The sequence below is a fragment of the Heteronotia binoei genome, chromosome 4 (assembly GCF_032191835.1).
Source record: "Heteronotia binoei isolate CCM8104 ecotype False Entrance Well chromosome 4, APGP_CSIRO_Hbin_v1, whole genome shotgun sequence".
Classification (NCBI taxonomy): Eukaryota; Metazoa; Chordata; class Lepidosauria; order Squamata; family Gekkonidae; genus Heteronotia; species Heteronotia binoei.
The window spans coordinates 73605521-73749699 of record NC_083226.1 but is presented as its reverse complement, the minus strand read 5'-3'; positions in this window follow the sequence as shown (position 1 = coordinate 73749699).

The following is a 144179-nucleotide window of genomic DNA, read 5'->3' as shown; positions in this document are numbered from 1 at the left end:
AATTAACTATTATTAAAATTATTATTATTTAATTGGCAGAGATGACTAGTAGTGGTTAGAAATTTTGAGGTAGAGTGGGCAAGTGAACAGAACACGTTGTGTGGTTGCTGACTTAAGACAGAGACCCAGCTTTCGGAAAATCGTGATAAGTGATGTCAGGCCAGGGGATTCCAGTGCTCCTGGGGAGGGGAAAGTACAGCGGTGGGAACAGGCAGAATGTGAACGGAAGGAGTACGAGACACAAGAGGGCTCGCCCCCCTTCCAGCCTGTATCCCATCCCAAGGATGGCAAGTGGGACGGCCAAGTGGAGACACTCGCCTCCGTCCCTGGTGATGTGCAACGCCAGGTCCATAAATAATAAAACCTCAGTCCTGCAAGAATTTTTCATCAGGCAGGACATGGACCTGGCTTGCGTGACGGAGACCTGGGTACGGGAGGGGGAGACAGTTGCTCTCTCCCAAGTAGCCCCGCCTGGGTTCTCCGTCCTTCACCAGGCCCGGACTAGCGGGCGGGGGGGAGGGGTGGCCTTTTTCATGCGGGAGGATTGCTCCTTCAGGACGCTTCCGCCGCCGGAGATCAAGGGCGTGGAGTGTGTAGGCCTGGAGTGGGATGTTGGGGAGAGTTTGGCAATCTGGCTGGTGTACCGTCCGCCTAACGCACCGGCCAGTGCCCTGCCGTCCTTGATGGAGGCTGTAACAGGCTGGGCATTGGAGCACCCTCGACTTATAGTCCTGGGTGACTTCAATGTCCATGCCGAGGACGCAGCTTCCACTCGTGCGACGGACCTAGTGCTTTCCATGGCAGCACTGGGACTTTCCCAATATGTAACAGCGCCCACACACCAGGCTGGGCACACACTAGACCTGATCTTCGCGGCGGGAGTAACAATGGGTCAGATATCTGCTGAGGCAGTGCCATGGTCTGACCACCAGGTCCTGAAGGCCCGTGTGGACATACCACCTCTGTCCCGTTTAGGCGGTGAGCAGATTTTGGCTCGCCCGCGTAGTCAGATGGACCCATTGCGGCTTCAGATGGCTATGCGGGACCCTTGGCCTACCGGCGACTTGTTGGATGGACTGGTGGAGACCTGGAACAACCGGTTCTCCGAGGCCATCGACGAAATCGCCCCCAGACGTCCTCTTCATCCTCGATCACGATCCGCCCCGTGGTATACCCCGGAGATGCGATCGATGAAACGACGATTAAGACGGCTAGAGAGACAATGGCGCCGCGCTCGTGACGAAGCTACGAGAACATCATATAGGTCATTTATGAGGGCCTATGAGATGGCTATTCGGACTGCAAAGAAGGAACACTTTGCATCCAGAATCGCATCTGCGACCTCGCGCCCAGCACAATTGTTTAGTATAATTCGGTCATTAACAGAACTGCCGCAGGGCAAACAAAATAGTAGAGAATTGGAAATAGGCTGTGAGGCTTTTGCGAGCTATTTCGCAGATAAGGTCTCGTCACTCCGACACGACCTACCCGCCATAATTAATACAGTAGATGAACTTGGGGCACCGAGCACGTCTTCTAGTTCAATTCTGGATTCTTTCAGTCCACTCAGTCTGGAGGAAGTCGACAGGACCCTTGCAGCTGTACGCCCTACGACCTGTAGGTTAGATCCGTGCCCGTCTTGGCTTATAAAGGCTAGCCAAACGTGGCTACGTGAACCACTACAGGACATCATCAATAGGTCCCTGATTGAAGGGATCTTTCCCACACCTCTTAAAGAGGCAGTGGTCCGTCCCCTCTTAAAAAAACCATCAGCAGACCCGGCCACATTGGCGAACTATCGGCCGGTGTCAAACCTTCCCTTCCTGGGTAAGGTCATAGAGCGGGCGGTGGCGACTCAGCTGCAGGGATTCCTGGAGGACACTTCCGCACTGGATCCATTCCAGTCCGGCTTTCGGCCAGGTCACGGGACGGAGACAGTTCTGGTCGCCCTCATGGATGATCTTATGCGACATCTGGATCAGGGCGGTTCTGCAGTGCTGCTGTTACTAGATCTGTCAGCCGCTTTTGACACGGTTGACCACCAGCTACTGACTGACCGCCTCACCGATGTGGGGATACAGGGATCTGCCTTGCAGTGGCTGACTTCCTTTCTCCAAGATCGGGGACAAAGGGTGGTGATAGGGGAGGAAGCATCCCAGAGGCACCCCCTTAGTTGCGGAGTGCCGCAGGGAGCGGTCCTATCCCCGATGTTATTTAATATCTATATGCGCCGCCTTGCCCAGATAGTCAGGAGGTATGGACTGGGTTGCCATCAATATGTGGATGACACCCAGCTCTACCTAATGATGGGTGGCCAGTCTGACTGTACCCCGGAAAATCTAGACCTGGCATTACAAGCCGTGGCCTCCTGGCTCAGACTGAGTCGGCTGAAATTGAATCCGACGAAGACGGAGGTTCTCTACCTAGGTCGGGGCGGTCCGGGGAGAGAGATCCAGCTGCCGGCCCTTGACGGGGTGCCACTAATACCGGTCCCCAAGGTCAAGAGCTTAGGCGTGCTCCTCGAGTCCTCCCTTACAATGGAGACTCAGGTGGCAGCCACTGTTAGATCTGCCTTTTTCCATCTTCGGCAAGCACGGCAGCTGGCCCCTTACCTGGACCGCGGCGACCTAGCGACAGTAATCCATGCTACGGTCACCTCAAGAATAGATCACTGTAATGCTCTCTACATGGGGCTACCCCTGACGCTAACCCGGAGACTACAACTAGTGCAGAACGCTGCGGCACGGCTGTTAATGGGGCTACCACGACGGGAGCACATTCGGCCAGTGCTGAGAGAGCTACACTGGTTGCCTGTTGTGTTCCGAGTTCGCTTCAAGGTGTTGGTATTAACCTTTAAAGCCCTTTATGGTCAGGGACCTGCCTATCTACGGGACCGCCTTTCCCCATATATCCCCCAGAGAGCACTGCGATCAGGGACAAAAAATCTGCTGTCTGCCCCTGGCCCAAAAGAAGCCAGGCTATCCGCAACAAGATCTAGGGCCTTCTCGGTGGCAGCACCAGAACTCTGGAACACCCTCCCAGAAGCTATAAGGGCCCTGCGGGATTTGTCGGCGTTCCGCAGGGCCTGTAAGACCGAACTGTTTAGGCAGGCTTTTCTGGTTGACTGAAAATGGGCTGCCACCGGACATCCTACAGAAGCTGGCGGTCATAGTCAGACCCCAATACCGCCAGACTAGACTGAGATAGCGTACTAGTTTTTAACTTGATAAATGTTTTATGGTTTTATATGTTTTATTGAATTGACTGTTTTTATGATACTGTAAGCCGCCCTGAGTCCGCTTGCGGAGAGGGCGGGATATAAATGTAAAGTAATAAATAAATAAATAAATAATAAATCTCCCAGATCCTATTCCAAAGCTCTAACTGCTACACCACACTGGCTTTCATAAGGTGGCTGCTGTTGAACATTAGCAATCAGTCAAGCCTCATTGAGTGATTGAAGTCGGGTGGTATCAAGTCACCCAGAGCTTGCTTCCAAGTCTAGGTTGCCATCCTCCAGGTGAGAACTGGAGGTATTCCAGATGTACAACTGAACTCCAGATGACAGAAATCTTTCCCCCTGGAGAAAATGCCTATTTGGAGAATGGTCTCTATGGCATTATATTTGGCTGAGGCCTCTGACTTTCATAAACCCTGCCCTCTTCAAACTCCACCATGCAATCTTTAGGAATTTCCCAGCCTGGGGCTGGCAATCCTAGTCAGGCCTGGCTCCACGAAATCCTCCTTCAAAGGCCAAAATAGGCCTGTAAAAGGCTCGTTCCCCTCCCCCTGACAGAAGGCAGACTGGAATGTTCTGGTTGTCTAGCAAGAACCATTGAGGGAATCCACTGCTTAAAGCCACAGGAGCTCCTTTAATCATTTTTAGGCTTTTCAGACTTCTTAGTGTATTTTTTTTAAAACATTTCACATTTTTCTAGAAGCCTATGGCCCTTTTCAAGTTTGTAGAAAGATCTGTTTTGCTTTTTCACTGCTCCAGTCACAGGATTTAAGTATCCAAAGATTTGGCTGACTTGGCTATTAGTATATAGATGAGTGGGAACTCACCAGGACTTGTGGGAGGCATATCACTTCCTCTCCCCCACTATCTCCTCTTCCCCTTCCCTGAAAGCCCCTATAGTCTCTTTCCTTTACCTGTTCCCTCCTCTCCTTCTAGAGTTGTCAGCCTACAGATGGGGAATGGAGATCTACTGGAATCACAACAGATATATCTCTATCACAACTATAGAGAGCAGTTTCCCTTAGGGTTACCAGATCCAGGTGGGAAATCCTTTGAGATTTGGGGTTGGAGCCTGGGGAGGGCAAGTTTGGGAAAGGAAGCAACCTCTGAAGGGTATAATGGCAAATGATTCACTCTCCAAAGCAGCCATTTACTCCAGAGGAACTGATCTCTGTCTTCAAGAGAGCAGTTGCAATTACCAGCATCCACCTGGAGATAACTAGTTCCTCTGGAGGAAATGGCTGCTTTGGAGTCTATGGCCTATACCTCTCTGAGGTCTCTCTCCTCCTCAAATCCCACCCTCCCCCAAATACCTAGGAATTGCCTTCCCACTCAGCAGCCAACCTACCTTTATGTTCCTCTGTCTTCAGCTTTCTCTCTCCTGCCCTTGCAGCCTCTACCTAAGAAAAGACTGTTCCTTCCCCTTGTCTTTTACTAACACAACCAAGGTTTGAATATTGTGGATGCCTAGCAACAGCCACTGAAGGAATCCATTGCTTAAAACTAAAGGTGCTTTTTTTATCCTGTTCAGATTTTTTAAGCTGCCCAGTATATTTTAAGATTTCATATTTTTTTGCAAACCTAGGACCCTTTTCAGGTTTGTAGAAAGATCTGTCTTGCCTGTTCACAGCTCCAGCCATGGATTTAGGTATCCAAAGATTAGCTGACTTCGCTATTATAAGATTTAGTGACAACTAGAGACTTAGAAGATGCCTGGATCAGATCTTTCCAGTATTTAAAAATGGGAATAGTATCTGTAGTCTGGATATGAACTGTAATTCCAGGGGATTCCCAGTTAATCTGGAGGCCAGCATTCCTAGTGATTCTGCAGGAAGGTTGCCAGGCTTTGACCTGCATGTTGAAATTTTGCCATGAAGCACAATAAGAACTGTATTCTAGTGCAGGGGTGGCCAACGGTAGCTCTCCAGATGTTTTTTGCCTACAACTCCCATCAGCCCCAACCAGCATGGCCAATGGCTGGGGCTGATTGTCAAGCATGCGGGTTCAATGACAATTCGAAGTTGATACAAAGACTACGTTTATTGATAGACTGATACTTTAGCCAAAGCCATTTCTTGAGAGTAATGAAACTGATACATTGATACAAAACTTTTAAAGCATACTTCAAAGGGATTCCAAAGAAGGGAGCTGCGGGGAAGTGTTTTCGCCTAAACTATCAAACTGTCTACTTTCCCTGGATGGTTATCAGAAATTCGTCCTTGCTTTCGCCAGATGTCTCATCCTCCCTCCGGAGGATATATGGGAAGGTGCTGATTACTTTGTTCCCTTCACACTACTCTAAATTAACAGCCATAAAGTGAGAAGAGGAAAAGGAAAGAATAACAAAAAAATAAACTTGGATCCTCCATGACAATTCACAGACCAGTTCTAAGCAGGACCCTAAAATAATCAATTACCAATATATTCAACCATGCTTGACACTGATGGGAGTTGTAGGTAAAAAACATTTGGAGAGCTACCATTGGTCACCCCTGTTCTAGTGTACAGTTTCTTCTTTTCCTGACCTGATGCATGGATTCTGGATCCCTGCTTTGGTTTCCAAGAATGTAAAACATTCAGAAATTGTTAAAGCATCCTGACATTTTTGTGATGGCCTGAAATAATGCACATTCTATAGTTATATGGTGAAGAATTCCTAATGACTGTACTGTTTAAAATGGGACTTGTTTCAGAAACTTGTATCTATGGCATATGTTTTCCCCCACTCCAATTTAGTAGGATCCTTAGAATTTAACTCCCTTGTCCCCTGCCCAAGCAACCAGGTTTCTTGAACTACTTTGTTAAAAACAGTGTTAGTTGTGTTTTGTACGTTCTTCTAATTCTGAATCTAAAAAAAAATTGGCCCAAAATGGGGGTTACAACATGCTTGCTGTCTTTATGCCTTCTAAGTATCCTGAATCTTGTGTAGATAGATTATTAGATAGATGTATTATTATCCTATCCCCACAATATGTTTAGAAAGAGCAAGACAAGACTTCACAACTGGATATAGCTGTGCAATGTGTCTTCATTATAGAATTAATATGAATAAGAGCAGACTGCTTTCCTATTACCTATCCTATGCAGACACCAATAAAATATTGTAAAAACAAGTTTCTGATATAACAATCCTTTTCCAAACCCTATTTCAGCAAGAGAGGGATTAGATCTGACTAGCACAGTTTGGTAATATTCTTTAGCAGTCTGTGTCTTGCTCCACAGCAGGAGAATAATAGAATAGTAGTATTGAGCTTTCAGGCTGTTTAGAAAGGACTTTCCATAGAGATCTTCATCGTCAACTGAACAGAATATTGTGGCTATGTACTGGGAAAAAATGTGTTTGACTTTATAAATTTTTGACTACAGATTAAACTAACACTATAATAATAAGGTAACATATCATGATAAATGTCAAATCTAGAGTGATACTACTGAAAAAAAAAAAAAAAACAGACCACAGGCTACAAAACTCTGCCAATTCCTTTTGACCAGAGCAGGTGACACAAAAATGCACCATGTTGATATGTGGAAAGTGATGGCTCTATTACCCTACATCATCTACAAGCTGCAAAATAAATAAATAAATAAATCTATTGTCTATATGCAGTTTGAGAAACATAAAATACCACATTCTTTTACTTGATTTTGCTGTGTCTATTGTAACTATTCTAGCCCTAAATAGTCTCACATCTGATTGCTTTCTAGGCCCACTCATTGGATTTAGGAAAAAAACAACACCCTTATAGGCAGTTCCATTATGTCATAACTTGATTATTGGGAATCATGTGTTGGTCAAATAATAATAATAATAATAATAATAATAATAATAATAATAATAATAATAATAATAATAATAATAATAATAAAGTTTTTATTTATACCCCGCCCTCCCCGCTGAGGCAGGCTCAGGGCGGCTTACAAGGCATGATATAGAATATCATGGTATAACAATAAAACAAAATAATGCAATCAATAAACAGGGTAATTAAATACAATATATAAGTTAACATTAAAATTATTAATCTAAAAAACTACAATGGTGCAACAATCGCAGTTTATACAAAATGGCTGATGTTAATTTCTTATGTTCTGTTTCATCTTAAAAGGCTAGTTGGAAGAGGGCAAAAAGACCAGAACTGCAAGCATTCTTAGTACTTCTGGCTCTACCTACTGAGCAAATTCATTCACTGGCAACACTATCCCTTCTTTCTATAGACTATTTTCATCTTGAATGAAGAAAAATGACTAAAATGTACAAGCATAACAAAGACAACATGATTCAACCTTTTCCATTTTGGTTTAGGGAAGTATGGTCAATTCTGATTTTTAGGGACAAGAACAAACGATAGTTTGGCTGACTATTGTTGCTATGAAATGGAAACTATTTTTGAGCTATGCAGGAGAGGAAAAACAGGGGCCACACAAGGCTGAGAACTTTTCTCTCTTGTTCCCATGATGGCAAACCAGAGTTTCTTATTGTAGATGCATAGACTCAATGACATTGCTATTATTGATGGCCTTCTTCTGATAGGTCTGAAAAATCTGGAATGAATATTGTAAGTATTAATTTTTGTGAGCACTGAGTAATGTGTACATGTTAAATGATTAGAAATTGTGTATTTAACAAGTAGGGTGAGTATTGATTGTGACAATTAAGAAGATGGAGAGTTACGGATAAGTAAACATTTAGATACATATTGTGCATTTATTGCCATGCTGCTCATCCACGCAACTTTCCACTGCAATGACATCGTTATGGTGCAATAAATGTGGGGAATAGCTTAATAGCAGATGTTAAATGACATAGTTTATTCAGACACCTCAATAATTACTGCAGCAGTTGCATCCTAAGCATTACATTATATATTCTAAATGACTCATGCAATAGTAATCAACTAGAAGTTGTAGGTCAGCTACACAAATTTATGCCAACTATGTATTTTAAAGGGGAAAATGTACTATAGGAGAGTTCAGCCCCATTTCTATGCATGTTTATTTAAATCCCACTGGAAGTACACAGTAGGACTTTTTCCCAACTGAGAGCGCAAAAGACTGAGCTTTAGACTGTGATGCAGCTGCATTAGAGTGCATGCCAAGCTTAACAATTATTGGAGCTTTCCAATTCTGTTTTATGAGCAAGTTGTTACACATTGTAGCATATTTTGTCTTCACTTCAAATTCCAGTGTAACTCAAGCCCCTAAAATGTGGTTTCACAACAGTTCCAAAAGATATTTGATAAATCTCCTAGTAGAGGGAATTTTACAGCAGCCACTAACAACCCCTTTCTGTATTGTCACATCATGGATGTAGGGTGTTATCCAAAGGTGTAAATGTTCTGGCATTTCCCAAACTGTTTTAAATATATAGAGAAATGCTTCACATGACCATTGATGGGGTGTGAACTGGCAGAGACTGACCAAGAGAAAGATCTTGGGGTCGTGGTAGATAACTCACTGAAAATGTCAAGACAGTGTGCGTTTGCAATAAAAAAGGCCAACGCCATGCTGGGAATTATTAGGAAGGGAGTTGAAAACAAATCAGCCAGTATCATAATGCCCCTGTATAAATCGATGGTGTGGTTTCATTTGGAGTACTGTGTGCAGTTCTGGTCGCCGCACCTCAAAAAGGATATTATAGCATTGGAGAAAGTCCAGAAAAGGGCAACTAAAATGATTAAAGGGCTGGAACACTTTCCCTATGAAGAAAGGTTGAAACGCTTGGGACTCTTTAGCTTGCAGAAACGTCGACTGCGGGATGACATGATAGAGGTTTACAAGATAATGCATGGGATGGAGAAAGTAGAGAAAGAGGTACTTTTCTCCCTTTCTCACAATACAAGAACTCGTGGGCATTCGATGAAATTGCTGAGCAGACAGGTTAAAACAGATAAAAGGAAGTACTTCTTCACCCAAAGGGTGATTAACATGTGGAATTCACTGCCACAGGAGGTGGCGGCGGCCACAAGCATGGCCACCTTCAAGAGGGGTTTAGATAAAAATATGGAGCAGAGGTCCATCAGTGGCTATTAGCCACAGTGTGTGTGTATATATATAATTTTTTTTGGCCACTGTGTGACACAGAGTGTTGGACTGGATGGGCCATTGGCCTGATCCACCATGGCTTCTCTTATGTTCTTATGATGTGTTCCATTGCAAGCACTAAATTAGTAATCCTGATCACAGTTTACAGCAATTTCATGTACATCTTGCTTGCTTGTGTTTAAGGAAATGCCAATATATGGTCACTTTAAAAATAAAACCAGATACCAGTAACTGGATGAATATGGGGTTTAAAATATGCATTGAGGTGAGCATAAACATAGATGGGCACAAAACAGAACCACAATGCAAAATTCATCATAAATTGTGCCCTGTTCATTGTTCGTGAACTGAAATTCATGACTGGTCTACTGTTATGAACTTCCACAAACTTTAAAGCAGTTTGTGGTAGTCCATGGAGGGTTGTGGTTAGAGCAGAAAGTAGGGGCTTAAAGATCCTCTGAATCCCTTTAAATCCCTGCTTTCTGTTACCTGTGAAAGCCACAAAAACAGCTGAACAGCAGGAAGCAGGCTGCTCCCAACCTCTCAGCTGTTTTTTGGGATTTCTGCAAACCCCATTTAAAGGGAATGTGGTCTATTTCAAAAGGGTTGCCAGGTCTGTGAATAAACCTCGCAGTTTGGTTCAACCACAACCCCCAAAGAGGGCCAGCCCAAAAGTGTGCAGCGCCCCAGGCAGACTTACTGCCCATGCGCCTCCAGGCCGACCCCCTCCCATTTTTTCTGTGGTGCCTCACTCCACTCCACACACACACATACCCGGCATACTCAGATGCCAGTCTCCTACTTACGCCAAAGCAGCCTGTCACTAATAACACAGGTCGAGATGCAGGACAAGAACCCGGAAGTGACCGACAGGCTGCTTCAGTGTGCCGCTGCGCTGGCCCCCTGGGCCCCACAATGATGGGACCAATGCCACAGGGACGGGCTCGAAACACTCTATAACCCCTCAAAAGAACAGCAGTCTAGCTCGCTTCCCCCGAGCCCTGCCGCCATAAGCCTCAAGGGGGCTCATTTTGCGGCATCTCCCGGCAGGAGGGTGGCACCCGCACGGGACACATATCAAATGAAAGAGGGGGTGCAGGGCTATCAGAAACAGCCGGCGGAGGGAGTCGGGAGACCACCCCACTGGGGGATCCACACCCCGAAAGTGATGAAGGTGGCGCAGATAGAGCCAACAGAGCAAACAGGACAAAATAAATAGGCTGCATTATGCAGCACAGTTGAGGAAGTGCCTTATCCCATATACTAATGAAGTAAATACAGGATCTGAGAACAAAATTGCACCAGAAGACACAAACACAAAGCTCCCTTACACTGAATCAGTGCTTGGGTCCACCAAAGTCAGTATTGTCTAGTCCAGTCACAAACACAAAGCTCCCTTACACTGAATCAGTGCTTGGGTCCACCAAAGTCAGTATTGTCTAGTCCAGTCACAAACACAAAGCTCCCTTACACTGAATCAGTGCTTGGGTCCACCAAAGTCAGTATTGTCTACTCCAGGGGTGGCCAGAGGGAGGGAGGGAAGGAAGGAAGGAAGGAGGGAGGGAGGGAGGAAGGAGGGAGGGAAGGAAGGGAGGAGGGAGGGAGGGAGGGAGGGAGGGAGGGAAGGAGGGAAGGAAGGAAGGAAGGAAGGAAGAAAGGAAGGAAGGAGGGAGGGAGGAAGGAGGGAGGGAAGGAAGGGAGGAGGGAGGGAGTGAAGAAGGGAAGGAAGAAAGGAAGGAAGGAAGGAAGGAAGGAAGGAAGGAAGGAAGGAAGGAAGGAAGAAAGGGAGGAGGGAGGGAGGGAAGGAGGGAAGGAAGAAAGGAAGGAAGGGAGGAGGGAGGGAGGGAAGGAGGGAAGGAGGGAAGGAGGGAAGGAAGGAAGGAAGGAGGGAGGGAGGAAGGAGGGAGGGAAGGAAGGGAGGGAAGGAAGAAAGAAAAAGAAAGAAAGGAAGGAAGGAAGGAAGGAAGGAAGGAAGGAAGGAGGGAGGGAGGAAGGAAGGAGGGAGGGAAGGAAGGGAGGAGGGAGGGAGGGAAGGAGGGAAGGAAGAAAGGAAGGAAGGAGGGAGGGAAGGAAGGGAGGGAAGGAGGGAAGGAAGAAAGGAAGGAAGGAAGGAAGGAAGGAAGGAAGGAAGGAAGGAAGGAAGGAAGGAAGGAGGGAGGGAGGAAGGAGGGAGGGAAGGAAGGGAGGGAGGAGGGAGGGAGGGAAGGAGGGAGGGAAGGAGGGAAGGAAGAAAGGAAGGGAGGGAGGAGGGAGGGAGGGAAGGAGGGAAGGAAGGAAGAAAGGAAGGAGGGAGGGAGGGAAGGAAGGGAGGAGGGAGGGAGGGAAGGAGGGAAGGAAGGAAGGAAGGAGGGAGGGAAGGAAGGGAGGGAGGGAAGGAGGGAAGGAAGGAAGAAAGGAAGGAGGGAGGGAGGGAGGGAAGGAAGGGAGGAGGGAGGGAGGGAAGTAGGGAAGGAAGGAAGAAAGGAAGGAGGGAGGGAGGGAGGAAGGAGGGAAGGAAGAAAGGAAGGAAGGAGGGAGGGAAGGAAGGAAGGAAGGAAAGAAGGAAGGAAGGCCGCTCCCTCCCGCCAGCGGCCCCCCCGCTTTCGGCCCCCTTCCTCCCTGCCTGCCCTGCTTACCTGCTTCCAGGGGGCAGAGAGGCCGGCGGCGGTGACGAAGAGGCTGGTGGCGGCGTCGGAGAGGCCGGGGAGGCGTCGGAGAGGCCGGGGAGGCGTCGGAGAGGCCGGGGAGGCGTCGGAGAGGCCGGGGAGGCGTCGGAGAGGCCGGGGAGGCGTCGGAGAGGCCGGGGAGGCGTCGGAGAGGCCGGGGAGGCGTCGGAGAGGCCGGCGCTGGTCGCTGGAGGGCCTCCAGCGACCAGCGCCGGCCTCTCCGACGCCCTTCCCGGCCTCCGCCTGCACTGGAGGTCCGCGCGCGGGGCCCTGCGGCGGTCGCGGAGGCCGGGGAAGCATCGGAGAGGCCAGCGCTGGTCACTGGAGGCCCTCCAGCGACCAGCTCCAGCCTCTCCGACGCCCTTCCCGGCCTCCGCCTGCACTGGAGGCCTGCGCGCGGGGCCCTGCGGCGGTCGTGGAGGCCGGGGAAGCGTCGGAGAGGCCGGCTCTGGTCGCTGGAGGCCCTCCAGCGACCAGCGCCGGCCTCTCCGACGTCCTTCCCGGCCTCCGCTTGCACTGGAGACCCGCGCGCGGGGCCCTGCGGCGGTCACGGAGGCCAGGGAAGCGGCGGAGAGGCCGGCGCTGGTCGCTGGAGGCCCTCCAGCGACCAGCGCCGGCCTCTCCGACGCCCTTCCCGGCCTCCGCCTGCACTGGAGGCCCGCGCGCGGGGCCCTGCGGCGGTCGCGGAGGCCAGGGAAGTGGCGGAGAGGCCGGCGCTGGTCGCTGGAGGCCCTCCAGCGACCAGCGACGGCCTCTCCGCCGCTTCCCCGGCCTCCGCCACTGCCGCCGGGCCCCGCGCGCAGGCCGGGAAGGCGGCGAGTGAGGGAGGGAGCGTCCCCACGCATGCGCAGAGCCCGCCATGATCACCCTGCGCACGCGCAGGGACGCTCCCTCACTCGCTGCCTTCCCCACCCGCACGCGTGGCCCCCGGCTCTCTGGCTGGCTAAACCGGGACCTCTAATGGTCCCAGTATAGCCAGCCCGGCAGCCGGGAATTGGGGGCCAGAACCGGAACTTTCCCGGGAGACCGGGACGGTCTGGCCACCCTAACTGGAAGTTAAAATAAATGACCAACTTCTGCAACCATAGATGCAGATTATGATTATTTTTAGTCCCTCTGCATAAAAGGGGGAGGGGTGTGAATGCATTTCACAGTGTGGTTCAGAATGTGCTAGGAAGTTATATGCTATTTTTGTTTACCCATTGGGACACATAATATAACTGAGCTTACCATTGGAAGCTGTTGACTGCCACTATTCCTCAGTTCCTTAAAATGTGCTTTATTAATTTATTATCAGAGACAATAACTTTATTTTGTTTCAGTGCAGTCCATGGGCTTAGATAGGTGTGCCTGTATTTAGGATCACATTGCTGATTTCTGAATTGGTGGCAAATTTTAATTGATGAGAGTATAAATTAACAGATTAGTTTGTAATTTGGAGATGAGTTTAGTATCTCAGAAATCTTTTTGTAGAAAAAGCCCAGCAGTAACTCATTTGCATATTAGGCCACACTCCTGCAATCCTGTGCATTCCAGCTTAAACCCCTCCCCTGTATCTATATATACTTTCAGTTGATGATGGCATTGTTGGCATTGTTCAGTAGCATTCAATTAACTAGTCCAAAGGCAAATGATTACTCAACTAAACTTATTTAATTGGTTGACAGCCAAGGCCATCAACTCACATAGCCTCATTATTTATCACACAGTGGTATTGATCATACCATTTCAGAATATAGCCTTAAATATTCATTAGTGGGTTTTAGCATAATCTCAGGAGCAGTTTGAGAGCTACCTAGAATTGTGCTATTATTAATGGGGTGCCATTTCCAAGTAACTTTGCATTACTCATGGCACAGTGGTGACCACAGCTGTCCCTTGGCCCTGTGGAAGCATCTGAGGTTTACCTTTTCAAAAACCGTCAACATCTGAGTGAAAGAGAGGCAGCTGTGCCTGTGTGAGTGATGTATGAATCAAGGCAAAGGAAATTAACTAGCAAGCTAGTTTTGTATTCTGAAGTCTTTCTCTCCTGGTACTAATCCATCATTCTCCTTTGCATAGTTGTTTTTACATCAAAGGTTATTTTTTTCTCTAACCACAGTAAAATATATCCTTATACTATCAGGCCTGTGCAATAGTTCTACAATTGGAATAGACCTAAGGCATTTTGTTTAATAGGGACAGCAGCTTGAAATTCAGCAGCTGTTTTAGCGATTTAATTGTCCAGTTCCTTTTATTCTTAATAGCTGCCTTGTGTGGCAGATGGAGAAGGTGTGGGAGCAAAGATTTTCTGCTTGTGTATGGGCAGAATAGAATTACAATCCCTTCTCAGGAAACTCCCAAATTTCTCTTGGAGGTGGAGAAGAGGAGAGCAGTGATACTTAGTGCTACCTTTTAAAGACAGACGTATCCAGAGCTATTCAAGATATGGGAAATATCTTGGGAGACTGATCATTTTCAGTGGTGAATCTGAACTGTTAGTGCTTCTCATCTGCCCTCCTCTTTGAGTACTCTCAATCCATCTTTATGAATGTCAATTAAGACTCTAGATGGGGGTGAAGAAGTTCTACATTTTCCCTTGATAATGCATTTTATTTTACTCTAAGTCACTAGCAATTTCTTAAGAAGTGACATTGACTGTAACTGCAAATTAACATGTAAATAAAGGAGAGCAGCAACCTCTGGAGAATAGAGGCTGGTTTTCCTGCTTCATTTGGGTGACTTGAAAGTTTAAGATGGCTGTCAAAATCACAGATCAAGAAGCAATTTTAGTGGTCTTTCCTTCAAGTAAATAGTAGATGTGAGGTAGGCCACATAGGCAAAATATTGGTTGATATAGTGTGTATTTCTCCTTTGTAACTGTCCCTGAAGGTGACTGTGTTTTGCGTAAATTCATGAAACCAATTCAGGAAGTAATTTTCAATGTAGAAGTTTACAGCTTCCACTTAATTTTTTTTGTTCTATACAATGTTCTTATATTCAAGGCATTAATATCATCTTCTTATCAATATATAAAATGATACTCTGTTGGTATTGTGAAAAATCCATTCTGCATTACTTTTAGGGAGGTATACAAACTTAAAAGCTAAAAAGAAGACAGAGAAATTGACCAATGATAACAGGAAGAAATAAGATACAGTAGATTTTTATTTATTTATTTAGGTAAATTTATATTCCATCCTTTCCCAAACGGGCTCAGGGCAGATTACATCCAAGTAAAACCAGTCAAATACAATAAAACCAATAAAACAACACAACACAGTACTATATAACAAAGGTGGGTGGGCTCATAGTGCAGGTTGGAATATAATCAATGGCTCAGATATAAGAACATAAGAGAAGCCATGTTGGATCAGGCCAATGGCCTATCCAGTCGAACACTCTGTGTCACACAGTGGCCAACACCCCCCCAGTGCCATCAGGAAGTTCACAAGTGAGGCTAGAAGCCCTTACACTTTGCCCCCCCCACCTAAGCACCAAGATTCCACATGTTAATCACCCTTTGGGTGAAGAAGTACTTCCTTTTATCCATTCTAACCCAACTGCTCAGCAATTTCATTGAATGCTCATGAGTTCTTGTATTGTGAGAAAGGAAGAAAAGTACTTCTTATTCTACTTTCTCCATCCCATGCATAAACTTGTAAACCTCTATCATGTCACCCCGCAGTCGACGTTTCTCCAAGCTAAAGAGCCCCAAGCGTTTTAATCTTTCTTCATAGGAAAAGTGTTCCAAACCTAGTTGCCCTTTTCTGGACTTTTTACAATGCTATTATTTCCAATAATATCCTTTTTGAGGTGCGGTGACTAGAATTGTACACAGTATTCCAAATTGAGACCGCACCATCGATTTATACAGGGGCATTATGATATTGGCTGATTTGTTTTCAATTCCCTTCCTAATAATTCCCAGCATGGCGTTGGCCTTTTTATTGCAATCACACACTGTCTTGATGTTTTCAGTGAGTTATCTACCATGACCCCAAGATCTCTCTCTTGGTCAGTCTCTGCCAGTTCACACCCCATCAACTTGTATTTGTAGCTGGGATTTTTGGCCCCAATGTGTATTACTTTGCACTTGGCCACACTGAACCTCATATGCCATGTTGACACCCACTCACCCAGCCTCAACAGATCCCTTTGGAGTGCCTCACAATCCTCTCTGGTTCTCACCACCCTGAACAATTTAGTGTCATCTGCAAACTCAGCCACTTCACTGCTTACTCTCAACTCCAGATAATTAATGAACAAGTTAAAGAGCATGGGACCCAGTACTGAGCCCCGTGGCACCCCACTGCTTACCGTCTTCCACGGTGAAGATTGCCCATTTATACTCACTTTCTGTTTCCTATTAATTAGCCAGTTTTTGATCCACGAGGACCTGTCCTTTTACTCCCTGACTCTCGAGCTTACTAAGGAGCCTTTGATGAGGAACTTTATCAAAAACTTTCTGGAAGTCAAGGTAAACAATATTTATTGGGTCCCCTTTGTCCACATGTTAGTTCAAAGAACTGTAATAGGTTAGTGAAGCAAGATGTTTCCTTACAGAACCCATGCTGAGTCTTCCTCAATAACTCGTGTTCATCAATGTGCCTACTCATTCTCGATAATGGTTTCTATCAACTTTCCCGGTATTGAAGACAGACTAACTGGCCTGTAATTTCCCAGATCTCCTCTGGAACCCTTTTTAAAGATGGGGGTGACATTTGCTACTTTCCAGTCCTCAGGGACAGAGGCAGATTTCAATGAAAGATTACATATTTTTGTCAGGAGATCCACAAATTCACCTTTGAGTTCCTTCAGAACTCTTGGATGTATGCCATCCGGACCTGGTAACTTATTAGTTTTTAATTCATCTATCAGTTGTAGGACCTCCTCTCTTGTCACCTCAATCTGACTCAGGTCTTTCAACACCCCTTCCAAAATTAGCGGTTTTGGAGTGGGCATACACTTCTCATCTTCCACAGTGAAGATGGAGTCAAAAACTTCATTCAGCTTCTCAGCCATTTTTCTATCGTGTTTCAGTAATCCTTTTACCCCTTGGTCATTCAAGGGCCCCACTGCCTCCCTAGCTGGTTTCCTTCTTCTAATATATTTGAAGAAATTTTTATTGTTGGTCTTTATGTTTTTTGCAATATGCTCCTCATAGTGCCTTTTTGCCTGCCTGATCTCAGTCTTACATTTGATTTGCCACAGCCTGTGTTCCCTTTTATTAATCTCACTTGGACCAGCTTTTCACCACTTAAAGGAATCCTTCTTACTTTTTTGCCTTATATACCTTCTTACCTTATATAATATTTCAGATGATGGATCAGTGTGGGGGAGGATAGCAGATGGTACATGCAATGAAGAGAAAGATAAAACATTTAGGCCAGCCAGTTAATTCCAAATAAGTTTTAAAGAACAAAACAACAACAATAACAATAACATTACCAAGATAAGTTGAGACCAAACAAATACATCAAGATGGGTCTGGATTAAAAAACTCTCAGCCACCAGAAGAACCAAACAACGGGATAAACTGAGCCTTCTTGAGGGGAGAAAATCAAAATCTTGGCTGTATTTTCTTGCTTTACTAAATGTATTTGGAAAGCAACAATTGAATTTACTTTTAAATTGCAAACAGGCACATACATATGTGGGTGAAAGTGGTCCCTCTTAAGTGGTGCAAAGCTATTTAGGGCTTTAAAGGTCAATACTAACATATGAATGGACCACTGGTACTCATTCTCCTCAGAGTACAGGAGGACATCTTAATGGGTTATTTCCATGTTTCTCTTGGGAGGCAGGAGATACTTTTTTCTTCTTCCCTTTGACGCCTTCGGAAAAACCCTGTACTTTCAGTTTTGGGACTCCGAAGAGTATCTAACTTAAAAACTACTTCTCTCTAAAATAGAACTTGTTAACAGAACATAAGTAGAACTGTAACAGTAAGAACAGACTATGAAATGTTAAAGTATACATAAGCTCAAACAGAGCAGCAAGCAAAGGAGAGTGATGAAGAAGGGTGTGGCGAGATGTCCTCCTGTACTCTGAGGAAAAGGACCCCTCACTGTAAGTACCAATGGTCCATTCTCCCTTAGAGTCCGAGGACATCTTAATAGAATGCTCAAGAGCAGTGTCCCTCAGCTGGGTGGGTCTTCTTCATCATCTCTGAAGGTAAGGACATGCTGCGACACCTTTCTTCCCAAAGCTGCTTTGGCTGAGGCTATAGTGTGAATTTTATAATAGCGAACAAGAGTGGAGATGGAAGACTAGGTTGCCGCTCAACATACTTCTTCAGCTGATGCCTGATTGAGGAATGCTACATTTGTGGCTTCAGATCATAGAGAATGAGCTGTGATACCACTGGGCACTGGGAGACCTGATGCTTTGTAAGCTTCCATGATGCAGGATTTTAGGGCTGAACTGATGGTGCTTTTGGACATCTTGTCCCTGATCCTAGAAGGAGCTATATTTTTGAACAGGCTATCTGATTTATGAATGTCCTGACCCTAGTGATGTAAGCCTTTAAGGCTCTCCTAACATCCAAGGTATACCACACAATCTCCTTGGGGTATTTTGGCTGAGGGCAGAATGTTTGTAAACATACCTCTTGAGATTGGTGGAAGCTGGAGGCAGCCTTGGGTAGACAGGATGGATCCATTCTGAGAATCACCTTGTTTCTGTGAAAGATGCAGATCCCAGACTTGATGGATAAGGCACTTAGTTTGCACTTAGTTCGGAAACTCTTTGTGCAGAAGTGATTGCTACGAGAAACAAGGTCTTCATACGAAGCCATTTCAGCCCCACATCTCTGAGTGGTTCGAAGGGTGGCTTGGTAAGAGCTATAAGCACAGTATTGAGCCTCCAGGTTGGAAAATGATGAACCTGAGGTGGGCACTTGGTTGCTGCACCCTACAGGAACAGCTTTACATGCAGATGTTGGGATAATCTATATCCTTCAATTGAAGGTAAATTGGTAGACAAGGCTGTGACCTGTCTCGCAGTGTGGAAGATTTGAGGCCAGACTGGAGACTGTCTTGGAGAAAGGAAAGAACCGAGGAGACTGTTGGTGATAGGGCATCAACATTTTTGCATCTGCACCATCTGACAAAAACCTTCCAGGTTGTGTTGTAGGTGTGAACCATGGATTGGTGGCGTGGTGAAGGATAATGTCTGTGACCTCCAACGAGTATCCTAGTCATTGGAAGTTGCCCCACTCAACCTCCAAGCAGTCAAATGTAGCCACTCCAGGTTGGGATGCCAGTCTGGACCTTGGTGTAGCATGTCTGGTGTCACTGGAAGGATCAGGGGCTGCTTTACTGACATTTCTTGGAGCATGGAAAACCAAGGGCAGTGTGGCCACCAAGGTGCCACTAGGATGATTTTTGCTTTCTGTTCCCTGATTTTCCTGATTGTTTTGGGCAGGAGCGACAGAGGGAGAAATGCATAAAGAAGTTCCCGAGGCCAGGTAGACATTAGAGTGATCCGTTCCACTTCCTGATGTTGGTACCTGGAGAAGAAGTGAGGAAGTTGTCAGTTCAATGGTGAAGCGAAGAGGTCTACCTGAGAATGACTGACCCAGTGTTTGCTGAATGAGAAGGAAAAGTCTCCGATGAAGAGCCCACTTCGCTTTGCAAATGGTCTGTCTGCTTAGCCAGTTGGCCTGGGTGTTGTCTTGTCCCCTGATGTGTTCCACTCTGATGGAAGCCAGGTTCTTCTCTGACGCATGCAGGATTTGTAGAACTTCCTGGTGTGGTTGAGATGATCGGGACCCTCCCTGTTTGTTTATGTATGCTTTGGCGGACATGTTGTTCATCCATATCAAGATGTGGTGATTGGTAATATGAAATTTGAAGTGGTGGAAGGCCAGCCAGATCGCCCAAAGTTCCAGAGCATTGATTGGTAGTTTGGATTTGGAAGGAGTCTAAGAGGTCTTGAGCTGGCATCTCCCTTAGGAAAGCTCCCCATCCTTGCAGGCTGGCATCTGTAATGATTTCCTTGAACATGAAGCAGTTTGTCCAACTGGATCCCCCAGGAGAGGATGGCCTTGACCTTCAATGGAACCCTCAGGAACATCTCCAGTCGCTCCATGATCGCCCACTTCTAGGGTCTCAGGAAACTCTGAAGAATCCTGGAGTATAGATGAGCCCACTGGATCATATTGATGGTCGAAATAAGGAGACCCATGAGCTTTGCCAGGTGGGTAAGGGAGGAGATGGTATTCCATAAGACCTGGGAGGTAGCCTCTCTTATTTTGTGGGCCTTGGTCACTGGAAGGAACAATTTGTTGTTATGGGTGTCTAAGATGGCTCCCAGATGTTCCAGGCACTGAGTGGGTTGGAGAATACTCTTGGAAAGATTCATGAGGAACCCTTGAGATTGTAGTCACCTGATGGTGACTTTGGTATCCTCCAAGAACTTGTCCTTGGTGCTCAATTGGATCAGCAGATTGTCCAAGTATGGGTGAACATGGACACACTGTTGTCTGAGGTAGACTACTGGATTGATGAGGAGCTTGGAGCTGTGGATGGTAATGGTTTGTATTGAAAATGCTGAGCTTCTATGTAGAAGCAAAGAAACCATCGATGGGATGGGTGAATCAGTACGTAGAGGTAAGCTTCTGTCAGGTCCATTGACAATAGGAATTCCCCGGGCTGAAGAGCCTCCACTATGGATCTCAAGGTTTCCATCTGAAAGTGTTATAGCTTGACATGGCGGTTTAAGAACCTGAGGTCCAGGATGGCCCTCCAATTGCCATTTTTCTTGGGCACTGTAAATAGGATAGAGTAGAACCCCCTAGCCCTGCTCCCAGAGGGGAACAAGTTTGATAGCTTGAATGTCCAATAATGTTGCAGTGCCTTGGAAATGACTAGACATTTGTCGAGATTCTTGGCAGGGGGGATCTGAGAAAACTGTCTGATGGGAAGGAGGAAAACTTGATTGAGTAACCCTGAGAGACAACCTCTAGTGCCCAAGAGTCCGAATAAGAGGCCTGCCAGGCTGGAAGGAAGTGGAGCAGGTGAGCTCCTGCTAGAGGATCGGGGTAGTCATGCCTTCTTTGGCTTGGCGTCCTGGTCAGCACGGTCGGGCTTATTGGAGGCAGATTTGCCAAATCTGCTCCATAGGAACTATGTTTGAAGGACAGCTTGGAGGGTTTCCATGATGGCTTCTTAGTCTCTGGCTGAAATCTGGACAAGGAGTCATGGGAACAAAAAGTCAGAGCACCCCGTTTGTCAGAATGATGGATTGATCTGGGCATAGCCTTTTTCTTATTGCATGTTTCCACTAAGATGTTCTCCAAGGATTCCTCAAATAGTTTCTGTTCATAAAAAGGAAAGGCTGCTGCAATGGACTTGGAGTATAAGTCAGCCGACCAGGCTCTCAGCCACAGTTGTCTTCTGGCCACTGTGTTGGCCACAATGGCTCTGGTGGCACCTGAAATGACGTCTAAAGTAGCATCAGCTATGAAGGATGCTGCCTTGAGGAAGCAGTTAACCCCCTCCAAGTCTGTTATCCTCAGGAAATATGTCCAAGAGTTTACACAGCCAGATGATGGATGCTCTAGAGACTAAAGAGGCCATGGAGGATGTGCGCACCATAATGGCCACCGACTCATGCACTCTTTTGAAGGCAACCTCCACCTTCTTAACTAAGGCATCTTTGATGTTGCCAAGCCCATCTTCTGAAGATTGCAAGCCTGCCACAGGAACATCCACACCTCGGACCTGTACATAATGGTAAAGCATACAACTTTTTCATTAAATTAGGGAATTGCCTGGTGGAGGCAGGTTTCTCCCACACAGACCTAAGTGCTTTTCAAAATATTGAGGAAAGGGGAAGACCTTTTCAGAAGTCTCCTCCTTGGGTAAAAATTTGGTACTACCACTGGTTCTGGATCTAAACCTCTTAGCCTGTGAGGGCTTAGGTTCTTCTTCAGCAGGGAAAACATATATTTCAAGGGCTGTGTGTGTCTTAGTCACCAGATATTGGTAATCCTCTGATTTAAAAAAGTGATTGGGAAGCTCAGATACCATGGGCTGGTCTTCCTCTTCCTCATCTGTGAGGAATTCCCCCTCCTCCCTCTCCTCTCCCTCAGACTCCAAGGGGTCTAATTCAGCTTCTACATTAACCCTGTGTTTAGGTAGGGGGGAAGCCTTTCAAGCTGCTTTGGTTGGCCAGGAAGGAGGCTGCAGATTGGGAAGGTGGTGGTGGTGGTGGTGGTGGGGGTTGGTGGCATAAGAGCCCCTGCTACACTCAGCCCAAAGCCAGGGTAAAATCTGGTCATTTCCTCCTGCATAAGCTGTCAAAGGGCCAGGAGGGAGTCTTGGCTGTCCAAGTCTGGGTGTGAAAAAGTTACCTGGTCCAGCTAAGGTGGAGGCAGACACCCTGAAGATGAGGTCCCTCCTTGTGCCCTCATCAGCAGCATTATGAGCTGCAAGGGGGCCAGCCTGAAATGGCCTTCCCAGATGGCTGCTGCTGCTTTTTGTCGTGTGCCTGGATGATCCTGCGTCTTCCTCGGCCCTGTGTTGTTTCTTCTTGCACTTTTTGGCGGCGTCTCTCTCTGAGGTGGCATAATCATGCCCCAAAGACATGTTGGCAATAGTTAAGTCCTGCATAGCTGCAGCAGTGGCAAAGCGGCTTCCTTCCTCTCCCTCCGAGAAAAATCCGTCAGAGTGCCTGTCGGTTGTCATAGAGGCAACTGCACTCGATTCTTCGTCCCTGTGGGCATTGAGATGCAAGCGGGGGGAAAGGGGGGAGGGAGAGAAAAGGAAGGCAGGGAAGGTAAGGAAGCAAGGAGGAATTAAGGAGTGGAAAGGGTTAGATGGAAGAAGAACTTGGAAAGGTAGAGGAGAGGCAGAACCTATTCCTATGTGCTGCTACTCCCAGAGAGGCAGGAACGAAACTGAAAGTACAGGGTTATTCCAAAGGTGCCAAAGGGAAGAAGAAAAAAGTATTTCCTGCCTCTCAGGAGAACCATGAGAATAACCCATTAAGATGTCCTCTGACTCTGAGAGAGAACAAATCAGTAGCCTATGCTATTGGTATACAAACATTCTTATGCAGTTAATTCTCTAGTCTTCATATTATTGGATGCTGGTGACAAACGTGGAGGAAGACTTTGAGCAATTTGATGTGTGGATGAACAGGGGTATCCTACCTCACAATATGAATTTGGCATTAAAGTACCTTTCCTCATAGATATGATCTGACACTGAATAGTGAATGAAGAGCAGCCAGCACATTTCCCCATCTCTTAAAAGTGATAAAATACCTAGGAAGTGTTTGAATAAATGTAATCATGGGGAGAGGTATTTGCAGAATTTTTCCTGGTTGTTCTTCTCCCTTTTTTATCTCAAAAGAAACTGCCATTCTAGGTACATGGTGTCCTCTTAACCTTTTCACCATGAACTTGGCCTCTAGCTTAAAATCATGATTCAGAGTGAGTGAGTGATGAAAGAGTATCATGCTGAACACTGGGGGATTTTAGATTTACTAACAGTTCCTTTTAAGGTCCAGCATTTATGCAGCTTTGTCTATCTTTTGATGAAAAGCCTGGGAATAATTCTACCCTCTGGATTTATAGAATTAATGTTGTTATACTATTACAGGCCTTGGCTTACAGTAGCTTTAGAGTAGGAGTGGCCAAATGGTAGCTTTGGAGCCATATGTGGCTTTTTCACACATACTGTGTGGCTCTCAAAGCTTCCACTGCCCTGTTGGGAGGCTTGGAGAAGACATTTGTCTCATTAAATTACTTATCCAAGCCAAGCCAGCTGGTGGCTTGAAGAATGCATTTAAAGTTAAAGTTGCTTTCTTTCTTCCTCCTCCTTCCATTTTTCTCCCTCCCTTCCTTGCAGCTCTCAAACATCTGACATATATTCTATTTGGCTCTTACATTAAGCAAGTTTGGCCTTCCCTGCTTTAGAGTTTGTATGAAACAGCTTGATTGCAACTGAAATACTATCTCTTCTGCAAGTTCCAAATGATCAGGTCCATCTCATCAGTCTTATTTGTCAATCCCTCATTATTCTTAACTTATTATTAGCGCAGCTCTCTGTGGCTCTTCATTTCATGATGTCTTCATTTGGCTTCTTCACTTGTGCCATTCATGTTTCCCAAACAGGGGAACTTTATGCCATTTGAGAGTACTTGTGGGATGTCAGAAACTTAATCCCATTAAAGAGCTACTTGTGGGATGTCAGAAATTTGAATCAAATGGAAATGTAATTTACTTAAAATCCACTACAGGACTACAATGTTCTTTGTTATTCCTATTTTTTAAAATGTTACTGAAAATAATGGATTGGATCCCACAGATCTTTTCTGCTAATACAAGACACTGGAGGAAGCCACAACCATTAATGAAACAGATCTGTGAGATTAAACCACTGGCTGAGCATCAGATTGTTCAATAGAAGAAATGTCAGAGATAGGACAGCAGAAACCTTGCCAGCATCATACAATCTCTTGCAAGATGTTGTTTCCCAGTCCTGAAGAACTGTTGTTCCACTACATGATAATGCTGTCACATACCCAGTCTAGACTTGCCAATCCCCAGGTCCCAGCGGGGATTCTCCCACTTTCCCAGGCTCCTTCTCAGTCAGCTGGCCGGCTGGGGGAAGCCGCGCCCCCAAAGCCACCATGTGCCTCTCCACCTCCAGAGGCGTCATACTCCGCTTGGAAAGGTGGTGTGTCTGTGTCTTTAAGGCTGAATGGGGGCGAGAGGAGTAGGCAGAAGAACATGGCTGCTCCCAGACCCTCAGTTGGTTGCACAATTTTTGCAGAGGTCGTTTGCATAGGAAAGTTAAACTTGAACCTTTGGTTGCTCTGTGTTACATTGAAGAAGTTGGAAGTTTAGCAACAATGAGTAGAGATGCCAATCCCCCACTTCAGAGTTGTCAGAAATGGCGGGCGGAGGGAAATGTCTGCTGGGCGCTTCATTATTCCCTATGGAGATCAATTCAGCGAATGTTGGCAATTTGATCTCTAGTTTCTCTACCTCTCCAAAACCCAGCTTGAACTTCTGGTAGTTCTACATACTGCTGAAGCCTAGCTTGTAGGATCTTTAACATGACCTTGCTAGCATGTGAAATGAGTTCAATGGTGCGATAGTTTGAACTTTCCTTGGCATTACCCTTCTTTGGGATTGTAATATAAACTGACCTTTTCCAATCCTGTGGCCACTGTTGCATTTTCCAAATTTGTTGATATAATGTGTGCTTTACTTTAACAGCAACATCTTTTAGGACTTTGAATAGCTCAACTGGGATACTGTCATCTCCGCTCACTTTGTTGTTAGTAATGCTTTCTAAGGCCCATTTGACTTCAGAATGTCTGGCTCGAGGTCAGCGATTTCACTGCCATGGTTATCAAGGACATTGAGCTCTTCTGTGTATTCTTGCCACCTTTTCCTAATCTCTTCTGCTTCTGTTAGATCCCTACAGTTTTTATCCTTTATCATGGCCATCTTTGCACAAAACGTTCCCTTGATTTCTCCAATTTTCTCGAAGAGATCTCTTGTCCTTCCCATTCTATTATTTTCCTCTATTGCTTTGCATTGTTCCTTCAGGAAGGCCTCCTTATCTCTCCTTGGTGTTCTCTGGAAAATCTGCATTCAGTTGGGTGAATCTTTCCTTTTCACCTTTGCCTTTCGCTTTCCTTCTTTCCTCAGCTATTTGTAAAGCCTCATTAGACAGTCACTTTGCTTTCTTGCATTTCTTTTTCTTTGGGATGGTGCTGATTGCTGCCTTCTGTACAATGTCACAGACCTCCATCCATAGTTCTTCAGGCACTCTAACAACTCTAGTTCCTTAAACCTATTCTTCACCTCCATTGTATATTCATAAGGAATGTGATCAAAATCAAACTTGAATGGCCTGATGGCTTCCCCAGTTTTCTTCAGTTTAAGCCTAAATTTTGCAATGAGTAGCTCATGATCTGAGCCGCAGTCAGCTCCAGGTCTTGTTTTTGCTGACCATAAGGAGCTTCTCCATTTTTGACTGCAGACTATATAATCAATTTGAATTCTGTGTTGCCCATCAGGTAATGTCCATGTGTAGAGTTGCCTTTTAGGTTGTTGGAAGAGGGTGTTTGCTATGACCAGCTTGTTCTCTTGACAAAACTCTATTAGCCTTTGTCCAGCTTCATTTTGTTCTCCAAGGCCAAACTTGTCATTCTGGTTACCTTTTGACTTCCTACTTTGGCATTCCAGTCCCCTATAATGAGGAGGAGATCTTTTTTGGGTGTTAATTTTAGAAGGTGTTGTAGATCTTCATAGAAGTGGTCCACTTCAGCCTCTTCTGTGTCAGTAGTTGGGGCATAGACTCGGATTACTGTGATATTGAATGGTTTGTCTTAGATATGGATCAAAATCATTCTGTCATTTTTGAGATTGTATCCCATTATTGCCTTCCTCACTCTCTTGTTAATTCTAAAGGCCACACCATTTCTTCTACAGGACTCTTGCCCACAGTAATAGATGTAGTGAACTTCTGAGTTAAATCCATCCATTCCTGTCCATTTTAGTTCACTGATTCCCAAGATGTTGATGTTTAGTCTTGCCATCTCTTGTTTGACCACATTCAGCTTAGCTTGATTCATGGATCTTACATTCCACGTTCCAATGCAGTATTGTTCTTTTGCAGCATCGGAATGTTCTTTCACCATCAGACACATCCACAGCTGGAAAAAGGAAAAAGACACCACCAGCTAAAACAGTTAAAGTGGTGCAGTGTCAAAAGCAAGAAGTAGAAACAAACCCCTCACTTCCAGAGAACATACCACCAGAAAGACCCACTAGTGTCCTGAAAGTATGGAAGGTGCAGGAAGGCTTGAGTGAGGAGTATACTGAGACTGTAACAGTAAATGACAAGGAAGTCAAAGGCATATAGAGACACAGGGGCACAGGTTTCCCTGATACAGCCAAGCTTAGTACAAAGTCATCAGTATTTGCCTGGAAAATCCTACACCATAAAAGGCATTAGAGGACTTGCATTTGAAGTGGCCCTAGCAGAAGTTCCTATCAAGTACAGAGAGTTCCAAGGTGATTGGATTGTAGGAGTCCTAAATGACATAGGAACCTCGCTTTTAGTGGGCAATGATTTAGCTTCTGAATTAAAGAAACAGCAAGCTAATCCAGTAAACATTGTTACGAGAAGCAAGCCAGAACCAGCAGCTGATGTGTTGGTACAGCAACCAGAAGAAGAGGAAACAGTGTTGCAGACCATCCCTGCTGCAGAATTCCTCAGAGAACAACAACAGGATGACAGCCTGAAGGAACTATGGCAGAAAGCTGGGGTGAGTGATACTGAGATCACAATTGAGCACCGGTGCCAATTTAAAGTGATAGACCAAAAACTATACTGGGTAGCATCAAAAAGAAAACATAGCGTAGTATGGGAAAGAAAGAAGCAATTAGTCCTGCCAAGAAAGTAAGAACATAAGAACATAAGAGAAGCCATGTTAGATCAGGCCAATGGCCCATCCAGTCCAACATTCTGTGTCACACAGCGGCCAAATATATATATATATATATATATATATACACACACACACACACACACACACACACACACACACACACACACATACACACTGTGGCTAATAGCCACTGATGGACCTCTGCTCCATATTTTTATCTAACCCCCTCTTGAAGGTGGCCATGCTTGTGGCCGCCACCACCTCCTGTGGCAGTGAATTCCACATGTTAATCACCCTTTGGGTGAAGAAGTACTTCCTTTTATCCGTTTTAACCTGTCTGCTCAGCAATTTCATCGAATGCCCACGAGTTCTCGTATTGTGAGAAAGGGAGAAAAGTACTTCTTTCTCTACTTTCTCCATCCCATGCATTATCTTGTAAACCTCTATCATGTCACCCCTCAGTCGACGTTTCTCCAAGCTAAAGAGCCCTAAGCGTTTCAACCTTTCTTCATAGGGAAGGTGTTCCAGCCCTTTAATCATTCTAGTTGCCCTTTTCTGAACTTTCTCCAATGCTATAATATCCTTTTTGAGGTGCGGCGACCAGAACTGCACACAGTACTCCAAATGAGACCGCACCATCGATTTATACAGGGGCATTATGATACTGGCTGATTTGTTTTCAATTCCCTTCCTAATAATTCCCAGCATGGCGTTGGCCTTTTTTATTGCAAACGCACACTGCCTTGACATTTTCAGTGAATTATCTACCACGACCCCAAGATCTCTCTCTTGGTCAGTCTCTGCCAGTTCACACCCCATCAACTTGTATTTGTAGCTGGGATTCTTGGCCCCAATGTGCATTACTTTGCACTTGGCCACATTGAACCACATCTGCCACGTTGACGCCCACTCACCCAGCCTCAACAGATCCCTTTGGAGTTCCTCACAATCCTCTCTGGTTCTCACCACCCTGAACAATTTAGTGTCATCCGCAAATTTGGCCACTTCACTGCTCACTCCCAACTCTAAATCATTTATGAACAAGTTAAAGAGCATGGGACCCAGTACCGAGCCCTGCGGCACCCCACTGCTTACCGTCCTCCACTGTGAAGACTGCCCATTTATACTCACTCTCTGCTTCCTATTACTCAGCCAGTTTTTGATCCACAAGAGGACCTGTCCTTTTACTCCATGACTCTCAAGCTTTCTAAGAGCCTTTGATGAGGAACTTTATCAAAAGCTTTCTGGAAGTCAAGGTAAACAACATCTATCGGGTCTCCTTTGTCCACAAGTTTGTTTACCCCCTCAAAGAAATGTAACAGGTTAGTGAGGCAAGATCTTCCCTTACAGAACCCATGCTGAGTCTTCCTCAATAACCTGTGTTCATCAATGTGCCTACTCATTCTGTCCTTGATAATGCTTTCTACCAACTTTCCCGGTATTGAAGTCAGACTGACTGGCCTGTAATTTCCTGGATCTCCTCTGGAACCCTTTTTAAAGATGGGGGTGACATTTGCTACCTTCCAGTCCTCAGGAACAGAGGCAGATTTCAATGAAAGATTACAGATTTTTGTTAGAAGATCCACAAGTTCAACTTTGAGTTCTTTCAGAACTCTCGGATGTATGCCATCCGGACCCGGTGACTTATTAGTTCTTAATTTGTCTATCAGTTGTAGGACCTCCTCTTTTGTCACCTCAATCTGACTCAGGTCTTTCAACACCCCTTCCAAAATTAGTGGTTCTGGGGCAGGCAAACACTTCTCATCTTCCACGGTGAAGACGGAGGCAAAAAATGCATTCAGCTTCTCAGCCATTTCCCCATCCTCCTTCAGTAATCCTTTTACCCAATGGTCATCCAAGGGCCCCACTGCTTCCCTGGCTGGTTTCCTACTTCTAATATATTTGAAGAAATTTTTATTGTTGGTCTTTATATTTTTTGCAATATGCTCCTCATAGTCCCTTTTTGCCTGCCTGATCATAGTCTTGCATTTGATTTGCCACTGCCTGTGTTACCTTTTATTAATCTCACTTGGACTGGTTTTCCACCGCTAAAAGGAGTCCTTCTTACCTTTTACAGCTTCCATTACTTTGTTTGTTAACCATGCTGGCCTCTTCTTATACCTGTTTGTGCCTTTCCTAACTTGTGGTATGTATTTTATCTGAGCTTCTAGGATTATAGTTTTAAATAGTCTCCAAGCTTCCCCAAGGGTTTTGACCGTATTTATCTTTCCTTTCAGTTTCCTCCTCACATGCCTCCTCATCTCAGAGAATTTACCCCTTTTAAAGTTAAATGTGATTGTGGCGGTCTTTTTGGGCAACTCCCTATTTATACAAACGGTGAAATCAATAACATTATGGTCACTGTTCCCAAGCGGCGCAATCACTTTTACGTCTCTCACTAAGTCTTGGGCATTACTTAGGACCAGATCCAGGATCGCCCCACCTCTGGTAGGTTCTGAGACCATCTGCTCCATAGCACAGTCATTAAGAGCATCAAGAAACTCAATCTCTTTCTCTCGACCAGAACACATATTGACCCAATCAATCTGCGGGTAGTTAAAATCACCTATTACGACACAGTTTTTACGTTTAGCCGCTATCTTTAATCCTTCCATCATATTATAATCGTCCTCTCTCTTTTGATTTGGTGGGCGATAACAAACTCCCATAGTTAAATTTCCTTTTGGGCCCTCTATTTCAACCCAAAGCATTTCTAAAAGGGAATCTAATTCTCTGACCTCAGTCTTACTGGACCGTATATCCTCTCTGACATACAGAGCCACCCCACCTCCAACCCTTCCCTCCCTATCCTTCCGATATAACTTATATCCAGGAATCACCGTGTCCCACTGATTCTCCTCATTGCACCAAGTTTCTGAAATTCCCACAATGTCTATGTTTTCTCCCAACACTAAACATTCCAATTCACCAATTTTACTTCGGACACTTCTAGCATTTGCATACAAACATTTATAATTTCCCAGGCAAGCTAGGCCCGCCACCTCTGTCCTGCCGCCTCGAGACTCTGGCAGACAGTCCATACTGTTTGTCACCATCACAGTGGACAACTCTGATCCGTTACTCGGTAGAAAAATAGAAGCCAACCCTTCATCTCTTTGAGACGAGTCCTCCCGAACCAGAGACATTCCATCTCCTTTCGGCTTTCCCCCAAGATTTAGTTTAAAAACTGCTCTGCCACCTTTTTGATTTTAAGCGCCAGCAGCCTGGTTCCATCCGGAGACAAGTGGAGACCGTCTCTTTTGTACAGCTCCCGCTTGTTCCAGAAAGCATCCCAGTGCCTAACAAACTTAAACCCTTCCTCCTTACACCATCGTCTCATCCACACATTGAGACTTCTAATTTGCGCCTGTCTCTCCTGCCCTGCACGTGGAACAGGTAGCACTTCCGAGAAGGCCACCTTGGAGGTCCTGGCCTTAAGTCTCCCACCTAGCAGCCTAAATTTCTCCTCCAGGACCTCACGACTGCATTCCCCACATCATTGGTGCCAACATGCACCACGACCACAGGCTCCTCCCCAGCACTGTCTATCAGCCTATCTACTACACGTGTAATGTCCGCTACCTTCGCACCAGGCAGGCAAGTCACCATACTGTCAATACGCGGTTTTGCCACCCAGCTGTCTACTTGCCTAAGGATCGAATCACCAACTACCAAGACCCCCCTTCTCCCCCTGCCCAGGGATGGTTCCTTGGTGCGAAAGGATACCTGCTCACCAACTGAAGAAGAGGTCCCTTCTGAGGGCGCATTCCCCTTGTCCTCAGCAAGGTGCCCTGTTCCCTCTCGACCCTCACACTCTCTGGCAGCAACGGGGCTGCCACGTTCAGAGTGGGGCTCATCTAATACGCCCCCGAGAGTCTTCCCCAATTGCCTAACTGACTGTCTCTGCTTCTCCAGGGCAGTCACCTCGGCCTCAAGGGCATGAACCCGTTCCCTGAGGACCAGGAGCTCCTTGCATCGAGCACACACCCAAGACTTCTGTCCTGTGGGCAGATAGTCATACATGTGACACTCAGTGCAAAACACTGGAAAGTATAGGATGCAAGTGTTGGATTTGGCTCATGCATCACCCATGGCCTCTCACCTTGGCATCAATAAGACAAGGGACTGAGTGCAAGAACGGTTCTTTTGGCCAAATATGGGCAAGGACATAAGGGCTTTTTGTAAATCATGTCAGGCCTGCCAGTTGGTGGGGAAAGCCCTAGATAAAACCAAAGGTCTATTACAGCCAATCCCTATAGTCACAGAAGTCTTTGGGAAAATAGGAGTAGATATCATTGGTCCTATCTTCAGAGTGACCAGATGGGGAAACAAGTATATCCTTACCATCGTAGACTATGCCACCAAGTTTCCAGAAGTGGTTCCACTTAAGGACATTGAGGCTAAGACAGTGGCGGAAGCCCTGCTGAATGTGTTTGCAAGGTTGGGTTTTCCAAAAGAGATGGTGATGGATTTAGGCACCACATTTATGTCAAATGTAATGCAAGAATTGTTGAGAGCTTGTGGAATCCGGCATGTGACCACAACGGCATACCATCCACAAGCAAATGGACTAAATGAGAGGTTTAATGGCACCCTGAACCATATGCTGAAGACTTATGCATACAAGCATCCCAACGATTGGGACCAGCGGTTGCAACACCTGCTCTTCGGGTACAGGGAGGTACCCCAAGAAAGTTCCGGGTTCAGCCCATTTGAACTCTTATATGGAAGACAAGCCAGAGGACCCCTTGATGTTCTGAAAGAGGCGTGGTCCGGGAACGAGGACATCCAGGAGACAGATGTCATCTCTTACCTACATGAACTACAACAGCATCTGCAGGAGGTGAGGACGGCTGTTGCAGACAACATGAGAAGATCGCAACGATGACAGAAACAGTGGTACGACTCCAAGTCCAGAGACAGAGCGTTCAAGCCAGGAGACAGAGTACTGGTTTTGAAACTCAGGAAGAAGAACAAATTAGATGTGGCCTGGGAGGGACCTTATACCATTGCCCATAAGGTCTCCAATGTGAACTATGTAGTAAACATAAGTGAGAATGGTGAACAATGTAAAGTGTTCCATGTAAACATGTTAAAGCCTTATTTTGATAGAGGTAATTTGGTTTTAATAGCTAAGAAGGAAATGTGTGTGGGAACTGAATTGTCGGGTTGGGGGAAAATATCCCAAGAAGTTACCATTAATGAGTTACCATTTGCCCCTTCTCTTACTGGAGAACAAAGAGGCCAATTACAAGCCATATTGGGAAAGTACAAAACAATTTTTTCAGATGTACCAGGTAAAACAAACTTAGCATGTCACAAGATTGACACAGGGGATTTGAGGCCAGTGGCACTCCAACCGTATAGAGTGACCGGCCCAAATGCCAAGTATGTACAGTAGGAGGTAGAAGAAATGTTGAAATTGGGTTTCATTGTACCATCAGAAAGTCCGTGGGCCTCACCTGTAGTCCTAGTGCCCAAGCCGGACAAAACCATAAGGTTTTGTGTGGACTACAGATGGTTAAATAAGATTACAGTACTGGATGTATATCCAATGCCTTGCATAGATGAGTTGGTTGAGACAATTGGAGCTGCCAATTTTATTACCACCTTAGACTTAACAAAAGGTTATTGGCAGGTAACTGTGGATCCTAAAGATCAGCAGAAAACAGCTTTTGTAACCAAAGAGGGACTCTTTGAGTTTACAGTATTACCATTTGGGTTAAGGAACGCTCCCTCCATGTTCCAAAGATTGATTGATAAGATGTTAGTGGGACTGAAGGAATTTGCTCTTGCATATATTGACGATATTGCTGTTTACAGTGCTACATGGAAAGAACATTTGCAGCATGTGGCCATTGTGTTACAACGAGTAAAAGATGCGGGTCTCACCATCAAAGCATTTAAGTGTCAGCTAGCCATGGCCGAGGTTAAGTATTTAGGGCATGTGCTAGGAGGAGGTAAGATCAAAGCAGATTGGGGAAAGGTGCAAGCCATACACGAGTGGCCCAGGCCCCAAACAAAGAAACAAATTAGAACATTTTGGGGCATAGTAGGATACTACAGACAATTTATACCTGAGTTTAGCGTGATAGCAGCACCGCTATGTGAGTGCACAAAGAAGAAGAACCCTGATCCAGTAAACTGGAATGCAGAGTGTCAAAAAGCTTATGAACAACTGAAAGTGGTTCTGACCACTGAACCAGTGTTAAGAACTCCAGAGTTTTCCAAGGAGTTTACCCTCTTTACTGACGCATCTAATGTTGGGATAGGTGCAAAATTAAGTCAGCAGGGAGAGGAAGGACAATACCATCCAATTCTGTATTTGAGTAGAAAGTTGTTAGACCGAGAGCAGCACCTTTCAGTAATCGAAAAAGAATGTTTAGCAATTGCATGGGCAATAGGTAAATTAAAACTATATCTATGGGGAAGAAAGTTTACACTGTGTACAGATCATTCTCCCCTGAAATGGTTAAACCAGGTGAAGGATACAAACAGCAAACTAATACAGTGGAGTTTACAGCTCCAGGATTATAACTTTGACATACAGCATATCCCTGGAAAGCAGAATGTAATTGCGGATGCACTGTCAAGACGAATGTAAATTCTGCAAAGTTGGTTTGAATTGTAATGTTATTGAAGATATTAGTACATATACATGAAGAAGAATGTATATAGTTATGAATTTGATGTTATAACCTAAGGTGTGAAGTTATAACAGAGTATAACCCAATAAGTGTGCCCATGTACCCATTGCTCAGCAAAAGGCTGAGACCTTTCACCTTGCACAATGTTTCAGAAGGGAAGGGACATGTGACAGTAAGGTATGGGTTAACAGAAAACCAAAAAAACTGAAGACGCACAGAGCCTGCGTCAGGTGACCTGAGGGTGGGGGCCAGAGTGCTCAGAACTCTCAGTGAGTGGGAGATTGTCAGCTAATGGCTGAGGAGAGTCAGTTAGTTGTCTGACAGAGGCTGAGGCAGTTAGTTAGTTGCCTGACAGAGTCTGAGAGAGTTGATCTTTGAAGGAGCTGGGGCAGTAGCTAAAGAGAGTCTTCGTGAGAAGAAAAGCTGACTGCTAGCTCTATAAAAACAGCAAGGGGCTGTGTGTGACTAAAAGGAAGAGTCACTGTGAAGACCTGAACGGTCACAGACACATATATATATACGTCTCTTAAGATCTAGAGAGGTGGTTGAGGGAACAGATGTGGGTCTAAGAGTCTGAAGGACTGGGAGTACAGGCTCCAGTCGACTGGAGAGACCTGGCACATCATACCCAAGAGGCCAGCCTAAACTAGTGGTGGAGATGGTATTATATAGGAACTGTGAACCCGAGAGACCTAAGAAAAAGAAGATATTAGAAAGCCTGAAACAACTGAGCAACTTGTTAACTGTATGAGATTCTTTGTAGACCATGTATATATCGCCCATATCCCCAGTTTAAGACTTTGTGTTTAAAATGAATATCTGTGATTTATGTTAAAGTTCTCTGGAGCCTATATTTTGGGAAAACTATCCAAGCTGCTGTGGTCCCCTACGAAGTGCATTATATTTCCATCTGAAAGCAAACCCCCCGAAGAGACTTATACAGAGAAATCCAAATTTTACCCACCCCTGAGTTATATATTCCTGAGGTAAAAGTTTTAAAAGGAAAGACTGAGGTGACAGAGGGGCTGGGGTAGCCATAAACAGCACATAGAAGCGATCCTGTAAGACCGTGAGGCGGGTGCTGTCATAGTCACCATTAGTCTTTAAAATATTCTCATTTTGTTTTTTTAAAAATATTCTTCAGTGCTCAGATCCACCACACAGAATGAGGAATTCTTTAAATGGGAGGCAATCCTTTATTGATCTGAATCCTATTGGTAAAAGATAACACTGATAAAAAGTTTCTGAGCTCACTAGCTTGCTCAGAAGAACCCCAAGAAGCCAAACTCTCACAAGCCAAAGTAATCTTGAGAAAGTTCAGGAAGCTGTGTAAGACATCCATGGCTTGCCATGCTGTTTTTAAGAGTGCAGGGGCAGCAAAAAAAACTTATCTCCTCAGGGGCAGGCATGATGGAAACAGTGGCAGGGTGTGGACAGAAGAAAGAATAATGGCATTGTTCCTTTATTTATTTATTTATTTATTTATTCATTCATTCATTCATTCATTCATTCAATCATTCATTCATTCATTCATTCATTCATTCATTCATTCTTCTGTCCCACCTTTCTGCAAGCGGACTCAGGGCGGCTAACAGTCAATTCAAAATATTTATGATTAGAATTTAAAACGATAAAATTACAATTAAAATGTATTTCCTGGTGCTATTCAACTTCAGCATAGGTGAAGTTTTTCTACCAAAAAAGCCCAACAGGAACTCATTTGCATCTTAGGCCACACCCCATGATGCCACTACTGTTTCACATACGGCTTTTTTGTAGAAAAAGCCACCAGGAATTCATTTGCATATTAGGCCATACCCCCGGATGCCAAGCCAGCTGGAACTTCGTTCCTGTGCGTTCCTGCTCAAAAAAAAGCCCTGGGCAGTATCTTTCTTTCATCTGACAGTGGTCTCATAGTGATCATACTTCCTCAGCAGTGTAGGGTAGCAGTCCTCTCCTGGTTTAGGTGTTGAAGGCCTGTCGAAATAGTTCAGTTTTACAGGCCCTGTGGAATTGAGAGAGGTCCCTCAGGGCCCTTATGGCCTCCAGGAGGGCATTCCACATTTCTGGTGCTGCCACTGAGAAGGCCCTAGCCTGTGTGGAACACAGTCTGGCCTCCCTTGGTCCAGGGATAGAAAGGTTTTGTGTCCCTGAACGCAGTGCTCTCTGGGGAACATATGGAGAAAGGCAATCCCGTAGATAGGCAGGCCCTCAACCATATAGGGCTTTAAAGGTCAATACCAACACCTTGAAATGGACTCAGAACACAATAGGTAGCCAGTGATGCTCTTTAAGCACTGGTTGAATGTGCTCCCATCAAGGGAGCCCCATTAACAGCTGCGCTGCAGTGTTCTGCACTAGCTGTAGTTTTCGAGTCAGGGTCAAGGGTAGCCCCATGTAGCGAGTATTACAGTGATTTATTCTCAAGGTGACTGTAGCATGGATCACCATTGCGAAGTCATCATGCTCCAGAAAAGGGGCCAGCTTCCGTACCCACAGAAGATTAAAAAGGCGGATTTCGTAGTGGCTGCTACCTGGGCCTCCATTACAAGAGAGGACTCCAGGAGCACTCCAAAGCTCTTAAATTTTATAATTTTTATTAATTTAAACTGCAAAAGGAAAAAGCAGTACAAAGAATACATAAAATGGGGGGAAAGGGCATTAACAGAATGGGAAAAACAGAAACAGAAAAAAGTACAAATATATCAATTATAATTCTACCTCCAAATAAAATACTCAGATCATTCTACCTGCAGGTATAAAGATCTCCATATATTTTACCATCCTTTCTTTCATTACAATTTTTTTTTAATAAACTAGTACTAGCAATATGAATCTAAACAATTCTTCTTGAACACAAATAAGTATATAAAGTTAAAAAAAAATCAAAACCATCTCAACGCCAATTTTATCTGATTTAACTTAACCGTGTTATAGGCACAAATTAAATTGTTGGTTTAACAAAACCCTTATTAAAACAAGCACATAAAATCATATCTTTATCTTTAACAAATTACAAAAGATACAACTTAATAATTTGTCTATCTTGATCTAAACAGTTTCTCCAAAGGAGCATGTTAGAAACAAATCTACCAGATTACAAAACAATTGTGCTATCTGCCTATTCGACAGTGAATCCAGTTCTCACATCAGTATGAGCATTTTCACCAAATAAGCATACTATAAATAAATCTACTATATAAAGAAATATGTTATCTGCACTCTTTAGTATTAATCCAAATTGATTATATATTTAATTACACTTTTACCAACTCTCTTCCTTCTTTAGGATCTCCCTTATTTTTTAAAAAATCACATATCTATTCATTATTAATAATTGCATATTTGTTTACCCACAAAAAAAAGAAAAATCAAAATTCAGGAATTCTTCTTCCCTAAATTTAAAAGCTTTTGAGTTCCTTTAATTTCTACATCCATATCACATCAGAGACAGCCCATTTAATGTGACCCAAACATCATACTTTGCCTTTTGAAATCGCATGCCACTTCTTAATCAGGGTTCCATATCCAACCATCCACAAAAATGAAAAAAAAATCAAGATCCTTCTTCTGGAAATCTTTCCACATCTTAATTTGCTGGTCGGAGTATACCTTTTCTCTTCTCAATGTGGCCTGCCCCCTCAACAGTGGGAGGAAGAATTCAACGCCATTGTTTCCTCTCAGCATGACTTCACTGGATCTTAATTTCCAGTCTTGTTTTAATACTGTGACATAGGGGACCATTTTGGATTTTTGTTTGTTTCAGAGCATATCACTTTCCCATTCTGATTCCACAGACTTCAGCAGAATCTCTTTAGCACTCAGCTCCTGTAGGTTTGCAATTTCGCTAGCTTTCAGCATAAAACAACCCATTTGCTCTTTAATAAGCTGCATAAATGAGCCAAGATCCTGTTTCAGAGAAATGATATTTGATAAGACATTTCGCTAGGCAGTGCCATTTTTCTCTGACAGCAAACTAAGTCTCTTAATCCAAGTTGGAAAGCAGCTTCAAGATCCTGCTAAATCCACATTCCATGACAGCTCCAGCTGAGATTTCAAATGTTATCCTTTCAGATACAGTTAGGCGATAGAGACAGATCTCTCTAAAATATATCTGCTTTATGTTCAGATCATATTGCAGCCTAATAATAATCTCTTTAGTATATGTCCAATTATAATATGGGTCGATTTTAGTAGTTGTATTCAATCCAATTTAAATAGCTACCGATACTTTTCAAGGCCTCATTTCTCCTCCTTTGAGCTAGCCTCTTGTTGTTATGCAAAGCGACCCATTAGCCAGTGGAGTTGAAAAGTCACTTTCTTGTCAAGTAGAATTGTCACATTAGGAGTAGAAAGATACTACATCAAAGGCGAAAGCAATAAAGCAGTCAGGTGTTCTTCTTTTTCTGCTGGTGCACCAGCTTTTCATGGCTGCAGAGCCTCAGGACATACAGGAAGCACAGGGGCAGCCGCCGCTGTACCCCTAGCTCACTGCAAAAGTCCCATGCCAAAGAAAAAACCCCTTCAGGGCTTTCCTATGGGGGCATCACTTCTGTGACACCCCTCCAACAGTCAGACTCAGAGGTGCCACAGGAGAACGATCTGTGGACCCCTCTGAAGCCAAGATGATGGAGCCTGGAAGTCCAGCACTCTTAAGCTCTTGACCTTAGAGGCTGGTATTAGTGGCACTCCATCAAGAGCTGGCAAAGGGATCTTCCTTCCTGGGCCACCCCAGCTCAGATAGAGAACCTCTATCTTCATTGGATTCAACTTTAGCTGACTCAACCTGAGCCAAGATGCTATGGCTTGAAGAGCCAGGTCTAGATTGTCCAGGGTACAGTAGGACTGGCCACCCATCAATAGATAGAGCTGGGTGTCATCTGCATATTGGTGGCATCCCAGCCCATATCTCCTGACAATCTGGGCAAGGGGGCACATATAGATGTTAAATAACCTCGGGGACCGAACCACATCCTACGGCACACCACATATAAGTGGGTGCCTCTGGAAAGATTCTTCCATTATCACCATCCTTTGTCCCCAACCTTGGAGAAAAAAGGCCATCCATTGCAAGACAAACCCCTGAATCCCCATGTCGGCAAGGCGCCTAGACAGTAGCTGATGGTCAACCGTATCAAATGCGGCTGGCAGATCTAATAGTAACAGCACTACTGAGCTGCCCCGATCCAGATGTTGCATGAGGACATCTATGAGGGTGACCAGAACCTTGACGCACCACTGTACCAGTCTGATACTGAGGTTTAATTTTCTCTTTTGTCCAAATATAAATAAAACATGGAATCACAGAGCTGAATCACAATAAGGTCACCATATTTGATTCACAATCAACAAGAATGACTTCTGTCAAAAGCTTAGATTGATTAGCTTTGTGTGTGTGTGTGTGTACATGTGTGTGGATTCTTTTAGGGAAATAAGCACATACATGCAGTCATGAACTCATATACAATCAAATCTGATTGATCTGATGTAGCCTTGTTCAATGCACTGTTCTCTACTCCTAGAACTGAGGCTGCTAGTCTCAAATACTGGGAGTTTCTTCCAACTGAAAGCCTAGCCCATTGCTTTGTGCTTTTAGAGAACACTCAATAGTGATTGTATTGTGGGTTCAATGGATCAATGAATCAGCAGCTCTTTATTGATTTCAGCATAGTAAGGTCAAAGCACACAAGACTGAAAACTGGCCCATTTCAAACTCTCTCATTGAACTCCAGAGTTGAGGATCTGTTGGGCTTCTGTCACAGCTGGCTGTGGGTCTGGTGATGCAGGGACTTCGACCAGCAGATCCGGGACCTTGGAGGTATCAGCAACGCTTGGAGGCTCCAGTTCCCCTGCAGTTTTGGTTGCTGACGGTGTTGCGAAAACCATAGCCTCAGCCTCATGTGGTTCCTTGCTGCTCGTAGCCGGGGGGGGGGGGCTGTAGGTCGCTCCCACCCCTCGGCCCCTCCCGTGTCCACAATTGGTCTATGTGCCACCTCCATATAAACCCATAATTGGAGATAACCTCATACATGACAGCCCCAAGTACTCTGGAAACCCGGGCCAGCATCCATGCTGGCCCCCTCCCCAAAGTTCTTTGCAAACATCATATCCCCTGTGTTGAACATACTGGGAGCCCAAACTGCCTCTGGGACTTCTTGTAGATCTGGGGCATGGTCTGGGTGCATGCAGTTGTTAGCCACAAGCCCATGAGGAGCTGAGCCGGGTTGCGGTAGGTGGCTGTGCTGGGGATCGAATGTTGAACCAGTAGGCACTCTGCAAGGCGGGCTTCCCAGTCCCCATGTATGATGCAGCGGAGTGTTTCCTTAGTCCCTTGCACCATACATTCCACTTGGCTGTTTGTGGCCAGGTGGAAGCGGGCTAACCTTATATGTTTGATTAAATTGTGGCTGCAGAAATCCTGGAATTCAGCTGAGGTGAAGGCCGTCCTGTTGTCTGATACTAACGTGTCGGGCAGGCCCTTTGTGGCAAAAACCCTGCAGAGAGCCCCTAACGCTGCCCTGGTGGACATGGATGCTACCAGTATTACCTCAAGCCACTTTGAGTAGGAGTCCACAATTACGAAGAATACTTGCCTTTGGAAGGGCCCTGCAAAGTCAAGGTGCAGGCGGGACCAGGGGGCGCATGTGGCCTCCCACTGTTGGGCTGAGGCTCTAGGTGGAACTGGTTGGGTCTCCTGGCAGGGTTAGCATCGTGCAACCCAGGACTCAACAGCATCATCAATTCCTGGCCACCATACATTGTTGCGGGCCAACGCCTTCATGCACATGATTCCCGGATGTGTTTCATGCAACGCTGTGAGGACTTGTTGCCTCAGCCCTGGGGGCACCACCACTCTGTTTCCCTGCAGCAAACAACCTTTATGTACAGACAATTCATCCCAGCGGGATGCAAAAGCAGAAAATTCTGACCTCACCCAGCCCTCAGGCCATTCCCTCCACACCCAGTCCAAGACTCAGAAGAGGATTTTGTCCTTTTCAGAACCCCAAGCAATGTCCCTGGCAAGTACCAGGTGGTCAGGAAGGTCCTCCAGTGACATAATCTGGGGTGCAGGATCAGAGTCCAGATCCATCAGGGGCAGTGGCAGGTGACTCAGTGCATAGGCGTGACCCATCGCCTTTCCCAGGCGGTACTAGAGGTCATACTGGTACCCTGTGAGGAAGATGGATCACCGCAGAACTCTCAGGGAAAGCTTCTGTGGCGTCTGGCGGTCAGGGCCGAACAAGCCCAGGAGGGGCTGGCCATACAGATATTCATGAAATTTTTTTACCCCCGCTACAATAGCCAGGCCCTCCTTATCAATCTGCGCATAATTGCGCTCAGGTTTTTGCAAGGTCCGTGAATAGTAGTCTACTGGAACCTCTCAGCCATCTGGTAACACATGGGCCAAGACAGCGCCCACCCCGTATGGGGAAGTGTCACAGGCTAGAACAACGGGCAGCCACTCGTCGAAGTGAGTCAGCAAGTTATTGGAAGTCAATATGTCCTTCACTGTCTGAAAAGCAGCGGCTTGCCAGTGACCCCAAACCCACAGAGCCCGTTTGTCCAGGAGCCTCAGCAAGGGCTTCACTACCGCTGTGTTGTGGGAGAGGAAGGTGTGATAAAAATTCAGGAGGCCCAAGAATGCCTGTAGTTCCTCCTTGTTAGTAGGGTCAGGCAGCTTGCAAATGGCCCAAATTTTGTCCTTTGCTGGGTGGATTTCATCAGCATTCACCGTGTAGGCCAAGAAATTGATCGCGGAAACTCCCAACACACACTTCTCCCTTTTTACCTCCAGACCCACCTCATCAAACCGCTGAAGTACTGCCTGGAGACAGAGTGTTCCGGGAGTGGTTGAGGTGGACGGCTTCTTTATCACTGCTCAGTGAGACTGTATATTTTATCTTGTTATTTTATTCATCCTTTCATTTAACTTCATCAATTTGCTCTTAGTCTGATAAGGAAACCTCAAGGAGTTTGTGTTAGTGCCAAGTAGCTTTTTAAGCTGTTGCCTTGATGCTTTGGTGTCGATAGTTACTATCTTGTCTAAACAGCTACTATCTGTTATCCACTCCCTCAAGAGTGAAAAACTAAAGTGATTTATGGTACCAAGGACAGGAGCACTTAAAAGGAAGAAAGAAAGAGAGGATGAAAGAGAGGTGACAGAAAGAGGAGGGGATGATTTACATCTCCCTGCAAATAGACAAAAATTTGTGACTTTTTTGAAAAAGAAAGCACAGTTATTTATAATGTGCCAGTCGCAAATTATTTTGCTCCCCTGGCTGAAAGCCATGAGGATTTGGGGTCTGAGTCTGAAATACCTGATGCAGTTTGTTTTGAAACACAGTGGGAAAAACTACTGGAACCACAAATCATTAGAGAAGAAAAGGCTAGAGAGTCAGACATAACAATTAATAAGGATGCAGACCTTACAGCAAAAACAGTGACTTTGATTTTGGAAGGAGTTTCTGAAATTCAAAATAACATCAACAAACTCTCCTCAAAAATTGAAGTTAATTAAAGACAGGAATCTCCCAGCTGCTGCATATAATCATAAGAGACTGAGCTCACCTGTAAAGGGAGCTAATGAAGTTAAAGGACAAATGCAGTCTCACTGGGTCGATAGACCTATAAAACAATCCTTGGTATGTTTAACAATTTGCCCATTTGAAGGCAGGAAAATTTGGTGGAAAACAAAGGATGACGTCATCAAACATCTTGGCAACCTACTGGGGAGTAGATTAAACTATATAGACATTATCACTATTGAGGCTCTTAATAGCCCCTCCCAGATACAAAAAATGCTGCTGACATTTAAATCCTCTAGGATCCCTGCCATATTGATGAGACAAAAGAGAAGATTGAATCAATGGGGGATTTTTCTGGACAGAGTTTTTCATAATTTTAACATTGTTCCCCTATTGTGTGGATATGCCCCTGTATCAAATCAGCCTTGGCCGCAGAGTGTTGCTCATATGGAAATTCATAATGAAATCCCAAAGAATAGAAATCCATTGATAAATTCAGTGCTAATGGAAACAGAATATCTTGAAAATACAGAAGAAAAAAAGTTATTGACATCATTTAGAGTACTACCACCAAAAGAACAAATGGCTATTACTAATAGACTGGATGCCCTGAGAAAAAAACTACTGGAAGTGGAAGCATCCCCAATGAAAATAGAGGTTCCCCTGAAAAGCCCTTCAAAGGACATAAAAGACTTTAAACAAATTCCCAACCATTTACAGACAATTTCTGTTAGTGATAAAATTCTGGTACAAACTGCCCACCCAACAGTAAAGTCAACAATGGGAGAAAAGGGTTCTTCACCTGGAAACAAGTTATCCAATGCTTTGAAGAATGGCTGCATCTTTGATGATGAAGCTGGACATTTGAATCCTTTGAGTGAGTAGAAGATCGATCCTCAAGGGGGAGGGAATTGGGCAACTAGCTAAACTCCTGTGTTGGAATATAGCAGTTGGATAGCTAAAGTTTATGATAAGGGGCTTATGGATTATTTGCGACAATTTGATATTATTGGATGTTGGAAGATTTTGATATATCTGGTTATATTGCTTTCCACATCCCAGCAATGCTGAGTAATAAGGAGGGGAGACCTTCAGGTGGTCTGGCTACCTTTATTTCTACTGCATTAAATGTACAGGCTAAAAAAAATTATTTACCAAATGATGGGGCCATTGCGGTATACTTGAGTTGCCCAAAGCATTCTATGGTGTGTCTAAATTGTTATCTACTTCCACAACGGTTAAGGGGCCAAATAAGGAAAACATGGAACTTGATGCAAGCCAATATTGTTCATTGTTTACAAAAATATCCTAACGCAAAGTTAATTATGGGAGGGGATTTGAATGCAAGGTTGGGGGCAAATGATGAGATCCTATTTGACAAGTTTGGGATAGATCCAACGGGAGGGGAAGATACGAATGGGTTAAATGATCGATGTTCACTGGACTCAGTTGTGAATTATGCAGGGCTATGTTTAGTCCAGCTGATTCACAAACTGAATCTTAAGGTGCTAAATGGAGCAATTCAGGGAGATCATCCTGGGCAATACACCTTCTGGTCTGGTAGCAGACATTCTACTATTGACTACCTGATAACCACCAATGATATGCTTGCAAGGTTAAAGTGCCTTCATATTGAAGAGAGAGCTGAGAGTGACCATCTGCCTCTCAATTTAAGTTGGGATGTAGGGGCAGTCCTCCTACATAATGCCCATGGTACCTTTCTAGAAACAGAAAATATACCAGGTAGGTGGAAAATCAACTGGTGTTCCAAGCTGAATGATAAATTTCTACTATGGACAAAGTCTGATTTAGGGAACGTTATTCATAGAAATTTATCTTCACTGATGGTGAAGGAGGGCTCTAAATATGAGGACTCTATTCTTGATAACTATGCAAAACTAACGGACCATTTATCCTCATTCCTATCACAGGAGATTAGTAACTCCCAATCTGTGTGCTCCCATAATAAAAGCTGGTTTGACAAGGAGTGCATGCAAGCAAAACAGATACTTATTAGGAGCCTTAAAGAATTTCATAGAGCATCCGTGATTGGAAATAAGTTAGAAGTACAAGCTAATAAAAGGGCCTATAAAAATCTTTTGAGAAGTAAGAACACTGCCACACAGCTTAAATGGAAGATATTAATAGAGGCAGCTAAGAACAAGGATCATAGGCGATTCTGGAAAATAGTTGCAGGTGCTGAGAAAGTAGGTAATGCCAACAGGGAGTATATAATCCCCGCAAGAATATGGGAAAATCATTTTGAAGAACTATATAAAGGAGATAACTGGGAACCTTTCCTATTGAGGAATCTGAATACTACTACAACTTGGGATCCAGTTTCATCCGAGGAGGTGGAATTTTATATTAAAAATCTTAAAAGCGGAAAAGCCCCAGGTAGTGATTGTATTATAGCAGAGCTTCTAAAAGCTAATTTAGAATGGTGGACCTCGATTTTGGCTAACCTCTTTACATATATTGATCAAACAGAACAAATTCCAGAGGGATGGGGGCTGGCCATAATAATTCCGATATTTAAGAAAAATAACAAATCCGATCCCAATAATGATAGACCTATTAGCTTGATAAATATCATATGTAAACTGTACACCAAACATTTATGTATGAAATTATGTAGATGGCTAGAGCAGGAAAAGATCCTTAAACCTGAACAGGGGGGGGGGGGTTATAAAAGTCCGTTCCACCCTAGATCATTGTCTTATTCTAGATTATTTAGTTAAAAAATACACGCATAACCATAAGGGAGTTTTATATGCTGCATTTATCGATCTGAAAGCAGCCTTTGATTCGGTTGTGAGGGAAAGATTATGGGCTAAATTAAATCAGACCACCATAGACAAGAGATTACTACTGTTGATCGTTAATTTATATAAAAACACAGCTCTACAAATACGATATACTGCAGATGGTAAGCTATTGAAACACATTCAAGCACAAAAAGGTGTAAGGCAGGGTTGCCTTCTTTCTCCCTTTCTATTTAACTTATATGTCAATTGTTTGATAACCCACCTGCATGAAATTGACACCTTAGCTCCCACTTTAGGCAAAGGAAGAAAGATTCCTGTCCTAATGTACGCAGACGATGCCATGTTCCTCTCATTATCTAGAGGGGGTTTAAATAGGGCAATGGAAAAATTTAGCATGCAATGCCAAAAAGAGTCACTTGCAATAAATTACTCAAAAACAAAGATTATACGCTTCCATAAAAAATACAAATAAATAAAATGGATAATGGATGGGGTCCGGGTAGATCAGATTAAAAATTTTAAAAATCTGGGATTAACCTTTACATTTAACGGCAGGGCTTCCAGTCATATTCAATATACAGCATGTTCAGCACAAAAGTGCACAGATGCTATATTGCGCTTCTTTAAGAATGAGGAAGGCCAGTATGTGCCGGCTGCTCTTAAACTCTATTTGAGCAAAATTCTTCCTCAGATGATTTATGGAACGCAAATATTGTCTGTGAGTAAAATTAAAGAATTGGAGTTAGTGCAATCGAAATTTCTTAGAGCACTTTTTTATACCCCGAAAGGTACGCCAAGTTTGATATTGAGACAGGAAGCTGGTTTATCTACAGTCACATTGAATGTCTGGATTCAGAGGTGTAACTATTGGGTTAAGACTCATCTGAATCCGTTGGGGCTTATCCCTGATTTTCTGGCATCAACTCCTTATCCCCAATGGTCTCACAGAGTAGTTGATAAACTGAAATCAATTGGGTTAGATTCTGAAAATTTATTAGAGGGAGGGCAGAAGTATGCAAGGAGTTTGATTTCTCAAAGATTTAAGATATCAAAGCACAAAATGATTATGCAGCCCTACCTTGTTATTACAAGAAACTGAAACTGGGACCAAGCCTAAGATCCGCATCTTATTTTGGATTTATAAAAAATCCTAATTATAGATGGGCATTTACTAGAGCCTGTTTCAATGTGCTTCCATCAGCAGTCCTTTTTGGTAGATATACCCGGACTCCCATGCATCAGAGGATTTGTTTTTGTGTGTTGGAACAGGTGGAGTCAGCTGCCCATATATTTCTTCATTGTCCTATGTATGATGAAGAGAGACAGCAGCTGCTGATACCCCTTCTCTCACATTTTAAACCACTGGCAAATTATTGTAAATATGCTGAGGAACAAGTGATGAAATTTTTATTAGCTGACAATTATGAATCCATCTCACGCAACGTTGCTAGGTATTGTTATCTGGTAATTAAAAAGCGTAGATCGTACTGTAAGTTGAGTTATTAGTGAAGGATTAGTTCGGTCCGGAATTTTAGGAATTATGGCTGTAACTGTCTATTGCCATGTTCTTATACTGTATTATCTTTTATTAATTTGTATGCTGGTCTTATGACTGTTTTTAATAAACTTTGACTTTGCCTGGAGACAGAGGGCAAACTCCTCTTCAGTGGCTGCGGCAATCAGCACATTGCCAAAGAACGGCTGGACCCCAGGGATACCTTTAAGTAGAGAGTCCATTAAGTTCTGGAAGATTCCTGAGGCCACACTGACCCCAAACTGTAGCTGCTTTACCATGAAGGCACACCTGTGCGTAACTATGGTCTGGGCTTCTGCCAAGGTGGTGTCTACGGGAAGTTGCTGATAGGTCTGTGCCAGGTCCAACTTCCCCAAAATTTTTGCTCCTGCAAGGGAAGCCAGCATGTGACTGACGACTGGGACCAGATATGTGTGGTCTCGCAGCACCTTATTTATTGTGCATTTGTAGTCAGCACAAATACAGACACTCCCATTGGGTTTGACCAGGATTATGATGGGGGTCTCCCACTTAGCATTTGTGATCGGTTCTAAAACTCCTTGGGTCACTAAGTGGTCCAGTTGCTCTTCAATTTTAGGTCTCAGTGACAAGGCTACCCGCCTGGCCTTCAGCCTCACCGGCTGCACCGTGGGGTTTATGTCTAGGGTCACCGGGGACCCCCCCCCGGGGCCTAGTTGTCGGAAAGTGCAGGTGGAAATGACCATCTGGCCTGCCCCAGAATCTACCTCCATGAGGCAGGGCTTGTCTTCAATGAGCACAGTCACCTTGAATTTATCAGGAGTGTCCTGGGGCAGCTGTAGTACCTGTAGTTGACGTAGTGACGTGGTGTGGAGCTCCATCTCATGCATAGACTCTTGGTGCACAGATTGATGCCTCCGGGTCTCCTTGGAGCGGCAAACTCTGGCAATGTGACTGACCTTTCCGCAGTTTCCGGAAACTTGCAGGATCTTCATTCGTGTAGCTCTCAGCAACTGGTGCAGGACATTGAGGTGGCGGTAGCAGGGGCTGTGGTGGTAGGGCAGGTGGAACGGCGAGTCGGTCGGAGCAGCTGTAGAATGTCTTCAGCCTTATCAACTTCTTCCACGTGGTGGGTCACAGTGTCTTGCCTCCTGGAAACCGGTGGGCTAGGTGCTTGTCAGACCTCGGCAGTGAACTGGTCTGCTGCTTCTGCACTAGCCGGTCTCGGAGGGCTTCCTCCAGGTTGTGGAAATTGCAATGGCTGGCTGCCCTCTGGAGAGCTGTCATGAAGTCTGTAATTGATTCTCCAGCTGCCTGGTTTCTTCCATAAAACATGTGGCGGTGCACAATGATTGAAGGCTTGGGAGCAAAGTGCTCTTGAAGCCTGTTCATGATGTTCCAATATGGAGTGTCTTTGAGGTCCATGGGAGCCATAAAGGAATGCGTGCTCTCGAATGTCAAGCAACCACAGACCAGGAAAAGGTGGCCCGCTTCTTTGCATCCTCTGTGATGTCTGAGGATTCCAGGAAGAAGGCGAAGCGGGATGCATATGACTCCCATTCTTCGTTGGTGGTATAGAACTCATTGAAGTGTCCGGGTGCTGTAGCCATGTCTCAAACAGTGGCAGTGCGATGCACAGGCTGGAAGCAGAGTGCAGCGATGCGATGTGCAGTGTGGTGCCGGTTGCCTGTTTACCGCTTTCCAGATCCCATCTTTGTCACCACTATTGTATAGTGGGTTCAATGGATCGATGAGTCGCGGGGGAGTGAATCATCAGCTCTTTATTGATTTCAGCATAGTAAGGTCAAAGCACACTAGACTGAAAACTGGCCCAACAGGCCCAACTAAATATACAGTCAGGATTCCTGCGCAAGCACTCTATTGGCTTGTTCAAACCTGCAGGGGGCCCATGATTGGAACAGGGCAGCAGGGATTAGAATCCGGCTGCCCATTGTTCCCAAGTCCCCAAACTCAGGTTGTCTGGCTCCAATGAGTCAGGCAGGAATGCCATTGCTTAGCAGCAATTACTCACATACATAACAGATTGGTATTTCAGGAAGTTCAAAGGATCTTTACTGTTTGTAATCTAACTGGTAAAATATAACAGGAGAAACAATTGGGTTGAGATCTTGGTGTGCTGAATGCAAGGACTCTGATGGACCCAACTTTTTCTCCTAGAAGATAGTTTATATACAGTTGCCCTAGAAAAAACCTGCATGCACAATATTGAATCAGCATTTCATGAAGTAGGCATTGACCCACTTTTGCTTCTGTGCAGGGAGTGAGGGAAATACTGTTCTGGCATTATACAAAATGTAAGGCTAGTCTTAATAGATGGAAGCTATGTGAAGGAGAATTTAATATTTGTAATGTTTATATAGAGATTTATCTCAGAACCACTTCTCTCATATACATTATTTCCCAGTCTAATCTAATATTTGCTTCAAATCTTCTTTGTGTTCAATACTTTTAGAACAGTAATAAATAATCCAATTCAGTTTAGAAAATAATGTTTTCCTCTGAATTCTAATAATTCTGTGATACAATCTGTCTCAGTTATAGTAACATGCAATAATTTCCTTATCTTTTCATTTTCATTTTTAATTTCTTCTCCTCATTTTTCAATTAATTTTTTTTATGGAAAGTGCTTTTGCTCAAATGGGGTTGAATGGAATAGTAGGGGGAGGGTCTTTTAATTCATAGTTTTCATTGAGTCTTCTTCAAGTTTTTCATTTAATGTATTAGACATTGCTTTAGCAAAATTATGCATAATGACTAACGGATATTATTGCTGACCAGTTCTGAACTTGGTCAGATGTCTTAAGTTAAATGTAATGAAATAACTTTTTTTCTTCTAGGAAAAGGAATTCCTCTAGGAGTATAGCCTATACAGGCTAGTAGCCAGAAAATTTTAGGTGGGGGGGGGGGGTAGGGAATAAAATTTTAGATGGAGGGGCCCTGGGGCCCAAAATGACATCACACATTTAAAAAAATAAATTAAAAAGAAAAGTGGTAGCAGCAGCTAGGGTAGTTAGAGCAGCGGGGGAAGTGGGGGCAGTGAAAACAGAGCAGCAGGAAGAGTGGGGGAGGCAAAACAGGGCAGCGATAGTGGCGAGGAGAGTGGGGGAGGTGAAAACAGGGTGGCAAGAGCAGCAGGGAGAGTGGGGGAGGTGAAAATGAGGCAGCAAGAGCAGCAGTGAGAGTGGGGGCAGAGAGAAAGGGGGAAGCAAGAGTGCAGAGAGAGCAGTGGTGGCCATTGTGTGGCTGCGAAAGTGGCAGCGACAAGAGCAGTGGGGAAAGGAGGGGCCATACAGGTAAAAGGGGTTTTTGGGTGGAGCCACATGCCTCCCAGCCCCCCCCCCCCAACTTTAATCTTTTATGTCTATAGGCTGCGTATATTTAATATTATTTAATAATTAAGATTGATAAGACAGGGTAAAAACACCAAGTTCAGGAATTACATAGCTGTCTTGCTTACAAGGCCTGGACTTCTTGGAACTGTATCTGTAGCCTGGCTTAGGGAATGTATATTCCCTCAGAGCCTTAAAATCAGTCTTGGATAGGATGGGTATGTCTCTCTTTATAGCTGGAGACCTTCCAGCCCCACCCCATTCACTGCTGCCACTTAACAGTTCAGCAGGGGGGAGGGGTTGTGGGTTCTTTGGCATCATGCCAATGCATAAAGTCACTTTTGGTGAAAAAATGGAAGTGATGTTTTCATCCTGAGGTGATGATGTAGGAGTCACCCAAAAATCTGTTGTTTAAGGTTTAGGGAAAAACAAATGTTATCCACTGGCAGGAAATAAGGAAATTAGATTTTAAAAAGTAGTTAAAATGCTCTTAACTTTAGAGCATGACTGTTCTTCCTCATAAGGAAGCAGAAATTACTTAATTACCAACAGCAGTATATGGTCTATTATGACTACTTCTGTGAATTTCTCAAGGTAATCTTTTGACAGATGTTGCTACATTGCTCATTTCCTTGGCAAATGTCCTCCTTTTGAAATATTATTACTATCAGCATGTTTTGAGCATGGCTTTGTCAAGACTTCAACTGTTAAGGTACCATCAAATTACTGTTACATAACAATAATGAATAAAGTATATACTGCGACAATAGTTTGCAACAGACACAGTTTGCAACAGACAATGGTTGTCATCTTTACAGAACATATTGAGAGTCCGAGGAAGTTGTTTTTAAGCCCTGTGAGTCTTCATTACAAAACAAGAACAGTTGCTTACTGAGCACCCATTCCTTTATCTCTACAGGATCTGATAATGATATATTTGCTGACGGGGCTTTTTTGGGAAGCCCATTGGCTGCATTAAACACTGATTTGTTGTGTCATGCAACCTATAAAACTCATCTTCAAAAACTATAGATTATCATAAAGATAATTTGTTCTGGCCATGTACATATGGATAAATGTTTCATAATGTTACTACATTGGTGTCATGAATAGTATGTGAGCATTTCAGTGAAACAAGGAGCACTTCAATTGAGTTTACTGCCCAGCCAAAAACAAACAAACAAATAAATGGAATGTTTTGAACTTGAAATCTCTCTGCTTTGATGGTGTTAAATGATTGGGTAGAGCATCCCAGTGTAATCTGAGCATATGCTGATTCTTCCATGTACAGGTAACATATCTATGATGACTTTTTCAGCCTTCAGTTGGATTGGATGAAGATAAAGGCATGGGACAAATATTTGGTGGAGATCTTATCATACAGAAGAAGAATCTGTACTGGGAAATATTCTTTGGAGTATGTCATTGTTTGATGGCCTCCATTGTCTTTTGTGCTATACTACAAACAGAGGAAATGATAGTCCACTGGTCATATGTTTTATGAAGCTTAAAGGCAATGGCATACACTGGAAGACTGGGAATAGGTCACGTGTAAGCAGGCCTCATTTTGGGCAGGAGCTCACAGGAGTGGAACTCTGAAACCTCTAAATTTTATTGTGCTCCTTCTTTCTTATCCCCCCCCCTCAAATACTTTCTTCTGGGCTCCATTGTTTAAACCCCCTGTGAGAATTTTGCTGAACTCTAAGATTTGACAAGAGAGTCCTGTGGTGCAGAGTGGTAAAGCTGCAGTACTGCAGTCTGAACTCTGCTCACGACCCGAGTTTGATCCCGGTGGAAGCTGGTTTCAGGTAGCCGGCTCAGGTTGACTCAGCCTTCCATCCTCCCGAGGTCAGTAAAATGAGTATCCAGCTTGCTGGAGGGAAAGTATAGATGACTGGGGAAGGCAATGGCAAACCACCACATAAAAAGTCTGCCATGAAAATGTTGTGAAAGCAACGTCACCCGAGAGTTGGAAACAACTCGTGCTTGTATAGGGGACTACCTTTTAAACCTTTTTTTTTAAAGATCTGACAACCTTTCTAATATTTTCCCCCACAAAAAATGGGAAAATAACCAAAACATATAAAGCAGATGGATAGAAATCTTCATCATGCCACTGTGGCCATGTAGGAAAAAGTAATTTAAAAGTATTATGGGAGTATGACAATTATAATTCAAGAAGCATTTTAAGGTAGATGCTGAGCTGATATAATTTAGTACACCTTCTGGTGTTGTCAGGGGTGTGTGGCATATGGAAATGAGTTGTGCTAATGAGCTCTGGCACCTCTTTTTCTACAAAATGGCCCCTGCATGTAAGGCTTTCCTTCTTACAAATAGAGTCACTATGAATTTATAATTATCAGTAGTGACCTCTGGGTATACATATGAATTCATAATTATCAGTTCTTTCAACTGAATACCATGCTAATTCCTAATGATTGATGGGGTTCTTAAAATAAAGAGGTAACCTTTTCCTAAGGTGGGTAGGTGACTCGACATGCACTTTATTAGCAGTGTTCCATGTCCTATACTTAGGCAAATGAAAAAGATAGAAAAATAAGAATGCCTCTCCACACCATGCTATTATACATAAACTCTAGTCTTAATGAGGTTCTACACCATGCAAAACACTGTTCTACCATAATTCAAAGTATTTTACAACATTCTATTTCAACCTCTGAAAGACAGAGCACTCTTGAAAAAAGCCAGGCAGAAATGCAAGCCACCTGTGATTAAAAATGTGCCATAATTGAACTCAAAGTATGAGAACAAGTGCTGCTTATCTTTCCAGAAATGATTGCTTAATTCTCTTCAACACATCAGTGGTGGATCCCACTAATGTCATTCAAATAATGTCCTGGTTTTGTACTTTAGAGAAAAAATCTAAAGCCCCTGGGGCACTAAAAATGATTCTTTGCAAGAAAGATTATATGTGCTGTTCAGACTGAATTGGACAGATGAGTGCACAGAAGGACTGACTGCTTCAAACAACAAACCAGTGGTATTTTAGTAATATATTGAATTGTTGTGCCTATTGTTAGTGCTATGACAACTATATCTACTAATGGAAATGGAGATGGATGGCATGCTCTATATTATATCATGCCATGAATTCAATTTGCAAAGGGGTTGGCAACATTTTAGATAATTTAAGCTACTTGGAACAAATTCACTTTTAATTCAAGCTGAACCAACTAAAATGATCTCTACAGCTTCAATGTCAGTCATCTTAATCAGGCGCACGTGCACACACACACACACATATCCTAGCAAATAAATGTAGTTTTCTGCTGCACAGTCCTGATTTGTAACATGCCAAGAAGGATAGTAAAAACCTTCCAATAGCTTTAAAAGGTAATTTTATATTTTCATACTATGTATCATTGTCCAACACAGAGTTTTCCGCCAATTCCGCACATGATTTGCTAAAGCATTTTACTGTGATTTGAGCCTCCTGGGAAAAATTATAAGATGCTGCTACCATCCAAGACTTCACTGGTGATTAGGGAGAAGGGAGATCTCCATCCAGTACAGTTACTGAAAACATAATTTATCACTACCGTCCTTGGAAACTGTGAAGCCATTTCATGTAGGCTTCCAAATCCCCAGATCCAAGCGGGGGTCCCCTAATTTTGTAGGCTCCTTCCTGCCCCCAGTAAGCTGGCTGGTGGAGGGAAGCCCTGTCCCAACAGTCACCATGTTCCTTTCCACTTCAGAAGGCTAGAAGAAGCTTGGGAATGCTTGCTTTTTAGAAGGTGTGTGTGCCTTTAAATCTGTAAGAGTCAGGCTGAATGGGGGCGGGGTGACCTGGCAGAACAACATGATTTCTCCCAATGAACTGCTAAAAAGGAAGGGGACTAAAAATGGAGGGTTTGTTTGTTCTGAAAACTCCTTTCAAAAGTTGTTTGCACAGTAAAAGAGAGTAAAGAACAAACTAGAACCTTTTGTTTCCCTGTGTTAATCTGAAGAACTTGGTTGAATATACATACAACTCTATGAGTAAATTGCCCCAGTAAGATCACAATAGTGTGGGGTTGTAAAGTTTTATTTGACTGCTCTGTGTGTGTGTGTGTGTGTGTGTGTTTGAGTGAGTGAGTGAGTGAGTGGACATGCAGTTGCTGGGGGATGAGGGAAAGACATTTATGGGAACTGCACTGCTGTAATTTTATTTATTTATTTTAGGGAATGTGAAAGTCTCCTGGCTCCACCCCCAAAGTCCCCAGGTATTTTCTGAGTTTGACTTTGCAACCCTAATTTCATGTTATAGCCATCTATTGCATTCCAGTAGTGAGACCTGATACATGGGTCTGTCTGAAGGAGAAGGATTTGCATCTGGAGTAGCCTGCCTGTGTTAGGGAGCAATCCTAAGCATGTCTACTTGGAAGAAAGCCACATGTTATTTACTGGGATTTACTCCCAGGAGAGTGTCCTTCAGATTACATTGGAAACCGGAATAGGGTTTCAGTGACCCAACACTCCTATTGAGTAAACCAGTTCTCAGCCCCATTAACAACACAGGTTTCTTATCAACACCTAGCATTGTACCGTGGTTAATCTACTGTTGTTCTAATAATTCCAAGAAGGGCACAATATTTGGTAATAGGGGAAGAGAGCGGAATTAAATAGAATTCTTGATTACCAAATAATTGGGTTATTTTATGCATGCAAGCATATAATTTGGTTATTAAGTTTGCTTAGAGATTTCTCCTCTTCGCTCTAAAATAAATGCAATTATCCCTTATTAGATCAATGTTCATCTCTAGACAATTGTTGTTAGCCACCCTGTTTCCTGAACTTCTAGTATGTAAAGTGCAGTTTTTTTCCCCTGAATGTATGAAGATACACTACACTCTTGCATGAAAAAGTACTTTTAGACTGGTTATTTGTTGAATTTCAATCCTTCTTTGTGCAAGAATCCCAGGGCAGCATTTCTCCTTTCCTCTTTTCTTTCGTCCCAACAACCCTGTAAGGGAGGTTAAACTTTGTGAGAGATTACAAAGCATCATAACAAAAAGGAGCCTTTAATCCAGGTTTTACCATCCTCTGTGCTTCTGTATATGTCATTGACTGTGGCCTGCTTCCTGATTTTAGGGAAGTGACTCATTCAGAGATTCAACAGGCAACTTTCTGGAGGACCATTCTTCAGCACCTCACCTTGAATGTGTTTGATCTAATCACACTTCATGCAAAAAAAAAAATACTTTCATCCCATATAGATCAATAAAAAAGAAGCAGCAACAGAACAGTAGAACATGTAGTTATTCAGTAGAAAACCTCTTTCATGGTTAGGAACATTTGACTTACAAAGGTTTTAACTTAATTTAGCCCTCATGGATGTTATCAGCTCCAGAGATGGGCATGAACAGGGAAAATCCAGTTCAATTTATGATTCATGGTGCATCCATGAACTGAGCCCTGGATCATCATGGAAAAAAACCCATTCATACAAACTGAAGCAGTTTGGGAAGTTTGTGATGTGGTAGAATGCTCCCCCCCTTAAATGTACTGAATGGCCTGCCGGCATGCTAGAGCCACCAAATGTGTAGCACAACTCTGGCTGACTCCTCTACCAGCCTTCCAAGGTTGGTGAGAATTTAGTTCATGGGGTCCAAGTTATGCCCTGTGAAGAAAGTGCCTCTATATTCCACTGATTCTAGCAGAGGAGTAAAATGAGCCCCCCACCAAAGAGGGCAGAAGCCCAGAACATAAACAGACTCAATCTCTGCGAATCTCTCCATAAGAAACTGAAGGTTTTAGCCAGCCCAGCAGAACTGGGGCACTATGCCTTGAGACCCAAACCAGTGTGTAATGACAGATGTAGACTTAATCCAAAATAAAACTTTGTTGGTCTTAAAGGAGCTACTGAACTTTTACTTTATATGTAGATATGGTAGCTTCAAGTCCTGTGACATATGTAGATGTGGTGACTCCAAGCCCTGACAGGTAAGCAGATTCAGTGGTTCAAAGCTCCAAGTAGGAAGCAGACATGGTGGCTTAAAGCCCTGACAAGGAAGTAGATGTGATGGCTCAGATTCCTGAGAAGTAAGTAGACATGGTGGCTTGAAAGCCCTGAGTCCACCCCTGACACCCAAATTCTGAAACACGCAATTACATATGTAGACATGATAGCTCCAAGCTCTGAGTCCACCCTTGACACTCAAACATAAACTTGTGTGAAGAAGAAGAAGAAGATATTGGATTTCTATCCCGCCCTCCACTCCGAAGAGTCTCAGAGCGGCTCACAATCTCCGTTACCTTCCTCCCCCACAACAGACACCCTGTGAGGTGGGTGGGGCTGGAGAGGGCTCTCACAGCAGCTGCCCTTTCAAGGACAACCTCTGCCAGAGCTATGGCTGACCCAAGGCCATCTCAGCAGGTGCAAGTGGAGGAGTGGGGAATCAAACCTGGTTCTCTCAGATAAGAGTTTGCACACTTAACCACTACACCAAACTGGCTCTCCAGTGGTAGGTGGAGGATGTGGTAGGTGGCTTTAAAGTACTAACGAGGAAAGAAGATGTGGTGGCTCAGACTCCGAGTCCTGAGAAGGAAGTAGACATGGTGGTTTGAAAGCCTTGAGAAGGAAATAGACGTGGTGAGTCAAAGTCCCTAGATGGAAGTAGATGTGCTGGCTCAAAAGCCCTGAGAAGTAGGTTGACATGGTGGCTCAAAAGTACTGAGTCCATCCTTGACACCCCAAAGCATGCAATGATGTATGTAGACATAGTGGCTTCAAGCCCTGAGAAGGAAGTGGAAGTAGTAAGTGACTTGAAAGCCTTGAGAAAGGAAGTAGATGTGGTGGGTCAATGCCCTGAGACAGAAATTGACATGGTGGATCAAAGTCCTGAGAAAAAAGTAGACATGGTGAGCGAAAGTTCTGACAAGGAAGTAAATGAGGTGGGTCAAAACTCTGATAAGAAAGTAGATGTCGTGACTCAGAGCCCTGAGACAGACAAAGATGGAGATTGAAAAAGACATGGTGGATCAAAGACCCAAGATGGAAGTTGATATGGTGGCTTAAAAGCCTCGAGTCCACCCCAACACCCAAACTGCAACGCTTGCAATGATGTATATAGATGTGGTATCTGGAAGCCCTAAATCAACTCCTGATACAGGTCCATAGCTAAGGGGGCAGGCTGCTCTATTTTAAAAAAACCCTTCCCTCTGTAGGGCCACTCCATTGGCTACTGGCATGTTCCTCCCTCTCCTGTCGAGATAGAAGCCAAGGAACTTCCACCCAAAGATAGGCTCAAATTGTGTGTTTTGATACTATCCAGGCTCCGGGGGCAGCACCAACAACCTCCCCACCCCATCCCTCCCTCTTCACCACTTGAGTAGCAGCCTGACCCCCGCACTCATTGCAAGATAAGGGAGGGGGGGAGAGACAGTGCAAGTGTATGAGAAAGTGCAGGAGAGCAGCAGCAATGGAGAGAGAGCGCACATGTGGCAGTGAGAGAAAGAGAGAGCACAAGATGAGAGCACAACAGTGAGGGAGAGAACAGCAGCCCTAGAGAGAGAACAGCAGTGTGTGTGTGAGAGAGTGACAGGGAGATAGAGGGGGAGAGTGAGAACAGCAAGGAGAGAGAGAGTGACAGGGAGAGAGAGAGCAAGATGACAGCGCAACAGTGAGGGAGATAATGGCAGTGAGAGTGACAGGGAGAGAGGTGGGAGAACGAGAGAGTGGCAGTGAGAGAGAAAGTGGAAGAGTGACAGCGCCGGGGGAGAGTGGGAGAGCTACAGACAGAGAGAGAAAGAGGGAAGAAGAAGCCAAGCCAAGCCATGTGGCCCCTCCCACAACCATTTTTTTTGGCCTGGGCCCCTCCACCCAAAATTTTCTGGCTATGGGGCTGTCCTGATATCCAACCCCCGAAGTGTGACCATTCCCACTCAGGGCTGAAACATGTAGCCAGTTCCCGAAAGAGAGATGGAAAACACTTTTGATGAAGGTACTCCAAAGTACCCAATGGTGGCAGAGAGGATATAATGAATGTGGGTACTTGGCCATGGAACCCACTACCTAGGATAGAAACATACAGGTGCAGAGAACTCCAACCAACAGGGGTGTTTTATTCGACTCTGCACCTGGATCCATAGCATACCCATCCATCATGGCAAATACTTCTAGACCATGGATAAATGGAAAGACAAGTGAAGCTGCCAAGGCCATCTCTGAAGCCTAAAAAGACCAGTTATGAGGGACAGAAAGATAGATGAAGCATCCCCAGAGTTTTGAAGGGGACTCCCCACAGTGATGCCATGGCAGCTTGGTGGGCAACCAAGCCAGATACCACAAGGGGAAAAAAGCATGTCCAGAATGCCCCCAGGTCCCTTCAGGCCCAACACAAAGATTCCAAGGTCACAACCTATCCCTAGGTGAAATTTCTGGATGGCTCTTCTTTACCACTAGCAGAATGGTAATTCTTCTTTACCATGTACAGATAAGAGATCATGTGTTGTGACTGTGAATTGTACAAATTTCTTGTACAGGATATTTGCTGAGGTGGATGTTGTCCCATGAGGTAGGTGGTGTGCTATGAGGCAGGTGTTGGTTGGTTCAGGAGGAGGGTGTTGGCTCATTTGCAGGTATTTGCTTCTGAGGTAGATGTTGTTTTGATAAGCTGTTGGACGAAACTCAACTACACCCATCAGAGATGGCCATGCTCCCACTCAAGTACCAAGGGCACAATCTGTGGACTACATGCAGGATCACACAGAAAGGAAGAGGAATAGGGGGAGGGGACACATGGTGGGACAATACTAGAAAGCCTTTATCTTACTCTGGCAGGTCCAGAGTGGGGTGGTCAAACAGGGGGAGATTGACCTTGAGGCCAACTTGTCCACCCTGGCTGGGTCCAGGCAGAAGTGGTGGAGGCTCAGAAGCAGACCTGTAGCTAGGAAATTTTAAACGTAGGGGGCATTGGCAGGCCCAGTGCTGACCTTTACAGCGCCCCAGGCCAAAAGCAGGCCCCTGCCCCCCTTTTTTCTTTTTTTCACTGGAAGGGACATCATCAGGTCGCGTGCAGAGCATGCAGACCCCTCTATTCTTGGCTCTCTCCCACTTTAAAGTGGGAGAGGGCTGGAAAACTCCTCCCCCCACCTCACGAGGCTTGCAAAGCCTTGGCAAGGGCGGGGAGACAGCGGGCGAGCTCAGAGCTGCTGGCTCTGAGTGCACATGCTCCCCGCTCCCTGACCTCACCAGCTCTGAGCACGTTCACTGCCACGCTGCCTCCTGACTTTGCCGACGTGGACAGATGAAATCACCAGCAGGGCCATCATTGGTCTGTGCACGCTCCCTGCCAGTGCTCCACATGGCCATCCTGCCCCCTGCTTCAAAGGGAGCCAGCTGGCTCCCTTTGAAGCAGGGGATGGGAGGGCTGTGGAGGGCTGGCGGGGAGCGTCTTTGGCTGTGGGGAGGTGGTGGAGGTGGCGGTCTGTGCGCGCTCTGTGCCAGCAGTCCATGCAGCCCTTCCGTCCCCTGCTTCAAAGGGAGTCAGTTGGCTCTCTTTGAAGCAGGAGACAGGAGGGCCACGGAGTGCTGGCAGGGAGCATCTTTGACTCCCTTTGAAGCATTTGGCTCCCTTTGAAGCAGATGAGGGCCACAGGGAGGCAGAAGGTGGTGGTGGAGGGTGCAGGGAGGCAGCGGCAGCAGGCGGACAGTGGCGGGTGTGGGAAGAGGGGGCGCCTTATGGCGCCCCAGGCCAAGTGGTGCCAGAGGTGGCTGCCTACTTGGCCTACTCCCATGTCCTGGCCCTGGGCATTGGGGAAAATGGTGGGGGCCATGGGGCCCAACAATGGCATCACAAAAATGACTTCACCAAAATAAAAAATTAAAATGCCTAATCAGAAGTAGCCACAGCCAGTGGTGAGGGAGGAAAGTTAGCAGGTCAGCGAAACTTCAACACCATGTCAGTAAAACTTCAACAACAAGTAAATAAGCTTAAGGCAGCTGGCAGCAAACAGTGTCCCCCCCCCCCCCCCCACAACCCCCAAAGCTGGGGACTTGCAGGCCTAAACACTCAGCTTGGAAGAGCAGAAGCAGCAGCCAAGAGAAGGAGTTTCAAAGTTGTTGATCGTCGACTGGGGCTGTGGTAGGAATCCCAGAGAAAGTGAGAGAGAAACTCTGCAGCAAGATGGATGAGCCATTCCTGGAGAGCTTTTCTCTCATCTTTTGGGAGGAAGGATGTGTGCTTGCTCTGGATGGTGGTGGAAGGGCAGGAGAGAACATTCATGGCCATGCAAGTGAGGTTGGCCCAGGTGATGACTTCACATGACCAACTGTAAGCCAAAATGCCTTCAAAAGAGGTTGGGAAATTGACAGGTGGGCACCTATGGCTTAAAAAGGATCTAGAATCTATGTATTCAGGATTCCACTTCCAGAAATTATTCCTAAATTTACCAAGGACACTAATTAAGTAAAACAATTAAAAATTTATTACAGAAAAATATAGAACATACATACAAGGTAATGAAAACATACAACACACATACAGTCCTAATAAAAATAGAGAGAAATGCATAGAGGTAACATAAGGATGGACAAACAGGGTGATAATTACTGATCATAGTCTTCAAGGAAGGCTCCAATGGTGACAAACGAAGATGATGGGGAAGGGGACCCTCAACTGGCCAAGAATCGGGGATATATCTAAGCAGCAGGAATGGGGAACTGCTAGATGCACACCTGTGGGGAGCTGGGTCACAGGTTATAAGGACTACCTTGAGCCCTTAGGGAATGGGAGGTACAGGGGCGGATGACAGGTGGTCAGCTGGTACATGACCTCAGAAAAAGGGGAGGCTCCGCAGTGACCATAAGGGCTGGACTTATGCAGTAGCCAATAGCCAGTTTATTGGGGGCACCTGATTGGCTGCCCATACCTGGCCAATGAGCAGATTTGGCCTTGTTTACCTTATTGGACTTTCAGGTAACAATGGGCCAAAGGGGGAGGCTCCAGGATGACCATTAAGAGAAAGAATGGGAGAAATTATTGGGGTGGAGGTGATTAAGGCTATCAAAACTTATCTAAAAAGTGACAATAGATGGCCAAATTGCTACCTAAGATAACACCCGATCTATACAAAGAAACTTGGCTCTGGGTGAAGATGTTCTTCCTCTTCTTCATTCCTCTACTGGCACCATCCTTTGTCTTTGGTTCCGTTGGACAAAGGCTTAGGCAGTCTGACAGGATCCATGCCTAAGATAAGCTTGATTGCCTTATGCATAGGTGACATCTGTTGAGTACATGAGCCTCCCGCTTCGCTGTAATGGAGCCTGGCACTGCAGGAAGATAGCTGCTGGTGATGTTAGCCTTCCCATATGGCGTCTATGGTCAAGGCTGGAAACCGTTTGCCTGGACAGTTCCTGGCGGCGCAACGTCTTCCGCTGCAACGGCCGAGATGGCGATCTCACGGAGTGACTGGAAACCCATCTGTTCTCCTGGTTAGCACTCTTCCGGAGATATGGAGTGCTGCTGCAACGTTGTAGCTGTTAGTACTCACATAAGTCCCTTATAGTCTAGTAGACAAAACCCACATTTTTCTGGCAGATGTGTGTGAGTTGAGTCTCCAGGTACCCTGGCAACCAAACAGGTGACTACGATGTTCTTAAAATAAGGGTATTTTTAAAATAAGTGTGGGGAACCTTTCTTGGAGGGGCCTTTTGATTCCCCTCTGCTTGTCTCTGCTGAGAGGTAGTGGATCTCTTCCACCTCCCACTGTCTGCAAATCCTTCCTTCAGAGGCAACATAGTGGGCTGCATCCTTTGCAGGTACTTGTGGAGAATGGGGCAAAACAGTTGTCAGATATTTGTGTCCCTGTGTACATGGTCTGCCACACAAGGGTCATCGGGTTGGGTGGAAATTTTTCCAGAGTTTAGATTGGAAATGAAACCCCCTGTTTTGAGCAGGTGTGGCTTAGCATCAGGCTTGGAGGTCCTGGAGGGAGGTGTAGGGGCAGCAGGACCAGCAGGGAGTGGGGCAGCAGGAGGGAATTGGGACCTGAGAGGGGAAGATGTTTTCTCCACCCATCTCTGAACTACTATTGTCAGAGGATTCTTCTCCGAATAGTTCTAGCTGCTGGTGTCTGGATGTTGCTTATAACGTACTGAGACGGGAGACGTTGGTAGAGCAACATGCTTTAATGGAGACACGTTACAAGAGAGCGAGCACGCGGGCCGGGTCCCGCTTATATACATTCCCGGAACTTCTTCCCCGACAGGCCAGCCCAATCCTGGCCTGTTGAACTTCCCGCCGCTGCTGGTGATTGGCGGGCTCAGCGCTTCCCGCGGAGTTGCCTGGGTGTCCCCAGTCACCTCCGCTGTCCGGCTACGTGGACTAACGCTATTGTGACATAACGAAATGGTTGCTGTATTGCGTTAAAATGAAATGGTTGCCACATTGCGTTATAACGAAATGGTTGCCGCCTTATGCTATCGCAATACGCTACACTCCTTCCCCCATAGTTAATGTACATAGTCCTGGAGGTAGGCGGGAGGCCGACGCTCCCGTGTTGACCTCCTTGGTGCTGCTTGAGGTATGGGGCGGCTTCTGCGGTCGGGGCATCTCCGGGGGGTTATGCGTCGGCTTGCTGCTGGTCTGGCTCTGTTGATCGCCCAGCCTCCGCTGGTGTGGGCAGGTGTGGTGCTGGCTCGGCGGCCTCGGGTAGATCCCTCGCTGGCTCCCCCCCGGGCATTGCTTCTCCCGCTTCGGTGGGCCCCTCCGGTAAAGTGCGGCGGAGCATTTGGTCGATGTGCCGCCGTAGGACTTGGCTCCCCTCTGTGGACACCTCATAGTGGCGGGACCCTATTACCCGCAGCACCCGTCCTGCTAGTCACCTCGGTCCCCCGGCGTAGTTACGGGCGAACACCGGGTCCCCCGCGAAGAAACCCCTGGCTGCGTCCCTGGTTTCCAGGGACCCCCTGATGTCGGAGGCTCGGTCGGGGTGTAACCTGTCGAGCCTCGTAATGAGTTTGCGCCCATGAGGAGCTCCGCCGGGCTCACTCCCGTGACCGGGTTGGGGGTTACCCTGTTGTCAAACAAAAAGGCGGCCAGCCTGTGGTCCCAGTCGCCCTGTACTATCCGGCCCAGGGCTTCCTTGGTAAGTTCGGACCATGCGCTCTGCCTGTCCGTTGGTGGCCAGGTGAAACGGGGCTGACCTTATGTGTCTGATCAGGTACCTCTGCAGGAACGCCTGAAATTCCCCGGATGTGAAAGCCGCCCCATTGTCAGAGACAATAGTGTCTGGAATCCCGTGGGTGCTAAGTGCCCTGCACAGTGCCCGGATGGCGGCTGCTGATGAAGTGGACTGGAATGACTTCCAGCCATTTTGTGTAGGCGTCCACCATAATCAGGAAGATCTGTCCCTGGAAGGGCCCCGCGAAGTCTAGGTGGAGCCTGGACCAGGGTTTCCTAGTGGTTTCCCATCGTGTAACCGGGGCACTGGGTGGCTCTGGTCGCGACTCCTGGCACACGCTGCACCTCCGAACCCAGTTCTCGATCTCTTCATCCATCCCCGGCCACCAGACGTAGCTCCTGGCTAAAGCCTTCATTTGGACTATGCCGGGGTAGGTCTCGTGAAGCGACTCTAGAACTCGCTTCTGCAGCGTGGGGGGAACCACCACCCTGCTTCCCCACAAGATGCACCCTTTGTGAGCTGCTAGCTCCTCTCTCCTCGTTTTGTAGGGCCTAAACTCTTCCCCCATGTTCCCTTCTGGCCACCCCCTCACCACCCATTCGAGAACCCTTGCCAGTGTTTTGTTCATTCCAGTGGCCTTTGCAACCTCCGCGGCGTGGAGGGGTGGCTCCGGGAGGGACTCGACCAACATGACCAGGTGTGCTGGGGCTGGGGCAGGTTCTGTGTCGGGCAGTGGCAAACGGCTGAGCGCGTCAGCGTGGCCCATAGCCTTGCCGGCTCGGTGGACTAGTGTGTACATGTAAGAGTTGAGGAATTGATTCCACCTCAATACGCGCTGTGAAAGTATTTGGGGGGTTTGGCGGTCAGGGGCCAGCAGACCTAAGAGTGGCTTGTGGTCAGTGGCTATTGTGAGCCTCTGCCCATACAGATAATCATGAAACTTGTGGACCCCCGCCACGATTGCCAAGACCTCCTTATCTATTTGCGCGTAATTGCGCTCGGCTGGTGTGAGTGTATGGGAGTAGTATGCCACCGGTACCTCCCTCCCGTCCGGGAGTTGGTGCCCCAGGACTGCGCCCACCCCGTATGGCGATGCATCGCAAGCCAAGATGACCGGGAGGCGCTCGTCAAAATGGTGGAGCACCGCATTGGAAACCAGAATGTCTTTTACCGCCTGAAACGCGGCGGCTTGCCGTTTGCCCCATACCCAAGGGGCTTGTTTGTCCAGCAGCCGATGTAGGGGTTCTGCAAGGGCTGCCTTGTGGGGGAGGAACGAGTGGTAAAAATTGAGCACCCCAAAGAAGCTTTGTAGCTCTGCTTTGCAGGTGGGGGCTGGGGCTTGCATGATGGCTCGTGTCTTTTCCTCCGTTGGGTGGATTCCCGCTGCGTCTACGGTGAATCCTAGGAACTCCACCCTTGGTACCCCCAGCAAGCACTTCTCCCTCTTGACCTTGAGCCCCGCTGCTTGGAACCGGCAGAGCACTTCTCTTAGGCGGTTGCCGAATTCTTCGGGGTCCGGGGCGGCGATCAAAACATCTTCAAAGAACGGCTGGACTCCAGGGATCCCTTTAAGGAGAGCGTCCATTATACTCTGGAAAATCCCCGGAGCGACGCTGACCCCGAACTGTAGCCTCCGCACTTGGAAGGCCCCCCTGTGTGTCACAATGGTTTGGGCCTCCGCCGTTTTAGCATCTACCGGAAGCTGTTGGTAGGCCTGTGCCAGATCCAGCTTCCCAAAGATCTTTGACCCTGCTAGGGCTGCCAGGACGTGGCTCACCACTGGCACGGGGTAGGGGTTATCCTGCAGTGCCTTATTTATTGTGCACTTATAGTCGGCATAAATCCGCACCTCCCCGTTTGGCTTGATCGGGGTTACAATGGGGGTCTCCCACGTGGCATAGTCCACCGGCTCCAAGACCCCTTGGGCAATGAGGCAGTCCAGTTCGGCCTCGATTTTTGGCTTCAAGGCGAACGGGACCCGCCTGGCCTTGAGCTGGATCGGCCTGACCGTCGGGTCGAGCGGTAGGGAAATGGCCGGCCCCTTGTAGCTCCCCAGGGAACCGTCAAACACGTCGGGGAACTCTTGGCATACCTCCCCGAACCCCCTGGGTGTTAGGGTTTGCCCCACCCCCTCCACGCGGATCCCCAAGGGTTTGAACCACGCCAGTCCTAGCAGGGTGGTAAGCTGGTGCTTCACCACCAGGATGTCCAGCGGGCCGCTGAAGGACCCCCTCTCAACTTGCACCCGGGCCCACCCCACGATTTGAACCGGGTTCTTCTGAATGTCCCACAATATGAAGTCCGCCGACCTTAGTTGAAGCCACTGGCGGGGGCACAGTTTCCTCAGGGTCTCCTCTGCTATAATGGAAATGGAGGAGCCTGAGTCCACCTCCATTTGGCATGGGGCTCCCTCAATGAGGACCGCCATTTTGATCTTGTTGGGGGTGGTAAGGGGCAAGTTCAGTACCTGTAGTGTGGTGGAGGCCGTGGAGTGGAACGCCGCCGACTCATGGTGAGTGGTCGTCCTCCGGCGATTGGACTTGGCCCGGCAAGCCCTCGCTATGTGGCCGGTCTTTCCGCAGCTCCGGCAGTCCCAGGTCCGGTACTGGCAGTCTCTTCTGTCGTGGGGGTCGCCGCAGCTGGCGCACTTTGTGGCTGGTGCTCTCTCCGCCGCTGGGGGTTGATCGGTGGCTCGGGATCGCTGTGGTGTGCGGTTGGTGGCCCCTACTGGGCGGCGCAACTGGAACGCTTCTCCTTCGTCCTGACGGTCGGGGTCCAGCTCCTCGTGGTGGACTGCGTCAGTCTTCGCCCTGGGGAAAGTCCTCGAGGTCCTCTCAAACACCACGGCTTTGCTGAATGCGCTCTGGAGGGTGAGCTCTTCCTTCACAAAGAGCTTCTGCTGGAGCCTCTCGTCGCGAACGCCCCACGTGAACCGATCAGCCAGGGTCTCTTCCAGGTGGGGGAAGTTGCAGTTGCCTGCAATCTGGCGTAGGGCCGCCAGGTAGTCGGCGGCCGATTCCCCGAGGCCTGATCCCTCCTATGGAAGGGGAACCGGCGGGCCACTCACGACGGTTGAGGCAAGAAGTGGTCGGTGAGGAGCCTGACGACCTCCTCGTAGGACTTCTCCGTGAGTTGGGCGGGGGCCGAGATACCTTTGGCGATCTTGAATGTGGCCACCCCGCAGACGCTCAGGAGAACGTCCCTCTTCATGCTATCCTCTGTGATCCGGTTGGCCCTCAGATAGCACTCAACCCGTTCCGAGTACGACTTCCAGGCCTTGGGATTCACAGGGTTGAAGGTCTCGATGTGGCCGGTGGTGCCGCTCTGGTGAGCCATGCTGATGGCGGCGGCGATCATGGCCTGTGGGTTGCCCTGTCTCCGGTGTAGCCAATGTGGCTAGAATCCCATCATCGTCGCCACTATAACGTACTGAGACGGGAGACTTTGGTAGGGCAACATGCTTTAATGGAGACACGTTACAAGAGAGCGAGCACGCAGGCTGGGTCCCGCTTATATACATTCCCAGAACTTCTTCCCCGACAGGCCAGCCCAACCCTGGCCTGTTGAACTTCCCACCGCTGCTGGTGATTGGCGGGCTCAGCGCTTCCCGCGGAGTCGCCTGGGTGTCCCCAGTCACCTCCGCTGTCCGGCTACACGGACTAACGCTATTGCGTCATAACGAAATGGTTGCTGTATTGCGTTATAACGAAATGGTTGCCGCATTGCGTTATAACGAAATGGTTGCCGCCTTATGCTATCGCAATACGCTACATTGCTAATGCCTCTGTTTCCTCTTGTGAAGAAAGCCCCAAGGACAGAGCAGGGGAAGAAGGCTCAGAGACCCTGGTGATGCCCTGCTGGGGCAGGACTTGAAGGGGGGCTGGGTTTTGTGCTGGGGACTGTGACTGGTTCTCCATAAGAGGAAGGCTTCTTCCCCTTACCATGAGCACCCCTTCTACCCACTTTTACCCTCATGGTGTTCACTGAGCCCCTGTGCTAGTCTGATCCCTGATTCCAGAAACTAGATGCTAGTCTGATCCCTGATTCCAGAAACTAGATGCTAGTCTTATCCCTGATTCCAGAAACTTTCCAAACCTGATGGCAGACAGCAGATGAGATCATGAACAGGAGATGATGGGGTGAAGAATACATAAAGGTGCCCAATAGTTAAGCCGCTGTACTCAGTGTGAGCACAAAAACAAGATGTCAGTCCATCCTCTTAATCAAGAAAGCTCCCAAACTCTGACAGCAGATGAGATCACTAGCAGGAGGTGGTGGTGGTGGGGGGTAAGGTATAGAATGGCACCCAATAGCTATGTTCCTGTGCTTAGCATAAGTGCAGGAAGAGCAGAATCAGATCCCTAGTTCCAAAAAACTCCCGAACCCCCACAGCAGACAGCAGTGCAGATCTCTAGCAGGAGAGGTGTGGATGGGGGAGGCTACAGCTAAACTCCTGTGCTAAAAATCAGAGCCCAGAGTCCACTGCACCCTAATCCCAAACCTTAGCAACAGACTGCAGATCAAACAAACAGAAAGTAAGCAATAAATCAGCTCTGCTAGCTCTGTTCCTCTCTTTCACTTCACCAGCCAACAAAGGAGGGGGAGGGAAGAGAGCACACTCAAGATATAGCCTTCTGAGCCCATAGGCCACAATGAGAGCTCTGTTGTTGGCAGCCAGCAGTGCCTGTTAAGCTTTAGAATGCTCTTATTCGTGTTTCCAAGGCTGGAGAATTTTGCCCCCACTGTTGCCTTGGAGCTTTGTTAACAGTTTAATTGAACTCATGAACAGCCACAATCTGCACTAAAACTTTGTGAAAATTTGTGATGGTAGAGTCTCTACAGACATAACTTCACAGACCATAAACTGGCCAAAGTTCATCACAAACTTTAGTTTATGAGTCTGTTTCTGCCCATGCCTAGTCAGTTCTCTTGTAGTAAACTAGTGTTCCCTGACAACCAATTTAACTCCTACCAGTTTAGAATTAGGGTTTTAGCAACTTAGAAATAAGCATAATTATTTAATAAGTAAAACATAACACGTTCTTAGCTGTCCATACATCAGTAATCAATGGAAAATGGGTATATACTCTGTAAGGTAATAATGGCATATTGTTTACTGCTCTGTCAAGCCAAACAATCCTTTCTTACTAGTTGTCTTGCTGGCTTCCTTGAGCTAGCACTATTTGCACACCTCACTATTCATCTTTCAAAACCAAACAGGAAATCCTTCTAATTAGGAAAATTGTAAACAAATGCTTACCTAAAAAGCTGTTAACAATCAGTGTGAGATTATATTAATACACTCTGAAAACCAAATAAAAGGGAGTGGGCTGGAAATCCTTAACCATTCATGAAGTCAGTAGTAGTAAATCTCACTGACAGAAGATAAACTTCCTTGGCACTGAGGCAATGAAAGTAGTGTTGATCTATATAGCTGCAGATGTGGCTCCAGGGTGCAATCTGTCCAGCTGCTCAATATCAATTCTGCCACATGGGCACTGCATCAGGGAAGATAAATAATAAACCTCTTACTGAAGGAGATAACTACAATCAGCAGCGGCTGGTGTTTACACCATAAGCCTGCTGATTTTCATTGTTAGGGAAAGCCAAGTGCTCCTGAGGGCTGTGTGACAAACAAGAGAAGGAAGGATTTCCTTGTTCACTCGCTCATGACTGGGCCTAGCACTTTTTGAGTTGTTCATTCCCAAACTTGGGAGATGATGCCAATAGCTGATGTGCTTTGGTCTCCTTGAGGGGCAATAGGTACCAAAAATACCCCAAGGTGCAGAGCACATAGTGTTTACACCACCATCCATAACAATCCTTGCACAATCTACTAGTCACAGAGCAGCATGTCAACAATGCCCCATTCCTGCTCTGTATGGGAAAAAAGCTGAACAATACATGTCAGTGCCAGCGTACCTCCTTCATTTTAGCTGCCTGGTGCCCAAAGAACACACTGAGGGAATAAACCATCAGGAGGGCAGTTCCATGACCAGTAGGAACCCTGGAATGAATATAGTCAATGGAAATCTTAAAAGCAGGCTAATGTTTTCTCCCGCAACCATATTGCCTTTTGCCAGGGCGAAGGAAGGGACATGGGCAGCCGCTGCCCATCCAGCTCCCTCTGAAGTGCAGGAGTATCTGAAGTGGTGCGAGCAGGGATGGGGGAGGGTCAGTGCAAGTGGGGACAGGGATGGGGCACCTTCCCCCACCTCTGCAATGAGGTGGCACTCTAGGCAGCTCTACTCCCACATGCCAGCCCTGGAAACATGAGTGGAGAAGAAGGATAAGGGGTGCTGAAATCTCCCCCTACTTTGTTCTACCCCTCTTCATGGTGGAGTGAAAGGGGTGGTAGGAGCAAAATGTATGAATTGGGAATAATTTTCAAAACATTCACTTAATAATAATATAAAATACGAAAGTAAATCAAATCCCCTTGCTAGTAGGCAGAAGGACACTTACAGCACAAATGTTTTGCAGAGGTAACCAGTGAGATAATGAGACCCTGTCTCTATGGAAATTGGTTCATTAATATTACATTGAGTCAGCTTCAGTGCAACTCATGAAATACCCCAAGAAAATTTAATAAGTGATTGGGTGCATTACAGAGCTTAACCAATTTGATGTGGAAAGTAAAAATATCAGGAACTAAAACACGCAGATAAAATTGCCTATGTAGAGTCAATCTTGGCTCTAATATGTTTCCCCCCCCTCACATTAAAAACAAATAAAAAAATAATATGCCCATCAAAGTTTACTGGCATGTCTCTATTGGACGCTAGAGAAATTATACTAGACATGAAGTGGGCCTCCTTTATCTCATCCCACCCAATATGGTTTTCTCTAAAGATATAATGTTCCAATAGTCATATGATGCAAAATCTGTAAATATCTAAGTATGTGGATTGGGCCACAATGATGTAAAGGAAATTTTTCTCCAACCTTGGGAGAACCCCCCAATTTGCAAAAAAAATCTAAAAATCTGTGGGAAATAGAGAGGGGTATAAATCCCTCTGAAACAGAGGAGTATGGTCTATGCATGTGCAGATGATGCTTCTCTGTTGGAGAGGTGAAGCTGCTGTAGGTAGGTAACAGCCACACTTAAGCTGGGTGGGGGTGGAGGAGAAGCTGCAACTGCCTGGATCCCTGCCCCTTCAACTATCATCTCTCTCTCTCTCTTTCTCACACGCACACACACACAGGCCAGCATGGCTCCAAGCATTGGCATCATCACTATCCTTCTGTCCCTGCCTCTCTATAACATAACAACATAAAATTACCAGATGAGGGGAGGAGGAGCCAGGAAACTCCAGGAACAGCATGAGACACCCCCATGAATGAAATGGTGGCACTGCAGCCAGCTGCAAAGAAGCAATGAGCCAATGCCATCCCTCTTCAGCCAGTCAGGTCACTCAGGGCGTTTTCGCACTGACCTTCAAGTGGCGCGACCACCCTCTTCACACCGGAGGATCTGCCCGGATTTCGCACAAGAAGCGCCGGCGCACCCCAAAGAGCCGGCGACTTCCGTCGCGAAACCTGCTCAAACGTTTTCCTGCTTCTTGGCGGTTTCCGTTTGAGCGGGTTTCGCGACGGAAGTCGCCGGCTCTTTTGGGTGCGCCGGCGCTTCTTGTGCGAAATCCGGGCAGATCCTCCGGTGTGAAGAGGGTGGTCGCGCCACTTGAAGGTCAGTGCGAAAACGCCCTCAGTGAATGGGCAGGGGAGGGAAGCTAGCAGCTATCATGCCTTCCCCAAATGCCAAATGGTGGGGAGAAGAATGGAAGAAGAAGGATTGATAGGCAGGCAAGGGGAGGAGTGGGAGCCACCACTGCTACCACCACAGCCACTATTTAAGCTGTGGGCAGGGAGGACAGAGCTGTTAATGCCATTCCCCCATCACTGGAAACTGATCAGTGAGTAAGCAAGACTCCTTTTCACCTACCTGCCCATCTCCAGTGCTCTGACCTCAACTGTCCTCCCCAAACTTTCACCTTGGCTCATGATCGCCAAGAAGTAGGTGACAGCCCTGCAGTAGGTGAGAAGACTGCATCTTGCGTGTGCATCTGATCTTCAGTATGTGCTAGGGCTCACCATGTTCAGCTCATCAATGCACCAAAATGTTCATAAATCTTACTGGATTAGACCAAAGGAGGGCCCATATAGTCCAACCTTCTGCTCCAACAGTGGCCACCCATATGCTTTTAAGAGTCCCTGTAGTACAGACTGAAGAAAGTAGCACTCATCAGTGTGTCTCCCTTCCCAGAAAATGGTATTCAGAGACCTGAACCCAGGGATTACATTTAACTACTAAGGCCCTTGCTAGTTCTGTCTTCCCTGAAGTCTTGTTTTAAAGCTATCGCCACATCTTTTGACAGCAAATTCAATAATGCATCATAAGAAGTACATTTTTTTTTCTTTCCAGAATATTCTGCCAATCAATTTCAAGGGATGACCTGGAGTACCGGTCTTATGAAACAAGAATGAAATTCAACTCTTTCACTTTACCCATACCATTCATACTTAAATAAATCTCTGCTCTGCAATAATCCTTTTTCTTAACCAATCCCCCGTATGCATTCATTTCAATAGTCTTTCAGATTCCTACAGAGATATCTACTTGAGTTCTATGTAATGTTGTTCTGAGGTTTTTTAAAAAAGAAAATCTTACAGAGGATACAGGAATGGTTCTGATAATTTAAGAAGCACCTGCTCAATAATGCAGAGCTCGGTCACAAACGCACCTGTGAAAGTTGCTCAGTGTGTGAACAGCTTACACATCAAAAAGGACCTCATTAAGGAAAAACTGATTTGGATTATATCCTTGGCTAAGCAATTGTTCTTCAGATATCCCTTTAAAACTAAAGCCTATAAATAATGCAATTTCCATTTTGTATCCACTTCTCTTAGCCCTTGTCTGTCTACCCCATATTGATGTCTTTTTAATTAAAGCATGGTTGATACGCTTACATTGAGGCAGTGCATACTGAGGGAGCATGCTAGGAATACCAGATAAAGTAATTACGCTATTTGTCAGTGTCGTGATTAATGTGTGACAGCTGTTATGACAGCTGTGCCACTGTTTTGTCACAACACTGTGTTCATCCATAACAAAATTAGCTGTCGCACTCCAAGGTACACACTTGCTGCTGTTCTTCAGAAGTCAACAGCAAAGAAATCCAAAGAAGGAATATTGCATGAACTTCATGACAATATATTTTTAAAGACTTCATTATATATATACCCTGTGTTTTTCCCCCTCCCCCCCCTTAAATGATGATATAATTTGTCTGGTTTGGAAATAAAGGTGGCTCACATTTAGCAAACAAGCTGTCATGCAGAGCCAATCTAACACTAATCAAACTAACAAGGTCTCTGTATGAGAAGAGATCACTTCATAATGTGAACTTACCTTGTCAGGCAAGGCTTCAGATGTTACCCAAATTAGCATTGGGCTGTAAATCCCCTGTCTATATGAGTGGCAAACAGGGAATGCAATAGATAACAGGAGCACTGGAGCACAACATGGTTTCCTTTAGCTGCCCATCACACATAATCCACTAAATAACCTCCCAGCGATGTATCTACCCTTCAGATCTACTTGTCTCTACAGAGTCAACATTATTAGTGGGAATCATAACAGGAAAAAGAAATCACTAAGAAAAATGCAGCTGCTAAACTTAACTAGTATTTCTTGGTGAGGCTTCAGACTTAACAGTAAGCATTTTGAAATTCTGATTTTAAGAAGCAGATGACTACAATGTTAGTTTATATAATTAAAATAAAAATAATTCACCAAATCCATGGATCTAACAATAGCTATTAGCCATAGGGGCACCAGGCCTCTAGACTGCTTGCTGGCAGGTGTCTCAGGAACCATGAAGAGGAAATGGGGGTGGGTGGGAAAAGGAGGAATACAGCATGAGCCAGCTTCATGGCATTGTGAATGCTCTAAAGGTAGTCCACTCTGGGGTGACGTCACGTCACAACATTTTCATGGCAGACTTTTTTTTTATGGAGTGGTTTCCCATTGCCTTCCCCAGTCATCTGCACTTTACCCCCACCAAGCTGGGTACTCATTTTTCCAACCTTGGAGGGATGGAAGGCTGAGTCAATCTTGAACCAGCTACCTGAACCCAGCTTCTGCTGGGATTGAACTCAGGCTGTAAGCAGAGTTTGAACTGCAATACTACAACTTACCACTCTGCACCACAGGGCTCTAGTTTTTTACAAAGTTCAATGGTTAAACCAAAGATTGTTTTGCAAATGCTAGAGCATCTAAACATGTTTTTACTGGAAGCGAGGTTAGTGCACCAGTGCAATACCGGCATGCTGGGCCCCATCCCCAATTTGTCCCCAGGGGTTACCAGCTGCAGCCTGGCAGTCCTAGTCATATTAGGTAATGCCAGATCATCTATATTCAGATGCTTGGATGTAATGATGGTGTCAGCTGTGTCAAGGCCCTCCTATGCTGTGAAATAATTTTGTTCTTTTTTTTTCTCACACTACAAACTTCATACCACAGTAAAGTGGCAAATGGCAGCTTATTACTTTATGTTGATGGATGCTAAACTCTCGCTAAGGTGCCAAGGGACAAATTTGCTCACTCTAATGACATATATACACCTTGATATCAGCAAATCAATGAACACAACAGTATATATCAAACCAACAATTTAAGATTTGGACTGTTATATTTGCTGAAGATTAAATTAGTCATATCAAAGAAGTAACTCTTAATTTAAAAATTAAGAAATTATTTCCCCAGTATTAAAAAATAAGTTCATTTTCTTGTATTAGCTATAGGTCCTTTGATCCTTTAATCCAATGGTGCGTGACAAAATTAAATTCCCTTCTTTCTATCTGATGGTTTCAAATCAACATCTTCAGTATGTTGGGATTATTCAGTTGCTTTTGGATGGTGGTGGATGGGATGTGGATTTTGGATGATTACGAATTGGCCTCCTTGCTTTCTGTGATGAGAATGAAGAAATTTTTCCACAAACCTTGCAACCAAGGTTTCTTGACAACAGTATTTTTATTGCTTTTACACAATCGATGCCAATTTTATTGAATAGCACAGCAAATAAAATCATGAAAGACGTATTTTATTATCGCTGGGTTTATATAAAGTAAGAAAAGGAACTAAGAAAGCTCAATATAGTACAGTTTCTTTTTACCCAAGCAAGCAATTTGAAGTAGATAAGGGATTGGCTGAAAAAGCCAAATAGGAAGGGCCAAATGAAATTAGTGTTGTTAGAGGAGAAAAAGTTAGTACCAAAAGGCTGTAGTGGTTATACTCTTTTGCCCAGAGCACACACAGCCCTGATCAGATACAAAGAACCATGAATGGGAGTTTCACTAGCAAAATGGTCCTTCACACCCAGCCTTATCTTCTGACTGCAGCACTTAAGAACCTGCTCCTAAGTGTAAAGAGACCATTGTGAACCATGTGTATTGAGAGCTGCAGCTTGATTGGGAACTCAGTGGAAATTGTGGAGCCATTCCTTGTACTAACATCCAGTGGCCCAGATCAGGAGTATCATCAAAACACTATTTCTTTTAAGGCTTTGTTTGTGAATCCAGACTAATTTTTTGGATTGATCCAGCAAGACAAATCTTATTTTTGTTATATTTATAAGGTTGAACACATGAAGCTGTCTTATACTGTATCAAACCTTTGGTCTATCAAAGTCAGTACTGTCTATACAGACTGGCAGCAGTTTTCCTAGGTCTCAGATGGAGGTCTTTCACATCACCTAAATTCAGACCCTTTTAACTGGAGATGCTGGGAATTCAGCATGCAACTTTCTGCATGTCTAACCAATGTTGTCCCACTGAGCTGCAGCCTCTCACTGTTAAGAGGCTAAAACAACAATCCTAAGCAGGTCTACTCTGAATCCTGCTACTGTTTATTCAATGGGGCTTACTTGCAGGAAAGTGTCCTTAGGATTGCACCGTAAGTCAGGTTCTTAAACATCCGCACTACAGAATTTCTATGGTGTACTGATAGTATATTTAACTCATGGAATTAGTATCTTCAACATTTTGAATATTGTTTAATACAGAGTCTAGTTTTTTAAGAATCTATCCTCTGAAGATGATCTCATTAGGAAATCTTCCTATAAAAATTAGCTCTTTCTCTCTCTTTCAATACTTTTATTTCATAAAAAACATATCAGAAAAAAACAGGGAAAGGGGGGAAAAGTGATAACACTCACACAGAAAATGAAAGACAAGTACCATACTTCTGCTATTAGGGGCATTAAGCCGGTACATAACCTCTATTAAATATATATTTTATTGTTATTATTGATTGTCCATTTCTCTTACACTCTTCTTCTCATTCCATTTAACATATTTTCCCCCATCCTACCCCCCTTAGTCTATACATCGTCTTCCAGCCAGGGACAAAGGACTCGGAGCTTCCACTGAATGTCTGCCTTCTTTTCTTCTTTTGCCCACTTCAGGTAGATCAGCCACTTTTCCTTAATCCTTGTTCTTCTTTCCTCCCATGACCCTTCCTGAGTCATTATGGCGGCTGAACAAAATCAAAAAGATAATCATGCCAAATTCTTTCCTTCCATTTACTTTTATCCTTCCATCCTACCGCCATTACTGCTTTACGCGCTGATATCATTACTTTTAATAGGTCTTGATTACTCTTCCCTATTATCACATTCCCTAGTATACTCATCTTCATCAATTCAAAGTCTATTCTCAGTTCAACTTGAAAGAACTTCTTTATCAATCCCACTACCATTTCCCATAATCTATTAGCCTCGGGGCATTCCCACCACATGTGGGTGTACCATCCCTTCTCTTTTTTACAGTGCCAGCATGTAGGGCTCAACCCAGGAAACATGTTCGCTAAGGTAGCCGGAGTTCTAAACCATTTAGTAAAGAATTTCAATTCCATTTCCCTAACTTTATACATTTTAACCTTTTTTAAGCCTTCCATTAACTTTTCTACTGTTCGTTTTGTTATCTGGCCTTCTGAACTCCATATCCGTTGAAGGTAACCTATTACTCCTTCGATGTCTGAGGTCATACACCTGTATAAAATACTTACTATTCCTTTTTTTGTTTTACCCATTAATTTATAAATCTTTTCCATAGGTTCCTCTTCATTTAAATTACCTTTTTTCCACTTTCTTTTTAACTTTAGTATACAATCCTATGGCTTTAAGCCAATGTTGTACCCTTACTGCTTCTTGCAAGTCTTGTAATGGTTTTAACTTATCCATTATTAACAAATCTTCTACCCTTCTGTATCCTTTAAGATTGAGTGATTCCCTCCACCTATAGTTCCTGTCTTCCTCCATTAACGTTTCTAATGGCGTCCATCTACATACCCGATTTAACCATTTTGGCTGCCACTTCTTCCAAACCATTAACCCACTCTTCCTTGAACCCTCATTTAAATTAAAGTCCCTCTTCTCCATATTCGTAAAGATACCATATTTTCCTACTCCGTTATTAGCCCCATTCTCAAAACTTATCCATTTCTGATCATCTTCCCTCTTTATCTCTAACAATGCTTTAAGCTGGCAAGCTTCGTAGTAATTAGTTATATCCGGAACTCCCCATCCCAAATCTGATTGATGATTGTATACTAGCTTTTTCGCAATTCTAAATTTCTTATTTCCAAATATCCATTCCCTTATTTTAGTGTTCCAGTTACTTATTTTTGTTTATCAATCTCCAATGGTATCGTTTGAAATAAATATAATAACCTTGGCATCCAAAACATCGATACACTTCTTATTTTAGTAGTCAGACTCATATGTCTTGCCCCCCACTGCTGCATATCCTTCGCTATCTTCTCCCATACTTTTTTATAATTACCTTCCACTATTTTATTAATATTTTTATATATTTCTATTCCTAAGTATTTAAATTTCTTAACTCCCATCCCCATATTAGTTAACCTATTAATTCCTTTCCTTTCCTCCCAATTAACGTTGAAATACATTATTTCTGATTTTTCCATATTAATTCTTAAACCCAACGATGCTTCAAAATTATCCAATATAATTTTCGTTTCCCTAATAGCCTCTTTCGGGTTCGACATTATCATAATTATGTCATCTGCAAATAAGTTAATTTTCATTTCCTCCTTACCTATCGTACAACCTTCTATTCTACCTACATTCCTAATTCTTTCTGCCAGTTGTTCTATTGCCATTATAAATAAGGTTGGGGATAGCGGGCACCCTTGCCTTACCCCTCTCCCAATTGGGAATTGTTCCGTGTATTCATTATTTACCCTTACTACTGCTGTACCCTCCCTATAAACCTCCTGTATAGCTTTTAAAAATAATGAACCTATCCCATACTTCGTCATTGTGGACCACAGGAACACATGGGACAACGTATCAAATGCCTTATATACATCCAATTTAAGCAATCCCAATTGCCCAGAATGTCTATGATGAAGTACATTTAGTATATTCCTTATAGGATGTGCTATACTCCTATTCTTCATGAATCCATATTGATCCCCTTTTATTATACACGGTAATATATTTCGTAGTCTATTTGCTAATATTTTAGCAAATATTTTGTAATCCTGATTAAGTAAACTTATTGGTCTATATGATCCAACTTCCCGGGGGTCTTTCTGAGGTTTTAATATTATAGTTATCTCGGCCTTCCTCCAAGAGTCAGGAGCCTTCCCTCCTTTCAGTACCATATTGAACACCTGTTGTAGTTCCGGGATCAATATCTCCTTCATTTCTTTGTAAAAATTCACAGTGAATCCATCTGGCCCCGGGGATTTGCCTAATTTTAAACTGTTCACTACCTCCTCTATTTCCTGAAGTGTGATTTCCTTCTCCAAACTCTCTTTATCTAAGTCTTTCAAACATTCCCCACTTCTTGCCATAAAATCTGTTATGTCTCTTCTGGTATATAACATCTTATAAAACTCTTGAAATGCTTGCCTGATTTCTCTCAGATTCTGCGTAATATCTCCTTGCGTTCTAGTACTTTTCACCCTTTGCTTTTCTTTCCTAGTCTTAAGATAGTTAGCCAATCTCCTAACAGAATTTATTGATTCCCTTTGAAACTCATTCCTAACCATAGTTTGCTTCTTCCATAGTGTCCTAAAGTCAAGGGAGTCCAATTGCTTCCTTATCTCTTCAATCTTGTTTTTTCCTTTCAGGGCAAAATCTTATACCTTGACTACTCTGTAGTGCACCTAATTCCTGGAGTTTCTGTGTCTTGTTAGCATACCATTCTTTTTTAAATTTCTTTCTCCATCATACATTGTCCTCTTAGTACTGCCTTTGCCGCCTCCCACAGAATATCCGTGGCCACTGTTCCCCTATTTTCTCTGAAATATCGCTTCACCTGATTTTTTATATAATGTCTATCTTTTTTTTTTTGCTAACACCATACTATTAAATCTCCATATCCTTCTAATTTGCTCATCTCTTGTCTCCAATTCTATAATCAGTGGGGCATGATCCGAAATCCATATTGGATGGGTTGTTATTTTTCTCAGTTCCCAATTATTTGATTTTTAAAGAAATATATAATCAATACAAGAAGCTGTTTTATGTCTACTGGAAAAGTGTGTCGGCTTGGGGACTAAACTCAAAGCTTCGTGCGCTTCTATCAAATTCCTTTTCCACTGCCTTACCCTCTTTTTAGTCATATCTATATTGAAGTCTCCTGCTATTATGACTTCTCCCTCTGAGAATCTCTGGACTTTTTGCATTACCTTATTCAAAAATTTCCTCTGTCCTGTATTTGGGGCATATATATTTATCAAGGTTATCACCCTATTTTGAAACTTGCCTTTAATGAACAAAAATCTTCCCTCCCTATCACTAACTAAATCTAGTATCCTGATATCAATCCTTGTATGTGCTAAAATTGCTACTCCTCTCGCTTTAACCCTACTCCTTGCTTCAGCTAATACCTTCCACCCTGGGTGTTTCATCAATGGTTTAATGTCATCCTTTGCCTTATGTTTCCTGTACACATATTATATCTATATTTTGTTGTCTTGCAAATCTTGCTAATCTGTATCTTTTCAAATCTGAACCTAGCCCATTGACATTCAGTGAGAGCATTTTCAAAACTCTAACCATATTCATAACCCTTCTCTCCCTTCCCTGGCTGAATAGTTACTTCTAATATACTTCTCTCCCTTCTCTCTATCCCCCTCCTTCCCCCTTTCCCCTTGCCCCCTCCCCTCTTCAGGTATATGGCTCGCATTTGGGGTGATCTCTCTCCCCTCCCTGTACTTGGGGTGGGCACACCTTCTCCCCCTCCTATATTCTCTATCCTTTCCTTCATTTAAGACCGTAAGACGCTCTCCCTCTTATTTATGGGGTACTTCCCTTTCTTAGAAGCTTCTTCCTCCTCCCTTGAACATCTTATAATCGCGTCCTTTGTCATTTCTCCTGGTGCGTAGAAGGCTCTTCCTCTGGTTCCTCTGTGCTTGACCCTTCCATTGGTTGAGTTCCTATTTCCCCTGGGTCAAGACCCAGCTTCCCCAGGAGTTTCACTGCTTCAGCTGGATTCCTTGCTATAAGTCTTTTGCCTTTGTTATACATCACAATACTGGCTGGATAAGCCCATGTAAACAGTATCTTGTTCTGAAAAAGCTTGTCTGCAAATGGCTTCATTCGTCTTTTTTCCTCCAGCGTCTCATTACAAAAGTCTTGTCTTATAAATACTTTTTTCCCTTTAAATTCCAATCCTTTCTTTTTCTTCAAGGCCAGGAACACTTGTTGCTGAATTTTTTCTCTTGCAAATTTAATTATTACCGGTCTGGGCTCCCCACCAGTCCTCCTACTCCTTATCCTGTGAACTCTTTCTACATGGTCAGCGTTGATCATTATTCCTGTCTCTTGTTCTGAAATCCATTTTATCATAGCATCTTCCAACTGTCCAACAGTGTTTGTGAATGGGTGTATAATGAACGTGGGTGATGGGCTTTTTCACTGAGCTGTTCTTTTTATTTTATTTTGACAGCTTGATGAGAATTTTATCCAGGCTTTCAGTAATCTTCACATCTGTAACCCTGTTGATGTTAATCTATTGTGTGTGTCATGTTTCTGTACCAAAGTTAGCCAGTGCAACAAGAAAAAGAATAATAATAAAATGAATAATATACGGAAGAGGTAGTTCTGATACAATAAAGGCATTTGTTTTATAACCTTGTGTGATCATTTCTGAGTTAAGCGGGGCGATGATGGGGGCAGTTGATGAAGAGGAGGCCTTAAGACACATGTATTATACACCCGGAGAAGCAGGGAGCTTTGGTGGGGTGAGTCCTCTCTTCCAGGCAGCCAAAAAGCAGTGTAAAGTGCTCACTCAAAACCATGTTACTAACTGGCTTTGAGAACAAGATGCTTACACATTGCATAAGCAAGCCCGCGTCCCCTTTAAGAGAAACAAGATCATGGTTTCTGGTCTCGATGCCCAGTGGCAGGCAGATTTAGTTGATATGCAGAAATTTTCCAAAAATAATGATGGCTACAAGTACATTTTAACAGTTGTTGACATATTGTCTAAATATGCCTGGCCTTTGGCCTTAAAAAACAAGACAGGGGAGGGTGTCAAAAGCCCTTAAGGAAATTTTCAAACAAGGTAGAATACCTGCCAAGCTTCAGACTGATGCAGGAAAAGAGTTTCTAAACCAGTCTGTAAGCAGCATGTTAAAGCAACACGGAGTCCACCACTTTTACACCCATAATGAAGTCAAAGCAGCTATTGTGGAGTGCTTCAATCGAACATTAACAACAAAAATGTGGAGGTATTTTACTGCCAACAACACCTTCAGATATATTGATGTGCTGCCGCTGCTTATTAAAAGTTACAACCACAGCTTTCACAGGACAATCGGAGTCCATCCTGCATATGTAAACCACACCAACACTCAGACCGTGTGGAAAACACTTTACGGAGGCCGTTTTCTCACTGAGCTTACCTCGGAGCGACATCCCTCTTCACCGTGCAGCGTCTGCGCGGATTTCCCACCAACTGCTCCAAGGCTGCTCCGTGGAACCAGGAAGTTCCCGACCTTTTGCGTCGCAAATGGAAACCGCTAAAAACCAGTTTACATTAGCGACGCAAAAGCCGCAATTCTACTTGGTTACTCGGAGCAGCCTCGGAGCAGTTGGGGGGAAATCCGTGCAGATGCTGCGCGGTGAAGAGGGACGTCGCTCCGAGGTAAGCTCAGTGGGAAAACGGCCGGAGACTGTGTTGGGGCAAATGTAAAGGAGAGGCCTTTCATTAGAAAAGGAGACCATGTGCGTGTGTCTAAAAGCAAAGGAGTTTTTGTAAATGGATATGAACGGAGCTTCACAGATGAACTATTATAGTAGAACAGGTCATCTGTAGAGGCAAGAGGCCTGTGTACTTGCTCAAAGATTATGCCGGAGACCCCATCTTAGGCTCATTCTATCCTGAAGAGCTACAAAAAGTTAAGAATAAAGCAGACAGAGTGTATTGAATTGAGAAAATCAGCCTCCAAAGGCAGGGGGAAGAGAAAACAGCATCTAGTGAAGTGGCTAGGATGGCCTGATAAATTTAACAGCTAGGTTCCTGCTTCTCAACTCTGATCCTATATAGAAAGAAAAAAAATGGCTGACAGCAGCTTTTTTATTGTGCTCCCTAGCAACTCTTGAGCAAGTGTTTTTCCACAGAACACTACAGCGGCCTTTACCACACATCTAGCGCAGTCACTGGACCTTCCAGAGGCCTGGGAGGTTGCACTTGTGGAAATACAGTATCCTCACAGCTGGAAGACACTCACTGAAGATTCCACAATTGTAATCACTACCAAAGAGAAACACTCAAAATACAGATTCAGTAGCGGCTATTATAAAAGCATTCCTGACCTGGTGGTGAAACTGAACAACACCATACAGTCACATTTTTCCCTCTGAACTGCGCATGGACTATGACCTGCTGTGTAGGAAGATCGATCTAAGAGCACAGTCTACTTATATCTTTTCAGCTTCTAAAGAATTGGCTCACCTTTTAGGGGCACCCCCAGATAAGGCAATCCAAAATATAAACTTTACAGCAGACATCACAGGGGGGTTCAACACTTTGTACATTTACACAGACATTGTGGATCACCAAATTGTGGGTGATGCATATGTTCCATTACTGCGTTGTATCACTGTGCAAGGGGAGATTGGCGACTGTATCAATAATATCTATGACAAGCCACACTATATTCCTGTAAATAGGCACCACATAGACACCATCACTATTGAAATAAAGACGGACCAGAACAGGAACGTGCCATTCCAGTTTGGTAAGGTGATCGTGAAGCTTCACTTTCGTCCACAGAAAAGCCTGGTCTGTTAAGCACGCAAAGATGGTCATCTTAAAAAGCTATGGGGATCCTGACCACTATAGGAATTACTACAAGAACCAGGCTGGCTAGGCTCTTCCTGGGTACCATGGTCCCCAGTGATGTATGGGGCTGGAATAGGTGGAATTTTCCAGAGCCTTTTCAGAAAAGCTGTCCCTCTTTTGAGAAGGGGGTTTGAACTCATGAAGCCCCATGTGAGAACCGCCGCCAGAAATATAGCCAAAGATGTAGTAGGTCATGTTTCTGGCGCTGTTCTAAATAAAGTGAGTCCCCCTATGCCACAAGAGGGCTCAGGCCTCATGTACCTTAAAAGACAGCGTGGAGTTAAAAGAAAGGCATTGCGGGCACAACTAATTGCCCCCCTACACCCCTTTAAAAAAAAAGCTGTGAAGCACAAGGTCCCTCAGAAGCAGAAGGCCAAGAGAAGGGCAAGAAGATGTCTCCTGAGCCCTCGAGATATATTTTAAACAGCAATGGCTTTTATTTACAGCGGGTCGGAAGAATGTGCCAAATCTGAACTGGACCTATTCCAAATAGCCCCCACACAAACCAGCATTGAGAGATGTCTATATATTGAAGTTCCGCCCCTGGCTGCTTTGTCAGAATCAGCGCCACTTGACTTTTTCATCGCTGGAAATGGTGATGATTATATGGATTTAAATAATACCCTGCTTTACCTGTGCTGCAAAATTGTGAAAAAAGATGGGACAGACCTTGACAGAAATGCAAGGGTTAGTCTGATGAATTACCCTATCGCGTCCATCTTTAGCCAGCTGGATGTGACTCTGGGAGACAGGCTCATCTCACAGTCACATAACTCATATCCATACAGAGGGTTTATAGAAGCTGTGCTGAATTACAGCAATGATACTCTGAACACTCAGTTCTCTGCAGGCCTGTTTTACAAAGACACAGCTGCTCAACATGAATCAACTGCCCTGGATGGGGACAACAAAGGGTTTGTTAAAAGAGCAGCTCTAGCGGCTGGAAGCAGAAAAATAGATTTGCTGGGTCAGCTTCACAGTGACCTTTTATTTCCAAGAAAAACTGCTCTTAAATGGCGTGGATGTCAAAATTGAACTGACACGCAGTGAACATGATTTTTGCCTCATGGCGGATTATTTAAACGGGGGTTGCAAATTAAACATCTTGTCTGCCTCCCTTTTCATCAAGAAAGTCAGAGTAGCTCCTGGTGTCCGTTTAGGCCATGCCGAGGCGCTCTTCATAGCTAATGCCAAATATCCTGTGGACCGCGTGAGCAACAAAGTGTTTAGCATCCCTGCAGGAAGTTGTGTCAGCAACCAAGAGATTTTGTTTTGGGGGCAATTACCCAAGCTACTGGTTATTGGACTGGTGGATAACGAATCCTTCAGCAGGGCCCATAATAAAAACCCATTTAACTTTAAGCATTATGACATCAATTTCTTTGCTCTCTACTTGGATGGAGAACAGGTACCCACAAAACCACTGCAGCCGGACTTTGAAGGTGGGAACTGCATGAGGGAATACATGCAGCTGGTTCAGGCCGCTGGAAAGCATATGAAAGACAGATCTTTGTTAGTAAACCACAAGGAGTTTGCACAGGGCTACACGCTATTTGCATTTGATCTTTCCCCAGATCAAAAATGTGCAGACCACTATTCCTTGATTAAAACTGGGAACCTGCGGGCTGAAGTGCGGTTTGCTAGAGCATTGCCTCACACTGTCAACATGATAGTCTATGGTGTTTTTGACAACGTTATAGAGATAAACCACAGGCGAAATGTTTTGTTTGACTATATGTAATATGGACACCCTGCAGCTAACAACTGTGTTATGTACTAACCCTTACACCAAAAAGACTTTCTTGGGAGTGTATCCAAGCAACTGGCTCCCCAAACAGAGAGTGGATCAAAACCCAGCAGGGCTAGTTGTAAATACCCACCCACATAACCTCCCTGGAGAACATTGGCTTGCCATATACTTGATAGAGGATGGGTGTGGCGAGTTCTTTGATTCATATGGACATGTGCCTAGCAGTGTTTTATTTCCTAAATCCATAGTGAGATTTTTGAGAAAAAATGCCAATGAGACTGCATTCCAACCAAGGCAACTACAAGCATCTGACTCTGTGGTCTGTGGATATCACTGCATATTTTTTCTACAATTGCGCAGTAAAGGCCTTTCTTTTGAGCAGTTTCAAGAGCTGTACTCTGATGATTTAGCACAGAATGACTGAATGGTGGAGCAATTTGTAAAAAAGAAGGGCATGCCCAGACATGTTCTAAACTTCTTTGTGCAACCCCAGGCATGTATATCTTGCAGTGAGTTCCACAACAACAACATTAATAAAGTGTCCCCTTGTGGACTTAAAAACTGTCTGTTCATTTTTTTAAAAACTAACCAAACAAAATTTCTTTTAATTAAAAACATTTATTTACATGATTACAAGGTTATCCAGTCAGGGGGCGTGACAGCGTTGTGTTTTTTAGATGCTCTGCGAGACAGCTGTGGCATCTCTGGAATGGAGGAGGGGTTCTTTAGGTATTCCAAAGCATGGCGATTAGCCGTGTTGCCCACAACAGAAGGTGAAACGTTTAGTTTAGCCATAGCCTTCATGAAAACATCCCAACCTTTAGGTTTGCAACGGCTAAGCAGATCATGTGTTTGAGTGACGGCCTTCAACAAATCCATAAGATGAGACCCCTTTATATTTTCACCTTGATATATAAAGGTTCCATTGCCATCCCAAGAAGAAATAATTTTGTTCTGTTTCATTTTGTTTAACAGTATCTTTGCACGGTTCTTAAACCTGTCAGACATGCTGTCTATTATTTCTTGGAAGACCACATCAGAACTTGTATTGGTTTCTCCAGAGGCTGTCTCTGGCTGAGGCCTGGTTTGCGTTATGTAAAGGCTCTACTGAAGTTAGATCAATTGAAGAAAAACTCACACCCAAAAGGGCTTTTAGATGATGCTTAACCTGATGTTTAAATTTCCAAGGCGGCATATGGCCCCTAAATCTGCAGACTGTAATGCATACTTTACATGGTTGTAATTGTAGCTGATACTGTAGTGACCCATTTACTATCTGCTGCTTATTCAGCCTCTCAGTCCCACCCTTATGTAAAATCAGATTTTCTTTATGAGCAATTTGTCCAAATGAGCAGGGGAGAGAGCACGGATGATTTGACAACTGCAATAGTTGCTCAATTTTAATGTCGATGCAATTTAGTCTCTCAAAGATGAATTCCACAGTTTTAGCAGTCAGACTAGGATAATTATTTAAAATGGAATAATCACCCACCGTATCAAATGTTCTGAGATTATCTTTATTGACTTCATTATTTTTTCCTGGGCAATCAGTTAAGTCTCTCCACTCATCAGCTTGACTTTCAGGTGCATCAACTGCCAAAGGAGCAAATCGGTTTGAAGTAAAAAAAAATGTCCAATTTTGTCTGTTTACAGACCGGGGGAGGAGTTAAGTCATCAGAGTCATGGGTCCTCTTAATCTGGCCCCTTCCCATAACTGAGAGGAGCAATTCTTCTTTGGATAAAATCTAACACAGTTCCCACAAATTGCTGTAATCATTTTCAAAAATAATCCAGGCAAAAGAAGAGAATGGAAAAACCACAAGACAATGCTGCCGCTCAGAGTCTATTCCCAGTGTAAAGTATATAAAGTCACTGTTACACTAAGCAGACTTAATGCCGACAGCTGAGTACAATCATGTATATTTTCAGTATTTCAATATTTCACTCTTTCTTGCTTGCCAACGAATTCCAGTCCACCAGGACAAGGTAAAGTAAATAATTGCCGAAGAGTGAAAGTTCAGGTCAAAACACTCTTGAAGTTGTAAATTAGGCTGGTCAATAAATCTCTATAATTCTCTTCCTAGAATCCTCATGTTTCACACCAGCTGCACATTTCACATCAGCTGCACATTGTAAGATTTAGTATTCAAAATAAGATAAAATAAGAGCTAGGCGGCTAGCCAACCACCAAGCCCAAGAATGCTGAAGACGCCAGCCAATTATCCAAATGAGCCAGAGGGAGTTATATTCTTTAATTCTGCGGCCCACAAAGAAAAGGATTAAAAGAAGATAAAATCCTCAAGCCAAAACAATAGTTAAAAGAATAAAACTAAATTAAAACTAAATTAAAACCAGGTTAAAAAGACTTATCACAATGGAGCTGGAAACTACGCGTCTGCCTCCCTCCGATGCCTGACCGGAAGCCCCTCTGGCTGAGGCAGAAACAGGTTCAGTTTAGATTTTTCAGTTTCCCCCTGCTTCAGGTGAGCTAAAAAAATTTGCAGCAGAGTATCAAATAGGCTTAAAAAAAAAAAAACCCCTCTGTTAAATCTTGCCTTTGAAGAACACCCTTCATTTCAGTATCTAGGGAATGCATTGCATTAGCTCTAATGTTTTCCTCCTTAAAGGGAGGGGGGTTCCTTAATTGTTCCAGCTGATGGCTAGGAACCAAGTACATTTTTTTCTGCATATTCCATCACCTGCTTGTTAAAAGGCCAGTTAAGAGAGGAATAGCAAAGCTTAACAGAGGCCCTATAATGCCGCCAGATTGTTTCACCAGCTGTTTCTTCTTTTTCAGTGGTACTCTCTTGTTAGTTTCCTAATGAAATGTCGCCTTTTCCTCAACACGCACACCTGACATGGTAAAAGAGGAATGTTCCCTTTTAAAGTATTGAGCGCAATTTCTGATATAGCTGTGACCAGATCATCTGAAGCTGAGCATAGAATGGCTTTCTTTTGTTGTGGGGTAGTCTTGATAAGTAGTTTTAGGATGGGCAGATACCTCTTTATACGGCTGGACATGTTGACCCTTTTGGAGGATTCAGAGGTGACAGACTGTTTAGTGTGCTATCTGTTTCCTTTTGTGCCCACTGGGGGCTTGTTTTGTTTTTAAAACATACGCATCAGGCCACTGGGGCGGGAAAAGCCCCGTTCTTAACCTCAATGAATCTGGTGTGCACGCATTTAAATCCACCAGCAGATACCCGTAAGGTTTTTGTGTTGCATCCTCAAAGGCCTCCAGAAAGAATTGGGGCTTCCCCAGGTACATTTGGTGGGCCAGAGTGGCAATCTGTAATTTGTCCCTGGGGTTTTTAAACAGAACCATGTATTTTGTATTTAAACGTATGGTTCTGGTGCTTTTTCCATGAAAGAAAATATTCTGAGTAATAAATATAATGATCAAATTCCGATGATACACATATTTTGTAAAGGCTCTCTCAATTTCAGGGTTTTGACAAGCAGAGTCCATCAAATCATCCACTATAATCAGATTTAGTTTATTAGCGGGGAACAGTTGATCATCATTTAGGGTTTCAGGCAGCCCTTCAACAAACATTACATATGTGAATTTACAGAGGATTGCATCATACAGATTCTGCCAACAGCTGTAAAACCACACAACATTATCAGGTGATACAGAAAGCACACATTGAGCATTGTCCAAAATATTTTTTACAGAGACGCTCTTGCCACAATTGCTAGGCCCTGCCAGTACCGCAGAAAATGGATGTTTCCACTGTACATCCATTTTAAAAGCCATATGGCAATGTTCTGTAGTTGTCCACAAGGACCCTCTTATCATAAACTACTTTGAGGGTTTTCTTAAGTGGCCCTGTCTCAATCAGCCACTGATTCTTTTTTCTTATGATGGAGGGTTGCTGGACTCTGATCTCTTTAGATGTCTGCACGGCAGTGTGATCTAAGACCAGGTCCTTCAATGTATTAAAGTTAATTTTTTCACAGTTAGAAACATTGAGGGTGATGCCTTTGGCTTTCATGCACACCTTTCCACCCGACAATTTGTAACCATAGTTTTTAGGACCTGCTGACATGAACTCTGTGATATGTTCAGATGGTGGGAGTGCCGATGTCAGATCTCCTAAAAAATCTCCAATAGCCGGAATAAAATCCCCCTCCCTACTACAAAGATGACTGAATTGGTGTCATGGTAAATGACGCGGTCCTGCAGCCTGTCTAAAATTTCATACAATTCTAGCCTTGCATAGGATGTTGTAAAGCATGCAATCAGAACATTCATGTTGCCAGCTAAGGTAACTGTATCTTTTGCGTGTTTCCAGGACACGCTTGCTGTTTCATCATCAATTATGTCAAACCCTGACACATCATAAGCTGGGGAAAAGGCAAATTCTAGAAGCTTGGTAGCATCCCTCACTATGGTAGTGTTTAGCAAGGTTGAACACTGTCCAAACTTGCCCCACAAGGAATTTAAAAATAATTTGGCAATCTGCCTCTTTGCAGGATTGACAGCTATGTGTTCAGGGCACAGCTGATCATCCTCTTTCTCTAGGTAATCCTGTATGTATTTGGCCCCTTTCCCTTTATCTGTACACCAGCTAGGATAGCCAGAAGACTCCTGTTTGGCAGAGGTTCACTTTAATGTATTCCGAAAACAGATCTTCAGAGCTTTCCTCAAAATGCCACACCTTGCTAATAGACATGATCTGATACCCCTTCTCATGGGCCTTCATCAGTTCCACTGCGCACCACACGCCTTCTAACACTCTTTTCAGTGAAGAATGCATACAATGCTCTTGTTGCTTAGTCTCTGCACATGTGCGACAGAGGGGGAACTGAAGTTTGCCTCCCAACGTGTAGGGTAATACAGGGAAAAACAGACCTCGAGGTGGCAACACCTTCAATTTGACCAGACCAAAATATTCAGATATGAGGGCAAAGTCCTTATAAATAATTTGGGGGTGTCCAATTGGATATTTCTTTGTCTGGTGCCAGACCTTTCTCAGTTTCAAATGTTTGCTTTTCCTTTTGTGTGTGTGACGAGGCCCCCTGACCTGCCCCGTGCCTATCTGCAGGGCTCCCCCATCTGGACATGCAGTAGAACTTTGTAAAATTCTTTCAAAGTCTTTCCAGAAACCAACAAGGCTATCTTTTAAAGCAGTATTTAAGGGTTTGCAACAGCCAACTATCCCCAAAGAATGAAAGCTTGTGGCTTGGCTGTTAAGTGTTTGCGCAGCAACCGCTGTAATGCCAAGCAATTTCAACACACGCTCACATATCTCGCTAAAAGGGGCATCTGTAGTGATATTAATGCGGGGCTGACAGCCTCTAACCCTGCATGCACCCCTTTTCCTGCTTTTACACACCAAATCAGTTTGTAAAACATTTCCAGAACTTTCCCAGAAACCCATAAGGTTGCCTTTAAAAGCAGCAATTAAGCTGTCTATACCCAATGATTGCAAACTTTTTGCATGGTCAGCAATTGTTTGGATTACATCTGTTGTAGTAACCATCAGTTTTTTGCATGAGCTCACACGTGCCCCTAAAAGATGCATCCACATTAGAATTGTCAATTTTCTGTTTCTTAGAGGTTGGTTCAAAAGCACAGTCTGTTTGGGGTGTGTGTTTCCTTTTCACTTTACCACATCCTTTTGGCGGGGGCAGGGTGGATGATCCTTTCATGGAAGCGTGCAGCTTGGCTTGCTGTGATAAGGCTTTGTGGCTGCGTCCAGACCTCAATGGGGTGGAGCTCCTTGTGCTCTGAGGAATTCTCTGGTTTGTGATATCTTTAGGAGAAAAAGATTGAATGAAAATAAAATGCCAAGCCTCAGCAAAAATATTATTAACACAGCAGGCCAAAATAGTCATGCAGTTTATATATATATATATATATATATATATATATATATATATATATATATATATATATATATATATATATATATATAAATAAATAAACACACACACCTTTCAGGGTTCCTTTGTGTTTCATAGTACCCCCTAGCATTTGCTGGTCTGGTGTGTTTTGCTTAGAGACCACATGTGCTTCATCAGATTTGTGCCTTTTCTCATCTACAGTGGAGAGTTATTGCATAGGCACAACGTTAAAAATCATTTCCCAACCATATAAAAATTAAACATTAAGCTTGCTTATTAAAATGATGATCCAGAACAGTGAAGCAAAGAATTTACCAGACAGTGATTTCAGGCATCTCTTGGTTTCCAACAGGGATAAAGGAGGACAGATTTTTTTCCTTAGAAGGCCCAACATCATCTTTGTCAGGTAAAGTGGTAAGGAAACACACACCCCAAACAGACTGTGCTTTTGAACCAACCCTTTGTCAGGGGCATGTAGGCCTAATAAAAAAACAGTAGCTTTTTTAAACTGGTTTTTTTTAAGTACATGGCTTACCTGCAGACTTGAGGTAAAGATGTCTTCTGCCCTTTTCCTCCTCTAGCCAAAAAAGAAGTGACTCACCCCTAATCTAATCAAGACCACTATTGTGTGTGAAGGAGCGCTGTGATTGGTTCTCCTAGCCGTGTGACTTGCTGATCCAATAGAGATTGTCCATGACTTGTAAAGGTAACCAGATTCCATTCATGCGGCTGCAAAATTCCCCCCTTCCTTTCCCCTCCCACACAATCTCAGAGAAAAAGCAGCCATGGCTTCATGCAGCACATGGAAAAGAGGGTAAGTAGTTTTTTTCAGAATACACTGCAATATATATAGGCTCTCCCTATCCAATTTTTTTAAATACAGTGGCCAGTAAAGGGGGGATTTTAAAATACTGCCAGATTTAATGAGTGCAGCCCCCTCTCTCTCCCTTGCAAACACCCCCCCCCCAACTTTTTTTTTTTAAAAAACAGCAGCCAGTAAATAGGAAGGGAGGGGGGGCTAACTATCCTAGGAAATTTAAAATGCTGCCAGGTTTAATCAGTGTGCTTCACCCTCCCTCCCTTGCAACCCCCCATTTTTTAAAAATACAGCAGCCAGTAAAGGGGGGGGGGGATTTTAAAATGGTGCCAGATTTAATCAGAATGCAGCATCCTTTTTCTCCCTTGCAACTCCCCCAACTTTTTTTTTTAAATACAGCAACCAGTAAATAGGGGGGGCTAACCATCCTAGGAACTTTAAAATGCTGCCAGATTTAATCAGTGTGCAGCACCCTCCCTCCCACCAGGCCTTCATTTCATGGGGACATGACCTGGGCATCTGATAACAATATGGGGACATGTCTGGACATGTAATAACAGCACTGATTTCTTCAAAAAGGTTCCCTTTTATTTACAGGATTTTTCATTCACAGACAGTGACAAATGGAGTTGCAGTCTATTTATAAGGTTTATTTCAAAAACAGACATTAAAAAGCAGCTGCAATCTTTTATTTACATAACAGAAACACCATTTTTTTTCTGGCGCAGAAAAAATGTACGAAAATGCAAATCTTTGATATAACCTTCAACATATTTAACCATTGCACTGTCAAAGTTTTTGAAAATTGTTTCAAGCGTTTACGTGAATTTGGGGAGTCCCCAACTCTATTCAATAAATTAAATATTTGGTCCATATTCTCTTGCATGAAGAGCAGACATTTCAATGAATGAGGTCACAACTTGCATTATCGAATGTATTGACATTTCATCAATTACAAATTTCACTTTGCGGTCTACCATTTGTTCAGACCAAGAAAGACATGTGTGAGATTTTTGCCCAGGCGATTGAAACTGGCATCCTTCACAAAAATCATATAAAAATTCATTGATATAATGCATTGTTATTGAATAGACCGCTGTCATGCTGACATTGCTTATTTCCATTTTTGAGGTGGTATACAGTCAGAATCTTCAAAAACTTCCATGCATAAAAGCTTTCTCATGGCAATGACTCGTTCCCCGGGCATCATGCCAAATGGAATCTTTTGCTGTCCTGTTAAAAAGACAGCATTTATTTTAGTTTTACAAGCCTTGACAAGCCCCCACACCCACCACACAACACTAAACAACTGGGGCCCATACCTGCATGGAGATTTTTGCCTCTGAAGGAATATTCTCCTCTGGGGCTTCAGCCAATTTTAAATTTGGAATTTGTGGCTCAATGCAGGCAGAATACTAGAAAATTAAAAGCTGATTTTTTCAGTTAAAAGCACTATGCAAAGCCTGTTTCCAATAACCTTTTCTACTCCCCCCCACCCCCACCCTTTCCCCCCTTTCCCAAATTACCTGTGCCGTAGAGTTCTCGCTTGGAATCAGCTCTTGGGAATCAGGAATCTCTTGGAAAACCTGGGTGCTGTAGGGAATAAGTTCCTGAGTGTCTGGGAAATCTTCCAGGAAGCCTTGCAAAATTTGGGAAACACCATTTTTAGCTAACATGTCAGCTGTTGTCTCCCCGCTGTCCATACTAATGTGTGTCTCTTTGTCAAAAACAGGCCCTGGGAAATGGAGCTTTGTAGGAACAAATTCTTCATCTTCAGAACTGCTCACATATCTCCTTTTAAAATTTTGTCTCACCAATGGTGGCGGGCTGGAAAGTACCAAGGGTCTAGCTGGAGTTTCCATGTTCTCAGCAAGAGTCTGCGCACGTGTGTTCAAGCACAAATGGCTTCTTTCCTAAAATAACCTGGTGGGGGTAGGTTGGGTGGGGGTGGGCTCCAGCCCCCCAGCCCCATTTGCTATTGGCCAGGGGTGACTGGGCATGTTGTTAGAGGGGTCACGTGGACCTACTCAGGCCTTCTCAGTGGCGGCCCCCAATTTCTGGGGTGGGGTGCCACAGGTGGAAGTTCAATGATGCTGCAGTGGGTGGCGCTGGAGAAGGGAGCAAGGGAGGGGGCTACACAGGTGATTTCCGAGCTGCTCAATTAATATGCAGGGTTGCTAGGTCACAGCGGGGTGGACGTAGATGCTGATTGGCCTGGCTAGGCCACGTGATGTGAGTCAGTAAGGTCATTTCCTGGAGGAGGTGCTTAATTAATTAAATATGTGGGGTAGCTACGTCATAGCGGGGCATAGATGGTGATTGGTGGGGGCTAGGTCATGTGGGGGTGGGGTCATGACCTGGGTGATGTCATTGGGGTCATGACCCTGATGACGCAGTTTCCAGTGATGTCAGCGGAAGTGACATCACTGGCCATGCCCCCTTCATTAATTATTCAAGGGTTGACACAGTTCACAGCGGGGTGGACGTAGATGCTGATTGGCCTGGCTAGGCCACGTGATGTGAGTCAGTAAGGTCATTTCCTGGAGGAGGTGCTTAATTAATTAAATATGTGGGGTAGCTACGTCATAGCGGGGCATAGATGGTGATTGGTGGGGGCTAGGTCATGTGGGGGTGGGGTCATGACCTGGGTGATGTCATTGGGGTCATGACCCTGATGACGCAGTTTCCAGTGACATCACCAGAAGTGATGTCGCTGGCTGCGCCCCCTTCATTAAAATGCATGGGGGGCTATTTACTACTTACATGGTTTTTGATGATGTGGTTTTTAAATTATAATTTTAACTGATCACTCTTATCCATTTAATTACAAGTGATATTGTGAAGATCCAGTAACTGAATGGTTCTGCTCTAGAGCATGGAGTTACAATTTAGGAGAAACTGTGTGTGTTTGTGTGTTTGTTTTTGCTGTGAAATAGCTCTTAAAGAAAAAGGGTCATTGTTGGAAAATGATGTTTTAGTCTCATTTTGCCACTTTTAACTATAACAGTGAGCGCTAAAAGCTGAACGCTTGGCATAAGAAGTTAAGGTAAGCCAGTAGTCCGAAAGATGCTTTCCAATGCCTGGAAGATTGTGTGAATTATTTCCAGTAATCGAAAAGAATGAGTTCACCAGTGTAAGATGTGAAGCAGTTTAAGACACAGGAGGTCAGAGTTGGTTTATGAGAAAGAGTGCTAAATGCTTCTGGATTTATAATTTAATCCCAGGTTTGTTTATTTTAAACCTGGTCCAGTTTTGCACAATAATTTTCCAGTGCAGTAGAATTCCCTGGAGCATGTTTTGTTTGTGTTAGGCATTTTATCTTCCCCTTCATGTACTGTAACTTTACTCACATTTGGAAACTGCCAGTGACTTCAACTGACTCAGTTTTCCTGACAGATATTTATTTTTTGTTTAGTTTTGTCTTCATAGACACTGCAAACATGTCTAACATTTTAGGTTCTTGGATAGAAATGTGTTTGCCCCATATTTCCAAAAGATGAAAATAAAATTAAATATATGTATCTAGGACAGGGGTGGCCAACAGTAGCTCTCCAGATGTTTTTTGCCTACAACCCCCATCAGCCCCAGCCAGCATGGCCAATGGCTGGGGCTGATGGGAGTTGTATGCAAAAAACATCTGGAGAGCTACCGTTGGCCACCCCTGATCTAGGATTTCAATGTGAACGTGCTCATTTTGCTTCATCTAGGAAACTTGTATTTGTATCTCAGTTCTACCTGTGAGTTACATATAGTAGGGGTGTGTGTTTTGTACTCTTTTTGTTTTTTGAAAAAAGGATCCCACTGTCTATCACAACTGTTGCAAAGCAGTTACCATATGCTTCCTACTAAAATAGGTCTCCTCTGGTTGTCTGTCTATCTGGTATATTCAAACAGTAGATCAACACAAAAAGTGAACAGCCATGTGAACAAGTAAGTAACTTAGCTCATTTGGAGACAACAACACAGATGAGGCAGCAGAAGTCACAAAGCTTTTCACAGAAGTGTAGAAAGGTAAACTGGAAAGCACTGCAATAACTATGTATTAGGACACTCTGGATCAAGGACACAGAAGTGGCTACTTAACCTTTTTGACTGGGCACAATGCAAATAGTGATGACAGACCAAAGTAGCTGCACCACTAAAGCCACCAAAAAAGGCTGTGCCTTTGAAAAGGACATCCAGAAGCAGCCATTATAAAATGAGGAGCTAATCCCCAGGACCAGATGAAAAAATTTGCCACTCCAGGTCTTTGTACCTCCACTATATGAAAGTTATAGCAGTCACACAATGAATGCTTTTGCATCATGCACAATTCTCTCAATCAGCAATTGGGTCAGAAGATCTTACTTCATCATTTGCATCATAAAAGCTTATACTAGAATAAATTTTATCAGAATTTAAGATGTCACTGGAGTCCTCTTTTATTTATCGAGAGATAATGAATTTTCACAATAAAATTTAAAGAAAAGCTCCCTGACTGCTCAGCATAGCAGCACTGAACACTGATGATTCATAATATTGCGTTTCAAAGCTTGTGGTATATATTTCTTAAAGAGAATGAAAGTGGAGCCCCTGAAAACAATGGAAGATAAGTCCTCCAAGTTTACCAAAGGCGGGAAAACATTTCCATTAGTCTACCTATAATATAGTGGGTTCAGCACTGGGAAGAGACAAGGGAGTAGTGATCATAGCGTCTTTATTAGACACAGCATAGTATAGGGCTGTACTCCGAACTGAGTATTGGGCCAACAGGGTCAACTATATATACATATTAGGGTTGCCAAGTCCAATTCAAGAAATATCTGGGGACTTTGGGGGCGGAGCCAGGAGACTTTGGGGGTGGTGCCAGGAGACATTGGGGGTGGAGCCAAAAACAAGGGTGTGACAAGCATAATTGAACTCCAAGGGAGTTCTGGCCATCACATTTAAAGGGACAGCACACCTTTTAAAATGCCTTTCTTCCATAGGAAATAATGGAGGATAGGGGCACCATTTGGGCCTCATAGAATTGGACCCCCTGGTCCAATCATTTTGAAACTTGGTGGGTATTTTGGGGAGAGGCACTAGATGCTATACTAAAAATTTGGTGCCTCTACCTCAAAACATACCCCCCCCCCAGAGCCACCAATACCCATGGATCAATTTTCCATTATTTCCTATGGGAATCATTCTCCATAGAGAATAATAGAGTGCCCAGTAGACATTTCCCTCCCCCCCGCTTTCTAAAGCAGGAGGGAGGGCCTCCAAACCAGGGAATCCCCTGCCCCCTCCCTCTCTCTCACACACAAATACTTACTGGGTCTTCTTCCTGCAGAACTTTACTTGATCTGAAAACAAAAGCAAAACAAAAGGGAGGGGCTGTTCTCTGAAGCCCTTCCTGTTTCCTGCTTCCTGCTCAGCCTTAAAGGCACATATTTTAAAAATGGACCTGCAGGAGCTCTAAAACTACATGGTGATTGTGGGGGGGTAGGGCTTCCCCCGCCGGCCAGCTGGCTGGGGGTGGGGAGAAGCCTGTAAAAATGGGGGATCCCCCGCTGGGACCTGGGGATTGGGAAGCCTAATACATATTCAAGTCCCCGCGCAGACATGCCATTGGATCACTCAAACCAGCAGGGGGCCCATGATTGGAACAGGGCAGCGAGGATTTGGATCCTACTATCCATTGTTCCTGAGTCCCCAGGCTCAGGCCTAAAGGCTACAATGAGCCAGGCAGGAACCCCATTCCAAAGTTATGATATTAGTTTATGTACACAACACTACCATAAGACCATTTGTATTGCACTTGACCTATGATTGACCACCCTCCGACAAATACAAAATCAAAGACCAGAGAGAAGAAAATATTCATGGTACCTGTAAGTGTGAAAGCAAAGCATCAAGTCTCCATACCAAGTAGAGGGGAACAGTCAATAAACAATTCCACTGGTACTATTTGGACTACACCTTCAGTTGTTTTGTGAGTGGGTCATACATATCTAATCAAGTCTGAACTATTATTTATGAATAAACATGTAGCTATAGTTTAGAAAAGTTAATAAATAGTGTAGCGGAGTATTCTTAAACATTGCACATCAAAGGATTGAAGAATCCAGCTGATAGAGTTTAATAAATATCATATTGAATAAAATCAGTATAATAGAACTGATTCATTTTGCTATAGAACATATTGGCAGTTAAGTCAAAGATCAGATTATTTGCAAGTAGGTTGATGTTCTGACTGTAATTTGTACCTCAGCTATAGAGCATAATCCTTCCCTGGTTCTCAGGACTTACTATATTTATAGATCTTTTCTCTTACCATTGGGTGGGTTATATACAGTCTGATGGTTGTTGTGATGTTATTATCTGTTTGCTCTGACTTGGATAGCCCAGTTTTGTCTGATCTAATCAGGTCTCAGAAGCTAAACAGGGTTGGCCTTGATAAGTATTTGGATAGGAGACCACCAAGGAAGTTGAAGGTCATTATGCAGCAGCAGACAATGCCAAACCATCTCTTGCCTTGAAAACCCTATATGGTTACCTCAAGTTGATGTGACTTGATGGCACTTTCCACCACCATTATCTTTTACATTTTTTTCCCATCCTTCCTCCAAGAATCTCAGGTTGGTATATATGCTTCTCCTATCCTTCATTTTACTCACACAACAATGGCGTAAGTCAAGTTACACTGTGAGAGAGTGACTGGCCCTAGTAAACTGTTCATAGCTCACCCAATGAGCTTCATGGCTCAGTTAAGATTTGAACTTGAGTTTCCCCAGTCTGACATTCCAACTGCTGTACTACATTAGCTGTATTCTCAATATTAACAGTGTAAAAGAGAGGGTGTTCCTTCTCTTTTGCATATATTTCAACATTTAAGTATGTATGTTTTAAGTAGTCCATTAATTCTAAAAAATTCCTATAAAAATGCATGCTATCTCATAGTAAGCCCCTCTGAACATTGTAGAACATATTTATTTGCTTGCTTTATACCTTGCCTTTCTCCTCAATGCAGACCCAAAACTTCTGAATTAACATACATAGAATTATGCTGAATATATTTCAATAAAGGGCCCTTCCATAGAAGTAGCTTATTCTTCTTTATACACTGGAGGAAATCTAGGGTGACCTGGGTTATACACAGCACACAACACATACAGCACACAGTATATATTTCCTTGATCATGGGGAAAGTTTTCCACAATTTTCTTTGCATGGAAAGGATCACATGGAGAAAACACAGGGATGGACTGCAGGTGAAAACTAACTCTTAGAGGGCTATCAAAAATCCCAAACAGGAAATAGTGCTTTTCCAAATTTTAGTAGGTAGCCTTGGTAGGAGACAACCTGACTACAACAAACGTTTCATTTTCCTAATAAGAAAAAATAGCTTAATTTATGCTTAGACATGGTTCAGGGTTGTTATTCTTTTTTCAACTGACTCCTTGTATAGTTTTGTTGTTTCTGTTGTTTTATAGAGGTACAAGAAAAGAGCCCTGATCTTGATGGCCAAGGCTAGTCCAATGATCTCATCAGATCTCAGAAGCTAAGCAGGATCAGCCCTCATTAGTATTGGAAGGGGGGGGGGCGGCTGCCAAGAAATTACAGGATTGCTCTGCAGAGGATGGCAAAGGCAAACCACCTCTGCTAAGACTCTTGCCTTGAAAACCCTATGGGATTGATACAAGTCAGCCATGATGGAAGAGAACTTTTTACACACACACACAAGAAAAGAAAGGATAACAATTCACTGGAGCTCAGCAAAAGTAGCATTGCCTATGCATAGTATCTCTTTCTTTGGCAGAATATCAATAGCAATAGTCTCGCCATCTGCATTCAGTGTCTATTACATTAAATACCAGCCCTTCAAGCACTTGCACACATGCTTCATTTTTAAGAACCTTGTTTGAAAAGCTCTGTAGAATTTGGTGGAACTATTCATATGTTTTAAAGTGTGCAGATGAAAGACTTGCAAAATCAAAGCCTTTGTTCACAAAGTGTAGTCACCTATCCCTCATCAACAAAGTGAAAATCAGAGGCTGAGAGGGGGGAAAGTTGGCTGTATTAGGAAGCTGCCTGGTTTATAAAACCAAATGTATAAACAGTTTTCAAAAGTTTTTATTAGTTTCAGAAAAGTTTAGAAAATAGGGAACAGAAAAAAAGGAAGGGGTAAAGGCACAATACATTCTGGTCTTGTTTTTATGAAATACTTTCCAAAATCAAAAGGATAGTTCTACCATATTTTCTTAACATATGTTCTCTCTTGTTATTTTAATCTAAACTATCTATCTATCTATCTATCTATCTATCTATCTATCTATCTATCTATCTATCTATCTATCTATCTATCTATCTATCTATCTATCTATCTATCACATTTTAAAGTTGTATAATATAGATCTTTAGTTATATTCTAGTAGTTTGCCAGTTTTTTCCAAAGTAAATTTGAAAGTTCGCTTAAAGGTAAATATTATAATATAAACACAGGGAAAAAGAAAAAGAAATCAGTTCACACCAGAGAATCTTAAGAGTCTTGAGTGTCCAACCAAACATAAAATTTCATCCAGTTTTTTCTCGCTTCTTCTTTAGATTTCCCAACCATCAGTTGGGATAGAAGCTCTGCATTCTCCAAAACTTTCCCCACCAAGTCCATTTTCGAAGGAATTTCCTGACATTTCCATCTCTGTGCCAAAAGGATTCTAGCTGCAGTGTTAAAATGTTCCAGCATGTGTCTCATTTCTTTAGAATAATCCTCTGGAAATGTGTTCAATAAAAAAAAGTTCTGGTTTAAAATGTATCTGGGTTTTCATAATCTTCTGTAACATTTCATGTACCATTTTTCCAGTAGCCTTTCACCATCTCACACGTCCACCACATATGGTAAAAAGTACCAATTTGTTTGGTGTACTTCCAACATTTATTAGACATGTTAGTATAGATCTTGCACAGTTTCTGTGGGGTCAAGTACCATCTATAAAACGTTTTATAGAGGTTTTCTTTGAAAGTCACTGACCTAGTTTGTTTAACATTAAGTTTCCACAATCTTTCCCACTGTTCTAGAGTAATGTTGTAACCAAAATTTTTTGCCCATTGGACCATGCAATCCTTTACAACGTCATCTTGTGTCTTCATTTGAAGTAGATATGCATATAGTTTGGAAATTAACTTTTCCTGTGGTCCCAATAGAATTTTATCAAATAAGTATTGTTCACTAGTGAAGCCTATCATCTTGTCTTTAGCACATCTGGATTCAACTTGCATTCTCATCCACCAATTCATTTTAATATCCATGTATTCTAGTTCTTCTTTGGTTTTCAGTTGATTTTCTTTTTCCAACAAATCCTCATACCTGTAATTCTGGTTTGCTTTTAAAAGATTTGGGCTGAATGTATAAACAAAGGTCTGTATCAAGTCCTAGTCAAATTACCTGCATTTGTCCAATACCAGCTTTCCAACAGCCTTTATACACCAACAACAGCCTCTGTGTGGGGGTAAGGTAGGGAAAGCAGAATGCTTACCACCACTGAAACCGCTTACAAAACACATTAAAGATACTGATGATGGAATATAAGGAATATTTATGGCAGTAATGAGTTTAAAACAAAGGGCTTGCCACCATTTGTATCCTTGGATGCTCCTTATTACCTTCTCTGACATAAGTCAGCAATGATGGCATCACAGCTACACAGAATCCCTGCTGATATTATGTGTTGAAACTGACCAAAGCTAGCCACTGAAAATCTGGGCCAGATTCAGTCTCAGTACCCTGACTTAGCTTGGAGGAATACAACTGGGAGTTTTAGAAACTTTAAATGCCATTGACCAAGGCTTTTGTCCTGATTGCTGGTATGCCACAAGCACATAGAGACAGTATCTAGGTGTCAGCATTTGTGAAGCAATTCCAGGGCTAGGCATCAAAATACAATGCAGACAACACTCACAGCTTCAAGTCCAAAGGAAAATCCAAGAACTAGGACATAGATACAGACCAAAGTCAGAGACAAATAAGTCAATCCAAAGCACAAGCAACAAGGTCACTCCTTAACAGACAAGTTACTTCCACACAGCCACTGCCTTCTCTGCTGCTTTTAAGCACCACACTGCTCAGCAGCCTGTACTGAGTCATGCACCTGCTGACTGCCTCAGGCCTGCTCCTGCAAGCACTCATTCTTACTGTTGGTGCTGGCCTGGTGCTGTGCTGTTAGGTGGGCACTGAGCCTTCTGCCTTGAAGATCTGTCCTCATCTTCCTCTTATGACATTCTTGAGGCTCTGGTGATGGGGGGGGTGAGGTGGGGGGTGAACTGACCGGCAATTGATGCCAACTCAGGACTGTGAGGGCTGAGGGGCCAGCATTCTGGTACCTACTGAGGACCTATGTCTGGACCCACAGAGACTGCCTTCTCCTGCAGCACCTCTGCCACTGGCTGCAGTTTGGGATCAGGTCTGCTGACTGCTTCCTCCTTCTCAGAGTCTTCAGCATCTCTTTGCTCAGCTTGGCTGGTCCACAACATTTTTTTTTAAATTATGGAGGCTCATACACTTGAGATATCTAGAACAAAAAAGGGGGGGCTTTGACCCGGCCCCAGATGGGCTGCGGGTGGGCTGGGGATGGGAGACAGATGTGCATGTGTGGATACGCTTTTTTGATCTGCCTGCCTCCCGTCCCCAGGGCAGCTTAAATAGCCCATCTGTTATCACTCTAGGGGAGGAACAGTGGCTCAGTGGTAGAGCATCTGCTTGGTAAGCATTATGTCCCAGGTTCAATCCCTGGCATCTCCAACTAAAAAGGGTCTAGGCAAATAGGCGTGAAAAACCTCAGCTTGAAATCCTGGAGAGCCACTACCAGTCCGAGTAGATAATACTGACTTAGATGGACTGAGGGCCTAATTCAATATAAGGCAGCTTCGTATGTTCTATGTGTGTGAAAAGGATCTCGGGGTCTTAAAAAGCCATACAGTGAAAATAAATTATCAATTTGATGCAGTAGCTAAAAAAGGAAAATGTGATTTTGAGCTGCATCAACAGAAGTTTAATATCCAGATCACATAAAGTGATGGTATTGCTTTGTTCTGCTCTGGTTAGATTGGAATATTGTGTTTATTTTGGGGCACTGCAGTTTAAGAAGGATGTTGACAAGGAGGAATGTATCCAGAGGGGGGCAATGAAGATGGTGAAGAGCTTGGAGACCATCCTATGAGGAAAGGTTGAAGGAACTTGGTATGTTTATCCTGGAAAGGAGATGACTGACCAATGGAGATCCAGTTTGGTGTAGTCGTTAAGTGCATGGACTCTTATCTGGGAGAACTGGGTTTGATTCTCCACTCCTCCACTTGCAGCTGCTGGAATGGCCTTGGATCAATCATAGCTCTTGCAGAGTTGTCCTTGAAAGAGCAGCTACTGTGAGAGCTCTCTCAGCCCCACCTACCTCACAAGGTGTTTGTTGTGGGGGAGGAGGGTAAGGGAGATGTGAGCCACTCTGAGATTCAGAGTGAATGGCAGGATACAAATCCATCTATAAGAAATGAAATCGAAAGAAGTTTTGGCTGAACATTAGGAAGAACCTCTCGACAGAGTAGTTTCTCAGTAGAACAGCCTCCCTTAGGAGGTGGTGAGCTCTCCTTTTGAGGTTTTTAAGCAGAGGCTAGATGGTTAACAGCAATGTGTATTTTGCAAAGTCAGACAGATCATGAGAGGGAGGGCAGGAAGGGGTGAGTTGGTGCTTGGCTCTCATGGTTTTTTCTTACATGCCCAAGATAATGCCGATCACAACTTAGGAATCAGGAAAGAATTTTTCTCTGGACCAGATTGATCTAAGGATCCTGAAGGATTTCCCCCCCCCCTTCCTCTGAGCATAGAGCAGGGATCACTGGAAGAGTGTGTGTGTGCGGGGAAGGTAGTTGTGAATTTCCTGTGTTGTGCACAGGGGTGGAATAGATGACCCTTGACACACATACACACCTGTAATTGTGTAAAAGAAGCAGGGCAGCTTTTTACTAGTCTTCCTAGTCAAGCTGAGCCTGCCAAAAATGCCCTCCTTTTCCTGTCCCAAATGCATTCTGTTTTCTTTGTTTTAGCCCTTGATGATTCTCACTATATCATCTACTTAGTTTGCATAGCCTCTGCCACTCATTATTACTCTTTATATGTCTAATTCTGTAATTTCATATTTACATACACATGTATGTCTGCCAATATAGCATACACTTTTTACATCTGATGAAATGGAGAAACAGTGGCCCACTAGAAGTCATGTGGACAAGGGTGACCTAGTAAATGTTGTTTACCTAGTCTTCCTGAAAGATTCTGATAAAGTTCCTCATCAAAGGCTTCTAAGTAAACTCAGCAGTCATGGGATAAAAGGACAAGTCCTCTTATAGATTAAAAACTGTTTGATTAATAGGAAACAGAAAGTGTGTATAAAAGGGCAAAAGGTGGAAAGAAATGGGGTATTGCAGGGCTTGGTATAAGATTCAGTGCTTTCTCACTTGCTCATTAATGATTTGAAGTTGGGAGTAAGCAGTGAAGTGGCTAAATTTGCTGATGACACTAAGTTGTTCAGGGCAGTGAAAACTAGGGACAGCTGAGGAGTTTCAGCATGATCTGTATAATCTGGGTGAGTGGGCATTAATGTGGCAAATGAGGTTAATGTTGGCAAATGCAAAGTAATGTACAATGTAGCCAAAAATCCTTACTATAAATCAGGACTGGATCTACATGTCTTTTGAGGGGGGGCAAAATCAAAAAATGGCACCCCCTTGTGGGCCATTCTATGTTATGGTCCCATAGAATACAATGGACTCCATACCCAATTTGGCGCCCCTCCCTTCTGTTAGCGCCTGGGGCAAGTAACCCCCTCTGCCCCCCCCCCCCCAGATTTGGCCCTGCTATAAATATACATCAATGGGATCTGAACTGATGGTACTGATCACGAGAGAGGTCTGGAAGTCATGGTAGATAGCTCACAAGATGTTGACTCTCTCTGTGTGGGTAAGTGATAATGTGACAAATGCACACTAGGACAAAAAAACCCACTGTGTAGGCTAATGGGGTCTGAACTTGCTGAGACTGAGAGGAGGAAAGATTTTGGGGTAGAAATGGATAATTCAATGAAAGTGTCAACCCGGTGGTGAAAAAGGCAGGGATTATTAGAAAAGGTATTAAGAATAAAATGGCCAATAATGTAATGCCCCTGCATAGATCTATGGTGCAGCCTAATTTGGAATACTGTGTATAGTTCTGGTCACCATATCTCTAAAAGGACATTGCAAAGCTGGAAAAAGAATAGAGGGCAACCAAGATGATTAGGGGTTGAAGCACCTTCCCTATGAGGAAAGGCTGATGAAGAGTTTGGGACTTTTCAGTTTAGGAAAGAGATTACTAAGGGAGGACATGACAGAGGTTTATAAAATTATGTATGGGGTAGAGAGAGTTGACAAAAATAATTTTTTCTCCCTCTCCCAAAATACTACAATTTGAGGGCATCCAATGAAAGTAAAAGGCAGTAAGTTCAGGACAGACAAAAGGAAAGCCTGGGAATCTCAGAGCTGAGAGGCAATGTCAGGGAAGGCCTTGTCCTCTGTGCCTTGTTGTTGGTCATTCAGAGAAACTGGTTGACTGCTGTGTGAGATAGGATACTGGACTAGATGGACTATTGGTCTGACCTATCAGGACTCTTCTTGTTATGTTTTATAAAAAAGGCAAATACTATGCTAGGGATTATTAGGAAGCAGATTGAAAACAAATCACCCAGTATCATTATGGCCCTGTATAAATCTCTGGTATGGCCTTATTTGAAATCCTGTGTACAGTTCTGGTCACTGCATCTCAAGAAAGATACTATAGCAGGCATGTCCAACTTCGAACAGGTTGTGATCTATTTTTTCTGGACAAAAGTGCTGGTGATCTACCACCATGAAAATTAAGTTTCAAATTAGTTTCGAATTAGATTTTAACCCATTGAAGCTGGGTTTCACCGCCCCGCCCCCACATTTACAATGCACCTTCTGTCATTTATTGGTAAGCAAAATAAGCAAAAACAAAACACACGAAATCCAGAAAGAACTGCGAACAGTTTTTCTTACATTTTATTGTTATAACTTTCTTTAACTGTCTTAATAACTTTCTTTAACTTTTATTGAGTGATTTGTGTTAAACGTAGGTCAAGTATTGATCCAGGCTGATCTTGCGCAATCTTTAAAACTTCGCTCTCGCTAATTAGTGAGACGTCTGAGCCTGCATTTCATCCACCAGTTTTTTGAAGTTGGGTGAATATTGTGTGAGGACTAGTCTCAGGGAATTCTGGAGATGTTCATCTGCCATGCTGGAACGCTGTGTACTCTGTCATTTTCAGATGGGAAAATGCAGATCCACACAAATAAGTTGAACCAAAACAGGAGTGTACAGCTTCACTGCATCTTCTCAAGTTGGGAAATTTGTCTCTAGGCACTAGCTTCCAAAATGATTCTTGCTCAGCACGGGTCTTGAGAAAAATGTCATTTTTAAGGGTTACTATTTCGTTTTCAAGAGATGCCTTGTTCAATGAGTAATTTTTACTGATAGCAGCTGCAGTTTCTTTAATGTCCATATCTGCTTTGAATGAGTATGACACAACTTTTTCAATTCTTTGGAAGTCACAGAACCTTTTTTCGAATTCCTGGTAACAGAGCAGATTTCTGTCACATATTTCTTGTTCTGAAAAACAAAATTTGGATATTGTCCCAGATGGTCCTGCATGTTAGGAAAATGATCAAAAGTGTTGTTTGCAAGGTCAGTCATCATTAGCTCAAATTTGCTCTTGTCGGACGAAACTGTACTCATCATCTCACAATGCATTTGTTTTTACCTTGTAGTTCAATGTTTATATCACTTACTTTGCCTGTAAAGTCAGCGAGAAATGTCAGATCACATAACCACTCCTCATCTTCCAACTCTGTTTTGTCATCTCCTCTCTCCTTCAAAAACCTTCTTATTTCATTCAGCAAATCACAAAATCTTTGCAGAAATTTGTGCCTATTTAGCCACCTTACATCTGTGTGCAAAATGATTTCCGCTGCTCCTTCATCAAGAGTAAGATTGAAAAGCCGTCTTTGAAGTGATCTTCCATGAACTGAATTTACAGTTTTGAAAGTGATGTCCATGACAGTCTTTGTATTGAGTCTTTTGCTTGCCAAAACTTGCTGGTGAATGATGCAGTGGTAAGAAAGGAAATCTGGTAAGTCATCATGCTGTCTACAGAGGCCTATGAAATGGTTAACCTCACGTGTCATTGCTCGTGCTCCATCAGTAGTGATGGAAACAAGTTTATGCAATGGAAGATTACACTTGTCACAAAAGAATGGAAAGAGCTGAATATTTCCTGACCGGTAGTTTTCCCTTTTAAAGAAATCATTCCAAGTAGTTCTTCTTTAACACTGAAGTCTTCAAAAACCATCCAGATAAAGACTAGTAACTGGGCTATGTCTCTTATGTCTGTAGATTCATCCAGTTGGAGTGAGAAAGCAACACAAACTGTAACATCCTCCAACAATTGTTCAGTGGTGTCTCCAACATCTTTTCTATTCGCTGCAAAATGGTGTTTCTTGACAATTGTACATCTTGAACAGCAGCTACGATCTCTTTCTTATTCTTAAATCCTTCAAAAAGATTGTCTGCTGCGTCAAGAAAATTTTAATCACCTTACATGTAAATGGTGAAGGGAGAGAAATATTACCTTTTTAGTACTTTGATAGATCATTGAGAAATATAAACTTTATTATATAATTAATAATATTAATAGGTGTTTGCTTTTCTCTATTCACATGTTTCTGGTTTTTTTCTATTCATAATATCAGCAGAGATTTGCTGTTCTGCTGTTGTCTGTTTGAAATTCCCAGGGTAATGATGAGAAAGAATAAGAACAAAACTTAAAAATAAGGGTGGATCTTGCCTTGATGTTATGTTGTCTTGATTCATGGGTTTAGCAACATCTCAGGATAGGCAAGTGTTGGCCTCAGCCTCATTGAGGCAAAGCATCTGGCCTCTGATGACTTCCACGTGGATAATGTGCTTGACTTCAGTGCTGTGGCTCTTTTCCTGATTCCCCATATCATCAAGGTACCGTATTTTTCTGACCATAAGGCGCTCTGGACCATAGGACGCACCTTCCTCCTGGGGGGCGATCTGCTGCCTCCTGCTCCGATCCCGGCACTTCCCCCGCGCCTGCCTGCCTGGCTCCAGCTTCTTCCAGCAACCGCTGGGATTGCTCCACGCTGCCCCCACCACAAACCCAGCGCTCTGCGAGCACTGGCTGTGGAGAGGGCAGCGTGCTTCCTCCGTGTCTGTCTGCCTGGCTCCAGCTCTGATGCTTACAGCAAGCACCAGGATCGCTCCCTCTGCCCTCCGATCCCAGCGCTTGCTTTAAGCATCAGAGCTGGAGCCAGGCAGACAGGCACGGAGGAAGCACCCGCCCCCTCTGCAAACCCAGCACTTCGCGAGCGCCGGCTGTGGAGGGGGCAGCGTGCTTCCTCTGTGCCTGTCTGCCTGGCCCCAGCTCTGATGCTTAAAGCAAACGCTAGGATCGGAGGGCGGAGGGAGCGATCCTGGCACTTGCTGTAAGCATCAGAGCTGGAGCCAGGCAGACAGGCAAGGAGAAAGCATGCTGTCCCCTCCACAGCCAGCGCTTGCGAAGTGCTGGGTTTGCGGAGGGGGCGGGTGCTTCCTCCGTGCCTGTCTGCCTGGCTCCAGCTCTGATGCTTAAAGCAAGCACTGGGATTGGAGGGCAGAGGGAGCAATCCTGGCGCTTGCTGTAAGCGTCAGAGCTGGAGCCAGGTAGACAGACACGGAGGAAGCACGCTGCCCTCTCTGCAGGCGGCACTCGCGAAGCGCTGGGTTTGCGGTGGGGGCAGCGTGGAGCGATCCCAGCACTTGCTGGAAGAAGCTGGAGCCAGGCAGGCAGGCGCGGGGGAAGCACCGGGATTGGAGGTGGAGGCAACGGATCCCCCCCCCCGAGGAAGGTACCTTTGCTCCATAAGACGCACACACTCCCCCCCCCACTTTTTTTTGGGGGGGAAGTGCGTCTTATGGTCCGAAAAATACGTACATCTATGCACTACCAGGAATTTTGCCAGCTTTTCTCCAATCTTTCTCAGGCCTGCTTTGCTCCAAAGTTTTCAGGATTTCACAGGAGATCCAGGATGGTTGCTGTGTGGGTGGAAAAATTCAGATTCAGAAATTTGTCCCCAAGGCAGCCAGATTGATATAATGTTATATATGTATTCCATATTCTCTGAAATTCCAGCTTTCATTACTTTTTTTAAAAGAAGGAAAGAAAAAAAGCTGGGAACTCCAAGAACCTGCTACACATGAGACCTTGAATCTAATTTCCCCCTGGCCCTGCATCCTGCACTGTAGGCATCATTTGCTACAGCACCATTTCCAGAGCATGCCTAGGAGCAAGGAAATTGCAGCTCTATCAGATTCCTAAAAACTCCCCCCAACCCCAGTTCCTGCTACTTAAAAAAAAGTTTGGGTATGGAATAATACATGGAACTCCAGTGTCTTGTCTCATTTAATGCTCGCTTTAAAGGTACCAATATGATTAAGCTTGCAAGCAAAACTATAGTAGACTATAGGACTGCTTAGATATACTCTCCAACCTCCATATGTTGTAATGTGGTCACTGAACAGGCAAATTGCTGAATGCTTGGAGGTTACAGAGTTGGGCCAGAGAGTGCTCCTCACTTGCTTCCTCACATACATGTACATGATTGAATGACATCATGAATGTGGGATTGAAGTGAGCAATCCTAGGCAGATCAACTCAGAATCAGGGCTACTCAATGGGGCTTACTCCAAGCAAAATAGACTTTCCTTGAAAAAAAGTCAGCCCAGCTGGTCATTGTTCAGCCAGTCTCCTCCTCCTTCCTTAAATTGGCTTTATAAATCTACTAGATTGGAAACTGATTTGGAATTCTCACAAATCCACAAATAGTTCTGTAGGAATCAGGAAAAATGTCTTTTGCTTGTGTTGTGGTAACAACCAATCATTTACTGGAACCCTGGGTACTTAAGATAATGGCATGAATTTTGCCCGTTAATTTTAGTTGGCATATGGGGCTAAACTGTAGTCCAAAGGACAGCAGCCTCTGTGACATTTGTAATAGTATGAATTACATGCTGTATACTCTGAAGAATATACAAGTATCAGTTCTGTCCTGCTTCTACTGTGGAGGAGAAGGAACACACTCAACTTCCAGTTATTTTCATTCTTTTCACTATTGTGTGAGCTGTATGCTACAGAGAACACTCTCTGGGACAATCATGTTCTTCTGTGTGAGCAATTCCTGCTGTTTGCTTGGGGGCGTGCGGTTGTTAGGTCAGGTTAGAAAGCTCTTCCTGACTAGGGCAAGACACAATGTCCCACTGTAGGTTGGAGTGCCATCTTCTGCTAGGTCATTAAGCAACTCCTCTTTAAAAGGTATTCTCCTGATTCCCCCTTATAGTCACTGACTGATGTATTTCAGATCTAAGGAAGAGTGTTGGTTGTCATAAAACACATGCTTCTAAGTTTTAACTTTAAAACCTGAGGTTTGTGTTACCAGTATTAAATACAGTTCTTCACAATGAATTTTAAATGAAGAAGAAGCTCTCACCAGAGATTTGTTAAAAGCAGGCTAACAGTTGTTCCCTTCTCTCGCTCCCTCCCCTCCTCCTTTTTGGTAGAAGAGGTTTAAATTATATATTAACCAAAAAGGTAAACAGAATAAAATGGGCAATAAAATATTAATGGAAGATGTAGTGGAATTGTCCTGTGCTGCACTTAAAATGGCCTGGATGATTGAGCTGTGAATTGCTCTCCCTTAGGTATTGAAATATTCATCAGTATTTAATAAATGTTCGTATTCGTAGCTACTCATGTTTACACTACAGCACTTGCAGGAGAGTGCTTACTAAAGAAAACATTTTAATGGAAGGTGAACTTTCCTGTACAATGAGTCACCTTAAATTATACAGCATGTGCAGCAGAGGAGACAGAGAAATCTCTGAACTGACAAATGAGAAGCCTGCATAACTTAAGAGCATCTTTTGTTAAGGGAACTGCCAATAGATGGTAAAAGGGCTTTAAGGCTCCAAGAGTCTTTGGAAGCTTTTTAAAGATTCATCTTGTTTGCATTTTAAAAATATTTAACCTTTCCTGCCTATGCCAGAATCTTGTTCTATAATAACTTGGGATTGAAATGCAATTACTGGAAACTCTCTCCGCCCACTCTCTCCCCTCTCCCCCCCATCCTTGAATATTTTTCTGGCAGGAAGGGAGGAGAGATGTGACAAAATAAAAGTAATGTCACAAATTAATTAAAGAACTCTTCCCTAGGTGACATGCAGCATGGACTTGATTTGCATATGTATAGTTTTGAATAGTATTAAAATATTCATTGCCAAACATAGTGTGTTAATTAATGAGTCCACATTGATAGCTATGGCTTGATCACATTAGCTTCCAGGCAAGTATTTCTAAGGAAACTGATAAAACAAGGGGTCCCTTGTAAAAATGCCCTGGAGGCTGAGCCATACCATAGTAATTATACTTAGAAGTCCCTCATTGCATCTGTAAAATCAGGTTGCAACTTTATTTTAGCAGATTATGGATTGGGGTCTCTTAGAAGCCATTGTTGCTTTCACTCAGAATTACAGCTGCTCTCCAGATGACAGAGATCAGTTTCTCTGGAGAAAATGGCTGCTTTGCAGGGTGGACTCTGTCAGTATATCCTGCTGAGATTGCTTCTCTCCTGCTTTGGTCCCCACTGCGAAGAAAGACTGTACTTTTCCTAAAGGAAGGGGAGATGAGATGGAAAGCTGAAGTCAAATCAGTTTTCCCTTCAGAAAACAGCCTTCTTGAGGTGCATACTCTATGGTATACCATAACACAACCATAGCAGGCTAAAAACCCCAGATCCCACCACAAGCTCACACTGATGCTAAATGCCGTGGGTGGGTGTGTGGAAAGCTGGCATCTGTTTCAGCTGCAGGATGGGTGGGATGACAGCGATGGGGGGGGTGTGAGTGAATGGCAAGGGTTGGGATGGGCAGGAAGACAGCAAGAGTGGAGGGATGAGTGAAGGCCAAGGGTTGCTGAGTGGGTGAGAAGACATCAAGGGGTGGGGTGAATGAATGTTATGGGTGGGGGAAGAAGTGGAGTGCTAAAGGTGTGGGGGAAGTTGACAGAAAGAGATAGGGTGATAGTTGGGGGGGGGGAGTACCAAGTGAATGCCTTCACTTGGGTGGGTGGGTATGCACTTGCCCAGAGCCTCTTTCTAGAGCCAGTTGTATTTTTCTTCACAACAGGCCTTATTCCTAGTTATAAGTATAAATGTCCTAAGTATTGGATAAAGATGTGAAAGCCCACGCATCCTGAATCATATTTTCAAGCTTTTCCACAGTATTCCAAAAACCATTTGGGCAACACCAAATGATACTCAGCCTTACATAACTTCTCATCTGACAAGCATATCTTCTCATCCCCATTTCCACTTCTGCCCAAACTGTAGCATAAAGCTTGAATAATATTAAATATAGCATGCATTAGTTCACAAGGTCAGTTTTCCAAATAAAATCTGAGGACTACATGATCTGTTTGCCACTATTCAAATAGGACCGGGGGTAGGGGATCCCCCACCCCCATGAGGGATTTGACAGCCATAGTAGTGATAGAGTATGTATTTATGTAATGAGAAAGATGACTCATCCTCAGATACCCCATAAAGCCACAAAACAAGACGTTCCTAGTACAAAGATCACTGCAGATTTTAATTTATTGTCCTTTGGAGCTACAGGGTGTGAAAAACAAACCTCTGCTTCATATCACTGATTTGCTAATCTGGTGCTGCAGGTGGAAATTACTTTTGAAGAAAATTGAAGGACATAGACTGAAAGTAGGTTGAGATGGCCCAAACTTTTTTGCAAGCCTAAAATTCAAGAGATTAATAATAAAAATCTAATTATTTCCAGCTTGAGGAGGGCATCTTTAGTACTGGAGTATTTTTTCTATGCCTATTTCAATTTTTTCTATGCCTATTTTTGCTATCTCTGTATGGGTATGGGATCCAGTGTTCCCTCTAAGCTAAGTTAGTGTGAGCTAGCTCACACATTTTTATGTGAGCTCAGGAAAGATGACTCCAGAGCACACTAATTTATGCAACAGCTCACAACTGTAATGCCAGTAGCTCACGACTTAATGCCAGTAGCTCACAAAGTAGGCAGCTAGGTAGAGCAAGACTCTGTAGCTTAGAGGGAACATTGCTGGGGTCATGTGTGCTTGAGTTTGACAGTATATTTACAATGAAGTTCACTGTCTCTTTCAGCTTTACAGTGCGGTCCTAAACTGAGTTACACATTATTTACTTCAATTGACAATATCACTCTGGTTAAGACTGCATTGTTAGTGGCTAATTTAATGTTTTAATTGCTGTTTTCATGTCTTTGTACATATTTTAATTCTGTTTCTGATTTGTTTTAATGATGTGTGTTAGGGGAAGGTGATTTTAATGGTTTAAAATGTGATTTTATCATGTTAGTTTTAAATTGTTAACTGCTTTGGTGGCCCTTGTGAGAAAAGAAAGGTGGGATTTAAATTTTGTAAATAAATGATAAATAATTAATTCAGAGTTGCTAACCACCAGTGGAAGTCTGGGATGGACAGGAGGACAGGGACATGGGGTGGCATCAGCAACAGCTTAATATCACTTCTACAAAAAAACCCAAATGACAGTGTTCTGGTTTCAGACTTTTTTGGTGTCCCTGTGAGCAGGACATACCCTGCAGACTACCACTTGACAGGGTCTGGAGCACAAGGGAGAATGTGTGAACTGGCTGATCTAGTGGCATTCCCTTCCTCATCCTTAGCTTTCAAAGATTGAGGAAAATCAGCCCCAGATGTTCTGGAGGCACTTCTGGGACTCTTCTGGTGATGTTTTAATTGGGCCAGAATCCTGCAGCAACTTGGTCTAATCTGGTTCTGCAGCTGGCTGCTAACCTGGCACTGTGGCTCCTCTTAGCTACCTTGTTAGCTAAATTGCCCTCAAGGGAGGTATAGGGGGAATTTAATTAGGTGGACAAAGATGACAAACTTGTACAGGAGTGATAATCTATGTATACAGGAGTCAGTCCTCCATAGGAACCCCTTTGAATAATGAGGAGACTGGTAGACTAAAATAGATTTTTATTAGAAAACACTGAAGCATACAAGAAAACACAACAACTCTTCAAGCACAGAGATCTAAGAAAAATAGGTTGGAAAACAGATTTGCATGAGCAGGAATTTGATGAAGCGATGACAGAAGAAGGCAATTCCTCAGCGAAGGAGGGAAGGGGATAGCAAGAGATGACCAGTGTCACCTGTAATAAGGGACTCAAAACTGATCAGGATTTGGGGCTGGCTCTGGCAGCAAGGTAGGGGTACCATCAGAGACACACCTAAGTGGCCAAAAAAGCTGACCTTTTATAGCCAATTTCATATCCTGAGGCAGGGTCTCAAGATGAGTTACGCATACCTGGTGATGGCTCCCAGGAGATAGAACAAGATAATTTGATGGACCATCTTTTACACAAATAAACTGGAGTGGTAAGTTTAGGGCCAAATATTCACTATTGTAACAGCTCGGATGGGAACAATGGGAAACAAAAAACAGGAGATGTCGAAAATGGTAGCTGATGACAGGCAATCTTCTTCAATGATGTTCTATTGAGCTGGAGGTTAGTCTTAACGGGTGGCAGGAAGATTCTTTTGTTTGGAGATGAGGATATTGCAGCAGTCCATTGTTGACAGCTATGCCTTCACAACTGCATTTCCAAAGCGCTGGCAGAACTCTGGAATGCGGTGCATGCAGAAGAAACCTTCTCTGCATGGTGGTTTGCAGGGAGAGTATCATCTTCTTGGAACCTCCTAGGAACGGGGCTTCTCGCAGGGCTGCTCCTGGTATCATCTTCTTGGAGATGGGGATGCAGTTACTATTCTGCAAAGCTGGGCAGCTTGTCGATGAAGCTCAGTCTGATGTTCTCTCAATTTTGCAGGCATAGGCAATTCACACAATAGCACAGACAGGAAACAAGCTGGAACCTGGCCTGGTACACTGCTGTTCAGTCCATAAACGTAACAGCTGGATGATTATAGTCCATAAAAATTCAGAGTTGTTGGAGAGGGGGTACAGGGCTATCAAGCTCAGAACAAACCTGTTGCCTTCAATGCTGCTACTGTGTGGAGTTGGTGCAGGAACCTCAGTTCTAGGCTCCTCGTCAGTCTCTGGAACAAATGGTGTAGAGTCTTCTATCATGTGGGTGTCTCCCAAAGTTTCCAGATCACCCAGAGATCATGTTTCTGGCTCCTGAGCAATGTTCCCTCTAGCTGCAGTCTTGTGAGCAAAATTCTACTTTGTGAGCTACTGGCATTAAAGTTGTGAGTTACTGCATAAATTATTGTGCTCTGGGGATCATCCTTCCTGAGCTAAGACAAAAATCTGTGAGCTAGCTCATGCTAACTTATCTTAGAGGGAACATTACTCCTGAGGTTCCTTCCCCAAACTTACTGAATTAGAGTCCAGAACCAGCTCAGTGGGGGTCATAACGGCTCTTCAAATATTGTCAGAAACTCTGGTCAAACCATAGTTTCAGGCGATTCCTAGAGATTCCCAGAGTTCTGTACAGGGTTAACAGGTACCAGCAGAGGGATTTGGGGGACACTATGGGGGTGGGTGGGGATGTCACACAACACACTGACATCACCTAGAAGGGATGTCCGTGCATTGGTGGTATCAGGGGCAATGCTCTGCTTTTGGGGCACAACTCTATGGTTTGAGGCCATTTTTACCATACAGTTCTGCCCAAAAAGCAGAGCATCAGCTCCTTGACATCATGGATGTGCTGATGCCATTTCCAGGTGATATCAGCATGTCATGCGTGGCATTGCTGTTTGGGGATGGGGGATATCCCTTGCCCCCACCTAAAGAATCTTATCCCTAGTTCTGTGTATGCTCTGTTTGTGAACATTAATTCTGCATCACCATACAAATGCACTGGCTACATTCAACTAAATTGTTGAGCATTTCAGTGAAGGAATTGTTAAGAAATGCTTAAGGCTATGATCCAAAGTATGCACCTCGGACACATGGAACTTGTGGAACAAGTGTACACAGAGTCAGCCTAATATCACCTGAAGGAATTTCTCTCACTAGATTCAGGACCAACAAGGTAGAATAAACATTGAATGGTCCCTGGTTAAATGATGGGTGATGATTTCAGATGGTTGTGCCTGCAGGTCTGAAATAGTTTTGTCTGGGTGTGATGAGAATAGTAACCAGTTTGAAACAGTTTTGTCTGGGTGTGGTGGGAGTATGAACCAGTTCCTTGGTCAGCAGAGGGAGACTCTGAGGAGACTCTGGGATGCTGAGTTAAGTGTCATTGTGGTGCCCTTTTGCCATGAGAGAATCCTAATTTGCTGCTACTTATCTCTCAATAGTGGAGTTTAAAGATGTTGGGCAGGAGATCAGAACATTCAGCCTCTGACAAGAAGAACCTGATTTCACTTCTAACTTACTTTTTTTCCTTATTCAGGCAAGACACTCCTTGCATAGCATCACAATTGTCTGGAAGCACCCAACGACTATGAATAGATTCTGTATAATATTTCCTCAATAACAGAAATATTTCATGATATGCCATTAGAACATGAAAATACAGTTCCCCATGCAACAGTATTCCTTTTCAGCAAGAGGCAATTATTTCCAATAAGGGTACACGTTCTAAATTACTTATTTTTGACAACTTTTGCACAGACAGACATACACCCCCTCTCCCCCAGAGTGTTCTTCAGGCTAGATATTCCCACTTTGAATTTTTTACCCCTTTTCTGTAGAGATACTAGTGGTGCCCGTCTGCTAGGCGGTTTCATTATATTGACACCATTTCTTTTGTGATCATGCAGTAAGGGAGAGCCTTCCTTTATCTCTCGGCTTTGTTTCATATCCTTGCTGAACACTTATCTTATCCCTTTTGGCTATCCTCCTTAATTCCTTTCTTCCTCTGATGTGCATTATTAACATTGAAGCTGAATTATTTACAGCAACTCTGTAAAGTGTCATTAGCAACTTCAGTGAGAGACCAGTATGACTTGTGAAGACTCTTTGAAAGTCAAGCTGGCAAGAGATTGAAGTGAAATGAGAGGAAACAGTACTTGGGGAAAGTTGAACAAACTATGGTGTGGTCGGGACTTTGTGGTGCCTTGGGTGAGAAGAGATAATTCTTCACTAGACTTTTAACACTGGTTCAGCCCTGTCCCCAAACAGACATTCTACACTAAAATCACAGAGACCAACTCTATGGGCGTTTTCGCACTTACCTTTTACTGGCGCGACCACCCTCCTCACGCCGGCGGATCTGCAGGGATTTCGCACCAGAAGCGCCGGCGCAGCCAAAAGAGCCGGCAACTTCCGTCGCGGAGCCAGCTCAAACGTTTTCCTGCTTCTTGGCGGTTTCCGTTTGAGCTGGCTCCGCGACGGAAGTTGCCGGCTCTTTTGGCTGCGCCGGCGCTTCTGGTGCGAAATCCCTGCAGATCCGCCGGCGTGAGGAGGGTGGTCGCGCCAGTAAAAGGTAAGTGCGAAAACGCCCTATGAGTCTATGATCCTATGGTTCTAGTGTAGAAAATCAGTTCAGGGATCGGGTTGAACCAGGATTAATACTTTAGTGTAGAATTGGCCCTGGTTTAAGCATCCATGATCTAGTAAGGAATTGGCCCTGGTTTATGCATACCTTGGTCTCTTGATCTCTAGACTACAGAGTCCATTCCCCCAGAGCAAATGGCAACTTCAGAGGGTGGATTCCATGACCTCACTTCCCTGCTGAGCTCCACCCCCTCCCCAAACTCCACAATCCTCAGTGTCTCCTCCCAAATTCAGCAATTTCTGAAACTGGAGTTGACAGCTCTAGTTGGTAGGATCCTGTCTACATGATCCTTGTCTCCATTCCTGGTTGGGTTGTGATTAGTGTTAAATATCATAAAGATATACACAGAAGGTACATAACCAACAGGTATCTTTATTGTAATGACAGATGTACATCAGGAGGAAACTTTCAATTGAACTGACTGTAAGCAAGAATCAAACTGGAAGAAGAGTTGGTTTTATACCCCACTTTTCTTTATCTTAGGGAATGTCAAAGCAGCTTACAATTACTTTCCCTTAATCTCCCCAGTTGGGCTGAGAGAGTACTGAAAGAACTGTTGACTGGCCCAAGGTCATCCAGCAGGTTTCATGTGGAAGAGTATGGATTCAAACCTGGTCCCCCAGATTGGAGTCTGCTGCTCTTAACCATAGGAATACTATTTATCAGGTGGGTGTAGGGGGATTTCCTGCTTTCACAGGCTCCTGCCCACTGCCAGCCAACTGGCCAGCAAGAGGAAATCTGCCCCCCCCAAGTGACACAGCATGTGATGCATTGACATCACCCAGAAATTACATCAGTTCATCAGCAATGTCAGGAGGGCAACACTCTGTTTTTTTGGCAAAACTCTATGGTTTGAGGCCAACTTTACCAGAGTTTTACCAAAAGTAGTGCTTTGCTCCCAGTATTGCCAAAATGATTACTGAAGGAGGATAGGGAAATGGCTGAGAAGCTAAATTAATTTTTTGCCTCCGTCTTCACTGTGGAAGAAGAGAACTTTTTGCCCGCCCCAGAACCACTAATTTTGGAAGGGGTATTGAAAGACCTGAGTCAGATTGAGGTGACAAAAGAGGAGGTCCTACAACTGATAGACAAATTAAAAACTAATAAGTCACCGGGTCCGGATGGCATACATCCGAGAGTTCTGAAAGAACTCAAAGTTGAACTTGTGGATCTTCTAACAAAAATCTGTAATCTTTCATTGAAATCTGCCTCCGTTCCTGAGGACTGGAAGGTAGCAAATGTCACCCCCATCTTTAAAAAAGGTTCCAGAGGAGACCCGGGAAATTACAGGCCAGTCAGTCTGACTTCAATACCGGGAAAGTTGGTAGAAACCATTATCAAGGACAGAATGAGTAGGCACATTGATGAACACGGGTTATTGAGGAAGACTCAGCATGGGATCTTGCCTCACTAACCTGTTACATTTCTTTGAGGGGGTGAACAAACATGTGGACAAAGGAGACCCAATAGATGTTGTTTACCTTGACTTCCAGAAAGCTTTTGATAAAGTTCCTCATCAAAGGCTCCTTAGAAAGCTTGAGAGTCATGGAGTAAAAGGACAGGTCCTCTTGTGGATCAAAAACTGGCTGAGTAATAGGAAGCAGAGAGTGAGTATAAATGGGCAGTCTTCGCAGTGGAGGACGGTATGCAGTGGGGTGCCGCAGGGCTCGGTACTGGGTCCCATGCTCTTTAACTTGTTCATAAATGATTTAGAGTTGGGAGTGAGCAGTGTAGTGGCCACGTTTGCGGATGACACTAAATTGTTCAGGGTGGTGAGAACCAGAGAGGATTGTGAGGAACTCCAAAGGGATCTGTTGAGGCTGGGTGAGTGGGCGTCAACATGGCAGATGCGGTTCAATGTGGCCAAGTGCAAAGTAATGCACATTGGGGCCAAGAATCCCAGCTACAAATACAAGTTGATGGGGTGTGAACTGGCACAGACTGACCAAGAGAGAGATCTTGGGGTCGTGGTAGATAACTCACTGAAAATGTCAAGACAGTGTGCGTTTGCAATAAAAAAGGCCAACGCCATGCTGGGAATTATTAGGAAGGGAACTGAAAACAAATCAGCCAGTATCATAATGCCCCTGTATAAATCGATGGTGCGGTCTCATTTGGAGTACTGTGTGCAGTTCTGGTTGCCGCACCTCAAAAAGGATATTATAGCATTGGAGAAAGTCCAGAGAAGGGCAACTAGAATGATTAAAGGGCTGGAGCACTTTCCCTATGAAGAAAGGTTGAAACGCTTGGGACTCTTTAGCTTGGAGAAACGTCGACTGCGGGGTGACATGATAGAGGTTTACAAGATAATGCATGGGATGGAGAAAGTAGAGAAAGAAGTACTTTTCTCCCTTTCTCACAATACAAGAACTCGTGGGCATTCGATGAAATTGCTGAGCAGACAGGTTAAAACGGATAAAAGGAAGTACTTCTTCACCCAAAGGGTGATTAACATGTGGAATTCACTGCCACAGGAGGTGGTGGCGGACACAAGTATAGCCACCTTCAAGAAGGGTTTAGATAAAAATATGGAGCACAGGTCCATCAGTGGCTATTAGCCACAGTGTATGTGTGTATATAAAATTTTTTGCCACTGTGTGACACAGAGTGTTGGACTTGATGGGCCGTTGGCCTGATCCAACATGGCTTCTCTTATGATGATGGCACTTCTGGGTGACAGCACATCATGTGATGTCCCTGCCCACTTCTGGAACACCCACCAACTTTCTCTGCTGGTGCAATGAGGGAACCTAGCAACCCGACTTAACCTCTATACCATGCTGGCTCTGGAAGTGAAAAGGGAAACTGCTCTTTGGGAAGAAGCTGAATTCCAGACTGAATTCCAATATTTCCTAGTGTAGTTAGTTAGGAGTTAGCCAGGAGGCTCACTATACTACCATTCAAAAGACCAGTGCAGTAGTCTGTGCCCATGTGGCTCCTGTATTTAAACACTTACCCACAGCAGAGTTTTATTTTGCCACAAGGAGGCAACTTCCATGTTGCTAGTAAGGATGTTGCCTGCAAAGGAAACTTCTGTTAAAGAACAGTGACTCCCATCATTGCTACATAACCTTCAGTCACTGCCAACCATCTTGTTATAGTTTCAGAGTTCTCTGATAAAAAAAATACTTTTATTGTTAGAACTTAAAGAAATCACTGTGCTCAGGGACTGCTTGCTGCATTAATAAAAAATAAAATGAAAAAGGCAATCTGATTAAATTATATGAGCCTTTTCTTATGCCAGTGGAGCTTAACTAAGCAAACAGAAGCAGTGCAGCAAATCAGTGTTGGTTTATTAAAGATCAGAATTCAATATCTCAATGGTTGAAGAGCTTATGCACCAATGTACTCCATTGTTTAACTTTGCTGTGCTAAGGAAATAAACACAATGGCACCGAGAGAAGTTTTGTCAGGACAATGACACCTAACAGAAGTCTTGCTGTCTAGCAAAGGAACAGATCATTCTGTTGCCTGCATTGTGAAGAGGCAAATGAGCAAAGAAGTAAATTCTTGTGAATTCCGGCAGGCATTTTACATCTGCTAGTGTTTTGTAGTGGAAGAAGTCTTAGTCCTGTGGCATTAATGTGCCACCAAAAGACTTTTCATTAAGAGTAGTGGTATTTCCTTCTCTTTCAGCCCATCTATGGGAAATGAATGCAACCTATTCAGAGGATTGATCAGCAATGTGCTGACAGCATAGATACACTTGTCAAAGCAAATTCTTTGATCAGTGTGTTTCCTGTAATTCTGGTGCCAACAGGGAAAAGACACCAGCATTTTGATGTTCTCAGAAGCTGCAGCAGTCCACAAACCAAGCATGAGCCACAGGTCAAACAAGAGCTGTGATCAGAGCCTTTCAGTGGTTTTTAAATACAAATATTCATAGCCAGGGAGATTTTTCTCCCCATTTTATATATGTTTGGTAGTCAAACCTGATCCCTCTCACATTGCTATTAGTTCTCTCTCTCTTTCAAAATGGCCTCACTATCTTTTTGTCTTTGAGGCGTAATAATAGCATGGGAGTCTCCATTTGTACTGATTACAGGACATCAGAGGAAATAATTAAACCACCTTTTACCTCCTTAAATGAACCTGATCTGAACTGGACCCTTCATAGAGCTTCTACTAACATTTTAAAACACTGAGAGGATCCAATTGTATGTTTCTAGAGTTACCATGTCTGTACTGAAAAATACCTGGAGACTTTGGGGGTGGATCCAGGAGAAATGGGGTTTGGGGAGTGGAGGGGCCTCATCATGGTACAATACCATAGAATCCACTGTTAAAAGTAGCCATTTTCTCCAGGGGAACTGATCTCTGTCAGCTGGAAGTCAATTGTAAAAGTGGGAAATCTCCAGGCCCCTCCTAGAGGCTGGCAACCCTATAATGTTTCCCAGCATTTCATCTTGCTTGACCCTGTGATGTCACAAGGAATCCTAGGGTGCACTTGTTGAATAATATGCTATAGAAACTACAGCATACAGGAGGTGGAGTTGTGTGGACATCCTGAAATCAATAGCAGAAACACTGAATGCATCCCACACGCCTTGAAAGGCACGGGGGGGGGGGGGCAACTGCTGGTTCCTCTGCACCCCAATCAGCCTTCCTGCATTGCAGGAAGCCTGAGTAGGGAAAGGGGCTTGCATCCCGCATACCTTGTAAGGACACAGCTGTCAGCTCCCCCCACCTCCCACCCTGATCTGGAAGCCTGAGGGGATTTGGGGGGGGGGGGGTTGCTTGATGACGTCACTTTGGTTTTTTGTAAAAAGATGGGGGGGGGGTGCTGAGCTGGGGTCTGCCTCCAGCGGCAGAAAACCCAGCGCCGGCCCTGCTTATTGACTCCTGGAGAAGCCTACACCACTGTTTCTCCATTTCTGATTTTGGGTGGTGAATGGCTTCCTGGCCTTTTGACTGTGCGGGGGGGGGGGGGGGGGGGGGGAGGACAGCCCAGCAGAGTCCTGGGCAAGCAAAGCCTGCTTGAGCTGCCTGGATCTCTAGCCAGCCCAAGTAGGCCTCGCTCACCTGGGGATCTCCTTTTTAAAGTGAGGTTGCTTTTGGCTGGTTGGGCATATGTTCTCATTAGTGTTTCCTGTTGAAGGCTGTGACTTAGGACGAGAAAGAAGAATACTTCAAATAAACAACTGGCTATGTCGATGGTGTCGTCAGGAAAGATTCGGATTTCTGGGCCATGGCTTTCACTTTCGAGATGGTGGTCTTCTATCGGGAGATGGTTTGCACCTTACGGCGGTAGAAAAAAGGATGTTTGATAACAGCCTTGCTAACCGAATAAGGAGGGCTTTAAACTAAATTGTATGGGGGAGCGAGATAATAATTCAAAGCCTCATATGATGTCAGAAACTGGGGATAAGAACATTTGCAAATTTGATTTGCAAAGAGTGTTGCATACCCTAGGTTATGTTAACTTGCAGGCTTGTACAGAAACTAAACCCTCGGGATGCATAAAACATGGATTCCGATGTCTCTACACTAGTGCACAGAGTATGGGAAACATACAGGAGGAACTGGAAGTCCTAATAGAACTGGAAGTTTCAGCCATGGGGCAGAGACAGTGTTGGTCGCCCTCATGGATGATCTCTGGCAACATCTGGATCGAGGCGGTATGGCAGTGTTGCTGTTGTTAGACCTATCAGCGGCATTTGATATGGTCAATCATCGGCTACCTACCCACTGCCTCGCTGACGCAGGGATTCAGGGGTCAGCCTTGCAGTGTCTTTCCTCTTTCCTTGAGGGTCGGGGACAGAGGGTGGCGATTGGGGGAGAACTTTCCCAGAGACACCTACATAATTGTGGGGTGCCCCAGGGGGCTGTCCTCTCCCTGATGTTGTTTAACATCTACATGCGCCCCCTTGCCCAGATTGCCCGGAGATATGGGCTGGGTTGTCACCAGTATGCTGATGACACCCAACTCTATCTATTGATGGACAGCCGAACTGACGATGTCCCTGAGAATCTGGACCGGGCGTTGCAAGCCGTGGCAGATTGGCTCAGGCTGAGTGGGGTGAAATTGAACCCAGCAAAGACAGAGGTCCTTTGCCTAGGCCGCGGCGGGCTGGGGGGTGGGATCTCCCTGCCAGCTTTTGATGGTGCGCCACTGGTCCCAGTGTGCAGGGTCAGGAGCTTGGGAGTGCTACTGGAGTCTTCCCTGACAATGGAGGCCCAGATAACAGCCACTGCTAAATCCGCCTTTTTTCATCTTAGGCGGACGAGGCAGTTGGATCCCTTCCTGGAACACGGCGACCTGGCAACAGCGATCCACGCAACGGTCACCTCGAGGTTAGACTACTGTAATGCCCTCTACATGGGGCTGCCCCTGTACCGAACTCAGAAACTGCAGCTAGTGCAGAATACAGCAGCCAGACTGTTAATGGGACTACCTCGGTGGGAACATGTACGGCCTAGGCTTCGGGAACTGCACTGGCTGCCGATTGCGTACCGAGTCCATTACAAGGTGCTGGTTATTACCTTTAAAGCCCTATATGGCCGAGGACCTGTCTACCTTAGGTACCGTCTCTCTCCATATGTTCCCCAGAGAGCACTGAGATCTAGTTCACAAAATCTTCTGAAAATCCCTGGGCCAAAGGAGGCTAAGTTAAAAACAACTAGGGAGCAGGCCTTCTCGATAATAACACCCCAATGGTGAAACCAGCTGCCAGAGGAGGTGCAGGCCCTGCGGGATTTTAACCAGTTCCATAGGGCTTGTAGAACCGCCCTCTTTCAGATAGCCTTTTAAGCTGAACTTAGCAGTAACATCGCCATCTTTATATATACTGAGTTTGTAGCACCGTTAAGTTTTACTGGATTTTAGACTATGTAATTTAATTAATGTATGAACAGTTTTATATTGTTATTGTTTGATTTTACTGTTGTTGTATCATGGTATGTACCATGTCCTGTAAGCTGCCCTTAGCCTGCCTCGGCGAGGAGGGCGGGGTATAAATAAAAATTTATTATTATTATTATTATTATTATTATTATTATTATTATTATTATTATTATTATTATTATTATTATTATTATTATTATTATTATTATTTATAAAGGAAGGAGACTATGACATAATAGGCCATACTGAAACTTGGTGGGATGACACTCACAACTGGAATATTAGGATTCAGGGGTACAATTTATTTAAAAGGGACAGGCAAATGAGAAAGGGCGGAGGTGTAGCAGTATATGTGAAGGAGGTATATACTTGTGAGGAAATATGTGAATCTGAGCATGGCAGCTCAGTTGAGAGTCTCTGGGTAAAAAAAAAAGAAATAACAGTGATAATATTGTGGGGGTCTGTTATAGACCACCAAGCCAGGCAGAGGACTTGGATTAGATACTTCTACAACAGATTGCAAAGTTCTCCAAGAGAAGGGTTACAGTGATCATGGGTGATTTCAATTACCCGGACATCTGTTGGAAGTCCAGCTCTGCTAAAAATGAAAAATCAAATAGATTCCTGACTTGTCTTGCTGACAACCTCCTTTTTCCAGAAAGTGAAGAAGGAAACAAATGGATCTGCTATCTTGGATTTGATTCTCACCAACAAGGAAGAATTGATTGAAGAAGTGGAAATAGTGGGCACTCTGGGCAGTAGTGACCATGTGATTTTGGAATTTACAGTCTTAGGGAAGGGGAAAGCTATACGCAGCCAGACTTATAGATTGGACTTCAGAAAGGTAAACTTTGATAAACTTAGAACTATGCTGGGTTAAATCCCATGGTCAGAAATACTTAGGAGGATGGGGGTTCAGGAGGGGTGGGAGTTTCTTAAAAGCAAAATACTGAAAGCGCAATCACAGAAGATACCTATGAGAAAAAAGGGGAAAGCCTAAAGAAGCCGAAGTGGCTCCATAAATAGCTCTCTAAAGACTTGAGAAATAAAAATGACTCCTTTAGGAATTGGAAGGAGGGCCCTATAACCAGGGATGAATATAAACAAATCACCAGTGCTTGTACAGAAAAAGTTAGGAAAGCTAAAGCTCAATATGAGCTTAGGCTGGCCAAAGATGCTAAAAACAACAAAAAGGGTCCTTTTCTTATGTTCAGAGTAAGAAAAAGAGCAAGGACATGGCAGGCCCATTGCGAGGGCAAGAAAGTGAAATTGTAACAGGTAATGAAGAGAGGGCGGAACTGCTCAATTCCTACTTTTCCTCAGTCTTCTCTTCTGAGGGAAACGGTGCTCAACATGGCAAAAACAGAACATATAAGGAGGGTATAAAGTTCCAACCTAGGATCAGCATAGTGGTAGTACATAAACACCTAGTTTCTTTAAATGAAAAGTCCTCAGGACCAGATTAATTGCATCCAAGGGTTCTAAAAGAGCTTGCAGATGTAATTTCTGAGCCTCTGGCTATTTTTTTTTTTTTTGAGAATTCTTGGAGAACAGGAGAGGTGCTGGAAGATTGGAGGAGGGTGAATGTTGTCCCCTTCTTCAAGAAGGGGACAAAAGAAGATCCGGGTAACCACCGACCTGTCAGCTTGACGTCGAAACCTGGAAAAGTTTTAGAACAAATCATCAAACAGTCGGTCCTGTAACATTTAGAATGAATGGGTGTGATTACTAAGAGCCAGCATGGTTTTCTCAAAAACAAGTCATGTCAGACTAGCCTGATCTCTTTTTTTGAGCAAGTGACTACCTTGCTGGATCAGGGGAATGCTCTACATGTCGTTTATCTTGATTTCAATAAGGCTTTTGATAAGGTTCCACATACCATCCTTGTTGACAAGTTGGTAAACTGTGGTTTGAATCCTACTACCATTAGGTGGATCTGTAACAGGTTGACAGATCGCACCCAAAGAGTGCTTGTGAATGGTTCCTCATCCTCTTGGAGAGGAGCGACAAGTGGAGTGCCTCAAGGATCTGTCCTGGGACCTGTTTTGTTCAACATCTTTATCAATGATTTGGATGAAGGAATAGAGGAATGCTTATTAAATTTGCAATGATACTAAATTGGGAGGGGTTGCAAACACAGAAGACGACAGAAACAGGATACAGGATGACCTTGACAGACTGGAAAACTGGGCTAAAATCAATAAAATGAATTTTAACAGGGATAAATGTAAAGTTCTGCATTTAGGTAGGAAAAATCCAATGCATGGTTATAGGATGTGGGAGACTTGTCTGGGCAGTAGTATGTGCGAAAAAGATCTAGGGGTCTTAGTGGATAATACGCTGAACATGTCAACAGTGTGATGTGGTGGCTAAAAAGGCAAATGCAATTTTGGGCTGTATCAACAGAAGTAAAGTGTTCAGATCACGTGATGTGATGGTATCGCTTTATTCTACTCTGGTAAGACCTCACCTGGAGTATTGTGTCCAGTTTTGGGCACCACATTTTAAGAAGGATATAGACAAGCTGGAACGGGTCTAGAGGAGGGTGATCAAAATGGTGAGGGGTCTGGAGACCAAGTCCTAAGAGGAAAGGTTGAAGGAGCTGGGCATGTTTAGCCTTGAGAGGAAACAGCTGAGAGGTGATATGATCACCATCTTCAAGTATTTGAAGGGCGGTCATATAGAGGATGGTGTGGATTGTTTTCTGTGGCCCCAGAAGGTATGACCAGAACGACACGCCACGCTGGGAAAAAATGGCCTACGCCACGCTAGGAATTATTAGGAAGGGGATTGAAAACAAATCAACCAGTATCATAATGCCCCTGTATAAATCAATGGTGAGGTCTCATTTGGAGTACTGTGTGCAGTTCTGGTCGCCGCACCTCAAAAAGGATATTATAGCATTGGAGAAAGCCCAGAAAAGGGCAACTAGAATGATTAAAGGGCTGGAACACTTTCCCTATGAAGAAAGGTTGAAACGCTTGGGACTCTTTAGCTTGGAAAACGTCGACTGCGGGGTGACATGATAGAGGTTTACAAGATAATGCATGGGATGGAGAAAGTAGAGAAAGAGGTACTTTTCTCCCTTTCTCACAATACAAGAACTCGTGGGCATTCGATGAAATTGCTGAGCAGACAGGTTAAAACGGATAAAAGGAAGTACTTCTTCACCCAAAGTGTGATTAACATGTGGAATTCACTGCCACAGGAGGTGGTGGCGGCCACAAGCATAGCCACCTTCAAGAGGGGTTTAGATAAAAATATGGAGCAGAGTGTGTGTGTGTGCGCGCGTATATATATATATATATATATATATATATATATATATATATATATATATATATATATATATATATATATATATATATATATATATATATATATATATATATATATAAATTTTGCCACTGTGTGACACAGAGTGTTGGACTGGATGGGCCATTGGCCTGATCTAACATGGCTTCTCTTATGTTAACCAATGGTTTGAAATTAAATCAAAAAAGTTTCCGGCTCAACATTAGGAAGAACTTCCTGACCGTTAGAGCGATTCCTCAGTGGAACAGGCTTCCTCGGGAGGTGGTGGGCTCTCCTTCCTTAGAGGTTTTTAAACAGAGGCTAGATGGCCATCTGACAGCGATGAAGATCCTGTGAATTTAGGGGGAGGTGTTTGTGAGTTTTCTGCATTGTGCAGGGGGTTGGACTAGATGACCCTAGTGGTCCCTTCCAACTCTATGATTCTATGATTTATGTTAATGAGTTATGCTAATGAGCTCCACTACCTATTTTTCTACAAAGCCGTCCCTGAGGAGGGGAACAATTTGGTACCCCTGTACCAAATCTTTGCCTCCAGGATTCTAAAATATCTTAAGGGCATGAGCAGGTTGGTTTTCCTTTGGAGTGTGCACTTGCAAAAAGTCAGGAAGGGCGTTAGCATTGTTTTCTTAAATACTGGGAGTGCCACTATTGTCCCTGAAATATCAGAACAATATTCCCAATATTGCTCTTCTGGACTTTCTCATATAAAGTGGTATTTTTTGCAAGTGTCCTCCATCCAAGTACAATAAGACAGGAGGTGAGGAAGAAAGAAGCCTCCCAGCCCCCACACCTGCCCTTTATTTTCAATGGCGTTCAGAGGCCAGGTCTTCCATTGAAAATAATGGTCCCTAATAAGTTTAAAAGGCTGCAGACCTGCTGTGAACAATGAAAGGCTTTCTGACCCAATTCTGGATATTTATCAAAATAAAGTAATGGAATTGGAAAATATAAGGAAAGCCTTTCACGGTATCAAACATATGATACAGATAATAGCAGACATTGTATCAGGCCGGCAATATTGTAATATTGACATTGTATCAGGTTGACAAACCCCTGACCTGAATGCCTCAGACTAGCCTGATCTCCTCAAATCTTTGAAGCTAAGCAGGGTTTGCTCTTATTAGTATTTGGATGGGAGACCTTGAAGGCAACCTAGGGTCACTACAGAGAGGCAGGCAATGGGAAACTACCTCTGAACGTTTCTCGCCTTGAAAATTTTATGGGGTAGAGATAAGTTGGTTGTATACTTTCCACCAGCAGTGTCCCTATCAATCTTTAATTCTCATATGTTCTTAACATTCCATGCTTCATTGAGCATTTTCAGTCTCCATCAACACATTTTTGTTGTAAGCCGCCCTGAGTCCGCTTGCGGAAAGGGCGGGATATAAATGGAAAGTAATAAATAAATAAATAAATAATTTTTTTCTTTAAGTTAATTTAAAAATTCAGATTTTCTGCATACCTGGTGAATCGCCAAAGTATTTAGAGTCCTCTGTCTCATTAGCATTGGCTTTTGCGTCTGTGCTTGGTACAGGGGTCATCACCATACTAACAGATTTCTCCTCCTATTTTGATAGCAAAAAACTGCAGATAAAGAACGGCTGGGTGATGGCTTCTGGGTGATGAGGACACTGGTGGTAGAAAGTATCATCAAGTCACAACTGACATGGCTACTCCATAAAGTCTACTTATATTGTAATCGGCAGCAGAGTTACACCTGTGTAACCCTATTGGCTGGTGTTAGAACGATGTAACTCTATTTAGGATTCCCTTGTTAATAAAGCCCTATTTACATCTTATAGTGAATGCACATACATCCTGCATGTATGCATATGTATATACTTCTTTGTAAGAAAGCGTCAATGCACATTCATTTTACAAATAAAACTGGAGACCAGTTCCCAGATCAATGTTTGGTTTCAATTCCACATTCAACTGCATTGACTGTAACATGATTAATATACACTGTACATACAAAGAACAATAAAGTGTACACCGGGCATGGATTTTACATGTGTTCATTGTAACTTGTGAAATCTGAATCCTTTCCATACAATTTGATTAACATCCCATCTTACAAATTCTTGACAGATAAAATATAGAAAGGAAAAGGTTGCAAATAGGTTGCTGAATATAAACTGTCTATAGTGTTAATGACAGGGCTGTGGGCTATAAATTACCCTAGTTTAAAAACCAAAATATTAATACCACCCAGAAGTCAGCCATTCTGTATCTTCAGTTTTTGTTATCATAATAGGAGATTAGATTCACACCCTGAAAACTTTTGCAAGCAAACTAGCTCAGTAAGATGAGGTCACACACATGCTTTATACTTATTTTAGATTACATCTAAATACTGATATGGATCTTTTTGCTAGCACCTGTTCTCATTCAAAACCCTACTTATCCATTTCTCTCAACAGGAGTGGAACTCAATGTTATTACTAAGTAAACAATCTATTACTCGTAAAAACTGTACTGTTGGTAGGTGGTATTGACCTTTAGTAAAGGCATTTCTGTACCCTTGCCAATATTTCCAACATCTTGATAAGCATTGTACAAAATATGCTGATGAAAAACTATACAACTACAGTCATGTTACTGTATATTAAAACTGCAACAGAAGCCTATAATTAATTTCTTTCAAGTGGTTGTGTAATAAACTTTAGCATAATAAATCATTCTTTGCAAGGGTTAGGGTGACCATAGTTTGCCATCTGATACTACATCCAAGAGAAAACTTTTTCCATTTCACAACAAAGTCTAAGTATTCAATTTGGTCATACCCATTTTGTTCTGCCAGTCTCAGCATCTCCAAGGAAGACATGGATCATATTGTTACAATTCTCAAGAATGAATAGTCAATCCATTTTTATTTTATACTTTTGCTATCATATTAAGAGTAGATCAGTAGATTCACCTAACAGCTTTGTCCCATGGTTTGGTTATTTTTGTACTCGACTTTTTGTGAGAGCCATGAAGAATTTAATCAATGAAATTATTTTAAATGTGTTGGTTTTAAGGATGAACATGTAGAAAACAGTAATCAACATTTTGACATTTTGTGGCAGCCAAGAGCTCAAGTGGACTTAATGTTGGGGTCCTGTACTCAAACCATTACATTTTTTGGCTTAGTGACAGTTTAGGTGCCACTGAAGTGGTTCCAGTTTGGTTCTGCTTCAAGCCAGATCTTCTACTTCTTGAAGGAACACTGAAGATTAACAGATTCTCCTGAAGAAATCATATTGGCAAACTGTAAAGGATATTTTTATCTGAATAATAAAATACATTTTTACTTTATTTGCACCATTGACCTTGGCCTTACTTTTTATTTCTTAGTGACTGATATTGCCCTTTTTTTAATCCAATAAAATAATTAATTAGTTTGGTACACATGTGCTCATTCTGATTAGGCCTTGTTTTGTGGAGCTAGTGAATGTATTATATCAGGTGTTCTTGGTCAATCCTTTATTTGCTCCAGAGATCTAAACTGGCTTTTTATAGACATGATTTAGTTAAGGTTCTACAGATAATAGTTTTGGTTCTGTTCAGGTTCAGGGAAAAAAATAGGATTAGCTTCAGCAACCTGGTTTTAGGTTTGGCTTGACTCTCTAATTTGTATACTAACCTTTAGGCCATGCTGGCTGGGGCTGATGGGAGTTGTAGACAAAAAACATCTGGAGAGCTACTGTTGGCCACCCCTGCTTTAGGGCATCCCACCCCTGGTGCTGGAAACAAAATAGATCATGTTAATATACCCACACTTCAATTAAAGATATATAGGGTGCTGGAGAAGAAGAAGAAGAATTGCAGATTTATACCCTGCCCTTCTCTCTGAATCAGAGACTCAGAGCAGCTTACAATCTCCCATATCTTCTCCCCCAACAACAGACACCCTGTGAGGTAGGTGGGACTGAGAGAGCTCTCACAGCAGCTGCCCTTTCAAGGACAACCTCTGCGAGAACTATGGCTGACCCAAGGCCATTCCAGCAGCTGTAAGTGCAGGAGTGGGGAATCAAACTTGGTTCTCCCAGATAAGAGTCCGCACACTTAACTACTACACCAAGCAGGTGGTAATGGTAGCCCCGGTGCCTTTCACCAGCTTTGGATGCTGAGACAATTGCATCTTTTCTGAGTGTGAAAGATCTTTCTACTGTTCTGCATGCCTTGATAATTAAGTAGATTAGATTATTGTAATGTGCTCTACAGGAAAGAGGATGGCATGGTATAGCCCAATATCATCAGATCTTGGAAGCCAAGCAAGGTCATTATTTGTGTAGAAAGACTCTGCTGAGGAAGGCAATGGCAAACCACCTTTGCTTCTTACTTTGCCTTGAAAGTCTCTTGGTAGGGTTGACATAAGTTCATAGAATCATAGAGTTGAAAGTGACCTCCCAGGGTCATTTATTCCAACCCCCTGCAAAATTCAAGAAACTCACAAATACCTCCCTACCCCCACAGTGACACTTGATCCATGCTCAAAAGAAACAAGAAGAAAAAACTCTCCAGGATCCCTGGAAAAACTGGTCAGGAGAAAAATTTCTGCCTGACCCCAAAGTGGTTAACAGCATTCTCTGGGCATGTGAGAAAGGGCCATGAGAACTAAGAATGATGCAACCCACCCTGCCCTCCTTCTCATGATCTGCCTAAGTTCATAGAATCAGCATTGCTGTCAGATAGACAGCCTCTGCTTATAAACCTCCAAAGAAGGAGAGCCCACTACCTCCCAAGGAAGCCTGTTCCACTTGAAGAACTGCCCTGTCAGGAAGTTCTTCCTAATGTTTAGGCAGAAACTCTTTTGATTTAATTTCACCCCGTTGGCTCTGGTCCGACCTTCTGGGGCATAGAAAATAACTCTGCACCATCACGACAGCCCTTCAAGTACTTGAAGATGATGATTATATCACTTCTCAGTTGTTTCCTCTCGAAACTAAACATACCCAGCTCCCAGCCCCGGGGCATGGAGATCTAGTGCCTGAGACAGAACCCCAATGCGCACCCACCCCCAGAAAAAAGTTTGTGCATGTGTGATGACATCACTCAGAGGTGATATCATCACACCAGACACTCAGTGCTTTCCTTTCCCAGTGCCCTTGGAGGACGCTGGGGAAGGGAAGTGCCGCTCTTTCTCAGCTCTGAGGGATCAGGGGAGCTCCTCTGATCACTCAGAGCCAAGAAAGAACACTTGGTGCTTCCCTTCCACAGCACCCTTGGAGGATGCTGCGGAAGAGAGGCATAGCTTTTTCTTGGCTCTCCAATCCCTCAGAGCTGAGAAAAAATGAGCCAGAGGCTCAAGGATGTTGTGAGCGGAGAGAGGGCGCCTACCCCTGCTGGGAGCTGGAATCCCAGGCAATTGCCTAGTTTGCTGACTCCCATGTGCCAGCCCTGCCAGCTCCTTCAACCTTTCCTTGTAGAACTTAGTCTCCAGACCCCTCACCATCTTTGTTGCCTTCCTCTGGACACGTTTCAGCTTGTCTATATCCTTCTTAGATTGCGGTGCCCATAACTGAACACAATACTCTAGATGAGGTCTAACCAGAGCAGAGTAAAGCGATAGCATCACATCACGTGATCTGGACACTATACTTCTGTTGATACAGCCCAAAATTGCATTTGCCTTTTTAGCTACCTCATCACACTGCTGACTCTTGCTCAGTGTATGGTCAACTAAGACCCCTAGATCCTTTTCACACATACTACTGCCAAGACAAGTCTCCTCATTCTGTAGTTATGCATTTGATTTTTCCCTACCTAAATGCAGAATTTTACATTTATCCCTGTTCAAATACATTTTATTTGTTTTAGCCCAGTTTTCCAGCCTGTCAAGATCATCCTGTATCCTGACTCTGTTTTCTACTCTATTTGCTACCCCTCCCAATTTAGTATCATCTGCAAATTTAATAAGCATCCCTTCTATTCCTTCATCCAAATAATGTACAAAGTTCCCAGGACAGATCCTTGAGGCACTCCACTTGTCACTCCTCTCCAAGAGGATAAGGAACTGTTAACAAGCTCTCTTTGGATGTGATCTGTCAACCAGTTATAGATCCACATAACAGTAATAGAATCCAAGCCAAATTTAACCAATTTATCAACAAGAATATTATGTGGAACCTTATCAAAACCTTTTTGAAATCAAGCTAAACTATGTCTACAGCATGGGGACAACTTTTGCTCACCTCCAAACTTCTGGTACCTCACCTGTTCTCCAAGAATTCTCAAAAATAATGGCCAGAGGCTCAGAAAATTACATCTACATGTTCTTTTAGCACCCTTGGATGCAATTCATCTGGCCCTGAGGACTTCATTTCATTTAAAGAAACTAGGTGTTTATGCCCTATGGCTATCCTAGGCTGCAACTCCCTTCCCTCATCATGTGTTTTGTTTTTGCCATGTTGAGCATCTTTTCCTTCACAAGAGAAGACTTAGGGAAAGTAGAAATTGAGCAGTTCAGCCCTTTCTTCATTACCTGTTACAATTTTGCTTTCCTGTCCCTTCAGCGGGACTACCATGTCCCAGCTCTTTTTTTTATTTTGATCATAAAAAAAGAACTCTTTCCCCTCATGTCAGTTGTGACTTGAAAGTACTTACATATATTTGTAATGTGCTCTACATGGGGCTGCTTTGAAAGCTATCTGGGGGTTACAGTGCAGAGACTGTTGTGGCCAGAATAATGACAGAAGTAAGAGACTATATCAGTTTGGACTTGTTTCATATATACTGGTGCTTCTGGGTCCATTCAAAGTGCTGGTATTGACCTTTGATGCCCTAGATCACTTGGGACCAGCTTTCCTGAGTCAGCTTGGTGTAGTGGTGTAGTGGTTAAGTGTGTGGACTCTTATCTGGGACAACCAGCTTTGATTCCTCACTCCTCCATATGCACCTGCTGATGTGATCTTGAGTCAGTCACAAGTTCTCACTGAGCTGTTCCTCTCGAGAGCAATTATGAAAGAGCTCTCTTAGATCCACCTACCTCACAGGGTGTCTGTTGTGGAGAGGGGAAGGGAAAGGAGATTGTAAGCTGCTCTGAGACTTCTTCAGATAGTGAAGAGCAGGGTATAAATGCAATCTCTTCTTCTACCTAAAGGACCATCTGTTCCTATATTAATCTACCTGCCCAATCTTTAGATTTCCTGCTTTGGATGTTCCTCCCATCTGAAACTAAATGGGTGGCAATAAAAGGAAGAGCCTTCTTGGTTTGTGATGCTGAAACTTTAGAACTCCGTCCCCCAGGAGTTTTTTTTTCCCCTGTATCCCTCTATTGTTGTCTTCTAGTCCTGGCTGGTGACTTTTTCATTTTGTTTTGCATTTTCCCACTAACTATTGCTCTTTCTTCATGATTGTGTTAAGTGTGTGTGTGTGTGTTTGTGTGTGCAATACTTTAACTTGGTCTGAGAACCTTGATTGACAGATGGTTCAAATGGAATTCTACAGTTGAGAGTGGCAGTTAGTTCAGTTAAGAAGGCAGTTAAGCAGAGTCAAATATTGACAGAGGATCATTAATTAGTAAAATGGGACCAGTAGTCCTTCCCCAAGGGAAATACCTCCTAGTAAAAGGGGGTGATCCCCAGCAAATGTTTAAAAAGGAAAAGTGGAATGTGTGTGTGTGTTCCTGCCTTCAGAGACTTAAGTAATTTTGGGACAAAGAAGCTTATTTCTGTTTATTAAAGCAGTTCCAAATCTCTCTCCAAAGTTCTAAACACCTGCTACTTTATTGTGATAAACTATCTATTGTTTATAATTATACAAACTTATAAGGACAGAATGAGTAGGCACATTGATGAACACGGGTTATTGAGGAAGACTCAGCATGGATTCTGCAAGGGAAGATCTTGCCTCACTAACCTGTTACGTTTCTTTGAGGGGGTGAACAAACATGTGGACAAAGGCGACCCGATAGATGTTGTTTACCTTGACTTCCAGAAAGCTTTTGATAAAGTTCCTCATCAAAGGCTCCTTAGAAAACTTGAGAGTCATGGGCTGATTTCGCACTGACCTTTTACTGGCGCGACCACCCTCCTCACGCCGGCGGATCTGCAGGGATTTCGCACCAGAAGCGCCGGCGCAGCCAAAAGAGCCGGCAACTTCCGTCGCGAAACCAGCTCAAACGGAAACCGCCAAGAAGCAGGAAAACGTTTGAGCGGGTTTCGCGACGGAAGTAGCCGGCTCTTTTGGCTGCGCCGGCGCTTCTGGTGCGAAATCCCTGCAGATCCGCCGGCGTGAGGAGGGTGGTCGCGCCAGTAAAAGGTCAGTGCGAAAACGCCCATGGAGTAAAAGGACAGGTCCTCTTGTGGATCAAAAACTGGCTTAGTAATAGGAAGCAGAGAGTGAGTATAAATGGGCAGTCTTCGCAGTAGAGGACGGTAAGCAGTGGAGTGCCACAGGGCTCAGTACTGGGTCCCATGCTCTTTAACTTGTTCATAAATGATTTAGAGTTGGGAGTGAGCAGTGAAGTGGCCAAGTTTGCGGATGACACTAAATTGTTCAGGGTGGTGAGAACCAGAGAGGATTGTGAGGAACTCCAAAGGGATCTGTTGAGGCTGGGTGAGTGGGCGTCAACGTGGCAGATGCGGTTCAATGTGGCCAAGTGCAAAGTAATGCACATTGGGGCCAAGAATCCCAGCTACAAATACAAGTTGATGGGGTGTGAACTGGCACAGACTGACCAAGAGAGAGATCTTGGGGTCGTGGTAGATAACTCACTGAAAATGTCAAGACAGTGTGCGTTTGCAATAAAAAAGGCCAACACCATGCTGGGAATTATTAGGAAGGGAATTGAAAATAAATCAGCCAGTATCATAATGCCCCTGTATAAATCGATGGTGCGGTCTCATTTGGAGTACTGTGTGCAGTTCTGGTCGCCGCACCTCAAAAAGGATATTATAGCATTGGAGAAAGTCCAGAGAAGGGCAACTAGAATGATTAAAGGGCTGGAGCACTTTCCCTATGAAGAAAGGTTGAAACGCTTGGGACTCTTTAGCTTGGAGAAACGTCGACTGCGGGGTGACATGATAGAGGTTTGCAAGATAATGCATGGGATGGAGAAAGTAGAGAAAGAAGTACTTTTCTCCCTTTCTCACAATACAAGAACTTGTGGGCATTCGATGAAATTGCTGAGCAGAAAAGTTAAAACGGATAAAAGGAAGTACTTCACCCAAAGGGTGATTAACATGTGGAATTCACTGCCACAGGAGGTGGCGGCGGCCACAAGTATAGCCACCTTCAAGAGGGGTTTAGATAAAAATATGGAGCACAGGTCCATCAGTGGCTATTAGCCACAGTGTATGTGTATATAAATTTTTTTGCCACTGTGTGACACAGAGTGTTGGACTTGATGGGCCGTTGGCCTGATCCAACATGGCTTCTCTTATGTTCTTAGCTCATTCCTGTTGCCTGTTTACCTGCCAAGATCCAAACCTGATTCTTACCTGACCAATTTTCCCATAGAAGTGAAATAAAGCAGTTGTTTCAGATTACTATCAGCTTCTCATGCGCCATTGTTAGACTTATACAAATGAAGGATCTTTGTTGGTTCTTTGATTCCCTAGGCTGCTTCAGTAATATCTATATACATTTAAACAACTGGGTGGGACAGACAGTGAAACAAGAAAGAAGAAAAGAGATTGCCCACATGAAGAAAAAAGAGAAGTTGGGGGGGAATTGTTATACTGTGTTTACATGTTGTACTGAACTACTTAAATATTTTATATATAGTTTACTTTAAATGTTATTTTAGTATTGAAATGTTTTATTATTTTGATATTTTCTGTCTTTGAGATCATATTTAGGTGGAAAAGTGGTACAGAAATGGTTTAAATAACTAAATTTCTATAAGTAGACATCATAGTTTGACAAATTTATTATAATGGTATATTGTCTTCATACAAGTGAAAGCATATCCTGTTGGCTAGATTCTGCAAGGAGATGAATTCACATGTTGGCTCAGGGATACCAAATGAACAGAGCAAAACTGGGCTGGGAACAAAATTATATAAAAAATTAAGTGTTCAAAATCTTGTAATATCCCTAATTTTGATAAATTGAGCCTTTAGGTAATCTAAAATGAAAACATTCTTTCATTAAGAAAATATATTTATATGTCTTTCAGTACTCTTTACATGGTGAAAAAATACTCCTAATTCAGTATTCAGGGGATAAGTTTTTGCACAGAAAAATATGCTGGATAAAATTAAACTGTTAGTATGAAAAAATGCAGTTATATCTGATTTGACTATATAGGTAATACTAAATTATATGTACCAGTGAGTTATAGATAAATTCTTATTTTGCTTCTTTGGTGGAAAATTTCTTGCACTATGTGGTTGTCCATTTTCATAAGCAAATGTACTTGTGGAATATAATTGTGAGATGAAAAAATGTCTTAGGGAGTTGCAGTTGCAGATACTGAGGTGATAATAAAGAGGCATGTAACATTTTATGTAAGAATATCATCCATTTGAATCATGTGAGATTTGTTTGCAAAGCACTATATCAGCTGGAAAAAGTTTAATATTGGGGGGACACTACTTGACTCCAGCAGGAAGAGGCAAGACAGATTTTTCTAGAATAACATCTAAATGAAATAGAGCATAGCATATTGGTTCTGGCTCCAATATGTGCATAACCCTAAGCAGGGGTTGTTTTGTAGAAAAATAGGTGGCAGAACTTATTAGCATAACTCATTAGCATATGCTGCTCCCCCCCCCCCAGCCAAAAGCAACCCGATGCAAGAAAGGAAAGGCCTACTTGGGCTGGCTACAGATCCAGCCAGCCCAAGCAGGCCTTGCTTGCCTGGGACTCTCCTAGGCTGCTCCCCACCCAGTCAAAAGGCCAGCAAGTCACCCTCCACCCCAAATCTGATCAGAAGTGCAGAAATGGTGGTGCGGGCTTCTCCAGGGGTTAATGAGGGCTGCTGGAGGCGTGGCAAAGCCCCTGGTGGCTAGTTGGCTGCCAACTCTCCTAATTTAGGGATTGGTATGCAGCTGCACCTACTATTCAATGGAAAAGGCAGGTGGGGAGGAAGAGGGGGTACCCTCAGAAAGGTTCAGGAGCTGCTTTCCTGTGAGCTCCTGCTGAATCTGAGCCTGACCTTAAGTGTGGAAGAACTCACTTGTTGGTTCAAGCTCCAAGATATCATAGAATCCAGGCTAAACTAGATTGAACATTGCTATGCTTGCAGGTAAACCTCAATCAAATACATCAGGAGCTTCAAACAAATACATTAGAAAAGCATCAAGCAGAATAATATAATTTATTGACGAGAAGTATGCTAGATAAAATCAAAGTTAGTTGGTCATATCATGTATGGCAAATTGGTAATGTCTATATTTTTGACCAGACTAATATTGTGGGTGATATATTGTAAATTGGCTGGAAGAAGGCCCTAAACCAAATCGTTCATAAACCTAAGTCTTGTATGCAGGTAGTAAAATACACTAGTAAGATAATCTGAAAGACCATCAAACATTGTTCGAAGATGTGGCATGCAGGCCTCAGATTCAGCAGGAGCTCACAGAAATGCAGTTACTGAACCTTTCTGAGGGTCCCCCTCCTCCTCTCCACCTAATCCAGTGAATAGTAGGTGCAGCTGCATAACAATCCCTGCATGAGATCCACTACCTATTTTTCTACAAAGTAACTCCTGGTGGCATGTAATGTCTGAGTAAAATGTACAATTTATTTTACAACCGTGATCAGGAAGTACAACAAAGTTGAATCAAATGTCAAATAGATTTCAAAATATTGAGGGGGAAATACCCTTTTTTGAGTGAATTGGTAAAATTACAATGTCTCAATGGAATGATAGATTTTTGATAAGTGGTTTGCCACCATTTTGATTACCACCCACACATAAGTTTGATGATATTAGGACAATGTTATTAAGAATAAGCAAGTTAATAATCTTGTAAGCATCTGCCAACAGCATCTACTGGCCTCTGATGCTTAGTCTGATAATCGCTACAGAGATTAGCTTGCAATAAAAAACAAAAACAAATGATATAAGCAGGGGAAATTTGTAATGCAAACCCATCATTTTCAAACATCAGTACAGAAGGCTTACGTAACATCGTCTTTCTGGTTGTGTTTTCTCCTGTCTGATAGACAGCAGTACTTCTTTTGCATGGCTGTTGGTGGTGACACTGATAACTCTTGTGACCCTGACATGATAAACACACCCTGGTTTACTCTGGAAATGACTGATGAGACTAGGTCAGAGTATTCACCCACTGTAAGATATCCATCAGGCCAGCAATTCCTTTCACCTGTTGTCTAAGCAATGGAAAGCATAATAAGCAGGCATTGCTGTAACTTGTTCAATTGCTCAGTTGTCAGTTACAGTTATTATTATGATTTAAAATAACCATTTAAAATAATTGCACTTGAGGACTTGCAAATGGTACCTGAAAATACCACAAGTATATGCTTGCTGCTAGATTTAATTCTGTTGGCAGGGCTTTTTTTGAGCAGGAACACAGTTCTGGCTGGCTTGACATCAGGGGTGTGTGGCTTAATACACAAATGAGTTCATGTTGGTATTTGTCATTAAAGTACAATATTATTTTTATATTTAGTATAGAATTGATTATATCTTTGTCCCCTCTTCTTTCTCTCTGTTAGAGAAAATCACTTTTTAAACTGGACAAAGCATAAATAGGTGTGCCACAAGCAGGTAAAGGCAGCTGTTATGTCTATGTTTATGTTATAGTCTGCCTGCCTACCTGCCTGCCTGCCTGTCCATCCATCCATCTGTCTGTCTGGTGTGGGTAGAAGAAGTAGGTCCAGAAGGACACAATGTCAGTTACTTCCAGTGACTAAAGTCCAGATTCCATATTATGGTTTTGGAGCTGCCTTTCAAGATGAGAGGCTTTCTGGGGAATACGTTAGTTCTGTTTTGAATCCATGGTTATAGGATGGCAATAGCATAGTTATAGGATGGGGGAGACTTGTCTGGGCAGTAGTGTGTGCGAAAAGGATCTAGGGGTCTTAGTGGACCATACACTGAACATGAGTCAACAGTGTGATGCGGTGGCTAAAAAGGCAAATTCAGTATTGGGCTGTATTAACAGAAGTATGGTGTCCAGACCACGTGAAGTGATGCTATTGCTTTACTCTGCTCTGGTAAGACCTCACCTGGAGTATTGTGTCCAGTTTTGGGCAAAACTTTTTAAGAAGGATATAGACAAGCTGGAACGGGTCCAGAGAAGGGTAACAAAGATGGTGAGGGGTCTGGAGACCAAGTCCTATGAAGAAAGATTGAAGGAGCTGGGCATGTTTAGCCTGGAGAGGAGGCTGCTGAGAGGTGATATGATCACAATCTTCAAGTACTTGAAGAGCTTCATATAGAGGATGGTGCAGATTTTTTTCTGTGGCCTCAGAAGGTAAGACCAGAAATTAAATCAAAAGAGGTTCTGGCTCAACGTTAGGAAGAACTACCTGACAGTTAGATTGGTTCCTCAGTGGAACAGGCTTCCTTGGGAGGTGGTGGGCTCTTGTTCTTTGGAAGTTTTTAAACAGAGGCTGGATGGCCATCTGACAGCAATGCGGATCCTGTGAATTTTTTGGGGTGGTGGTTGTGGTATTTGTGAATTTCCTGCATTTTGCAGGGGGTTGGACTAGATGATGTTATGATTCTATGATTCTATGGTCTCTGCCTGCTTGCCCTGACCATCTGGCTCTTTCCTGGCTATCTGGGACCAAGCTTCCAAACAAGAGGTAGAGCAGGCAAGGTTAACCTCCTTTCAGGTTCCCACTGCTGTGCCTGCTTCTGCCAAGCCCCACTGACCAGCAGCTCCATTCTTCTCTCCCACCTGCTTTCTTTCCAGCCCAAAAGTTTCCCTAAGTAAGGAAAATTGTGGGGGCTGATCGGGAAGACCTGGAACAGTTTCTCTCCCAAAGCGGGCACAGGTGGAGAGATCAGGAGCCTCTGGTACACTGGGTATCTCTGGATAGGAGTCAAGGGATGTGAGGTGTCCTGGGCTTAGGCCTTTCATGTCCTGAACTGTACCAGCTCAATAGAACCTCTCAGCTTCAAGGAGTATTAAACATCTCTACATTTCAAGCAGACCCACCCTTTGAATTTTCTTAGTGGCAGGCACTTTGAATGGGAACTTTCATGGAACGAATGTTGCCAACCTCCAGATGGTGTCTGGGGATTTCCCGGAATTATAACTGATCTCCAGATGACAGAGATAATCAATTTTCCTGAACAAAATGGTAGCTTTGGAGGGTGGATTCCATGGCATTATATCCCACTGAGGTCCCTTCCCTGCCCAAACCCCACCATCCCCAAGCTCCACGTCCAAATCTCCATTAATTTGCCAACCTGAACTTGGTGACCCTACATGGAATCTGCACAGGTTAACTGCTTTGTTTTTTTATGTTAGAGAGGCATTGGAGTTCCATGTTGATCTCAGAGGCACAGGTATGGCTATGGACAGTTTCTAGAAAAATGTCATGTTCGCATACTGCAGTACTTAAAACCATCACAATTTACTAGTCATCTAGGGTGGCCAGACCGTCCCGGGCGCCCGGGAATGTCCCGGTTCTGGCCCCCTATTCCCACCTCCCGGGCTGGCTATACCGGGACCATTTAGAGGTCCCGGTTTAGCCAGCCCCGGAGGCGGTGGGCTGCGGGCGCCGGCGGGGAAGGCGGCGAGTGAGGGAGGAAGCGTCCCTGCGCATGCGCAGGGCCCCTGAACACGCGCAGGGACGCTCCCTCCCTCACTCGCCGCCTTCCCCGCCCGCGCGCGGGGCCCAGCGGCGGTGGCGGAGGCCTCTCCGCGGCCTCCGCTGGTCGCTGGAAGCCCTCCAGAGACTCTGGAGGGCCTTCCGGGACCAGTGCCGACCAGCGAAGGCCTCTCCGCGGCCTCCGCTGGTCGCTGGAGGCCCTCCAAAGACTCTGGAGGGCCTCCAGCGACCAGCGGAGGCCGCGGAGAGGCCGCGGAGCAGCCGGCGCTGGTCCCGGAAGGCCCTCCAGAGACTCTGGAGGGCCTTCCGGGACCAGTGCCGACCAGAGAAGGCCTCTCCGCGGCCTCCGCTGGTCGCTGGAGGCCCTCCAGAGACTCTGGAGGGCCTCCAGCGACCAGCGGAGGCCGCGGAGAGGCCGCGGAGCAGCCGGCGCTGGTCCCGGAAGGCCCTCCAGAGACTCTGGAGGGCCTTCCGGGACCTGCACCGACCAGCGAAGGCCTCTCCGCGGCCTCCGCTGGTCGCTGGAGGCCCTCCAGAGACTCTGGAGGGCCTCCAGCAACCAGCAGAGGCCGCAGAGAGGCCGCGGAGCAGCCGGCGCTGGTCCCGGAAGGCCTTCCAGAGACTCTGGAGGGCCTTCCGGGACCAGCACCGACCAGCGAAGGCCTCTCCGCGGCCTCCGCTGGTCGCTGGAGGCCCTCCAGAGACTGTGGCATTGGTCCCATCGTTGTAGGGCCCAGGGGGCCGGCACAGCGGCCCGCTGAAGCAGCCTGTCGGTCACTTCCGGGTTCCTGTCCTGCATTTCGACCTGTGTTATTAGTGACAGGCTGCTTCGGCGGGCCGCTGCGCCGGCCCCCTGGGTCCCACAATGATGGGACTGATGCCACAGGGACGGGCTCGAAACACTCTACAACCCCTCAAAAGAACAGCAGTCTAGCTCGCTTCCCCCGAGCCCTGCCGCCATAAGCCTCAAGGGGGCTCATTTTGCGGCATCTCCCGGCGGGAGGGTGGCACCCGCACAGGACACATATCTAATGAAAGAGGGGGCGCAGGGCTATCAGAAACAGCCGGCGGAGGGAGTCGGGAGACCACCCCACTGGGGGATCCACACCCCGAAAGTGATGAAGGTGGCGCAGATAGAGCCAACAGAGCAAACAGGACAAAATAAATAGGCTGCATTATGCAGCACAGTTGAGAAAGTGCCTTATCCCATATACTGATGAAGTATATACAGGATTTGAGAACAAAATTGTTTCCGGCGGTGATATTTGGGGGATTTTTGGGGACGTCACAGGAAGTGCTGTGAAGTCACTTCCTGTTTCCGGCAGTGGCATTTGGGGGAAATGATGTCATTTGGGGGAAGTGATGTCACAGGAAGTGATGTCACTTCCCGTTTCAGGCAGGTGACGCGGGGAAATGATGTCACAGGAAGTGGTGTCACTTCCTGTTTCCGGCGGTGGCATGACATCACCGGAAGTGACGTCACCGAAAGTGACGTCACTTCTTGTTTCCGGCGGCGCGTGCGCTTCGCGCGCGCACCCCTGCCTCCCCCCTTCCCTCCCAAGGTGTCCCTGGCTGGCCTTCAGACATTATGGTCACCCTATAAGTCATCTGAAATTTCATATATTATCTTAATAACCATACAGGAACTTTGGAAAATAGGTCTGTAATATGACCCCATATTACTGAATTGGAATGGGAGGATCTTTTGCTAAGAGACTGGTTTGCCAGAAAGTGAGACTTGAATATAGCACTTCCTGGTACCCAGATTTTGGGAGTCACATCATTACCCCAGCCATTTCAAGGCAATGAGAGTATATAGGCATAATCTCTTTAAAATGCTTTTTTCTGAGTACATCTTAATGAAACCAACAAGACTTGTTTATAAATTATTCCATTGCAGTTAGAAGCCAGAAATTTCTGCAAATGAACCCTTCTACAAAGGAAGAAAGAAATGCCTAAACATGTCCTATGTAAAAGTGTATATACATATATAGATATCCCTGACTCTGCTATGCCTTTAAGAGGCTTGTGTTGTTCCCATTATTACAAATGCAATCAAGAAGCATAGTGAAGGATTGTTGAGGATGATTAAGGGTGTTTTATTTTTGATTGATAACTGCAAAGATGAGGCTCAGGAATGAGAGGGAGAAAGAGCTATCTGTTTGTGTCTGTTTGACATCACTGACTTAACGCTTGTATTTTCAACCCTCTGCTGCCTAATAACATCATGTAGTGAAATAAAGGATCCGTTCTGGAGGTAATTGTTATGTGGGAGAATATAAACAAGCCCCATTCTGCTGTATATTTACCACAGTGCATATTTACGAGATGGGCTTAATTAAAAGTCGGGAACACTGAAGCTATTTTTTAACTAGATGCCTATTATCTGGTGTCAAATGCTTGGTTTTAATCACGCATTTTATATCATCGTGACCCAGATCACTGCCTGTGACATACGAGATAGTGTGTTGCCTTTCCAGAGAAGACATAGCTGAGCTTGATGGATGTTTTCTCATTCCTAACCTCATTACTACTGGCTTCCCATCCATCTAATAAAATGCTATGATAGAGAGTGGGAAGGTGCTATAAATCATAATATTCCAGCCGCTTCCAGCAGATTCAT